A 144,179-nucleotide genomic window follows, 5' to 3' on the forward strand; every position below is an offset into this window, starting at 1 on the left:
TATGGTTCCACTCTTATTGTCTTTGTAATGATGATTGAGTTATATCCTTTCTGACTGATATATAGTTGCATCTATTGGATTTTATGCTTGTGTTTTTATCATTCTTTGCATGTGCAGGTGTCCATTCACGAGGATCGTGGGGATTGTGACCAGCCGGAGCAAAGGAACGGGAGCGATGACTCTTCTACAAGTACTAGCGTTGGAATCCAGGTAGGCCCTCATCATTGGTCTTTAATTTGCAATTAGGAACCTGCGTGTTAGTGTTGTTTGATTGTTTCTAGACCCGATTTGGGCTAGTAGGGATCGCCTCTGTCCGCAGAGGGGATTTACCTCCACAACAGGGACTTTTTCAGCTAGTTCTGAGCCTATGACCCTGAATTTTGTGCCACTTTTTCAGGGCCAAGACTCAAGGCACTTCCAAGAACTTCTTGAAACTTCTATAAATGAGAAGTAACATCGAAACAATGATACTAATGTAAATAATTGAACAAGGACTTGACTGGACCCCTACTAGCCATGACAAGTATTTCGTCAATAGGTCATAACAACATATTTGAGCATAGGGGTCTCATACTTATCTGAGAATCACTAAGAAGTATTGATGTCTTATCACATTAGTTGAATTATCATCTAATAGGTGATATATTCATTGTTCATTCATTTAAAAATCAAAACATGATGTGAGACATACATCATCACTATCATAAAACATACTCATAACCGACATATAAACAATAGAAATAATAAGGATACAACAACCATAAAATTGACATATAAACCAGTACATTTACACATGAAATACCACGGAAAATGAACTCTTATTAATGAATGCATAAGCCAACCAGGTATGGGACTTCTGCAAACCACTCGACCATATATTAGCTGAACCAAATCTTTCTTTTAGCCAAACATAGCCATGCCAGAAATCAACCAGGGCTTCCCGAGGCTAAACCACCTCACCCTCATCAATAGAACCAAGCTTTACCATAATCCTCACTGGATCACTATGGCCTAAAAAAGCATGGATGCCACCATATTTCTCCACCTACATCGTGAGGAATTTTCCTATCTCCTAGTCTCTAGGATTTACCGTAATCCCAACTGGAACACTAGTCCCTAATCAAGACTCCACCCTCTAGGCTTTAATGTATATCCTGTCATTAACTAGCCAAAGATTATTAGGCATGATCGAGGGCACCCACCTGTAGGTTCTACTGTATATCCCGCCATTCACCGATCAAGGATTCCTAGGCCCACGAAGGTAACAAAAAATTCGGATTTACCACAACCCATAGTCTGGTTTAGGGGTTACCAGGCCAAGGTTTTACCGCAATCCAAAGTCTGGTTTAGAGATCACTAGGCCATATGCTCTTTCTTTCAGAGACCACCTCACTCAGTTTCTAATCCATTCGGCAATCTAGCTCAACCAAAAACATGAGAACCCATCACACCATGGCTATCTAGAAATGGAAACACAAGGTTGAAGAACACTTTCACACCTGACCAAACCCATGCCAATGACAACAAGAGAACCAAGAACACACATGCATAACCATGCATGCCAAATCTGACAGGGAAATCACACATGCAAATCAATACCTGCAAATAATCTCGTTGTAGTTGCTTCATCCTGCTCTTCCTTGCTTGATCTTTGCTTCATATTACCTTTGTTGCCTTTCTTGATCCAATTTTGAAGTGCTCCAAGAAAATTGTATGTGTCCAAGAGTGTGAGCGAGCGAGAATAGAGAGAGAGAGATCCAAAACTAAACTGACAAAAATTTAAAACTGACCAAAGGTACCAACTCATCCTAATAAGCCTTTTTATTAATGAGGTCTCTATTTTCTTCATTTTCCATTATTTTCCTTCATTTTCCTTCTCACATACAACCTGTGACCTTTCACTTACTTTTTCTCTTAATTTCCATTATTTTCATAAATAAAATGCTAATTAATGCCTCATGCCTTTCCAAAGCCTTTGTCAATTTTCTTAGCCATAAAAAACCAAATGAACACCCACACTAGGATATCTTACCCAACTTTCATCTTGGAATAAGTGTTCCATGACCGTGGTTATTATTTTTCCTTTATTAACTTTATTACATGGAATTTTCATGAGGGTTGTTACATGGGGTTTGACTATACACAAGTCACAAGGGATGACTTTGCAATGAGCCACAATAGATATTGGAGATAGAGAGAGCCAGGGTTTGAGATTTACAACTATATCAAGAGTGAGATCCATTGATGGTTTACGAATTTCACCACCTTTTTCTTATTAGCATTATGCAAAAATGCAAAACAGTGCTTATGTTATACTAAGGAAAAAAGATGAGGAGTGATTGAAGTCTATATCATTTTGAGGTTTTTATCTTTTGGTTTCGCAGAGTGGTTGGATATGCTATTGATGGTTTTTATTTATTCCTGTCATGATTTAGTTTTTTGTTTTGGTCTTTTTTGTTAAAGTTGACATATTTAATGTTTAGAAATAATCACATGGGTGAATGCTTTGATGTGGTGTTGCTTCTATTTAACTAATTATATTGTGCCTACTTTTTTGTTTTGTGTTTTTTTCTTTTCATCGATGTTAAATTTGGTCATTATGGTCAACCATGTTTTATGAATTCAATCATGGTCGAACATGGTCCAACGTCACATTGTTACACATATTGTCTCAATATGAGAATCAACCATCATGGTCAACCATGGTGCAATGTTGCATTGTTAGAAATTTCTCTTGATTTGAAAATCAACCGTGGTCAAGCATGATCAACCATATAATCCGTTGGGTTTAATACTAAAAAGCCAAGAAATTATAAACCCTATGGAATCACATTGAACCCTAAGGATTAATATTAATTACAAACTCTGTGAATAATATTATAGCCTAGGAATATGAATCCTTATATTAATAAACCCAAGGGATTGATATTATAAACCCAAGGGGTTAATAATAAAACCCATAGGGATAATAAATGCAAGGGACTAATACTATTAACCCCAGGGTTTGTATTCCCTTGGCTTTTTATTAATCCATTGGGTCTATTAACCTAAGGGTTCATATTCCTAGGGTATAATACTAAATCCCAAAGGGATTATAAACCCAAGGGAATAATTTTAATCGAAGGGATTATAAACCCAACGAATTAATACTAAAAGCCCAAGCAATTATAAACCCAATGAATGACAAACCTAAGGGATTAATACTAAAAATGCAAGGGAATATAGACCCTAGGGTTTTTAGTATTAATCCCTTGGGTTTATTATCCATTGGATTAATATTATTCCATTGGGTTTATAATCCCTTGGGGTTTTAGTATTCAGTTGTTAGGTTTATTATTCTCTTGAGTTTATAATATCAATTCCTTAGGTTTATTAATCTAAGGGTTCATATTCACAAGGTATAATATTATTGAAAGGGTTGTGTTTTGACATATCTTTGAGAAAAAGATGAATAGTTCTATATAATTGTTGTTGTTTCTTGCAATTATTTGTATGCAGATTGATAATTTTTTTGTTGTACTTGTTGATCATTTGAATAGATTTGTTGATTGGTAAAGTTAGTAAATTGACCATTTGGAAGAAATTGCATGGGTCATAATTTTTTTGGTGGTGATGTTGTTGTTTGATTTGTTAAATTTAACCTATTCCTACTTTCTTTTCTCCTTGTTTTGAATGTTAATAGATTTATGTCTAATAATTATTTTTGGGCTTAAAAAAAAACAAAAAACAAAAAAACTCTAACAAATATGAAATATGTGTATGTGTATATTTGTTTATTTCTGCCTTTATGTACTAATTTTAATTGTAGTTTTTTCATTCAAATGCAGTTATAGAGAACAATGATGGCCTCTATTACGTTAAAGCGATAAAATCTATTGCAGAAGCCATAAGTTTTGTTACCTATATTTACAAAAATCTAGATAGAAAATATGGCTTCCATCCTCGTTTTATTGATGAGCATATTCATGTCTTGCATGTAATGAAATCAGATGTCGAAACCTTGTACCATTTGCACCAAAGAGAATCTGGAAGGAAAAAAAGAAGGGATTGGTTGGAAAGCATGAAGTATTGTGAGAATTATCCTGTTGATTTAAATTGATGTTGCTTTTGTGACCAATCTGGGTGTGTTTTGGAAGAGGCTCATATTAAATAACTGTGCTCTAGTTGAGTATGTAAAGTTTATTTTCCTTGTAGAATTTGTTGATGTTAAGAGACCCAAAATAGATCTCTAAATAATATATTTTAAAATATATATATATATATATATATATATATATATATATATAATTTATTTTTTTATTTTTTTATTTTTTTTCAATTTAAATTTCAACAAATTTGATAATTGTTGTTGTCATGTGTAAAATTATTTGTCAATTTTCTTTCAATTTTAATTGTTTGATAGTATTTAATATTCTTCCATTTTTTTCAATATTTTTTCCATGCGTGTGTGTTACAATCAGGTTTATTGTCTTTATGCTTTAATGCATTTTGATTTATAATATGTGAGGGTTTTTTATAGTTGTCTTGGGATTTGTATACGTGGCTTGATAATATCTATCCCTGGGGTTTAATATTTTTCCCTTTTGTTTATATTTCATTGGCATTATTGTGCTAATTGCTTCGCTTTATTTTCAGTTGGTTTTATCAATGTAATTGTTCATATTCATAGGTTCAAATATTGTTGTGTCTAAACAGTTGGGTTTGAAAACATGGTTGACCATAATTGATATTATAAACCCAGGGGAATAATAAACTGTAGGGTTCAATTATTCCATTATATAAATTGTATATTATTCCTTGTATTTATAAATCGTACATTTATATATGGTTTGTATAAGGGAATAATTGATCCCTGCGATTTATTATTCCCTTGGGTTTATAATATCAATTATGGTCAACCATGTCTTATGAATTCAATCATGGTCGAACATTAAGATTATATCACTATGAAAATCAACCATGGTCAATAACTATGGCCACATTGTGACAAATATTGCCTCTGGTCCAACGTCACATTGTGACAACCATGGTCCAACATTGCATTATGACAAAGATTGTCTCACTAGGAAAATCAACCATGGTCAACCATTGTCCCATGTCGCATTGTGACAAAGATTCTCTCAATATGAAAATCAAACATGCTCAACCATAGTCCAACTTCGCATTGTGAAAAAGCTTGTGTCAATATGAAAATCAACCATGGTCAACTCTGGTCAACCATGTTTATTTTAGGGTTTATAATATTTATCTTGGGGGTTATAATATTTATCCCTTGGATTTAATATTATTCCCTTGGGTTTTTAGTATTAATCCCTTGGGTTTATTATTTCTTTGGTTTTTTAATTTTTATCATAGGGTTTATATACCTTGGTTTTATAATATTAATTCCTTGGGTTTAATACTATTCCCTTGGGTTTAAAATAATATTATTCATTAATAACAGTAGTATTATTCATTAATAATAATAATCATAATTATTTAGTAACCCAAGGGATTGATATTATAAACCCAAGGGGTTAATAATAAAACCCCAAAGGATTATAAACCCAAGGGATAATAAATGCAAGGGAATAAGACTATTAACCCTAGGGTTTGTATTCCCTTGGGTTTATTTTATCAATCCATTGGGTCTATTAATCTAAGGGTTCATATTCTTAGGGTATAATACTAAATCCCGAAGGGATTATAAACCCAAGGAATTATTACCAAAAACCCAACCAATTATAAACCCACAGAATAATAAACCCAAGGGATTAATACTAAAAACCCTAGCATTTTTTTATTAAGCCTTTGGCTATATCAACCACATTAATGTACGTTAATATATGTTACTATACATCAATGTACTTTAATTAATATATATTAGTGTGCATAACAATAATGTACATACACTAAAGTACATTAATATACATTAAATTTCATTAATGCAAAGTAATGTACAATTAAATACATTAATATATGCACAATAATGTACATTTCATATATATGAATGGACAATATTGTATATGAAAGTTCATACAAAAGTAAATAAATATTAATGTGTGTTTATGTGTATTTATAAATGTAGTTGATGTACACTTATCGAGGTTGAGATATGTTGAATTTAAAATAAATTAAAATATTATTTTTTAATATATTTTAAGAAGAAATTAATTTTAAAAATCAACAATTCTTTTTTAGTTAAGTTGCTCCAAGTCATTTTGTAACACTTATTTTAAATGAATCGTTAATTTTGCATTTAATACGTTTATATAGGAATAGTCTAATTTATAGATTAAATCACTTTTTCCAAGATAATTTTTCTAGTTAATTTTAATCAAAATGCAGGAGATATTAAGTTGTTTAATATGCAAAATTAAAGTGCTCCAGAATCTCTCAGGGTACATTCAAAAATACATTTTTGCAAAATTAAAGTGCTCCAGAATCTTTCAGGGTACATTCAAAAATATATTTTAAACAACAAACCGTAGTTTAATTTATTTCATCTATAGATTAAACCAGGCTTATATATAATTAAAATTTAGTGTATGAATGTTTTTTTTTTTTTTTCAAAATTATGAAATCAATATAATCAAATAGAGCGAAGGGGAACGGCAGCTTCCTGTGTCCATCCTTCAACATATCTGTTTCCATCTTTGGTAGCCGGTAAGGAATGGGTGATTCCCGGAATTCCGCACACACTGTATCGACAGTAGGACTGACGCTGCCCGAACCACACCGCTATCACGCCCCCTGGTTTGCGCAGGAGACGTTTAACTTGAGAGTAATAGGTGTCGATGTCGAACCAGTGGACTACCGGGGCCACCGCCATCAGATCCACCGATCCCTCCTCCCCCACTATCGAAAACAGCTCTTCATCCGTCATGACGGGCAGAGTAAGAGCATACGTCACTTTCGGATGCTTCCGCGCCAAATCCAGCTGCTCATACGGCCCCGCCATTTCTCCTCTGTATTTTCGCGCAGTCGCTGCGAAAGAAGCGTCCGCTTCTGGGTCTCTCGCTCATGGCCAACCATGATTTATAGAAAGTGCGCACGATTTAAGCAAATTTTTTTTTGGCTTTTTCTAATTATTTAATGTTTTCTATCATTTTATAGGTTAAAATGATATTTTAAATATATGTAAATAAATCCAATTAAATTTTTTAATTCAGACGAATTTTCAAATAAATATCATTTATTAAAAAAAAAAAAAACCTTTTCACAACTTTTATGTTGGCCGATCAAACAAAATTTCAAACAAATTCCATTAAAAATATATATTTAAAAAAATATCCAGAACTTAAAATAAGTAAAGTATTGCAAAATGGAAATTCTTATTTCCAATCTCATAGAAAAGTAAATGTTGTCTGGAGGCAAATAACTTTTACTCTCTCTTTTTGCAGGCTGTTATCTCGACTCGCGTACCGTCATCCAAAAAACGAAAACTATTTACCTCACATGTCAAACAACATTTACTTTTCTATAGAATTGGAAATAAAAATTTCCCAGCAAAATAGCTCAATATACAAATAATGATCCTTATCCTAATACGTTGAAAAGTTTCAATAATGAGATGGGCAGTGGTAGCGACGTCCCATTATTTTAAATACTTGCTTGCATCTAAAGCAATCACGGTTATTGGTCGATAGAGACTCTGTCGTTGAATAAAACGAACTCCTGTTTGAATAGTCACACCTACTGCTCAAATAGCTACTTTGAGAAATATAAAATATCCCTTTTTATTTTTATTTTAAACAAAGCTGGGCGATCACACGAGATTAATTACCTTGTATTTTTTTAGCATTTTAATTTTTACTCTTTTAATTTTTAACTATTTTATGTAAATAAGCATACAAATTAAGGTTTTATTTTTATTTATTACCATTATTAATATTATTATTAGGTTAGTATTTATCAGTAGAATTTATAATATTTAATTTTGAAAAATAAGTAATATTTTTTATATTATTAAAAGAATTATTTTTTAAATACTTAATTAAATTATAGTTTGAAGATTTCACTGTAGTGTTTCTATAATATAATGGTATATGGATATACTTTTAGATATTTGTGTAGTGATTTTGTATTCTTAGTGGAAACGATCTAAAAATAAAATCTTTGAAAATAACCCATAAACAAATAAATAATATATTTACCATTAGTTACTTCTTCTCATAATTTAAGTAAGTTTTTCCTTAAAAAATTGGTTGGAATAAGATGTAAGTAAATCTAATTACAAGGAGTTGATTCCCACCATTATGTATGTTTTCCTCAATATTTATGAGGTTACTACCCTCCAAAATTCATACAAGTCCTTATGTCTAAGTGAACAATTAATTTATCAACTTATGTCTAAGTGAGCAATTAATTTATGAACTTCACATCTCAATTTATTAGTTCCTCCCAAAACAGGGCAATATGATTCAATTTGCTTATTGACCAATATTAATTTAGGATTGATAAATGTAGGTTATAATTTTTCATGTAATTATTCCCATAACACAATTTCTAACTTGAGTGGAAAAGATTGTTTTCATAATGTAATTGTTTCATCAAATTGATATATACAGTTTTCATTTTCTTTTATTATTAAAAGATAAGTTTAAGTCCACAAAAAATTTAGTACTATATGGAAAAACAAATTGCCATATACATCTTATATATGTTAAGTTTTCATGTTTTAAATTATTTGGGAAACACCCCAAAACTATTCATTAGGTTATTATGCTATGATTCATTATTTATTTAAATTTGTTAGAGATATTAATTTCTTTGAAGTTGTAGGATTGGGAGGTTTTCTTTAGAGTGTTTTTAATTGACTCTACCTTTTTATTTGGTTTCTCTTTAATGCTTGAGTGTCAGTTATAAGTTTTTCAATGGAATGTGAAATATAGGTACGCATAATATTTATACATTTGAATGCATTGAGTTAAGTGGATTAAGAGTATTTTTTTTTTTCATTTTTGTCTTTCTGTTTTTTATAATTATGTTATTTTTCAAATTTTTTGATTTTGATTAGTTAGTAGTTGTTGCAACTTATTGTGTTGATTAATCAAAATTTTATTTTATTATTTATGTTGTCAATCACAAAGTTGATGATATCTTTACATATTTTTGTGATTTTTAGTTATTTCTTATGACCCATTTTACCAAAGATAACAAACCATGGTTTCCATATGTTATGGAGTGGATAATTGTTTTTCCAAGATTTATTTTTCTTTATGTCATTGTTATATAAATTGTTGAAAAGGGATAGCTTGAGATTACCCACATCTAAAACCGTTATCCCAATTGGAGGTTAGTTATTGTTAGTAACAATGAGAAACAATTCTTGGGACCATAATTAAATATAGAACTCTCACACTTTAATTATTGGTAAGGAATTTTCATACTTTACATTGACATTGATAGTGATAAAACCTCATCCCAATCTAAGCCATGTTACCTTATTTTGTGTTATATCAAGCATTTAATGAAGTCTGATAAGCATGTCACACACATGAAAGTTATGTGTATTTTATCCTCAAGTTAATGACTCTGAGTAATTGAGTTTCAATTATGATGTGCTCTCATAACTGTGAAATATTTAGCTGCATTCCTTTTTTAACCAAAGAGTGTGGGGAAGTAAGTTTCGAGTTGAGTTCTTTTCATATCTACAAAATGTTGATGGTGAGTATAAGTTGATGATGGCCTCTCATAAAGTGTTAGTGTCGATGCAAATATGGAAAAAAAACATTTTACTTACATGGGAAGATATTTCTATAACATTACCACCCACCGCCTTAGATAAATTAGGTTAGATGGGAGGTGTTAGTTACTTCTAACCCAACCTCCATAGTCCTATGATGGAAATGGGGTTACAAAATTCCTCAATTTCAAATTTCTCAAAACTAAACACTAAAACCATCATTGCATTCGGCTCATCGAAAGCTTTCATATAATATATAATTTATCTCAATCAGACTTACAGATTAAAAGTTATGGTCATCTAAAATTTGACCCCTTTAAACCACGCCAAGGTACTTCCATGCGACACCCAAGTGGAAACCACACGTCACCTGGTAGGTCTCGCATGACAAGCCATGCCTTCTCATTCCCTACCACATCATTATTCCCTCAACTCTTCCTCGACCTACTACATATCACACAAGTCCTCCTAAGGTCTGAGATGCTAAATTTTACCGTCATTTCCCAAAAGAACTCCTATTAATCTTGAACTCTCTCAATCTCTCCCTTCCATTTCTCCCAATGCTCCTTACTTTCCTCTAAGGTCCGAGGTGACGTCATCCTAAGACGATGTCATCCTAATGCCACATTGATGCAAGATTGAGTGACCTCATGTTGACATCATATCATCCATGTGGCCTTTTCCGAGGGTGCCATGAATCACTCATCATTGGGTCATTTGACCCTCCAATATGGTTGTTGGTGCTTACCACGTGGCACAACTCCTATGCGCCACGTCACCTTGGGCTCTATGTCACTCTTCCACCTCATCCTTGACCTGGGTCCCACTAGCCGGCCCCACAATGTGTTTTGAAATTAAAATGCATTTTGTTAAATTATTTTGGACTTCGGCCCTGAACTAACTTACTCGGGTCTTCATGCCTGATGAGCCCCAATATTGTAACAATAATGTTGCGAATCCTAAGGCTATCGACTTAAATGATCAACCCGAGGTTCGTATAAACTTATGAGGGGTCGAAATTGTATGTGCACCTTCCTCTTCCTATTTTGACTCCCTTTGATGAAAGTGAAATATGTCAATAAAACAACTTCAAATGAGCAAATATCTAGGTAAGCCACCAATCCAAAGTTGCAAAATGTAAATAACGATGAGAAAATATATTTTACTTTTGTTGAAAAGTAAACCTATACTAATTGTAGAAATCAACATTTAAGAAGAAAACAATGTAAGAGATAAATGGCAACCTAACCAAGCCTTGGCTCAACCAAAGTGGTCTTAGAGCATTCATAGGCTATAAATATACTTCTACCATGAATTTGGAGCAAATTTGGGCAAGGAGGATTTGAAAACAAACTACTACAGGATTGTTGTTTCTCAAGTTAACATGCCAAATGCCTAAACAAATCAAATGAAAATGATATGGGGTGAATTTTGTTATTAATTACGATGTACTAGGACTCCAATCTAAGTGGAACCACTCAAAAATACCCTTTTTAACACGTGCCAAAAATTAGCAAAAAATTACTACTATAAAAAACATAAATTCTAGAACTAGTGAGCCAGATAACCTACCAAATGCCTAACCTGGTCAAGATGGTATGGGGTAAATTTTTTTATTAAGTAGAATTTTTTTAAGACTCAATCCAAGTGGAATCAACGCAAAAGAGAATTGCTAACATGTGCTAAAAAATAGCAGAAAATTACTAGTGTTTTGCTATAGGATTGCTAGGAATGACTATCTATCTACTCTATTAACCAAGACAAAGTTCCTACTAGGTCTATGAATCCATTTTATTTATTTTTATGGTCTTATGATCATTATAAAGTGCCTAGGGGTGGTCAAGAGTGTTTTGGAGCAAAACAGAATGCATTTGGAGGTTTTTTTTATAGTGCTATAGGATTGGGACAAAGTGTTACAAGATTGTCTTGTTTTGCTATAGGATCATATCCGAGAGCAATCTGTGGGCTTAGAAGGTGTTCTAAAAGAGAGAAATGGTAGTATAAGGAATGGGAATAGTGCATGAATCCCTTTCCAAGCTTAGTGCGCCTCGAGATCCCATCTTTCACAAGGAAAGATGCACGCAGTGACATCTAACAAATCTAGAAAGTGATCTATGTAAATTGTCAGTGTGAAGAGGTTTATGGGGAAGGAAGGAAAGTGTTGGTGATGGAATGAAAAGTGTAAATTACAATTCTTAGCCATGCAAACCCATACCTTGACTTGTATACAAGATAGATCTTTCTTTCGATGCTTGAAAATACTTCCAAAAAAATGATTTAATTACAGAAAATAGAGATGAAAAAGGAAACTAATTCAAGGTATAGCTATTACAATATGAAATTAAATATATTTTTGGCTTGCCAACATAATACCTACAACCACACTTCCCAAAAGCGAGGTGATTAACAGACTTGCACAAGCAAATTTCTCATAAACAAATTTTGGTAGAAAAGGAAAGGAAATATTGCTAGTCAAATACAAGAAAGAATATAAATGAATAAAAAACACAAAGGAGAGAGACTAGAGCCTTTTAGTTGGGCCCTAACCAAAGAGGACTCAACCCTCTAAAAATGGATCAGGCTGAAAATAAGATAGCTTTCATTCTCTGTCAAAATAATACATAACAAAATACTAGGCAAAGAAGCTTGCTACTCCTCTAAATTTATTATCCACGAATTCGAACTCTCTCTTAGGATCCTAGGCCCCTTTATTTATACAAAAAAAAATTGAGGAGAATCATACTTGAATAGGGGATTGTTTCCCTCCAATTCCCTAAAATTGTTGATTTGGTTCCCTGATTGATTTCGAATGCCAAGGAGGATAAATCCTCAATAAGCCAGCCAAGCTCAAGATCCGATTTTGGCGGGGGACATGTCCCTACATTTTCTCAACCAATGGAGCTCCAAAATATGTTCAATAAATTCATAATATTCCATTCATTTATTGGTAGGGAACAAGTCCCTAGATACTCTCATTCAGAATTTACTCAATATTCTCTTAATATTCTACAAAAAATAAATAATATTAGGCACATAATATGGAATTATCTCTAAAGCTTCCAAAGAACGTATTAAATCTAAGAAAAAATGATCAAGTGTAGAAGGAGAGATTTAATATAGCCTTTATGTGCCTCAGAAAGGTTAGATGGGCCTTAATTTGTGTCTAATTTGGAGGCCCACCAAGGCTTGAAGTGGAGAATCCCATGCCAAACACTGTCAAACCTCGAACACTGAACGATAGAGATGGCATCACATTGATGTTACCTTAACCACATGGCCCTCTCTGAGGATGCCACGTGTCATGCATATTTAGGCTATTTGGCTCTCCAGATAGGTTATAATTTCCTGTCACATGTCATGCCCTTTGCATGCCATGTCATCTCCCCTCCACATCATTGAGGCATGTAGGATTCATACTAGGTACCATCTAACCTAACCTTGACATGTTTAGTGATGAAATCACCTTATACAAAAATTTGGGTCTTGAGCCCCAAACAGGGAAACACTTTCCAAATCCTCGTTGGGCCCTGGACTCCACTAGGCCCCACCTGGAATTTGAGTCATCGACACTATAATCCCGTTAAATGTGTGCTACACTCTAGAAGGTTGAACCCTCAAACTCTTGAACTAGTGAAGTAGTTGAGGGTTGGACCCACCTATAGCCATTCATGCCACTCGATCATTTAGATCATTCTCTAAGACTACCAAGAAAACCAACCCAAACTCCTGAACTACCAAAGTATTTTAGGCTTGGGTACCATCTTGGTTTTGCATTGATTTTTTTAACCTTCATGAAAAAAAGTTGGCTAAGTTTTTTGTTGACTCACCAAACCAGAGATTTGACACCTCGGGATGCCAAATATGGGTTTCACCCTGACACTTACAGGCTTATGGGCTGAAGTCCATGCCCACCCAAATTTCTTTGTAGTCTACCTTAGCCATGAAAACTTAGAATGTTCATAAATCAAAGCCATAAGTAGGCCTAACTCCATCCAATCACATATAAGAAACAAACAATCCCTCTTGATAACATGTTCTTTTCAAACACAACAATAATCAACTAAACTTCATTCGTATACAGGACTAGGCATTTCGCCATCATTGGCACATACATTTTAATAATGATAATAAACATTCACATTATGTTCATATAAATATCCATATAAGTAGTCATGTAGTTATTAAGGGAATGAAAAGCACCCAAGGTCACAACAATAGATTACCCATACCTTCAAGATACAAAGTAACAAACACATGATCACTTAGGGAATCCGAAAAATACATAAACACCCTAGATCAACCAACTCATATTCATATTAACATTAGTTAACCAATGAGTATGAGGTCCTAAAATAAGCCTTGGTTGTTGTATATCACCAGGCACACTTGCATTAGCTCTTCTGCAATGATACTCATGGTTCAACCCCACGATATTAGTTAGTTCATAATAACAAAAATGAATTAGATAGTCAATAATCCATATTCATGTAGTAAATCATGTTTGAATGCATAGGAATACTCATTGATCATTCAAGCTACAAGTATTTACAAGTAACATACACTTATTTGATTTATATACAAATGTTAAGAACTAGAGGAGGGACTTTGACTCTCCTCCCAACCATAGGATAATATGCATTACAATGTTTTTTGCAAATAGCCACCCTCGAGCCAAATTCATACCCTGAGTGAGAAGTGCTCAAGGGATTTGTGTTTCAATTAGTCAACAATTGTCTATGAGTCTAAGGACCTGATAGTGAACCCACCTCCAACCCCAACAATACTTGTCTAAGCACTATGGCCCTTCTCCTCAATAATAATCTCAATGGTTCCTCTCTACTTTGAAGCCATGCATACCAATACACCTTCAACCATGCAAATACCTATGTTTTCTCTCCTTGTGCTCTAAAAAATCTTCTTCTATATATTTTTTATATGTGCACCATTGCCTGCTCACTCTCCTCGTATCCCTTGTGTGTCAGAATGCATGAGTGAATGAATTCAATCCCTCCTTCTCAGCCTATTCACTTAGTTTTCCCTTGCATTTCCTCAACCTGTTTATTTTGCTTGCACCCTTCACAAGAATAGGACTACCTTCGTCCTTTTGCGGAGGTGCCCATACAACCTTTAAATTTTTTTTATAGGGTTTATATTCAGTATTTGCAGGAGCCCATACTATCCTTTGATTCCTATACCATTTGCTACCTTTTCGTCGACAAGAAACTATTAACCTCTTAATTTCACCTCTGAATGCAATATTTTCCCAAGTAAACCCAAACAACTTTCTCAACTCAAGTTATGAATCCATATCCTCTCCTCATCCAGTCAAGGTGTTACATTTCCACATTAATTTACGTGAATATAATTCACAATACAATTACAAGAGGGATTAGAAAAATGGGTTGTCACAAACCCCACCCCCTTAGAGGAACCTTGTCCTTTGTGTTTTGTTCCTTAACACAATTTATCAGTGAGCTTTATATATACAACTCATTTATAATTTCTTTTACATTCATAATTTTTAACCTAGCAACTTGATGGGTATAACATCCCATTAAATCAACCATTTTACTCTTTCATTTCACAGTGCTCTTTTCATATCTCATCCATATTTGATGGCTTTCTTTCTAGAGTGTTGTATGTATCCAATATCCAACATCATTGTCCACCTTGCTCAATTCCTTTTCACCAAACAGTCTTGTCTCATTACTTCCTGGGACACATTGGATGTACCCCTAATCCGAATCAAAATGTTGATGACTCATTAAACCTAGATTATCTTCAAATTTTGAAATCCTCTTCTCTACTTCCTTAGTCCCTTTAGAGATTCAGTTCCTCTTTCTATACAGTCACACACCTTCCAAGTCCATGCATCCCCTTCACTAATTCCCAGCCCCTTGAGCAATCCATCCCTTGGCAAGGCTTCCTTGTTGTTGCCTTTCCATGCTATGCTAAGCAGCATAGTCTTCCTTGTGGGGAGCTACTGAAAACACGAGAAATGGTATCTATTAATTATGTGTGAGTGCATGGCTAAAAAACCACTCAAAGGGATGGATTTGAAGATAGATCTAAATAAAGAATATGTGAGGTCGAATAACCACACTGAGTACTGTTCCTTGGGGCTGAGAAAACACTTAGTGTTGGTAAATCCATTTTTGGCATTTTTTTGATAGTCACATTGGGTATTGTGCCTTGGGGCTGAGAAAACACTCGATGTTGGTAAATCCAGTTGTGGAATTTGTTTATTAGCCACACTGAGTATTGTTCCTTGTGGTTGATTAAAAATTCAGTGTTGGTAACCACTTTGAGTGGTTAATTTGGAGCTATGTTGAGTGTTATGGTTTAGGAGGCTAAGAGAACATTAAAATTAATTGAGCTTGAAGACAAAGTTTAATATTGCAAGGAGCTATGTTGAGTACTTTCGTTGGGGCTGAGAAACACTCAGATAATTCAACTTAAAGTTTTGGTTTGCAGCAACTTGAATTTATAATCTAATGATATTTTACTGTGATCTGCATTGAATTTGAAATTGTAGCGATAGCCTCATAGTTAAATATTTTGATAAAGGAGGTTGATTGCAAGTCAAACATTGAGAGATTAAAGATATCAAAGTGCACAACAATGTTTTGGAGTTGAATACTTTAGGAATAGGGCCATTGTGGTGACATTGGAACTCATTTGTATGCACTAATTTCCATGAAGTATGCCATGAATGATATGAAAGTGTTAAGGAAAGGAATTTATTTTTTTACAAAGACCTTTAATTTTGGGGCGAGGAATCCTTGCTAAGGGATGGATTTCCCAAGGGAATGGGAATCAAAGAAGAGGATGTGTGAACTTGGAAGGTGAGTGACTGCACGAAAAGAGGAACTGAATCACCACAATGACTTTTTAATCCAACAACAAAGAAATGTAGGGGTTCATGTGGAGCACAAAGAGTCTCAGTTTAGTATTGGACAGAGATATGTATAAATAGGAAGGAGGTTTGTTAGCTACCTTACTTCTGTAGGAATAAGAGATCACTTTCCTGGAACTTCTCATTGGTGCTCTTACTTGTGTTCTCAACCCCTCCCTAAGGCTACACCTGAGGTGTTAACAACCCACCAACTCTGGGGTGCCTCAACCTCTTAGTAATTTCTCAAAAATCATAATCTCCAATGGTTTTATCATCCCCAAGAACACAACCACGACCTAGGTTATTCTCAACCATTAAGTCCCATAGGTTTATTAGCTTGCATATCACTAGAGCATCCCTACTCCACTGAAATATCTTATGGCCCCAACACATGGATTCACTAATGCACTGAGTGTCTTCTCAACCCCATGACACATCACTCAATTGTGTACATGTCCAATCCTTTGAACAAGGATTATGGTTAGTAGTTAATATACATGTTGACAAAACTACCAACATTTACTTGTTAAACATAATATACACATGGGAAATTGAATGTCATAATCACATGATAATAAAATAATTATCATCAAGAGTTCTACTTGCTCAATAGATTCCCACACAATAGGGTATCTCATTGGATAACCTCATTATGTTACCCCAAACATGTTATTTATATATTCATCAAATTTTATAAGCATAACCAATCAACCTGATGAGGCTCATCATTGGGTAAATATATGGACCTTAATACATCTCCAAGCTTACTAAAATAAACTCTTCTCATAATTCCTTACATGTTTTAATTATATTTTTCTTAATGAGATGAGTAAAAGTAATATGTTATGTCTAGTGGTCTAATGTGCAATGATTGCAGGTTTTGGGAGAAAATTATGGCAAATTATGGCCAATTAAGGTGCAGGAACTCAAATGAGACAAGAAGGAAAGATTATAGGAGATGGATATTCCTCATTAAATCCTCACTCATTCGAGGATCCCTCAATCAAATCACACCAGCTCGGAGTTGCAGGCAACCAAGTCATAAGGACCATTGGCAGCCAAGCTGGTGATACTTAAGAACCAGTTTATCTTGAGATTGGGAGCCAAGCCTACCTAGATTTAAGGAAGTTGTTGGAAACTTCAGTTGTATAAATAAGGAAGCCTAGAGCCTCACTAGGATTCAGATTTTTTTTGCAAGATAGTTAAGTACTTTCGAGTTAAAGGATTGTGACAAAACACTGTTATGCATTTTTTTGATATGTTAATGAAAATGAGCATTCCCTTGATCCAACTCTGATTTGAATCAAAGAGCTGAAGCTATTGGGTTAGGGCCCAACCCTAGCAGCATAGGTTCCTCTTATTGTACTTTTATTCTTAGGTTATTTCATATATTACTTGTTGAATTGATTTTGGCATTGTTACATTACAAGTATTGGTGAATTTTATTAGTTTGCTTCCATTTGTGCATAGTTGTAACAAAGCTTTAGAGAGATAAAGGAATACCAAAAAGGCTGATAACAGGGGGATCTTGCCTCATTCCTCCCTTCAGGGACCATGGTTTGAGGGAAAACCCTCATTCAGCCCAAAAAGACAGAATTCTGATTTCTTATGGTATTTAGGTTTTTTTTGCTAATTAGGTCAGCATATTTCAGTTTTCAAAGATAGATTGCAGTTTTCATTTCTTATATCTTAAGATTTGTATTAGATTTGATGGTGTGTTCATAATGGGCTGCAAGCATTTCCATGCATGAACTAGGCAAATCAATGATGAAATTCAGTTTTCTTTTGTTGTTGGAAACCTTTCTTGTTTTGACATGATTTCTGGGTAAATGCCAATGATGTGTATATTGCAGGAGTTTCAATAGTGCAAGAAGACCTCAATCAACATCCTCAGCCTAACCTCACCCATCCATGATCTCCAAAATCCACTAAGTCCAAAATCCTGTTTGAATAGTCATGGCAACTCCTATTTCATATCATTCTAAATGTGGCCTGACATGGTCGTTCGATATCCGATATAACACGTAACCATGCCACTGTCATTGAAAAAGAAATGGAGATCAATATGTTTTGAGTATCGAACAGTGATGTCAAGTCGCATTTAAAATGCTATAAGATCTGAAGCCGAGTAATCACACCCACTGTTCACATAGCTACTTTGAAAAATATAAAATATCCCTTTTTATTTTTATTTTAAACAAAGCTGGGCCATCACACGAGATTAATTACCTTGTATTTTTTAACATTTTAATTTTTACTCTTTTAATCTTTAACTATTTTATCTAAATAAGCATACAAATTAAGGTTTTATTTTTATTTATTACTATTATTAATATTATTATTATTGGGTTAGTATTTATTATTAGAATTTATAATATTTAATTTTGAAAAATAAGTATTATTTTTTAATATTATTAAAAGAATTATTTTTCAAATATTTAATTAAATTATAATCTGAAGATTTCACTGTAGTGTTTCTACAATATAATGGTATATGGATATATTTTTAGATATCTGTGTAGTGATTTTTTATTCTTAGTGGAAACGATCTAAAAATAAAATTTTTGAAAATAACCCATAAACAAGTAAATAATATATTTACTATTAGTTACTTCTTCTCATAATTTAAGTAAGTTTTTCTTTAAAAAATTGGTTGGAATAAGATGTAAGTAAATCTAATTACAAGGAGTTGATTCACACCATTATGTATGTTTTCCTCAATATTTATGAGGTTACTACTTCCAAAATTCATACAAGTCCTTATGTCTAAGTGAGCAATTAATTTATCAACTTATGTCTAAGTGAGCAATTAATTTATGAACTTCACATCTCAATTTATTAGTTCCTCCCAAAACAAGACAATATGATTCAATTTGCTTATTGACCAATATTAATTTAGCTTTGATAAATGTAGGTTATAATTTTTTATGTAAATTTTCCCATAACATAATTTCTAACTTGAGTGGAAAAGATTGTTTTCATAATGTAATTGTTTCGTCAGATTGATACATACATTTTTCATTTTCTTTTATTATTAAAAGCTAAGTTTAAGTCCACCAAAATTTTAGTACTATATGGAAAAACAAATTGCCATATACATCTTATATATATCAAGTTTTCATGTTTTAAGTTATTTGGGAAACACCCTAAAACTATTCATTAGGTTATTATACTATAAGTCATCATTTATTTAAATTTATTAGAGATATTAATTGCTTTGAAGTTGTAGGATTGGGAGGTTTTCTTTAGAGTGTTTTTAATTGACTCTACCTTTTTATTTGGTTTCTCTTTAATGCTTGAAAGTTATAAGTTTTTCAATGGAATGAGAAATATAGATAGGCATAATATTTATACATTTGAATGCATTTAGTTAAGTGGATTAAGAGTAATTTTTTTTTCACTTTTGTCTTTTTGTTTTTTATAATTATGTTATTTTTCAAATTTTTTGATTTTGATTGGTTAGTAGTTGTTGCAACTTGTTGTGTCCATTAATCAAAATTTTATTTTATGATTCATGTTGTCAATCACAAAGTTGATGATATGTTCACATACTTTTGTGATCTTTAGTTATTTCTTATGACCCGTTTTACCAAAGATAACAAACCATACTTTCCCTATGTTATGAAGTGGATAATTGCTTTTCCAAGATTTATTTTTCTTTATGTCATTGTTATATAAATTGTTGAAAAGGGATAGCTTGAGATTACCCACATTTAAAACCGTTATCCTAATTGGAGGTTAGTTATTGTTAGTAACAATGAGAAACAATTCTTGGGACCATAATTAAATATAGAACTCTCACACTTTAATTATTGGTAAGGAATTTTCATACTTGACATTGACATTGATAGTGATCAAACCTCATCACGATCTAAGCCATCTTACCTTATTTTGTGTTTTATCAAGCATTTAATGAAGTTTGATAAGCATGTCACACACATGAAAGTTATGTGCATTTTATCCTCAAGTTAATGACTCAGAGTAATTGAGTTTCATCTATGATGTCCTCTCATAACTGTGAAATATTTAGCTGCATTCCTTTTTTAACCAAAGAGTGTGGGGAAGTAAGTTTCGAGTTGAGTTCTTTTCATATCTACAAAATGTTGATGGTGAGTGTAAGTTGATGATGGCCTCTCATAAAGTGTTAGTGTCGATGCAAATATGGAAAAAAAACATTTTACTTACATGAGAAAATATTTCTATAACATTACCACCCACCCCCTTAGATAAATTAGGCCAGATGGGAGGTGTTAGTTACTTCTAACCCAACCTCCATAGTCTTATGATGGAAATGGGGTTACAAAATTCCTCAATTTCAAATTTCTCAAAACTAAACACTAAAACCATAATTGCATTCGGCTCATCGAAAGCTTTCATATAATATATAATTTATCTCAATCAGGCTTACAGATTAAAATTTATGGTCATCTAAAACTCGACCCCTTTAAACCACGCCATGTTAGCAAGGTACTTCCATGCGGCACCCAAGTGGAAACCACACGTCACCTGGTAGGTCCCGCATGATAAGCCATGCCTTCTCATTCCCTGCCACATCATTATTCCCTCAACTCTTCCTCGACCCACTACATATCACACAAGTCCTCCTAAGGTCTGAGATGCTAAATTTTACCATCATTTCCCAAAAGAACTCTTATTAATCTTGAACTCTCCCAATCTCTCCCTTCCATTTCTCCCAATGCTCCTTACTTTCCTCTAAGGTTCGAGGTGACGTCATCCTGAGACGATGTCATCCTAATGCGACATTGATGTAAGCCTGAGATTACCTCATGTTGACATCATATCATCCATGCGGCCTTTTCCGAGGGTGCCATGAATCACTCATCATTGGGTCATTTAACCCTCCAATATGGTTGTTGGTGCTTACCACGTGGCATGCCTCCTATGCGCCACGTCACCTTGGGATCTATGTCACTCTTCCACCTCATCCTTGACCTGGGTCCCACTAGCCGACCCCGCAATGTGTTTTGCAATTAAAATGCATTTTGTTAAATTATTTTGGACTTCGGCCCTGAACTAACTTACTCGAGTCTTCATGCCTGATGAGCCCTAGTATTGTAACAAGAATGTTGCAAATCCTAAGGCTATTGACTTAAATTATCAACCCAAGGTTCGTACAAACTTAAGAGGGGATCGACATTGTATGTGCACCTTCCTCTTCCTATTTTAACTCCCTTTGATGAAAGTGAAATATGTCAATAAAATAACTTCAAATGAGCAAATATCTAGGAAAGCTGCCAATCCAAAGTTGCAAAATGTAAATAACAATGAGAAAATATATTTTACTTTTGTTGAAAAGTAAACCTATACTAATTGTAGAAATCAACATTTAAGAAGAAAACAATGTAAGAGATAAATGGCAACCTAACCAAGCCTCGGCTCAACCAAAGTGGTCTTAGAGCAATCATAGGCTATAGATATACTTCTACCATGAATTTGGAGCAAATTTGGGCAAGGAGGATTTGAAAAACAACTACTACAGGATTGTTGTTTCTCAAATTAACATGCCAAATGCCTAAACAAGTAAAATGAAAATGATATGGGGTGAATTTTGTTATTAATTACAATGTACTAGGACTCTAATCTAAGTGGATTCACTAAAAAATACCCTTTTTAACACGTGCCAAAAATTAGCAAAAAATTACTACTATAAAAAACATAAATTCTAGAACTAGTGAGCTAGTTAACGTACCAAATGCCTAACCTGGTCAAGTGAAAATGGTATGGGGTAAATTTTTTTATTAAGTAGAATTTTTTAAGACTCAATCCAAGTGGAATCAACGCAAAAGATAATTATTAACATGTGCTAAAAAATAGCAGAGAATTACTAGTGTTTTGCTACAGGATTGCTAGGAATGAGTATCTATCTACTATATTAACCAAGATAAATTTTCTATTAGGTCTATGAATCCATTTTATTTATTTTTATGGTCTTATGATCATTATAAAGTTCCTAGGGGTGGTCAGGAGTGTTGTGGAGCAAATCAGAATGCATTTGGAGGTATTTTTTATAGTGTTATAGGATCAGGACAAAGTGTTACAGGATTGTCTTGTTTTGCTATAGGATCATATCCGAGAGCAATCTGTGGGCTTAGAAGGTGTTCTAAAAGAGAGAAATGGCGGGATAAGGAATAGGAATGGTGCATGAATCCCTTTCCAAGCTTAGCGCGCCTCGGGAGCCCATCTTTCACAAGGAAAGATGCACACAGTGACATCTAACAAATCTAGAAAGTGACCTATGTAAATTGTCAGTGTGAAGAGGTTTATGGGGAAGGAAGGAAAGTGTTGGTGATGGAATGAAAAGTGTAAATTACAATTCTTAGCCATGAAAACCCATACCTTGACCCATATACAAGATATATTTTTCTTTTGATGCTTGAAAAGACTTCCAAACATATGATTTAATTGCAGAAAATAGAGATGAAAAAGGAAACTAATTCAAGGTATAACTATTACAATAGGAAATTAAATATATTTTTGGCTTGGCAACACAATACCGACAACCACACTTCCCACAAGAGAGGTGATTAACAAACTTGCACAAGCAACTTTCTCATAAACAAATTTTGGTAGAAAAGGAAAGGAAATATTGCTAGTGAGATACAAGAAAGAAGATGCATGAATAAAAAAAACAAAGGAGAGAGACTAGAGCCTTTCAGTTGGGCCCTAACCAAAGAGGACTCAACCCTCTGAAAATGGATCAGACTGAAAATAATATAGCTTTCATTCACTGTCAAAATAATACATAATAAAATACTAGGCAAAGAAGCCTGCTACTCCTCAAAATCTATTATCCACGAATTTGAACTCTCTATTAGGATACTAGACCCCTTTATTTATACAAAAAAACTTGAGGAGAATCATACTTGAATAGGGGGATTGTTTCCCTCCATTTCCCTAAAATTGTGGATTTTGTTCCTTGATTGATTTCGAATGCCAAGGAGGATAAATCCTCAATAAGCCAGCCAAGGTCAAGATCCGCTTTTGGTGGGCGACACGTCCCTAAATTTTCTAAACCAATGGAGCTACAAAATATGTTCAATAACTTCATAATATTCCATTCATTTATTGGTAGGGAACAAGTCCCTAGATTCTCTCATTCAGAATTTACTCAATATTCTACAAAAAATAAATAATATTAGGCACATAATATGGAATTATCTCTAAAGATTTCTAATAACATATTAAATCTAAGAAAAAATGATCAAGTGTCAAAGGAGAGATTTAATATAGCCTTTATGTGCCTCAGAAAGGTTATATGGGCCTTAATTTGTGTCTAATTTGGAGGCCCACCAAGGCCTGAAGTGGAGAATCCCATGCCAAACACTCTCAAACCTCGAACACTCAACGCTAGAGATGGCATCACATTGATGTTACCTTAACCACATGGCCCTCTCTAAGGATGCCACGTGTCATGCATATTTAGGCCATTTGGCTCTCCAGATAGGTTATAATTTCCTATCACATGTCATTCCCTTTGCATGCCATGTCATCTCCCCTCCACATCATTGAGGCATGTAGGATTCATACTAGGTCCCATCTGACCTGAACTTGACATCTTCAGTGACGAAATCACCTTATACAAAAATTTGGGTCTTGAGCCTTGAATAGGGAAACACTTTCCAAACCCTTGTTGGGCCCTGAACTCCACTAGGCCCCACCTGGAATTCCGGTCATTAGCACTACAATCATGTTAAATGTGTGCTACACTTTAGAAGGTTGAACCCTCAAACTCTTGAAGTAGCGAAGTAGTTGAGCGTTGCGCCCACCTCTAGCCATTCATGCCACTCGATCATTTAGATCATTCTCTAAGACTACCAAGAAAACCAACCCAAACTCCTGAACTACCAAAGTATTTCAGGCTTGGGTCCCATTTGGTTTCACGTTGATTTGTTCAACCTTCATGCAAAAAAATTGGCTAAATTTTTTGTTGACTCACCAAACCAGAGATTTCACACCTTAAGATGCCAAATATGGGTTTCACCCGGACTTTTACAGGCTTATGTGCTGAAGTGCATGCCCACCCAAATTTCTTTGTCGTCTACCTTAGCCATGAAAACTTAGAATGTTCTTAAATCAAAGCCATAAGTAGGCCTAACTCCATCCAATCACATATAAGAAACAAACAATCCCTCTTGATAACATGTTCTTTTCAAACACAACAATAATCAACTAAACTTCATTCGTATATAGGACTAGGGATTTCCCCATCATTGGCACATACATTTTAATAATGATAATAAACATTCACATTATGTTCATATAAATATCCATATAAGTAGTCATGTAGTTATTAAGGGAATGAAAAGCACCCAAGGTCACAACAAGAGATTACCCATACCTTCAAGATACAAAGCAACAAACACATGACCACTTAGGGAATCTGAAAAATCCATAAACACCCTAGATCAACCAACTCATATTCATATTAACGTTAGTTAACCAATGATTATGAGGTCCTAGAATAAGCCTTGGTTGTTGTATATCACCAGGCACACTTTCTTTAGCTCTTCTGCAACGATACTCATGGTTCAACCCCACCATATTAGTTAGTTCATAATAACAAAAATGAATTAGATAGTCAATCATCCATATTCATGTAGTAAATCATGTTTGAATGCATAGGAATACTCACTGATCATTCAAGCTACAAGTATTTACAAGTAACATACACTTATCTGATTTATATATAAATGTCAAGAACTAGAGAAGGGACTTTGAATCTCCTCCCAACCATAGGATAATATGCATTGCAATGTTTTTTGCAAATAGCCACCCTCGAGCCAGATTCAAAGCCTGAGTGAGAAGTGCTCACGGGATTTGTGTTTCAATTAGTCAACAATTGTCTATGAGTCTAAGGACCTGATAGTGAACCCACCTACAACCCCAACAATACTTTTCTAACCTCTATGGCCCTTCTCCTCAATAATATTCTCAATGGTTCCTCTCTATTTTCAAGACATGCATACCAATTCACCTTCAACCATGCAACTACCTCTGTTTTCTCTCCTTGTGCTCTAAAAAATCCTTCTTCTATATTTTTTTTATATGTGCACCATTGCCTGCTCACTCTCCTCGTATCCCTTGTGTGTCAGAATGTATGAGTGAATGAATTCAATCCCTCCTTCTCAGCATATTCACTTAGTTTTCCCCTGCACTTCCTCAACGTGTTTATTTTGCTTGCACCCTTCACAAGAATAGGACTACCTTCATCCTTGTGTGCAGGTGCCCATACAACCTTTAAAATGTTTATATAGGGTTTATATTCAGTATTTGCAGGAGCCCATACTCTCTTTCGATTCCTATACCATTTGCTACCTTTTCGTTTACAAGAAACTATTAGCCTCTTAATTTCACCTTTGAATGCAATATTTTCCCAAGTAAACCCAAACAACTTTCTGAACTCAAGCTATGAATCCATATCCTCTCCTCATCCAGTCAAGGTGTTATATTTCCACTTTAATTTACATGAATATAATTCACAATACAATTACAAGAGGGATTAGAAAAATGGGTTGTCACAAACCCCACCCCCTTAGAGGAACCTTGTCCTTTGTGTTTTGTTCCTTAACACAATTTATCAGTGAGATTTATATATACAACTCATTTACAATTTCTTTTACATTCATAATTTTTAACCTAGCAACTTGATGGGTATAACATCCCATTAAATCAACCATTTTACTCTTACAATTCACAGTGCTCTTTCCATACCTCATCCATCTTTGGTGACTTTATTTCTAGAGTGTTGTATGTCTCCAATATCCAACATCATTGTCCACCTTGCTCAATTCCTTTTCACCAAACAGTCTTGTCTCATTACTTCCTGGGACACACTGGATGTACCCCTAATCCTAATCAAAATGTTGATGACTCATTAAACCTAGATTATCTTCAAATTTTGGAATCCCCTTCTCTACTTCCTTAGTCCCTTTAGCGATTCAGTTACTCTTTCTGTATAGTCACACACCTTCCAAGTTCATGCATCCCCTTCTCTAATTCCCAGACCCTTGAGCGATCCATCCCTTGGCAAGGCTTCCTTGTTGTTTCCTTTACATGCTATGCTAAGCAGCATAGTCTTCCTCGTGGGGAGCTATTGAAAACACATGAGAAATGGGATATATTAATTATGTGTGAGTGCATGGTTGAAAAACCACTCAAAGGGATGGATTTGAAGATAGATCTAATTAAAGACTATGTGAGGTGGAATAGCCACACTGGGTACTATTCCTTGGGTCTGAGAAAACACTTAGTGTTGGTAAATCCATTTTTGGCATTTTGTTTGATAGTCACATTGGGTATTGTGCCTTGGGGTTGAGAAAACACTCGGTGTTGGTAAATCGAGTTGTGAAAATTTGTTTATTATCCACACTGAATATTGTTCCTCGTGGCTGTTTAAAAATCCTGTGTTGGTAACCACTTTGAGTGGTTAATTTGCAGCTATGTTGAGTGTTATGGTTTGGGAGGCTAAAAACATTCAAATTAATTGAGCTTGAAGACAAAGTTCAATATTGCAGGGATCTATGTTGAGTACTTTCATTGGGGCTGAGAAACACTCAAATAATTCAACTTAAATTTTTGGCTTGCAGCAACTTGAATTTATAATCTATTGATATTTTATTGTGATCTACATTGAATTTGAAATTGTAGGGATATACTCATAGTTAAATATTTTGATAAAGGAGGTTGATTGCAAGTCAAACATCAAGAGATTAAAGATATCAAAGTGCACAACAATGTTTTGGAGTTGAATACTTTAGGAATAGGGCCATTGTGGTGACATTAGAACTCAATTGTATGCATTAATTTCCATGAAGTATGCCATGAATGATATGAAAGTGTTAAGGAAAGGAATTTATTTTTTTACAAAGACCTTTAATTTTGGGGTGAGGAATCATTGCTAAGGGATGGATTTCCCGAGCGAATGGGAAACAAAGAAGAGGATGTGTGAACTTGGAAGGTGAGTGACTGCACGAAAAGAGGAACTGAATCACCACAATGACTTATTAATCCAACAACAAAGAAATGTAGGGGTTCATGTGGAGCACAAAGAGTCTCAGTTTAGTCTTGGAGAGAGACATGTATAAATAGGAAGGAGGTTTGTTAGCTACCTTACTTCTGTAGGAATAAGATATCAGTTTCCTGCAACTTCTCATTGGTGCTCCCACTTGTGTTCTCAACACCTCCCCAAGGCTACACCTGAGGTGTTAGCAACCCACCAACTCTGGGGTGCCTCAACCTCTTAGTAATTTCTCAACAATCATAATCTCCAATGGTTTTATCATCCCCAAGAACACAACCACGACCTAGGTGATTCTCAACCATTAAGCCCCAAAGGTTTATCAGCGTGGATATCACCAAAGCATCCCTACTCCACTTAAATATCTTATGGCCCCAACACTTGGACTCACTAATGCATTGAGTGTCTTCTCAACCCCACGACACATCACTCAATTGTGTACATATCCAATCCTTTGAACAAGGATTATGGTTAGTAGTTAATATACATGTTGACAAAACTACCAACATTTACTTGTTAAACATAATATACACATGGGAAATTGAATGTCATAATCACATGATAATAAAATAATTATCATCAAGAGTTCTACTTGCTCAATAGATTCCCACACAATAGGGTATCTCATTGGATAACCTCATTATGTTACCCCAAACATGTTATTTATATATTCATCAAATTTTATAAGCATAATCAATCAACCTGATGAGGCTCATCATTGGGTAAATATATGGACCTTAATACATCTCCAAGCTTACTAAAATAAACTCTTCTCATAATTCCTTACATGTTTTAATTATATTTTTCTTAATGAGATGAGTAAAAGTAATATGTTATGCCTAGTGGTCTAATGTGCAATGATTGCAGGTTTTGGGAGAAAATTATGGCAAATTATGGCCAATTAAGGTGCAGGAACTCAAATGAGACAAGAAGGAAAGATTATAGGAGATGGATATTCCTCATTAAATCCTCACTCATTCGAGGATCCCTCAAACAAATCACACCAGCTCGGAGTTGCAGGCAACCAAGTCATAAGGACCATTGGCAGCCAAGCTGGTGATACTTAAGAACCAGTTTATCTTGAGATTGGGAGCCAAGCCTACCTAGATTTAAGGAAGTTGTTGGAAACTTCAGTTGTATAAATAAGGAAGCCTAGAGCCTCACTAGGATTCAGATTTTTTTTGCAAGATAGTTAAGTACTTTCGAGTTAAAGGATTGTGACAAAACACTGTTATGCATTTTTTTGATATGTTAATGAAAATGAGCATTCCCTTGATCCAACTCTGATTTGAATCAAAGAGCTGAAGCTATTGGGTTAGGGCCCAACCCTAGCAGCATAGGTTCCTCTTATTGTACTTTTATTCTTAGGTTATTTCATATATTACTTGTTGAATTGATTTTGGCATTGTTACATTACAAGTATTGGTGAATTTTATTAGTTTGCTTCCATTTGTGCATAGTTGTAACAAAGCTTTAGAGAGATAAAGGAATACCAAAAAGGCTGATAACAGGGGGATCTTGCCTCATTCCTCCCTTCAGGGACCATGGTTTGAGGGAAAACCCTCATTCAGCCCAAAAAGACAGAATTCTGATTTCTTATGGTATTTAGGTTTTTTTTGCTAATTAGGTCAGCATATTTCAGTTTTCAAAGATAGATTGCAGTTTTCATTTCTTATATCTTAAGATTTGTATTAGATTTCATGGTGTGTTCATAATGGGCTGCAAGCATTTCCATGCATGAACTAGGCAAATGAATGATGAAATTCAGTTTTCTTATGTTGTTGGAAACCTTTCTTGTTTTGACATGATTTATGGGTAAATGCCAATGATGTGTATATTGCAGGAGTTTCAATAGTGCAAGAAGACCTCATATCAACATCCTCAGCCTAACCTCACCCATCCATGATCTCCAAAATCCACTAAGTCCAAAATCCGAGTTATCGTTTCATAAGGACAACTTGCCATACTTGTTGAGGAAACCTAACCATCATACAACATTGGTTTGAGTTTTGGGGAAGTCCTAACCACTTCCTTGCCTTATTCCTTCCATCACTCACCTTCCCTAAGCCCTATACCACTGTCCAAATCACTCCTTATGTTTTCGGCATGTTCCTGTAGGAATATAGGGGATCTTGTAGGTGAATTAGGACATCTTGTAGACATCCTGTAGGACCGGTAATTTTCTCAAAGTATTTTGACCCTGGGAGTCTTGTAGTAGATGTGCACATCAATGGCATCATTGTCCCACATACCTTGATTGATCTTGGGGCTACCATTAATGTAATGACTAAGGACACCATGCTCAAGTTGAATCTCCAGGTTTCATTAAGAAAGACCACGATAGTCTTCAAGCTTGCAGACCAATCCACAGTAGACCTCGAGGGGATTGTTGAGGATGTGATGGTCTCCATTGAATCTTGGGAGTACCCTACAGAATTCTTAGTTCTCCAGCCTAAGACCAAATTTAATGGTTATCCTCTCATACTTAGGAGGCCTTGGTTAGCCACTGCTGATGCGTACATCAGCTGCAGAGCTGGAAACATGACTATCAGAAATGGGAATTTATCCAAGAAGTCTGTCATGTACCCTCCTGCTCAACCATTTTTAGAATATTGTTTACCTCTATGTCTAGAAGAGGAGGAAGAAGATGAAGTCTACTCGTCCCAACTCTATACCCTATAAAATGCCATGGGAGGAGGACAACCTGATGAAGATGATTTGATTGAAAACATCCTCCAAAATCCAACTCCCAACACCTTGTCTCTAGAGGAAGTAGTGAAAGAAACCAAGAACAACCATCAGATTGATCAATGCTTAACTAACTCAAACCCATCAAGACAATAGAATTCAACCCTAAACGAACACTGAAAATCAACCCCTCTTTCTGTACACCAAGAAGAAGAGTTATGTAATATGCTAAGAGAGCATTTAGATGCCTTTGCTTGGAATTACAAAGAGATGAAGGAAGTGCACCCCTTAGTGTGTACTCACCACATTTATATCAAGAAGGTTGCAAACTAGTTCAACAACCCCAAAGGAGAATGAATCCAACTCTAAAGGATATAGTCAAAGAAGAATTGCAAAAGTTTCTAGATGCAGGATTCATCTACGCTATCTCGGACAGTGAGTGGGTGTCTCCTCTGGTGTTGGTTCCAAAGAAAAATGGAAAGTGGAGGATTTATGCTGATTATAGAGAGTTAAAGAAAGAAACAAAGAAGGACCATTTCCCTATACCTTTCATTGACCAAGTGTTAGATGGTCTGGCAGGGAATTTTTTTTTCTCTTTCTTAGATGGGTTCAGCAGGTACAATCAAATCTAGATTAGCCCAAAGGACCAAAATAAAACCACCTTCACCTATCCTTGGGTTACTTTCGCTTACAGGGTCCTTCCTTTTGGTGTATGCAATGCTCCTGCCACTTTCCAAAGGGCAGTCCTGAGTATCTTTGCCGAGCTAGTCCATGATGTAGTAGAAATATATATGGATGACTTTACACCCTATGGTTGTGATTTCCAGGAGGCTCTCTCGAACCTAGGTAAGGTGATGAACAAATGCATTGAAATGAACTTATCCCTTAGTCTCGAAAAATGTGAGTTCTTGATTACTGCAAGGTTTGTTCTAGGTCACTCAATATCTCAGGAAGGACTACAGGTAGAGCCAAATAAGATATCCATCATCAAAAGGGTCCCAACTCAAAAATAGAGGGATGTCAGAATTTTTTTAGGTTTATCCGGATACTATAGGATATTTATAAAAGATTTCAACAAGTCAGTTTCTCCGTTATTTGGGTTATTGGCCAAAGACTTTGAATTTTTATGGTTAGAAAGCTGTCAAGAAACCTTGGACACCCTAATGGACAAGTTGAATATTGAACCTATTCTCCGAGGCCCAAATTGGGCTCTTCCATTTCATATGCATGTTGATGCCTCTCACAAGGTTATAGGAGAAGCTCTAGGCCAGATACATGACAATCTACCTTATTCCATTTACTTCATCACTAAGAATCTGTCGAAAGCCGAGCTGAACTACACAATGACTGAAAAAGAGCTCCTAGATGTTGTGCATTCATTGAATAAATTTAGGCATTACATTACTAGTTACCAAAAATTTGTACATACTGCCCATACTACAATTAAATACTTGATGTAAATGCCCATATTATTAGATGGTTACTTTTATTGCAATAATTTGGTTGAACTATTATTGATAAGGCTGGCAAGGAGAATGTTGTTGCAGATTTTTTATCCAGATTGACTATACCTGCATGGGAGGAAGGAATGGCTGATGATCAGTTACCAGATGAACATTTATTCACCATTTAAGTTATGTCTCCATGGTTTGCTGACATAGCAAACTACTTGGTGTCTGTACAATTTCCACCACACTTGTCCTCCAAAGAAAAGAGCAGGATCATAAGAAAGAGCACCCCATTCACTTTGATTGGGGGAAATCTCTTCAAGTTGGGTTCGAATCAAATTATAAGAAGATGTGTCAGGGAGGAGGAAGTTTTTGACATCCTCCTGGCCTGTCATGATGGACCTTGTGGAGGTCACTTTGTAGCCAAAAGAACATAATTCAAGGTATTGAAAGCTGGTTATTAATGGCCCACTCTTCACCAAGATGTGAGGAGGTATACCAGTCAGTGCGATCGGTGCCAAAGGATGGGGAAACCTACCCCAAGGGATGAGATGCCTCTGCAACCTCAAGTGACTTTCGAGCCATTTGACAAGTGGGGCATGGATTTCATCGGGCCCATTGACCCTCCATCCAAACAAAAGAAGTACATCATTGTGTGCACTGACTACTTAACTAAATGTGTTGAAGCCAAAGCCATCAAAGTAGCAACAAAAGAAAAAGTGGTTGAATTCTTAAGGGAAAATGTGTTTTATAAGTTTGGGTACCCTAGAGAATTGGTCACTGATCAAGGTAGTCAATTTACATCTCACATGATTGAGAATTTGTTAAGCCAACACAAGATCAAGCACAGAACATCCACTCCTTACCACCCATAGGCTAATGGGCAAGTGGAGGTAACCAACAGAGCATTGGAAGGCATTCTAACCAAAGTGATTAGCAGCAGTAGAAAGGATTGGGCAGATAGATTAGTTGAGGCCACTTGGGCCTATAATACCACCTAGAAGACCACCACTGGGTTCACTCCTTATGAGCTGGTCTATGGGAAGAAATCCCTGATGTCCATTGAATTTGAATACAACACCTTAAGAATGGCAGCACAACTGGATCTAGATATCACCAGGGCACAACAAGAAAGATTACTCTTGCTGAATGGATTATATGAATTTAGGATGCAGGCCCTCCTACACACAGAGGTGACTCAAGTTTAGAGGAAAATATAGCATGACAAGAATATAAAAGATAAACAATTTCAAGAAGGTGATTGGGCTTTGTTGTATGATTCTCGGTACAAGGATTTTAAAGGTAAGTTAAGGACTAGATGGTTAGGAACTTATGTAATGGAAAAATTTCATGATAATGGTGATGTGCAGATAAGAACCATTGATGTAGAGGATATCCCTTTGCTTGTCAATGGGTATAAATTAAATATCTACAAGAAACCCTTGTCAAAGCAAGAATTCATCAGTAGCATCAGTAAGATAGTGATGGTGGTGGAGCAAGTCTTAGCTTCCACCCCATCAAATCCCTGAAGAAGAAAAAAGAAAAAAAAAAAGAGAAAACATGCAAAATATGGAAATTATGTTTTGTAGGTCAGTAAGAGGAGGATAAGCACAACATAAGAAGGATAGCAAAACCTCCAAGAGCCATATTTTAATCCAACCATCTCACATCTTCCACTTATAAATCCCCCATCTCATCTTACACAAACTTTATGTTTTCTATAGGATTCCCTATAATCCTACAGGAGTTTCCTGTAGGAATTACAACGACCTTGAAAATCATAAGAAGGGTAGTCTGAAAGCAAGGGGATGACACAAGCTTGTGTCTGGATGAAAAAAAATTACTCCACCACATCATAGCCATTCCTTTCATCACCATGTCACCCCTGCATCCATCAAAGAAATCACTTCAAAAAAAAATACAGATTACAAAATGAGGGAAAAATAGAAAACAAATAGAAGAGAGAGAGAAGAGGAGAAGTTGAACAATATGTAGAGGTAGCATATCTCACCTACCATTCCCTACCACCCTTCTCCACTCATTTCAACAGCCCTAATGCTTCAGATTTGAGAAAAAGTATGAAAGTTTAGGGGAGAGGCAGCTACAGGACATCTTGTAAGTATCCTATAGGCAACCCAATAGCAACCTATCCCATAAAGAAAACCACACAATTTGCAGCCATCTTCAGAACAAGGACTCCAAGGATGAAGAAGCTCCTACAGAGCTCAGTAGAAGCAAGAAGACAACTAGCATCACTCTCCAACACTTGCACATCAAAAGAAACAAGCATCAGAAGAGGAAAATACACAGAAAAATATGCAACCAAAACACAACAAAGAGGCATCACTCTCTAGCATGCATCATCAACAAAGCACCTTACCCACATGTATGTCATCTTACTCATGCTCTCTCATTAGTACGATATGATCAAAACTGTAGGATTATGTGAGAGTTGATTTTATAAGTAAAGGTGGCTAGTTAACTTGGCCACCTTCAGCCAATTGATGAGAAGAAAATAGTTAGACCACTCCACACGTGGAAAAATTCAAATCAAGAGAAAAAGGGAATAAAGCCAAAAATTGTTAAGTTACAGAGGAAAGGAGTGGGATATGATTACGAGGTAAGGTGGAATGATGGATTGATAGTGGGACCAACGGTCCAAAAGGAGGTGTTCATACTTAGACAACCAACACACCACCCCACATGATCATCCATATATGGAAATAAAACACTGATTCCCATACAAAGAGAGCAAAAGAAAATTTGAGAATTCATCAAATGAAGAGGTTGCTCTTGACCTTCTTGAAATAGCACCTATAGGATCTAGACAGCATCTACAATTCAGGAAACCCACAGGAAGCCTATAGGATACAGAGGAATCAACCTACAGGGTTGTCAATGGGCACTAAGGGAGGTAAAATCAAGGGTTATCCTCACCAGAACGTAGCGAAGTGAGGTAGGAGTTATACCTTCCATATTTGTTTTTCATAAAAAAAAGGTAAATCCTCAATTTGGGTAGGAAATTGCAATGCATCTCAGAGATAGAAGAATTGTATCACATGTCACTAAAAGTTAAAATTCCAAACTCCCTCACCTACCAGAATTCTTGAATTCTATCCTTACAAGCCTGTACAATTACCAAGAAGAGTTAACAGGGGGTTTAATAAGAGATAGCCCACAAACACAACAAGGATCCACCAGCATCCTCCTGTGGTGGAAGTTTTCACAAGTCATCAATGGAGGGGGTTGTTTGAAAGGATGAGAGGATACAATGATGATGTGGCAAGAGAATTTTCCTTCTCACTCATACCCCTAACTAGGACCAATTACACTGCTGTGGTGAAAGGTTTATCAGTTGTAATCACCCCTGATGTTATAAGAAAAATCACTACACTCCCTTTAGAGTTACCATTGACAAAAGAAGACAAGGGTAACAACACCCTTGCAAAGAAAATCTTCCTTTTAGAAGGAGAAGAGCCAATGGAGGACAAAATGGGGTTAGAAGGGAAATCATTCCATATCCTTGGAATGAAGTCAGTTACCATCTCATTAAATACAATTCATGTGAGGGAAGATACAATGTAGTGTATGGATACCACTTCAGACTCCTCCAAGAACTGAGATTTGGAGAGAACACACCTCCTCAAAATAGATTGAGTATACCCTATTTTCTTCTACAATCAATGATAGACATGAGCATCAAAGTGCAGGAGGGAAAACATCAACAACTAGCCCATCATGGGTTGATCAAACTCATCCTTGAATATGCTCTACAAAACTTAAGACTCCCTATTTCATGGACAACCTTTACAGACATGCAGATAGAAGGAGAAATTCAAGCTATTGAATATGACAAAAGCCCCACTACTAGTGAGAAAGGAGAAGAAATAGAAGAGGAAAATGAAGAAGAAATAGAGGAGGAGAATGAAGAAGAGACAAAGGAAGAAACAAAATAAGAAACAAATGGGAAGAGTGAAGAAATAGAAGAAGAAGAAGAGGAGGAAGGTGGAGACAAAGAAGAGGATGAGAAAGAAAATGGAAAAGAGGAAACAAGATAGAAGGATGAATAGAGGTCTACAACTCAAGACAGAGAGGAAGAAGGATCACCAAGGGTATCCCCAGAGCTTATAGAGAAAGAGGCAGCAACTTCTCTTACTGCCCTAAGTACACCTATCAAATCAAAGGGGAAGAGGCAAAAGCAAACCCCACTGTACTTTAGGATAAGAAAGAGCACTATGATTAGACAAGGAAGACCTCAAACGCCTACCAAAACTCCAATTGTCATTGAGGATTCACCAAAGCAACAAGAGAAGGCATCCCCTCTAAAGAAAAATGAAGGAGAAGGATCATCAAAACAAGCTTCTTCCAATTCTTCAGTTACCTATCTTAGGAGGCTTGTCACAAGGTCAGCCTCATCAAAGGGAAAAGGTATCCTATAGGAGATACAGACAGATCTACAGGAAGCGGAGGCCATCCTAAAGGAAACTCTGTCAAACCTACAGGAAACATAGAAAAGGGACCATGAAGGTGTCACTCACCAAGAAACAAAGGAAGAAGATCAAGAACTGAGAGAACCTAGTCCATAGCCAAACCTCAACTCCTACTACAGGTTCATTGAAGGAGGTAGGGTAATACCACAGAAGTTTTCCATTCCCCTATTCTTTGAACTTGAAAAGGAGAGGGAAAGGATACACAGGTGGATGAAAATTTCCAAATCAAAAGGGGTGGAGGATGTAGGCCACATGGAGAAGAAATTGCAAGAGATTAGCAGAGAACTAAGCAGCATAAGAGACAAAGAATCAATGCATTGACTTCTGCTTGTTTCTCATGTAACTATATGATTATGTCATTATCTACTTTGCAACTTCTTATTTCTTCCTTCAATCTTATCAACGTGTCTGTTAAATCAGAAGAGTTCCCAACACCACGTTTCTCATCTGATCCATAGGGAGAGTCTTGTGAACTGTAGTCTACTATCTTGCTAGTCATCTTTGATCTCTTTCCTGCAAAGCATACCATGTCAGCTAAACCAAAATATAACATACCTCAATATAGTTCGGGGATGATATTTCATATGCAAGATCAACTAGATTAGCACAATACATGTATAAACATAATCATAACATCATATAGATATCATCCTAACCATAGTTCAGTCATCAATGCATGATCATATCAACCACGCATCATGACCTCATGCATGACAACTACAACCATATCAGTGTATGCATAACAATATATAAGCACTGACATGCATAACCAACGCATAACCGACATACACTCATGATGGCCACATCCAACAACACACCATCCACTTTTACATGGCCACACAAATGCAACCATGACCAACACCATGCATACACAATAAGTACATAAACCACAAACATAAGGAACACATATACAACTGACACGAATGCATCACCAACAGATCGCCCATCTAGTCCAAGGGGTGAACCATGCTCTGATACCACCCTGTAACACCCTCCTCCCACATTTACCCAAGTTAACTGTCCAAAGGGGTAAACAAGTGATGAGAGGCTACTAGGATCTTATTCAATTCCCCATGTATAGTTAAGGAAGTGGAACCAAAAAAACACAACCAATTTGACCTTCTACACATGTTATAGAACCTTCAGGAGCCAACCAACCCTTCCATGAGACCAACCCCTGAGGCAACTTGACAATTTACTGACCTAGAGCCTCAGCCACCCCCATGACATGGGCATGCATGTTACTGGGGCCCTCCATTCACTCCCATAGCAAGGGCATGCCAACGAATGGGGACTTTTTCAGCTAGTTCTGAGCCTATGACCCTGAATTTTGTGCCACTTTTTCAGGGCCAAGACTCAAGCCACTTTCAAGAACTTCTTGAAACTTCTAGAAATGAGAAGTAACATCGAAACAATGATACTAATGTAAATAATTGAACAAGGACTTGACTGGACCCCTACTAGCCATGACAAGTATTTCGTCAATAGGTCATAACAACATATTTGAGCATAGGGGTCTCATACTTATCTGAGAATCACTAAGAAGTATTGATGTCTTATCACATTAGTTGAATTATCATCTAATAGGTGATATATTCATTGTTCATTCATTTAAAAATCAAAACATGATGTGAGACATACATCATCATTATCATAAAACATACTCATAACCGACATATAAACAATAGAAATAATAAGGATACAACAACCATAAAATTGACATATAAAACAGTACATTTACACATGAAATACCACGGAAAATGAACTCTTATTAATGAATGCATAAGCCAACCAGGTATGGGACTTCTGCGAACCACTCGACCATATATTAGCTTAACCAAATCTTTCTTTTAGCCAAACACACCCGTGCCAAAAATCAACCAGGGCTTCCCGAGGCTAAACCACCTCACCCTCATCAATAGAACCAAGCTTTACCATAATCCTCACTAGATCACTATGGCCTAAAAAAGCGTGGATGTCACCATATTTCTCCACCTACACTGTGAGGAATTTTCCTGTCTCCTAGTCTCTAGGATTTACCGCAATCCCAACTGGAACACTAGTCCCTAATCGAGACTCCACCCTTTAGGCTTTACTGTATATCCTGTCATTAACTGGCCAAATATTATTAGGCATGATCGAGGGCACCCACCTCTAGGTTTTACTGTATATCCCGCCATTCACCGGTCAAGGATTCCTAGGCCCTCAAAGGTAACAAAAAATTCAGATTTACCACAACCCACAGTCTGGTTCAGGGGTTACTAGGCCAAGGTTTTACCGCAATCCAAAGTCTGGTTTAAGGATCACTAGGCCATGTGCTCTTTCTTTCAGAGACCACCTCACTCAGTTTCTAATCCATCCGGCAATCTAGCTCAACCAAAAACATGAGAACCCATCACACCATGGCTATCTAGAAATGGAAACACAAGGTTGAAGAACATTTTCACACCTGGCCAAACCCATGCCAATGACAACAAGAGAACCAAGAACACACATGCATAACCATGCATGCCAAATCTGACAGGGAAATCACACATGCAAATCAATACCTGCAAATAATCTCGTTGTAGTTGCTTCATCCTACTCTTCCTTGCTTGATATTTGCTTCATATTACCTTTGTTGCCTTTCTTGATCCAATTTTGAAGTGCTCCAAAAAAATTGTATGTATCCAAGAGTGTGAGAGAGCGAGAATAGAGAGAGAGAGATCCAAAACTGAACTGGCAAAAAGATAAAACTGACCAAAGGTACCAACTCATCCTAATAAGCCTTTTTATTAATGAGGTCTCTATTTTCTTCATTTTCCATTATTTTCCTTCATTTTCCTCCTCACATGAAACCTATGACCTTTCACTTTCTTTTTCTCTTAATTTCCATTATTTTCATAAATAAAATGCCAATTAATGCCTCATGCCTTTCCAAAGCCTTTGTCAACTTTCTTAGCCATAATAAACCAAATGAACACCCACACTAGGATATCTTACCCAACATTCAGCTTGGAATAAGTGTTCCATGACCGTGGTTATTATTTTTCCTTTATTAACTTTATTACATAGAATTTTCACGAGGGTTGTTACATGGGGTTTGACTATACACAAGTCACAATGGATGACTTTGCAATGAGCCACAATAGATATTGGAGATAGAGAGAGCCAGGGTTTGAGATTTACAACTATATCAAGAGTGAGATCCATTGATGGTTTACGAATTTCACCACATTTTTCTTATTAGCATTATGCAAAAATGCAAAATAGTGCTTATGTTATACTAAGGAAAAAAGATGAGGAGTGATTGAAGTCTATATCATTTTGAGGTTTTTATCTTTTGGTTTCGCAGAGTGGTTGGATATGCTATTGATGGTTTTTATTTATTCCTGTCATGATTTAGTTATTTGTTTTGGTCTTTTTTTGTTAAAGTTGACATATTTAATGTTTAGAAATAATCACATGGGTGAATGCTTTGATGTGGTGTTGCTTCTATTTAACCAATTATATTGTGCCTACTTTTTTGTTTTGTGTTTTTTCTTTTCGTCGATGTTAAATTTGGTCAATTATGGTCAACCATGTTTTATGAATTCAATCATGGTCGAACATGGTCCAACGTCACATTGTTACACATATTGTCTCAATATGAGAATCAACCATCATGGTCAACCATGGTGCAATGTTGCATTGTTAGAAATTTCTCTTGATTTGAAAATAAACCGTGGTCAAGCATGATCAACCATATAATCCGTTGGGTTTAATACTAAAAAGCCAAGAAATTATAAACCCTATGGAATCATATTGAACCCTAAGGATTATTATTAATTACAAACTCTGTGAATAATATTATAGCCTAGGAATATGAATCCTTATATTAATAAACCCAAGGGATTGATATTATAAACCCAAGGGGTTAATAATAAAACCCATAGGGATAATAAATGCAAGGGACTAATACTATTAACCCCAGGGTTTGTATTCCCTTGGCTTTATTTTATTAATCCATTGGGTCTATTAATCTAAGGGTTCATATTCCTAGGGTATAATACTAAATCCCAAAGGGATTATAAACCCAAGGGAATAATTTTAATTGGAGGGATTATAAACCCAACGAATTAATACTAAAAGCCCAAGCAATTGTTAACCCATTGAATGACAAACCTAAGGGATTAATACTAAAAATGCAAGGGAATATAGACCCTATGGTTTTTAGTATTAATCCCTTGGGTTTATTATCCACTCGATTAATATTATTCCACTAGGTTTATAATCCCTTGGGGTTTTAGTATTCAGTCATTGGGTTTATTATTCTCTTGAGTTTATAATATCAATTCCTTAGGTTTATTAATCTAAGGGTTCATATTCACAAGGTATAATATTATTGAAAGGGTTGTGTTTTGACATATCTTTGAGAAAAAGATGAATAGTTCTATATAATTGTTGTTGTTTCTTGCAATTATTTGTATGCAGATTGATAATTTTTTTGTTGTACTTGTTGATCATCTGAATAGATTTGTTGATTGGTAAAGTTAGTAAATTGACCTTTTGGATTAAATTGCATGGGACTTGTTGATTGGTAAAGTTAGTAAATTGACCTTTTGGATTAAATTGCATGAATTAAGACCCATTCCTAATTTTCTTTTTTTTTGAATGTTAATAGATTTATGTCTAATAATTATTTTTGGGCTTAAAAAAAAACAAAAAACAAAAAAACTCTAACAAATATGTGTATGTGTATATTTGTTTATTTTTGCCTTTATGTACTAATTTTAATTGTAGTTTTTTCATTCAAATGCAGTTATAGAGAACAATGATGGCCTCTATTACGTTAAAGCGATAAAATCTATTGCAGAAGCCATAAGTTTTGTTACCTATATTCACAAAAATTAGATAGAAAACATGGCTTCCATCCTCATTTTATTGATGAGAATATTCATGTCTTGCATGTAATGAAATTAGATGTCGAAACCTTGTACCATTTGCACCAAAGAGAATCCGGAAGGAAAAAAAGAAGGGAATGGTTTGAAAGCATGAAGTATTGTGAGAATTATCCTGTTGATTTGAATTGGTGTTGCTTTTGTGACCAGTCTGGGTGTGTTTTGGAAGAGGCTCACATTAAATAACTGTGTTCTGGTTGAGTATGTAAAGTTGATTTTCCTTGTAGAATTTGTTGATGTTATGAGACCCAAAATAGATCTCTAAATAATATATATATATATATATATATATATATATATATATATATATATATATATATATATATATATATTATATATATATATATTGATTTAAATGTCAACAAATTTGATAATTGTTGTTGTCATGTGTAAAATTATTTGTCAATTTTCTTTCAATTTTAATTGTTTGATAGAATTTAATATTCTTCCATTTTTTTCAATATTTTTTCCATGCGTGTGTGTTACAATCAGGTTTATTGTCTTTATGCTTTAATGCATTTTGATTTATAATATGTGAGGGTTTTTTATAGTTGTCTTGGGATTTGTATAGCTTTATAATATCTATCCCTGGGGTTTAATATTTTTCCCTTTTGTTTATATTTCATTGGCATTATTGTGCTAATTGCTTCGCTTTATTTTCAGTTGGTTTTATCAATGTAATTGTTCATATTCATAGGTTCAAATATTGTTTACTAGCTTTATAATATTAGTGGTAGGGTGTCTAAATAGTTGGGTTTGAAAACATGGTTGACCATAATTGATATTATAAACCCAGGGGAATAATAAACTGTAGGGTTCAATTATTCCCTTATATAAACTGTATATTATTCCTTGTATTTATAGATCATACATTTATATATGGTTTTATAAGGGAATAATTGATCCCTGCGATTTATTATTCCCTTGGGTTTATAATATCAATTATGGTCAACCATGTCTTATGAATTCAATCATGGTCGAACATTAAGATTATCTCAATATGAAAATCAACCATGGTCAACCATGGTCAATAACTATGGCCACATTGTGACAAATATTGCCTCTGGTCCAACGTCACATTGTGACAACCATGGTCATACATGGTCAACCATGGTCCAACATCGCATTATGACAAAGATTGTCTCACTAGGAAAATCAACCATGGTCAACCATTGTCCCATGTCGCATTGTGACAAAGATTCTCTCAATATGAAAATCAAACATGCTGAACCATAGTCCAACTTTGCATTGTGAAAAAGCTTGTGTCAATATGAAAATCAACCATGGTCAACCATGTTTATTTTAGGGTTTATAATATTTATCTTGGGGGTTATAATATTTATCCCTTGGATTTAATATTATTCCCTTGGGTTTTTAGTATTAATCCCTTGGGTTTATTATTTCTTTGGTTTTTTAATTTTTATCATAGGGTTTATATACCTTGGTTTTATAATATTAATTCCTTGGGTTTAATATTATTCCCTTGGTTTAAAATAATATTATTAATTAATAGCAGTAGTATTATTCATTAATAATAATAATCATAATTATTTAGCAACCCAAGGGATTGATATTATAAACCCAAGGGGTTAATAATAAAACCCCAAAGGATTATAAACCCAAGGGATAATAAATGCAAGGGAATAAGACTATTAACCCTAGGGTTTGTATTCCCTTGGGTTTATTTTATCAATCCATTGGGTCTATTAATCTAAGGGTTCATATTCTTAGTGTATAATACTAAATCCCGAAGAGGTTATAAACCCAAGGAGTTATTACCAAAAACCCAACCAATTATAAACCCATAGAATAATAAACCCAAGGCATTAATACTAAAAACCCTAGCATTTTTTTATTAAACCTTTGGCTATATCAACCACATTAATGTACGTTAATATATGTTACTATACATCAATGTACTTTAATTAATATATATTAGTGTGCATAACAATAATGTACATACACTAAAGTACATTAATATACATTAAATTTCATTAATGCAAAGTAATGTACAACTAAATACATTAATATATGCACAATAATGTACATTTCATATATATAAATGGACAATATTGTATATGGAAGTTTATATAAAAGTAAATAAATATTAATGTGTATTTATAAATGTAATTGATATACATGATCGACATTTTTAACTAATCCTCCTCCACTGATATAGAGACTTTTTGACCTTATTACAATTTCAATACTAAATTCAAATCAATTGTAATTACAGTTTTAATGTTTGAAAGATAGGTTGAAAAAGTATTATAAATAATTGAAATAGTTTTTAGACCAACCCAGTACATGCATGAAGGAAGATGGATGTCGAATATGATATGAATAATTTAAGGACAATAAGACGCTTAATTAAGCAAGGCTTCGGCTTGTGTCTCGTCTTAGGTTTGGCTTTCAAGCTCTCGGAACACTCGTGATATAGAGATATAAATGAGGCATATTTTCACCAAAGACATTAGATTAGCCCATTAAGATTAAGTGCTTGCCATTTTCAACCATCCACGCAAACGGCAAGAAAGGTCTAGATGGGAGTTTACGATGAGATAGAGCTCATGCTGAGGGTTAATTTTGACTTAAAAGTTCCTTAATGGTCATTAATATTATTTATTTTACAAGAGTGGTGGGCTTTTAATTAATCCATAATGGCTAATTAATCGATTAATCGATTAATTAATCGATTTACAAGAGTGGTAGGGATTTTAATTAATCGATAATGGCTCATAGAAATAGGGTTAACTAAATTTACTCTTAGGGAGATTTTTTTGAGATTTTGTTAATGGTCAGTAATATTATTTATTTTACAAGAGTAATGGGTTTTAAATTAATCCATAATGGCCAATAAAAATAGGGATTTTAATTAATTGCTAATAGCTCATAGAAATAGGGTTAGCTAAATTTACTTGTGGAGATTTTTTAGTGGAATAAATATGAATTAAATTTTTAACAATAATGAGTAAAGTGATACTATGAAGTTAATAAGAATTTTAAATTAATGAGAAAATTTAATTATTTAATTTTTAAAATATATATTTTGAAATTGTTTGTTACACAATTAAATGAGTTTATTTTTTAATAATTAATATTATGAGATTTGTTGAATTTCAAATAAATTAAAATATTATTTTTTAATATATTTAAAAAAAAAATGAATTTTAAAAATCAACAATTTTTTTAATTAAGTTGTTTCAAGTCATTTTGTAACACTTATTTTAAATAAATTATTAATTTAATACATTTATATAGGAATAGTCTAATTTATAGATTAAATGACTTTTTTCAAAATAATTTTTCTACTTAAAATTAAAATCCCAAAGATATTAAATTGTATGCAAAATTAAAGTGCTCCAGTGAACTACCGCGGCCACAGCCACCAGATCCACCGATCCCTCCTCCCCCACTACCGAAAACAGCTCTTCATCCGTCATGACGGGCGGAGTAAGAGCATACGTCACCTTCGGATGCTTCCGCGCCAAATCCAGCTACTCATACGGCCCCGCCATTTCTTCTCTGTATTTTTGCGCAGTTGCTGCGAAAGAAGCGTCCGCTTCCGGGTCTCTCGCTCATGGCCAAGCATGATTTATAGAAAGTGCGCAGCAATTTTTTTTTTGGCTTTTTCTAATTCTTTAATGTTTTCTCTCATTTTATAGGTTAAAATGGTTTTTTAAATATATATAAATAAATCCAATTAAAATTTTTAATTCAGACGAATTTTCAAATAAATATCATTTATTAAAAAAAAACCCTTTTCACAACTTTTATATTGGCCGATCAAACAAAATTTCAAACAAATTCCATTAAAAATATATATTTAAAAAAATACCCAGAACTTAAAATAAGTAAGGTACAGCGAAATAGTTCAATATACAAATAATTATCCTTATCCTAGTACGTTGAAAAGTTTAAATAATGAGATGGGCAGTGGCAGTGGCAGTGGTAGCGACGTCCCATTAATTTAAATACTTGCTTGCATCTAAAGCAATCACGGTTATTGGTCGATAGAGACTCTGTCGTTGAATAAAACGAACTCCTGTTTGAATAGTCATGGCAACTCCTATTTCATAGCATTCTAAATGTGGCCTGACATGGTCGTATGATATCCGATATAACACGTAGCCATGCCACTGTCACTGTCATTGAAAAAGAAACGGAGATCAATATGTTTTGAGTATCGAACAGTGATGTCAAGTCGCATTTAAAATACTATAAGATCTGAAGCCAAATAAAATATCCCTTTTTATTTTTATTTTAAACAAAGCTGGGCCATCACACGAGATTAATTACCTTGTATTTTTAACATTTTAATTTTTACTCTTTTAATCTTTAACTATTTTATGTAAATAAGCATACAAATTAAGGTTTTATTTTTATTTATTACTATTATTAATATTATTATTATTGGGTTAGTATTTATTATTAGAATTTATAATATTTAATTTGGAAAAATAAGTATTATTTTTTAATATTATTAAAAGAATTATTTTTCAAATATTTAATTAAATTATAATCTGAAGATTTCACTGTAGTGTTTCTACAATATAATGGTATATGGATATACTTTTAGATATTTGTGTAGTGATTTTTTATTCTTAGTGGAAGTGATCTAAAAATAAAATCTTTGAAAATAACCCATAAACAAGTAAATAATATATTTACCATTAGTTACTTCTTCTCATAATTTAAGTAAGTTTTTCCTTAAAAAATTGGTTGGAATAAGATGTAAGTAAATCTAATTACAAGGAGTTGATTCCCACCATTATGTATGTTTTCCTCAATATTTATCAGGTTACTACCCTCCAAAATTCATACAAGTCCTTATGTCTAAGTGAGCAATTAATTTATGAACTTCACGTCTCAATTTATTAGTTCCTCCCAAAACAAGACAATATGATTCAATTTGCTTATTGACCAATATTAATTTACCATTGATAAATGTAGGTTATAATTTTTTATGTAATTTTTCCCATAACATAATTTCTAACTTAAGTGGAAAAGATTGTTTTCATAATGTAATTGTTTCGTCAAATTGATATATACATTTTTCATTTTCTTTTATTATTAAAAAATAAGTTTAAGTCCACACAAAATTTAATACTATATGGAAAAACAAATTGCCATATACATCTTATATATATCAAGTTTTCATGTTTTAAATTATTTGGGAAACACCCCAAAACTATTCATTAGGTTATTAGGCTATAATTCATCATTTATTTAAATTTGTTAGAGATAATAATTGCTCACTTAGAGGTTTTCTTTAGAGTGTTTTAATTGACTCTACCTTTTTGTTTGGTTTCTCTTTAATGCTTGAGTGACAGTTATAAGTTTTTCAATGGAATGTGAAATATAGATAGGAATAATATTTATACATTTGAATGCATTTAGTTAAGTGGATTAAGAATATTTTTTTTTTTTTTTCATTTTTGTCTTTTTGTTTTTTATAATTATGTTATTTTTCAAATTTTTTGATTTTGATTGGTTAGTAGTTGTTGCAACTTAGTGTGTCGATTAATCAAAATTTTATTTTATCATTCATGTTGTCAATGACAAAGTTGATGATATCTTCACTTTTGTGATCTTTAGTTATTTCTTATGACCCATTTTACCAAAGATAACAAACCATAGTTTCCCTATGTTATGGAGTGGATAATTGCTTTTCCAAGATTTATTTTTCTTTATGTCATTGTTATATAAATTTTTGAAAAGGGATAGCTTGAGATTACCCACATTTAAAACCATTATCCCAATTGGAGGTTAGTTATTGTTAGTAACAATGAGAAACAATTCTTGGGACCATAACTAAATATAGAACTCTCACACTTTAATTATTGGTAAGGAATTTTCATACTTGACATTGACATTGATAGTGATCAAACCTCATCACGATCTAAGCCATCTTACCTTATTTTGTGTTATATCAAGCATTTAATGAAGTCTGATAAGCATGTCACACACATGAAAGTTATGTGCATTTTATCCTCAAGTTAATGACTCAGAGTAATTGAGTTTCATCTATGATGTCCTCTCATAACTGTGAAATATTTAGCTGCATTCCTTTTTTAACCAAAGAGTGTGGGGAAGTAAGTTTCGAGTTGAGTTCTTTTCATATCTACAAAATGTTGATGGTGAGTGTAAGTTGATGATGGCCTCTCATAAAGTGTTAGTGTCGATACAAATATGGAAAAAAAACATTTTACTTACATGGGAAGATATTTCTATAACATTACCACCCACCCCCTTAGATAAATTAGGCCAGATGGGAGGTGTTAGTTACTTTTAACCCAACCTCCATAGTCTTATGATGGAAATGGGGTTACAAAATTCCTCAATTTCAAATTTCTCAAAACTAAACACTAAAACCATCATTGCATTCGGCTCATCGAAAGCTTTCATATAATATATAATTTATCTCAATCAGACTTACAGATTAAAAGTTATGGTCATCTAAAACTCGACCCCTTTAAACCACGCATGTTAGCAAGGTACTTCCATGCGGCACCAAAGTGGAAACCACACGTCACCTCATAGGTCCCGCATGATAAGCCATGCCTTCTCATTCCCTGCCACATCATTATTCCCTCAACTCTTCCTCGACCCACTACATATCACACAAGTCCTCCTAAGGTCTGAGATGCTAAATTTTACCATCATTTCCGAAAAGAACTCCTATTAATCTTGAACTCTCTCAACCTCTCCCTTCCATTTCTCCCAATGCTCCTTACTTTCCTCTAAGGTCCGAGGTGACATCATCCTGAGACGATGTCATCCTAATGCGACATTGATGCAAGCCTGAGATTACCTCATGTTGACATCATATCATCCATGTGGCCTTTTCTGAGGGTGCCATGAATTACTCATCATTGGGTCATTTAACCCTCCAATATGGTTGTTTGTGCTTACCACGTGGCATGCTTCCTATGCGCCACGTCACATTGGGATCTATGTCACTCTTCCACCTCATCCTTGACCTGGGTCCCACTAGCCGACCCCACAATGTGTTTTGCAATTAAAATTCATATTGTTAAATTATTTTGGACTTCGGCCCTGAAATAACTTACTTGAGTCTTCATGCGTGATGAGCCCTAGTATTGTAACAAGAATGTTGCAAATTCTAAGGCTATTGACTTAAATTATCAACCCAAGGTTTGTACAAACTTAAGAGGGGTCGACATTGTATGTGCACCTTCCTCTTCCTATTTTGACTCCCTTTGATGAAAGTGAAATATGTCAATAAAACAACTTCAAATGAGCAAATATTTAGGTAAGCCACCAATCCAAAGTTGCAAAATGTAAATAACAATGAGAAAATATATTTTACTTTTGTTGAAAAGTAAACCTATACTAATTGTAGAAATCAAAATTTAAGAAGAAAACAATGTAAGAGATAAATGGAAACCTAACCAAGCCTCGGCTCAACCAAAGTGGTCTTAGAGCAATCATAGGCTATAGATATACTTCTACCATGAATTTGGAGCAAATTTGGGCAAGGAGGATTTGAAAACAAACTACTACAGGATTGTTGTTTCTCAAGTTAACATGCCAAATGCCTAAACAAGTAAAATGAAAATGATATGGGGTGAATTTTGTTATTAATTACAATGTACTAGGACTCTAATCTAAGTGGATTAACTCAAAAATACCCTTTTTAACACATGCCAAGAATTAGCAAAAAATTACTACTATAAAAAACATAAATTCTAGAACTAGTGAGCTAGTTAACCTACCAAATGCCTAACCTGGTCAAGTGAAAATGGTATGGGGTAAATTTTTTTATTAAGTAGAATTTTTTTAAGACTCAATCCAAGTGGAATCAACACAAAAGAGAATTATTAACATGTGCTAAAAAATAGCAGAGAATTACTAGTGTTTTGCTACATGATTGCTAGAAATGACTATCTATCTACTATATTAACCAAGATAAATTTTCTACTAGGTCTATGAATCCATTTTATTTATTTTTATGGTCTTATGATCATTATAAAGTTCCTAGGGGTGGTCAGGAGTGCTGTGGAGCAAATCAGAATGCATTTGGAGGTTTTTTTTATAGTGCTATAGGATCAGGACAAAGTGTTGCAGGATTGTCTTGTTTTGCTATAGGATCATATCCGAGAGCAATCTGTGGGCTTAGAAGGTGTTCTAAAAGAGAGAAATGGAGGGATAAGGAATAGGAATGGTGCATAAATCCCTTTCCAAGCTTAGTGCGCCTCGGGAGCCCATCTTTCACAAGGAAAGATTCACACAGTGACATCTAACAAATCTGGAAAGTAATCTATGTAAATTGTCAGCGTGAAGAGGTTTATGGGGAAGGAAGGAAAGTGTTGGTGATGGAATGAAAAGTGTAAATTACAATTCTTAGCCATGAAAACCCATACCTTGACCCATATACAAGATATATTTTTCTTTTGATGCTTGAAAAGACTTCCAAACATATGATTTAATTGCAGAAAATAGAGATGAAAAAGGAAACTAATTCAAGGTATAACTATTACAATAGGAAATTAAATATATTTTTGGCTTTCCAACACAATACCTACAACCATACTTCCCACAAGAGAGGTTATTAACAAACTTGCACAAGCAACTTTCTCATAAACAAATTTTGGTAGAAAAGGAAAGGAAATATTGCTAGTCAGATACAAGAAAGAAGATGCATGAATAAAAAACACAAAGGAGAGAGACTAGAGCCTTTCAGTTGGGCCCTAACCAAAGAGGACTCAACCCTCTGAAAACGGATCAGACTGAAAATAATATAGCTTCCATTCACTGTCAAAATAATACATAACAAAATACTAGGCAAAGAAGCTTGCTACTCCTCAAATCTATTATCCACGAATTTGAACTCTCTATTAGGATACTAGGCCCCTTTATTTATACAAAAAAACTTGAGGAGAATCATACTTGAATAGGGGGATTGTTTCCCTCCAATTCCCTAAAATTGTGGATTTGGTTCCCTGATTGATTTCGAATGCTAAGGAGGATAAATCCTCAATAAGCCAACCAAGGTCAAGATCCGCTTTTGGGGGGCGACACGTCCCTACATTTTCTCAACCGATGGAGCTACAAAATATGTTCAATAACTTCATAATATTCCATTCATTTATTGGTAGGGAACAAGTCCCTAGAATCTCTCATTCAGAATTTACTCAATATTCTACAAAAAATAAATAATATTAGGCACATAATATGGAATTATCTCTAAAGCTTTCTAAGAACATATTAAATCTAAGAAAAAATGATCAAGTGTCAAAGGATAGATTTAATATAGCCTTTATGTGCCTCAGAAAGGTTATATGGTCCTTAATTTGTGTCTAATTTGGAGGCCCACCAAGGCCTGAAGTGGAGAATCCCATGCCAAACACTCTCAAACCTCGAACACTAAATGCTAGAGATGGCATCACATTGATATTACCTTAACCACATGGCCCTCTCTAAGGATGCCACGTGTCATGCATATTTAGGCCATTTGGCTCTCCAGATAGGTTATAATTTCCTATCACATGTCATGCCCTTTGCATGCCATGTCATCTCCCCTCTACATCATTGAGGCATGTAGGATTCATACTAGGTCCCATCTGACCTGAAGTTGACATGTTCAGTGACGAAATCACCTTATACAAAAATTTGGGTCTTGAGCCTTGAACAGGGAAACACTTTCCAAACCCTCGTTGGGCCCTGAACTCCACTAGGCCCCACCTGGAATTCGGGTCATTAGCACTACAATCCTGTTAAATGTGTGCTACACTCTAGAAGGTTAAACCCTCAAACTCTTGAAGTAGCGAAGTAGTTGAGGGTTGCGCCCACCTCTAGCCATTCATGCCACTCGATCATTTAGATCATTCTCTAAGACTACCAAGAAAACCAACCCAAACTCTTGAACTACCAAAGTATTTCAAGCTTGGGTCCCATCTTGGTTTCGCGTTGATTTTTTCAACCTTCATGCAAAAAAATTGGCTAAGTTTTTTGTTGACTCACCAAACCAGAGATTTCACACCTTAAGATGCCAAATATGGTTTCACCTCGACTTTTACAGGCTTATGTGCTGAAGTGCATGCCCACCCAAATTTCTTTGTCGTCTACCTTAGCCATGAAAAATTAGAATGTTCATAAATCAAAGCCATAAGTAGGCCTAACTCCATCCAATCACATATAAGAAACAAACAATCCCTCTTGATAACATGTTCTTTTCAAACACAACAATAATCAACTAAACTTCATTCGTATATAGGACTAGGGATTTCCCCATCATTGGCACATACATTTTAATAATGATAATAAAAATTCACATTATGTTCATATAGATATCCATATAAGTAGTCATGTAGTTATTAAGGGAATGAAAAGCACCCAAGGTCACAACAATAGATTACCCATACCTTCAAGATACAAAGTAACAAACACATGACAACTTAGGGAATCCGAAAAATCCATAAACACCCTAGATCAACCAACTCATATTCATATTAACGTTAGTTAACCAATGAGTATGAGGTCCTAGAATAAGCCTTGGTTGTTGTATATCACCAGGCACACTTGCTTTAGCTCTTCTGCAACGATACTCATGGTTCAACCCTGCCATATTAGTTAGTTCATAATAACAAAAATGAATTAGATAGTCAATCATCCATATTCATGTAGTAAATCATGTTTGAATGCATAGGAATACTCATTGATCATTCAAGCTACAAGTATTTACAAGTAACATACACTTATCTGATTTATATATAAATGTCAAGAACTAGAGAAGGGACTTTGAATCTCCTCCCAACCATAGGATAATATGCATTGCAATGTTTTTTTCAAATAGCCACCCTCGAGCCAGATTCAGAGCCTGATTGAGAAGTGCTCAAGGGATTTGTGTTTCAATTAGTCAACAATTGTCTATGAGTCTAAGGACCTGATAGTGAACCCACCTACAACCCCAGAAATACTTTTCTAACATCTATGGCCCTTCTCCTCAATAATAATCTCAATGGTTCCTCTCTATTTTGAAGCCATGCATACCAATTCACCTTCAACCATGCAACTACCTATGTCTTCTCTCCTTGTGCTCTAAAAATTCCTTCTTCTATATTTTTTTTATATGTGCACCATTGCCTGCTCACTCTCCTCGTATCCCTTGTGTGTCAGAATGTATGAGTGAATGAATTCAATCCCTCCTTCTCAGCCTATTCACTTAGCTTTCCCCTGCACTTCCTCAACGTGTTTATTTTTCTTGCACCCTTCACAAGAATAGGACTACCTTCGTCCTTGTGCGCAGGTGCCCATACAACCTCTAAAATGTTTGTATAGGGTTTATAATCAGTATTTGCAGGAGCCCATACTCTCCTTCGATTCCTATACCATTTTCTACCTTTTCGTCTACAAGAAACTATTAGCCTCTTAATTTCACCTCTGAATGCAATATTTTCCCAAGTAAACCCAAACAACTTTCTGAACTCAAGCTATGAATCCATATCCTCTCCTCATCCAGTCAAGGTGTTACATTTCCACATTAATTTACATGAATATAATTCACAATACAATTACAAGAGGGATTAGAAAAATGGGTTGTCACAAACCCCAACCCCTTAGAGGAACCTTGTCCTTTGTGTTTTGTTCCTTAACACAATTTATCAGTGAGATTTATATATACAACTCATTTACAATTTCTTTTACATTCATAATTTTTAACCTAGCAACTTGATGGGTATAACATCCCATTAAATCAACCATTTTACTCTTACAATTCACAGTGCTCTTTCCATACCTCATCCATCTTTGATGACTTTCTTTCTAGAGTGTTGTATGTCTCCAATATCCAACATCATTGTCCACCTTGCTCAATTCCTTTTCACCAAACAGTCTTGTCTCATTACTTCCTGGGACACACTGGATGTACCCCTAATCCTAATCAAAATGTTGATGACTCATTAAACCTAGATTATCTTCAAATTTTGGAATCCCCTTCTCTACTTCCTTAGTCCCTTTAGCGATTCAGTTCCTCTTTCTGTACAGTCACACACCTTCCAAGTTCATGCATCCCCTTCTCTAATTCCCAGCCCCTTGAGCAATCCATCCCTTGGCAAGGCTTCCTTGTTGTTGCCTTTACATGCTATGCTAAGCAACATAGTCTTCCTCGTGGGGAGCTACTGAAAACACATGAGAAATGGGATCTATTAATTATGTGTGAGTGCATGATTGAAAAACCACTCAAAGGGATGGATTTGAAGATGGATCTAATTAAAGACTATGTGAGGTGGAATAGGCACACTGAGTACTGTTCCTTGGGTCTGAGAAAACACTTAGTGTTGGTAAATCCATTTTTGGCATTTTGTTTGATAGTCACATTCGGTATTGTGCCTTGGGGTTGAGAAAACACTCGGTGTTGGTAAATCCAGTTGTGAAAATTTGTTTATTATCCACACTGAGTATTGTTCCTCGTGGTTGTTTAAAAATTCAGTGTTGGTAACCACTTTGAGTGGTTAATTTGCAGCTATGTTGAGTGTTATGGTTTGGGAGGCTAAAAACATTCAAATTAATTGAGCTTTAAGACAAAGTTCAATATTGCAGGGATCTATGTTGAGTACTTTCATTGGGGTTGAGAAACACTCAGATAATTCAACTTAAAGTTTTGGCTTGCAGCAACTTGAATTTTTAATCTAATGATATTTTACTGTGATCTGCATTGAATTTGAAATTGTAGGGATATACTCATAGTTAAATATTTTGATAAAGGAGGTTGATTGCAAATCAAACATCGAGAGATTAAAGATATCAAAGTACACAACAATGTTTTGGAGTTGAATACTTTAGGAATAGGGCCATTGTGGTGACATTGGAACTCAATTGTATGCATTAATTTCCATGAAGTATGCCATGAATGATATGAAAGTGTTAAGGAAAGGAATTTATTTTTTTACAAAGACCTTTAATTTTGGGGTGAGGAATCCTTGCTAAGGGATGGATTTCCTGAGCGAATGGGAAACAAAGAAGAGGATGTGTGAACTTGGAAGGTGAGTGACTGCACGAAAAGAGGAACTGAATCACCACAATGACTTATTAATCCAACAACAAAGAAATGTAGGGGTTCATGTGGAGCACAAAGAGTCTCAGTTTAGTCTTGGAGAGAGATATGTATAAATAGGAAGGAGGTTTGTTAGCTACCTTACTTCTGTAGGAATAAGAGATCACTTTCCTGCAACTTCTCATTGGTGCTCCCACTTGTGTTCTCAACACCTCCCCAAGGCTACACCTGAGGTGTTAACAGCCCACCAACTCTGGGGTGCCTCAACCTCTTAGTAATTTCTCAACAATCATAATCTCCAATGGTTTTATCATCCCCAAGAACACAACCATGACCTAGGTGATTCTCAACCATTAAGCCCCATAGGTTTATTAGCGTGGATATCACCAGAGCATCCCTACTCCACTGAAATATCTTTTGGCCCCAACACTTGGATTCACTAATGCACTGAGTGTCTTCTCAACCCCACGACACATCACTCAATTGTGTACATGTCCAATCCTTTGACCAAGGATTATGGTTAGTAGTTAATATACATGTTGACACAACTACCAACGTTTACTTGTTAAACATAATATACACATGGGAAATTGAATGTCATAATCACATGATAACAAAATAATTATCATCAAGAGTTCTACTTGCTCAATAGATTCCCACACAATAGGGGATCTCATTGGATAACCTCATTATGTTACCCCAAACATGTTATTTATATATTCATCAAATTTTATAAGCATAACCAATCAACCTGATGAGGCTCATCATTGGTTAAATATATGGACCTTAATACATCTCCAAGCTTACTAAATAAACTCCTCTCATAATTCCTTACATGTTTTAATTATATTTTTCTTAATGAGATGAGTAAAAGTAATATGTTATGTCTGGTGGTCTAATGTGCAATGATTGCAGGTTTTGGGAGAAAATTATGGCTAATTAAGGTGCAGGAACTCAAATGAGACAAGAAGGAGAGATTATAGGAGATGGATATTCCTCATTAAATCCTCACTCATTCGAAGGTCCCTCAATCAAATCACACCAGCTCAGAGTTGCAGGCAACCGAGTCATAAGGACCATTGGCAGCCAAGCCAGTGATACTTAAGAACCAGTTTATCTTGAGATTGGGAGCCAAGCCTCCCTAGATTTAAGGAAGTTGTTGGAAACTTCAGTTGTATAAATAAGGAAGCCTAGAGCCTCACTAGGATTCAGATTTTTTATGCAAGATAACTAAGCACTTTCGAGTTAAAGGATTGTGACAAAACACTGTTATGCATTTTTTTGATATGTGAATGAAAATGAGCATTCCCTTGATCCAACTCTGAGTTGAATCAAAGAGTTGAAGCTATTGGGTTAGGGCCAAACCCTAGCAGCATAGGTTCCTCTTATTGTACTTGTTTTCTTAGGTTATTTCATATATTACTTGTTGAATTGATTTTGGCATTGTTACATTACAAGTATTGGTGAATTTTATTAGTTTGCTTCCATTTGTGCATAGTTGTAACAAAGCTTTAGAGAGATAAAGAAATACCAAAAAGGCTGATAATAGGGGGATCTTGCCTCATTCCTCCCTTCAGGGACCATGGTTTGAGGGAAAACCCTCATTTAGCCCAAAAAGACAGAATTCTGATTTCTTATGGTATTTAGGTTTTTTTTTTCTAATTAGGTCAGCATCTTTCAGTTTTCAAAGATAGATTGCAGTTTTCATTTCTTATATCTTAAGATTTGTATTAGATTTGATGGTGTGTTCATAATGGGCTGCAAGCATTTCCATGCATGAACTAGGCAAATAAATGATGAAATTAAGTTTTCTTTTGTTGTTGGAAACCTTTCTTGTTTTGACATGATTTATGGTTAAATGCCAATGATGTGTATATTGCAGGAGTTTGAATAGTGCAAGAAGGCCTCAATCAACAACCTCAGCCTAACCTCACCCATCCATGATCGCCAAAATCCACTAAGTCCAAAATCCGAGTTATCATTTCATAAGGACAACTTGCCATGCTTGTTGAGGAAACCCAACCGTCATACACCATTGGTTTGAGTTCTGGGGAAGTCCTAACCACTTCCTTGCCTTATTCCTTCCATCGCTCACCTTCCCTAAGCCCTATACCACTCTCCAAATCACTCCTTATGTTTTCAGCCTGTTCCTGTAGGAATATAGGGGATCTTGTAGGTGAATTAGGACATCTCGTAGACATCCTGTAGGACGACCTGTAGGACCAGTAATTTTCTCAAAGTATTTTGACCCTGGGAGTCTTGTAGTAGATGTGCACATCAATGGCATCATTGTCCCACATACCTTGATTGATCTTGGGGCTGCCATTAATGTAATGACTAAGGACACCATGCTCAAGCTGAATCTCCAGGGTTCATTAAGAAAGACCACGATAGTCTTCAAGGTTGCAGACCAATCGACAGTAGACCCCGAGGGGATTGTTGAGGATGTGATGGTCTCCATTGACTCCTGGGAGTACCTTGTAGAATTCTTAGTTCTCCAGCCTAAGACCAAATTTAATGGTTATCCTCTCATACTTAGGAGGCCTTGGTTAGCCACTGCTGATGCCTACATCAGTTGCAAAGCTGGAAACATGACTATCAGAAATGGGAATTTATCCAAGAAGTTTGTCATGTACCCTCCTGCTCAACCATTTTTAGAATATTGTTTACCTCTATGTCTAGAAGAGGAGGAAGAAGATGAAGTCTACTCCTCCCAACTCTATACCCTAGAAAATGCCATGGGAGGAGGACAACCTAATGAAGATGATTTGATTGAACACATCCTCCAAAATCCAACTCCCAACACCTTGTCTCTAGAGGAAGTAGTGAAAGAAACCAAGAAAAACCATCAGATTGATCAATGCTTAGATGACTCAAACCCTACTCGTGTCAAGACAATAGAATTCAACCCTAAAAGAACACTGAAAATCAACCCCTCTTTCTGTACACCAAGAAGAAGAGTTATGTAATATGCTAAGAGAGCATTTCGATGCCTTTTCTTGGAATTAAAAAGAGATGAAGGGAGTGCACCCCTCAGTGTGTACTCACCACATTTATATCAAGAAGGTTGCAAACTAGTCCAACAACCCCAAAGGAGAATGAATCCAACTCTAAAGGATATAGTCAAAGAAGAATTGCAAAAGTTTCTAGATGCAGGATTCATGTACCCTATCTTGGATAGTGAGTGGGTGTCTCCTCTGGTGTTGGTTCCAAAGAAAAATGGAAAGTGGAGGATTTATGTTGATTACAGAGAGTTAAACAAAGAAACAAAGAAGGACCATTTCCCTCTACCTTTCATTGACCAAGTGTTAGATGGTCTGGCAGGGAAATTTTTTTTCTCTTTGTTAGATGGGTTCAGCGGGTACAATCAAATCCAGATTAGCCCAGAGGACCAAAATAAAACCACCTTCACCTATCCTTGGGTTACTTTCGCTTATAGGGTCCTTCCTTTTGGAGTATGCAATGCTCCTGCCACTTTCCAAAGGGCAGTCCTGAGTATCTTTGCCTAGCTAGTCCATGATGCAGTAGAAATCTATATGGATGACTTTACATCCTATGGTTGTGATTTCCAGGAGGCTCTCTCGAACCTAGGTAAGGTGCTGAACAAATGCATTGAAATGAACTTATCCCTTAGTCCCGAAAAATGTGAGTTCTTGATTACTGCAAGGACTATTCTAGGTCACTCAATATCTCAGGAAGGACTACAGGTAGAGCCAAATAAGATAGCCATCATCAAAAGGGTCCCAACTCAAAAATAGAGGGATGTCAGAAGTTTTTTAGGTTTATCCGGATACTATAGGATATTTATAAAAGATTTCAACAAGTCAGTTTCTCTGTTATTTGGGTTATTGGCCAAAGACTTTGAATTTTTATGGTTAGAAAGCTGTCAAGAAACCTTGGACACCCTAATGGACAAGTTGAATATTGCACCTATTCTCCGAGGCCCAAATTGGGCTCTTCCATTTCATATGCATGTTGATGCCTCTCACAAAGCTATAGGAGAAGCTCTAGGCTAGATAGATGACAATCTACCTTATTCCATTTACTTCATCACTAAGAATATGTCGAAAGCCGAGCTGAACTACACAATGACTGAAAAAGAGCTCCTAGCTGTTGTGCATTCATTGAATAAATGTAGGCATTACATTACTAGTTACCAAAAATTTGTACATATTGTCCATGCTACAATTAAATACTTGATGTAAATGCCCATATTATTAGATGGTTACTTTTATTGCAATAATTTGGTTGAACTATTATTGATAACGCTGGTAAGGAGAAGGTTGTTGCAGTTTTTTTTTATCCAGATTGACTTTACCTGCATGGGAGGAAGGAATGGCTGATGATCAGTTACCAGATGAACATTTATTCACCATTTAAGTTATGTCTCCATGGTTTGCTGACATAGAAAACTACTTGGTGTCTGTACAATTTCCACCAATTTTGTCCTCCAAAGAAAAGAGCAGGATCATAAGAAAGAGCGCCCCATTCACTTTGATTGGGGGAAATCTATTCAAGCTGGGTTCGGATCAAATTATAAGAAGATGTGTCAGGGAGGAGGAAGTTTTTGACATCCTCCTGGTCTGTCATGATGGACCTTGTGGAGGTCACTTTGTAGCCAAAAGAACAGAATTTAAGGTATTGAAAGCTGGTGATTACTGACCCAATCTTCACCAAGATGTGAGGAGGTATACCAGTCAGTGCGATAGGTGCCAAAGGATGGGGAAACCTACCCCAAGGGATGAGATGCCTCTGCAACCTCAAGTGACTTTCGAGCCATTTAACAAGTGGGGCATGGATTTCGTCAGGCCCATTGACCCTCCATCCAAACAAAAGAAGTACATCATTGTGTGCACTAACTACTTAACTAAATGCGTTGAAGCCAAAGCCATCAAAGTAGCAACAAAAGAAAAAGTGGTTGAATTCTTAAGGGAAAATGTGTTTTATAAGTTTGAGTACCCTAGAGAATTGGTCACTGATCAAGGTTGTCAATTTACATCTCACATTATTGAGAATTTGTTAAGCCAACACAAGATCAAGCACAGAACATCCACTCCTTACCACCCGTAGGCTAATGGGTAAGTGGAGGTAACCAACAGAGCATTGGAAGGCATTCTAACCAAAGTGATTAGCAACAGCAAAAAGGATTGGGCAGATAGATTAGTTGAGGCCACTTGGGCCTATAATACCACCTAGAAGACCACCACTGGGTGCACTCCTTATGAGCTGGTCTATGGGAAGAAATCCCTGATGTCCATTGAATTTGAATGCAACATCTTAAGAATGGCAGCACAACTGGATCTAGATATCACCAGGGCACAACAAGAAAGCTTACTCTCGCTGAATGGATTATATGAATTTAGGATGCAGGCCCTCCTGCACACAGAGGTGACTCAAGTTTAGAGGAAAATATAGCATGACAAGAATATAAAAGATAAACAATTTCAAGAAGGTGATTGGGCTTTGTTGTATGATTCTCGGTACAAGGATTTTAAAGTAAGTTAAGGACTAGATGGTTAGGAACTTATGTAATGGAAAAATGTCATGATAATCGTGATGTGCAGATAAGAACCATTGATGTAGAGGATATCCCTTTGCTTGTCAATGGGTATAGATTAAAGATCTACAAGAAACCCTTGTCAAAGAAATAATTCATCAGTAGCATCAGCAAGATAGTGATGGTGGTGGAGCAAGTCTTAGCTTCCACCCCACCAAGTCCCTGAAGAAGAAAAAAGAAAAAAAAATAGAAAACATATAAAAGATGGAAATTTGTTTTGTAGGTTAGTAAGAGGAGGATAAGCACAACATAAGAAGGATAGCAGAACCTCCAAGAGCCATATTTTTATCCAAACATCTCACATCTTCCACTATCCACCTATTCTTCCACTTATAAATCCCCCATCTCATCTTACACAAAATTTGTGTTTTCTACAGGATTCCCTATAATCCTACAGGAGTTTCCTGTAGGAATTACAACGACCTTGAAAATCACAAGAAGGGTAGTCTGAAAGCAAGGGGATGACACAAGCCTATGTATGGATGAAAAAAAATTACTCCACCATATCATAGCCATTCCTTTCATCACCATGTCACCCCTTCATCCATCAAAGAAATCAATTCAAAAAAAAAATACAGATTACAAAATGAGGGAAAAATAGAAAACAAATAGAAGAGAGAGAGAAGAGGAGAAGAAAAACAATACCTAGAGGTAGCATATCTCACCTACCATTCCCTACCACCCTTCTCCACTCATTTCAACATCCCTTATGCTTCAGAGTTGAGAAAAAGTATGAAAGTTTATGGGAGAGGCAGCTACAGGACATCTTGTAGGTATCCTATAGGAAATCCTATAGCAACCTATCCCACAAAGAAAACCACACAGTTTGCAGCCATCTTCAGAACAAGGACTCCAAGGATGAAGAAGCTCCTCCAGAGCTCAGTAGAAGCAAGAAGATAACTAGCATCACTCTCCAGCACCTGCACATCAAAAGAAACAAGCATCAAAAGAGGAAAATACACAGAAAAATATGCAACAAAAACACAACAAAGAGGCATCACTCTCCAGCATGCATCATCAACGAAGCACCTTACCCACATGTATGTCATCTTACTCATGCTCTCTCATTAGTACGATATGATCAAAATTGTAGGATTATGTGAGAGTTGATTTTATAAGTAAAGGTGGCTAGTTAACTTGGCCACCTTCGGCCAATTGATGAGAAGAAAATAGTTAGACCACTCCACACGTGGAAAAATTCAAATCAAGAGAAAAAGGGAATAAAGCCAAAAATTGTTAAGTTACAGAGGAAAGGAGTGGGAGATGATTACAAGGTAAGGTGGAATGATGGATTGATAGTGGGACCAACGGTCCAAAAGGTGTTCATACTTAGACAACCAACACACCACCCCACATGATCATCCATATATGGAAATAAAACACTGATTCCCATACAAAGGAGCAAAAGAAAATTTGAGAATTCATCAAATGAAGAGGTTGCTCTTGACCTTCTTGAAATAGCACCTATAGGATCCAGACAGCATCTACAATTCAGGAAACCTACAGGAAGCCTATAGGATATAGAGGAATCAACCTCCAGGGTTGTCAATGGGCACTAAGGGAGGTAAAATCAAGGGTTATCGTCACTAGAACGTAGCAAAGTGAGGTAGGAGTTATACCTTCCATATTTGTTTTTCATAAAAAAAAAGGTAAATCCTCAATTTGGGTAGGAAATTACAATGCATCTCAGAGATAGAAGAATTGTATCACATGTCACTAAAAGTTAACATTCCAAACTCCCTCACCTACCAGAATTCTTGAATTCTATCCTTACAAGCCTATACAATTACCAAGAAGAGTTCACAGGGGGTTTTACTAAGAGATAAACCACAAACACAACAAGGATCCACCAACATCCTCCTGTGGTGGAAGTTTTCACAAGTCATCAATGGAGGGGGTTGTTTGAAAGGATGAGAGGATACAATGATGATGTGGCAAGAGAATTTTCCTTCTCACTCATACCCCTAACTAGGACCAATGCCACTGTTGTGGTTTAAGGTTTATCAGTTGTAATCACCCCTGATGTTATAAGCAAAATCACTACACTCCCTTTAGAGTTACCATGGAAAAAAGAAGACAAGGGTAACAACACCCTTGCAAAGAAAATCTTCCTTTTAGAAGGAGAAGAGCCAATGGAGGACAAAATGGGGTTAGAAGGGAAAGCATTCCATATCCTTGGAATGAAGTCAGTTACCATCTCATTAAATACATTTCATGTGAGGGAAGATACAATGTAGTGTATGTTAACGGGAAAAGTGTCTATTCAGAATGACCCTATCCCACTAAGGTGTGACAGTGACCTTAGAAACAAACAGAGAAAACTACTTTTGTATTCTTCTTTATGAACTATAAACAAAGAGGAATAGGATGAACCAACCGGTGTCTTGCGTTAGTCCTTTGATCCAATCTCTCTCTCCTTTGACAGCTTCCAGCTACCTGCTTCCTTACTTCCCCAGCTTCACCAAGTTCCTGTAAGATCAGAGAAGAAGAAAACTACACAAAGACATGGATTTATATTCATAAATAGCTTAGGATCAGATTTAAGCTAAACATACAAATGTAACAAACATCAATGATACACAAGCATGTAGGAGAAACTCAAATAGTTTTATTGATATAACAAGAAGATCCAGGAGGAGTTACAACCGACGGTTCCCAATCCAGTATCAACCTCCTAGCAAAGAAACCCCTCTTCACCTCCAACAAAGCATAAATCACCCAATACTCTGATATCCATCTCAAAACCAACAACAATTCTCTGCAATGTACAATATTCCAGCCTCTGGATCTCTTGGATGAGGGATCCATATATAGATGTATGCAAGGAGGATGAGTCAGCTCATGAATTGATTAGTGGCTTCTCTCTGTCAGTTCTTGCTTCCACTTGGAGACTGAGAGCCTCTTACTCATCCCTAGTTGAATTCAGTGAGGCAAGTGTCATTGGAGAAGATTCTGGAAGCTTCCATTGTCTGTCCACCTCGTGGAATGACTCTGCCACTTGTCATTTCCCGCTCAACGCACCCTGGTAGTGCATTTAGGTGCGTTGCAACGCACCTAGCTAGTGTATTTGGGTGCTTTGCAACGCAGCTAGCTAGTGGAGCAGCTGAAATGATCCTGATTTGACTAGTTCTGAGCAGTTTCTGGTGGAGAACTTCTGGGAGAAGCTGTAATTTGTTGACCTTGTTCCTTTAGGAGTTAGAACAACACTTTTAGGGACTTAGGAGCCCTTGGTTTATGGACATTTCATGCTTAGAGCTGTAAGGCACAAAAATGTCTATAATAGTTGCCCCCTAAAGTATGAGGCCGTTTATCGGGTGAAATGCTTTATTAGGAGGATCCGAATTTCTTTCAATGCTGGGAGGAGACCTGTAATAAGATACAATACAATACATTATCTTCATACTGTTTTCATGATCTAGCTGAGGCGGGCATTCCCATGCTCAACTTTATAAATTCATTTTCATGTACATAGGACAGACACTCGTCTGATGGTAGACTGATGATTCTGATAGAGCCATCATCCTTTTGGTAGGATGATTATCTGTGCTGCAATGCTGTACATTTCAATGTATTTATTTTCCCGAATATATATCGCAGCCCGGATGGATGAAACTAGATCTGGGGTCTTCAATCTCGTCTGATCTTCACTTGAAGTACAAGTCGATCCATGTGAGAAATGTTTTGAAGTCGAACATGGAAGGACATCGCTTGATTACCAGTCAATGATGTAAACTGTTAACAAGCGCGAGAGGAATCACCGATAATGATAATGACCCTCAAGGTACTGCAGTACAATTCACGTGGTGTGAATAAAGGACTTGGCATCGAACACCACGCAAAATCTTTCGGTCGAAGGTCATTGATGTATACCTATCGCCGGAAGTGAGAAACTTGCCATTGAGGCATGCAAGCTTCAAAGTACTGAATGGGGTGTTCCTAGATCAACTTCTTGGATAATGAGTTGATGTCAACAAGAAGCGATCCGTCAAAGGAGGGCCTTAATGAATCCCACATCAATGACACGGAACGGAGCAAATGATTTTGATGGAGGTGAAAACGATCTGATGATATATGGTTCAGGATGGCGGTCATGAAAGAATGAAGTATAATGTATGGTAGTGGATGGGACACAGGTGGCCTTTCTGGATGACTTCTCTTGAACATGTCGGCGACACTTATGTGATGGATTGGTAGCATTAACCCCAAATGTGGATGGTATGGCGAGACCATGGCGATGTGACCGGTGAATGGAACAACCCAACCCGACTCAGGCACGGAGTGGAAGTGTCATGTTCAAGAGTGACTTGCTACCAATAAAGTTTCTTTGAGTTTTCTTCCCAATTTTTCCCCAGTCATTGCTGACCAGTACCTCTTTATTTTTGTCAAGCTTGAGAAGGATAACATATGCTTGTTCTATAATTTTCCCTTCGGGCAAACCCATCGCTATGTTTTAATGAGCCTAGCGATAGTGAAACTCGTTCTCGTCTAAAGAAAAGTTTGTCGCCATTAATCTTTTTAACGAGTCTAACGACTAAGATAACTCGGTCTTTTTCATTTTTAGAGAGTCTGAAAAGGTACGTAAAGGTAACTCCAAAATTCCTTTTTCGTCATCTAATCCCTTAAGTCCGAAAAAGTATAAAACAATACAGAAGGGATGAATTTTCGATTAGCTTTAACGAGCCAAACAAACAAGCGCTCGATCTTTTTTTGCAATGATCCCTCAGGTCCAAAAAGATTAAAATCTAGAGGAGGGATAGCACTTCCTGTCGCTTTAACGAGCTGGAAGGTCAAAACTCGGCAATATTTTCATATTTTACGAGTCAGTTGAAAAGAGCTTAAAGAAGACTCGTCTTTTGAGGAACGAGTGATAAAATGGGTAGCAGCTGATTCCAGGTAAGGTTTGGAATTTTTCAATCACGGCAGTGTCACAAGGATGGCTAGTGAAATCACTCTTCGCAGCTGTTCCTCAAAATGGGTAAACAATCAAATGGAGGTGAATGATCGGCCAATGGAAAAGTGGAGGTGACGGTGCAAACACAACCAAGGCTTTAATGGCTGAAATGCTTCATTCACGGTGGTTGTTTACCGGGGAATAGTTCATTTTTTAACGAGCTTAAACGCGGGTGGAAACATTTGCTCATGTATTATGTTTATTTTTTAACGAGCTTGAACTATGTGCTAAAACTGCTCGATTAGATGGTCTTGTTTTGATTTTTACCATAGATAGCTTTGTCCTTCCAAAGATCGTACTGTATTTTCAACTGCTTCATCAAACTAGTTAGAAATGAACAATATTTGCTTGAAAACGAGATTAAAATGCTAATATTTTACTTTGGACTACGTAAAAGTAAATAAAAAGTGTTTTTTACCTCTCATTTTACCATTTCGTTTGAACTTGGTTTGTTGGAGCTTTGGAGGTGCTTTCCCCCTCGATTTTCATCAGTTGATTTCAGGAGATTCTGTGGACGATTCTCGGCGCCGTCTGGACCAGGTAGGAGCTAAACCTGAGCTCTTTCATTTCATGGTTTCCTTTTTGCATTCTGTGCTTTATTCCCTGCTTTTCTGAGCCCCTGGGGTTTGAGGGATTCGTTCTGCCATCAACGCACCCTCAGTACATCGAAACCTGCATTGAATGCTGGCCTGTATGAAGGCAGTTTGACATTCAACGCACCTGGAACACTGCTGCAGGTGCGTTGGGCGCAGAAAGGGAATTTGTTGCACAATTTTTGATGGAATTTTTGCCTGTTTCTCATCAAAATCAGGATCTAACTCCTCTCTTGTTTGTTTTTTCAGAGATCTTGGAGCAAGATGACCCTTACATGGCGAGAACGAGAACATGAAGAAGAGGACATGATTGCCCTACATGATCCAGTTACAGTGAACGCGCTGCGGAATTGTGGCTTGCTGAAGTTCTTCCGCATCTCTAGCATGAGACAGCAGATTAACTTACTGCAGTATTTGCTTGACGCCTGGGATCCTATCAACCAGGTTTTCCAGATTAGGGGCAAATCTATCCCCTTGACTGCAGTAGACATCTATTTCTTGACTGGCTTGTCGAGGCGGGGTGCCCCCATCTCTTTGTCAAGTTTGGCCCGAGGAGGCGATTCTGTGAGAGATTATGTCCGCCGGTATTGCAGAGAAGGATCTCAGCCGAGTAAAGACGGCAAGATCATTATCCATGATGTCACTGACAGGTCTCTTAGGACTATCCTATTTACTTTTGGTAGGATGGCCGGTAGTGCGTCTCTTCATGTGGCCAACAGATCCTATATGCAGCATGCCTTGGAATGCCTTCAACCGAAGGTGTTCAACTGGTGCGACGCAGTACTTCTTGTGATGAAGGAACAATTGACCAAGACAAAGAACGGGAGGTTGAAGAACTTTGGGTATGGTTCTATTTTGACCGCCTTTGCCTTGGAGAAGATACCACTGATGCAGCCGCAGTACATTGCACTTGACTTACCTTCTCCTACCGAACCACGTATGCAGAGATGGGTTGACCATATGTCTAGGCATGCTGGCCAATCTCAGATTTCATTTTCTGATACCTTCTTCAGGTGGTTTGATCGTCAGGAGATGGTTTATGCCGAGTATCCATATGCTGGCATGGACTTCCGGGGTGATCTAGATTTAGTACTGCTGGATGGCGAGCAGTGGGGTGCTATTGGTAAAATCTCTGACCATATTGCTGTTTACTATTTTTGTTTATAATGTCCTTGTGCTTTGTTCTATCAAGACTCTAATCAAACTCATGTGTACATGCAGATGTTGGTCTTGTTTGTCCAGTAGTTCACCTGAGAGTACTAGCTGTTGCCCCAGCAGGAGAGGCCGTCGGAAGAGCTATTCTTCGCGACCTCGATGTGGCCGAGACTCTCACAGCTTTCCAGGAGCAGGTTGAGGGCCTCACTCTTGGTATACCAGATGTGAGGACTGATGAGCTACCTTTGCGGTTACAGCGGCATACTACTGGTGTGCCCAGACGATGGACTCGTCTCCTACACATGATCGCACAGGCTGTGACTTGCTATCACGAGCATCATTAGACTAGGGTGCCCCCTAGCATTTTGAGTTTTTGGGTCGCATGACCGATTTTGTCTTGGTTACAGAACATTATATGTAAATCATAAACAGCTATATATATTTTTGATTTTCGGAGTTTTATTCTGGTTGAGTTATATGATCCACATGTAAAACATTGATGATGTGTTTCTTTTTATAAATGTTGCAAATGTCTATCTAACACATAGTTTGCTAATGAGTCGGTTAATGTGTTTAAGTTTTTGGAAATATGTTGGTATTGAATAAGATCAAATTGTCTTTCCAAAATCTTGACCCTTAGGAACATGCGATAAATAGCTGGGTTTCGGATGGAATATATACCATTGAGTTGTAGTATTACGAGCTGTGAGTCTAGCCTAACAATTAGTCGGCGTATACCATGAGTGATGGCATCAGAGAGAAGTTCTATCAACGCGCTATATTCAGCGATATTGTTCGTTGATCGACCAATACATACACCTCTGAAACTTACTAACTCGCTGCTTGGATCAAAAATGGCCCAGGCTGCGGAGGACAGGTTCCGCGAACTACGACTCGCTCCGTCGACATATCCAACACATGGCTCCAATGGGTTTGACATCTGCAATAAATGTAAAAAGGTGGATTACTCGACCAAAACAAACACTCTAGCGAAAACAAAAATATAACAAAAGCATACTAGTTACTACTACGCGTAGTAACGCTTGAGGTACAACCCATTACGAGGTTGCGCCAATGGAATTCCGTCATAATCCATCAACTCGTAGGCTCCCTTTGCTAACACCCGCTTAAAAATATAGGGGCCCATCCATAAAGACTTAAATTTACCTGCTCCCAATTTATCGGATTCTTGGTCGTAAAGCAAGACCAAGTCACTTTCTGAGAAGACACGGGGTTTGACATTTTTGTCGAACTGCGCCTTGACTTGTTTCTTATGGGCTTCGTTAGCCAAAGCGGCGTCACGACGGGTTTCATCCAATTGGATTAATTCCAAGAAACGAGCCTCTTCTTTTGAAGTTCCGGGGAGGAGATCAATTGCGAGTTTGAGAGACAAGATTTCACACTGGACTGGTAAGACTGCTTCCAGGCCATATATGTTGTTGGAAAAAGTATCTACTCAGAACACCCCTATCCCACTCTAAGGTGTGACAGTGCCTTAGCAACAAACAAGGAAAACTACTTTCATATTCTTCTTTATGAAATGTAAACGAAGAGGAAGGATGAACTAACCTGTGTCTTGCGCTAGTTTGTTGATCCAATCACTCTCCTCTTTGACAGCTTCCAGCTACCTACTCCCTTACTTGCCTAGCTTCACCAAGTTCCTGCAAGATCATAGAAGAGGAAAACTACACAAAGACGTAGATTTACATTCATAAATAGCTTAGGATCAGATTGAAGCTAAACATGCAAATATAACAAAACATCATTGGTACACAAGCATGTAGGAGAAACTCAAATAGTTTTATTGATATAATAAGAAGATTCAGGAGGAGATACAACCAAGTGAGTCCCGATCCAGCATCTACCTCCCAGCAAAAGGAATCCCTTCTTCACCTCCAACAAAGCATAAATCACCCAATGCACTAATCTCAATCTCAAAACCAACAGCAATTCTCTGCAAAGTACAAAATTCCAGCCTATGGATCTCTGGGATGAGGGATCCATATATAGATGTAAGCAGAGAGGATTAGTCAGCTTATGTTTTGACTTGTGGCTTCTCTCTGTCATTTCTTGCTTCCACTTGGAGGTTGAGAGCCTCTTACTCATCCTTGGTCGAACTCAGTGAGGCAAGTGTCATTGAGGAAGATTCTGGAAGCTTCCATTGTCTGTCCACCTCGCGGAATGACACTGCCATTTGGCATTTCCCACTCAGCGCACCCTGGTAGTGCATTTAGGTGCGTTGCAATGCACCTAGCTAGTGTACTTGGGTGCTATGCAACGCAGGTAGCTAGTGGAGCAGCTGAAATGATCCTGATTTGACTGATTCTGAGCAGTTTCTGGTGGAGAACTTCTGGGAGAAGCTGTAATTGGTTGACCTTGTTCCTCTAGGGGTAGGAACAACACTTTTAGGGACTTAGGATCCCTTGGTTTATGGACATTTCATGCTTAGAGCTGTAAGGCACAAAAATGTCTATAACAGTTGCCCCCTAAAGTATGAGGCCGTTTATCGGGTGAAATGCTTTATTAGGAGGATCCGAAGTTCTTTCAATGCTGGGAGGAGACCTGTAATAAGATACAATACAATACATTATTTTTCATAATGTTTTCATGATCTAGCTGAGGCGGGCATTCCCATGCTCAGCTTTATAAATTCACTTTTATGTACACAGGACAGACAATCGTCTGATGGTAGATTGATGATTTTGATGAAGTCATCATCCTTTTGGTAGGATGATTATCTGTGTTGCAATGTTGTACATGTCAATGTCTTTATTTTTCCTGAATATATATCGCAGCCCGGATGGATGAAACTAGATCCAGGGTCTTCAATCTCGTCCGATCTTCACTCGAAGTACAAGTCGATCCATGTGAAAAATGTTTTGAAGTCGAACATGGAAAAACATCGCTTGATTACCAGTCAATGATGTAAACTGTTAACAAGCGCGAGAGGAATCACCGATAAGGATGATGACCCTCAAGGTACTGCAATACAATTCACGTGGTGTGAATAAAGGACTTGGCGTCGAACACAACGCAAAATCTTTCGGTCGAAGGTCATTGATGTATACCTGTCGCCGGAAGTGAGAAACTTGCCATTGAGGCATGCAAGCTTCAAAGTACTGAATGGGGTGTTCCTAGATCAACTTCTTGGATAATGAGCTGATGTCGACAAGAAGTGATCCGTCAAAGGAGGGCCTTGATGAATCCCACATCAATGACACGGAACGGAGCAAATGATTTTGATGGAGGTGAAAACAATCTGATGATATATGGTTCAGGGTGGCGGTCATGAAAGAATGAAGTACAATGTATGGTAGTGGATGGGACACGGGTGACTTCTCTGGATGACTTCTCTTGAACATGTCGGCGACACTTATGTGATGGATCGGTAGAATTTACCCCAAATGTGGATGGTATGGCGAGACCATGGTGATGTGACCGGTGAATGAAACAACCCAACCCGACTCAGGCACGGAGTGGAAGTGTCATGTTCAAGAGCGACTTGCTACCAATAAAGATTCTTTGAGTTTCTTCCCAATTTTTCCCCAGTCATTGCTAACCAGTACCTCTTTATTTTTGTCAAGCTTGAGGAGGATAACATATGCTTGCTCTATAATTTGCCCTTCGGGCAAACCCATCGCTATGTTTTAACGCGCCTAGCGATAGTGAAACTCGTTCTCGTCTAAAGACAAGTTTGTCACTATTAATGTTTTTAACGAGTTTAACGACAAAGATAACTCGGTCCTTTTCATTTTTAGAGAGTCTGAAAAGGTACGTAAAGGTAACTCCGAAATTCCTTTTTCGTCATCTAATCCCTTAAGTCCGAAAAAGTATAAAACAATACAGAAGGGATGAATTTTCGATAGTTTTAACGAGCCGAACAACACAAGCGCTCGATCTTTTTGTGCAATAATCCCTCAGGTCCAAAAAGATTAAAATCTAGAGGAGGGATAGCACTTCTGGTCGCTTTAATGAGTTGGAAGGCCAAAACTCGGCAATCTTTTCATATTTTACGAGTCAGATGAAAAGAGCTTAAAGAAGACTCGTATTTTGAGGAACGAGTGATAAAATGGGTAGCAGCTGATTCCATCTAAGGGTTGGAATTTTCCAAGCATGGCAGTGTCACAAGGATGGCTAGTGAAATCACTCTTCGCAGCTGTTCCTCAAAATGGGTAAACAATCAAATGGAGGTGAATGATCGGCCAATGGAAAAGTGGAGGTGACGGTGCAAACACGACCAAGGCTTTAATGGCTGATAATGTTACATTCACGGTGGTTATTTACCGGAGGATAGTTCATTTTTTAACGAGCTTAAATGCGGATTGAAACACTTGCTCGGTCTTATGTTTATTTTTTAACGAGCATGAACTATGTGCTAAAACTGCTCGATAACATGGTCTGGTTTTGATTTTTGACCATAAATAGCTTCGTCCTTTCAAAGATTACTCGACCAAAACAAACACTTTAGCGAAAACAAAATACAACAAAAGCATGTTGGTTGCTATTTAAGCATAGTAACGCTTGAGGTACAACCCATTACGAGGTTGCGCCAGTGGAATTCTGTCATAATCCATTAACTTATAGGCTCCTTTTGCCAACACCCGTTTAACAATATAGGGGCCCATCCACAAAGACTTAAATTTACCTGCTCCCAATTTATCGGATTCTTGGTCGTAAAGCAAGACCAAGTCACCTTCTGAGAAGACACGGGGTTTGACATTTTTGTCGAACTGCGCCTTGACTCGTTTCTTATGGGCTTCGTTAGCCAAAGCGGCATCACGACGGGTTTCATCCAATTGGATTAATTCCAAGAAACGGGCCTCTTCTTCTGAAGTTCCGGGGAGGAGATCGATTGCGAGTTTAAGAGACGAGATTTCGCACTGGACTGGTAAGACTGCTTCCAGGCCATATACCAGTTGGAAGGGTGTGAACTCGGTTGCATTCCTTACCAATGTTCGGTAAGCCCACAAGGCTGAGTACAGGATTAGGTGCCACCTTCTTTTGTGAACTCCGATCATCCTTTGCAACATGCGCTTTAGGACCTTGTTGATCGCTTCAACTTGTCCGTTGGCTTGCGGATAATACGGAGTAGAGCTGTCGTGAGACAATCCTAGTTTGGCAGATAATTCGAGCATCATGTGATTGCGAAAATGCGATCCATGATCTGTGACTATAGCCTGTGGTACGCTGAATCTGGCGACTACATGATTGAAAAAGAAAAGGGCAGCCGTTTCACCAGTATTATCTAATGTAGGCATCGCCTCGGCCCATTTGGTAAAATAGTCAACGGCGACTATGATATACCCATGCCCCCCGGTCGAGGTGGGGTTACATGTCATGAAATCGATACCCCATTTGGCGAACGGCCCAACGGCAACTATTGGCTGTAGAGGTGCGGGTGGTCTTCTGGTTTTGCTATCAAAAATTTGACAAGCATGGCAACTTCTGACTGTGGTTATGCAATCTTTGAACATTGTTGGCCAGAAGTATCCTGCTCGTAAGATATTTTGTGCTGTAGCATATCCAGATTGATGCCCCCCACAAACTCCTGAATGACACTCATTCAGGGCTTTCGCGGCCTCCTCATGGGTGAGGCACCTTCTCAGAACTGTATCGATACCACGACGGTAAAGTGTATCACCGACGATCATGTAGTCTTTTGCTTGGTATCGTATACGTTTCTGTTCAGAGTGAGAGGTGTTAGGCCTAAACTTTTGGGTTTGGAGATAAATTATTATATCTCCATACCACTCATTGCTTGTAGATATCAGAAACAAATTCTCATCCACGATTGATTCTTCAGATGTTTCATCGTTGGACGACGATGGGAGATCGCATAATAATTCTGTAAAAACTAGAGCTTTCTTTGATTTGGATTTTACGAATTCCAGATCAAAATCTTGAAGGATTGCTATCCATTTTGAATATTTGCCCCCCAGCAACTGTCGCGACAATATATAAGTCATGGGGTTGCAATCAGACAGAATGGTAGTTTTCCGAAAGAGGACATAGTGTCGAAATCTTTGTATCGCTTGAACAGCTGCAAGCGCTAGTTTTTCAACATAAGAATATTTTCTTTCTGTATCATTTAAGTTTTTACTTAAATAATACATAGGGTGTTCAATTCCATCGACTTCTTGAACTAATACCATTGCGATGGTCGTATCTGCTGCAGCCAGATACAGGTTAAAATCTCTTTGATAATCGGGGGCGTACAATAATGATGCTTTCATTAGGGAATCTTTTAAAGCATCAAAGGAAGCTTGCGCAACCTGATCTAGATGAAGGGTACCTCCTTTTTCAAAAGACGTGTATAAACTTTAGCAAGTTCGGCGTTATTTGGAATGAACCTCCTCAGAAAGTTTGCTTTCCCTTGGAGTTTCTGAATCTGAAGCAAATTTGAAGGTGGAGGCAAATTTATGATTGCCTGTACCTTGCACGGGTCGAGACGAATCCCATCCTTGGAGACTACAAAGCCAAGTAAACGACCAGAACTGACACAAAATACACATTTGTGTGGATTGAGTCGTATCTTGTAGTGTCGGCAACGTAGAAATATCGCTCTTAAATGTTGCGGATGATCAGTCCGCTTTCGCGAATGAGCCGGAAGGTCGTCGAGGTATGGTTGAACGATGTTTTTGATGTCATGGAAGGCATAATTCATTGCCCTTTGAAACGTCGCCCCTGCGTTCTTTAAACCAAAGGGTAATTTTTGATATGCGAATATGCCCCACGGACAAATGAAGGCATTCTTTGACTGGTCCTGTGGGCGGATATTTATTTGATTATACCCGGAAAATCCATCCATGAATGAAAAGATTTCGCATCCGGCGCATTCATCAATTATCTGGTCGATGAAGGGTGTAGGGTAGTTGTCTTTTGGACAAGCTTGATTTACATCCCTATAATTGACACACACTCTAATTGTCCCTTGTTTTTTCATAACAGGGACAATATTCGATACCCAATCGGCTAGAGGAATCGGGTAGATGAAACCGGCATGGAGAAGTTTTTCAACTTCTGCCTTAATGGCAGCGGCTTTCTTGGGGTGCACCTGCCTAAGCCGTTGTCGTACCGGTTTGACATCTGGATACATCTTAATTTTGTGTTCAACGATACTCGAGTCGATGCCTGGCATTTCACTGTATGACCAAGCAAAGACATCTCTGAATTCGCGAAAAAGAGCGTTATATATTTCCAGTTCTGAAGGAGAACAACATTTGCCGACATAAATATTCTCTACAACATCCGTTTTAGTCGAGATATTTATGGCTATAGTCTCTTCAATGTTGGATAAGTTTCGCTCGGAATCCACCGTATTTACAGTATTTGATAAGAATTCAAAAACTGAAGGATGATAAAGGTCATCTTGAGTATCTTCTTCATAATCCGGAAGAAGGGAACGATGGTGGCAATCACTCCATGGTGCCCCTTCAATTAACATTGATTGTACAATTCCTTCGTCGGTTCCATGCACTCGCGACCAAGGATCTGAAGGGGTACCATATTCTCTAGACCTATCTACCCAAACGCTTGATGAGCGTTGATTTGGGTTTTCCTCCCATGCTAGAAACATTGATTGCTATAATATTTCTATTGGGCTTGGGGGCAAAACCATTGCATGATCCATGTTGATATCGTTTTCTGAGATCTTTGTGGAAGATATCATATTGCAGGTTCCTATCGACGCTACTTCCGCCAGATTGATTGGAGGTGGAAGAGCGAAAGTTCCCATTAGTATAGGATCTTTCAGTAGGCCTACTCCGATATTCTGAAGTGAGTGGGGGCTTCCATGGATCATGGGAATGCTTCCTGTAACTTGAGAACCATTGGGGAGGAAGTTTTGCTGATCGACGATTGTAATCCCTATTTGAAAGGGAAATGCAATCTTTCTAAAATAGGTCGACACAACAGCTGCCATGGCATATATCCATGGTCTTCCTAGTAGGATGTTGTAATCAAGATTCCCATCGATGACTTCAACATCTATTTCTACTGTTTTTCCCCCTAGTTCGACTTTCAAGTTATTTAGGATACCATATGGGGTATATGTCCTTACGTCGAATGCTTTTAACGTCATCGAAGATTGCGACAAGGTTGGAGATCCTAAAGTTTTCCAGCAACTCATCGACATAATACATGTAGATGCCCCTTCATCAATAATTGTTCGATGAACAGTTTTGTCGAGGGCTTTCACTTGAATAAGGAGAGCTAGTTGGGCTGGTAATTGAGGATCGTATCCTTTGTGATCGAAGGATACAATATTGGAATCCTTAGGATCAACCCCACCAATGGCTGATAACAAAGCCTACCTTTGGGATGGGCAATTTTGTATTACTTCAAGAGTCGACATAGCGGATGGCGATTGGGCCAAATCTTCCACTATGTTATAATGCTGCGCCGCTCTAGCGCAGGGATTAAATGTCGACTTGTGTACTACTCCCTTCGGCGGTTTTATTGTTAATTCAGGAATGATGGGTGGTACAACTTCTGTCGAAGTTGTTGTCGAACTACTTGGTTGATATTTATCCTTGTCGCTCGACAGCGGCGGATTCCCGTAATCTTTATTCCTTGTCGAAATCAAAGCATCATTCTGCTGTTTCGAAATCGACAACATTAGCACTTGAGACGGGGAAGCATTTCCACTATCAACCAGATTTGTTCCTGGATTTGGAAACGAATCAGTTAACACAGATGAGGTTTTCGAACTCTTAAAGAATCTTTTAAGCTCAGCTTTGTATGGACAATCTGCGGTCCAATGATCCTCATCACATATATAGCATGGATTTTTTGGTTTCCTATTTCCAGGAGGGTTTGAAGAAGGTTTTTCAGGAGATGACTCATCCTGTTTCTTCTTCTTCCCTTTGCCTTGTTTCTTCTTGCTTCCTGGTTGTTTGGTTTCTTTGCCCTTATCTATCGATACGACATTTACTTCCGAAGCAAGAAGTTCGTCTTTTGCATTTTGATCTGAAATCTTACGGGCCTTCTTAGATGTAGCCTTTGTCAATTTCGTGTCTGTTTTGCCAATCACGCCATCGCCGGTGTGAGAGTCATGGTTCGATTTAGGAGGAGGAGGAATTGAGAATTCCAGTCTAGGGGCGTCAGGTATTTTGTCGTAGAGCGTGCCGGACTGAGTATAGATTAAGTCTATATATTGCGCACAAGCTATGACTTGCTCTTCCGTTACGACTCCCCCCTTTGCCACATCTTCCGTGATGGAAGGTAATAACGACTTGATAAACCATTCAGCTAATAGCTGATCGGGAACGTACGTTTTTACCATCCTGCGACGACGTCGCCACTCATGTATATGATCAGATATGTGAGTGGCCGTTGTCTGTTTGAAGTTGGTAAGGAGTTCTGTTCCCGTTTCATACCTTATCGGTAATTGAAAATGGGTTAAAAAGGTTGTGGCTAAGGTACTGAAGTTGTCGAACGAAGCTCTAGGCAATTCAATATACCATTTTGCCGCTGGACCCGTTAACGTCCTCTGAAAGAGGCGAAGCCTTATCGAATCATCATTTAGGGTGTTTGATGAACACCATAGATGAAATGTCATCACGTGATTCAATGGATCTTCACCCGAATTTCCATTAAATTTAGGAATATCTGATGGAAGTTTATGCGGAATCGCTGGCCACCAAGGGGCGTAAGCAATTGGATCGTTTGTTAACCGGTGTAAATCAGGTAACTCTAAAGTTGCCATGAATGGTAACTGTTGATTCAGGTTAGGTGAAGCATACCCAGGATACGATGGAATCGCCTGAGCAGTTGGCCTTTGCATACCAGCATAATGCAGTTGATGCTGGTATGACTGATAAGGTTGGTGGACATGACCATTGTAAAATGGTTGATTTTGACCGTTTTGAATGTACGGCTGTCCACTGTTCGCAAAGATCTGCTGCTCAGAACCTTGGTATACTTGTTGGAATTGTGGTTGTTGGTATTGCACCAGCCACGGTTGTGAAGCCATGTGTTGTTGCGCTATACTAACCGTTGGACCAAGGTGTGGGGTAATTGTACCCGTCTGGACCTGTGTCGCCCCACTAGTTGGCAATTGTGGTTGAGTCACAGGGTTAAGGGGCTGTTGCATTACAACCTGAGAAATCTGAGGTTGGCATACAACAGACAGCGTTTGAACTTGTGACACCGTCACAATAGCTGGTGTAGTCAGGATGTTCGACATAGGTACACATTGTTGCATTGAATACACAACTCTTGGTTGTTGAGGTAGCATAGGTACCCAACCACTTGAGCTGATTCCAGTGTAACTTGAATATTGTTGTGAACTCTCGTATGGATATCCTCCCGGAGGGGGTAATGAAAGGGCATACTGCCCCCCATACGGTGGTAATCCGGAACTCAAGGGTACTGTCTGCCCTTAGGGACCGGATTGCCCAAATTGACCTCCAAATGGATCAATTTGTTGAGACTCAACATAAGAGTTATCGGATATTATTCCGTTTGAACAAACAGGAACAGACCAGACTGTCGAAATAGCCCCTGAGTGGGCTCCTTCTAGCGGTTGAGAGCTAGTTGGGACAGATGGTATGCCGACGAACATTGTCGGAGTGACGGCAGGGAGTTCTGTTGTCGTCGTGTCAGTTGACACAGTCCTAGATGTTGACGGTTGTTTAGACATTTGGAGTCTATCCAAAATATTACCTAGCGATTCTACAGGAACTTCCGCTGGTGGTAGACTAACTTCTGATGAAGAAGGATATAGAGTGACCCCGAATCCAAAGTGCGTTGGAGTACTTGTTTGAGGATCTTCTACAATTTCTTCAATCGCAATCAAACCAGGTGGAAGGGGAAGACCGTCAGGTCCATAAAATATTTCTGGTGCCGAAGAAGGGGTGGAATCGACAGCGACAGATGTTTGAAGAGCAAGACTCTCCGAACCGGTTGTAGATGTAACTGGTTCAGTAACACAAGTATTTACTCTCAGACTAGGATCAGTATCACTGTCCCTCTGTGGCTGTTGAACTTCTTCTGTAGAGGCAGGGATCCCAGAAATGTTTGGAGTAACCGGAATCTCTGATGTCGTTGGAACACTTGTTCTAACTTTAATAGGAGATTTGGAACCGGTTAAACGAGTTCGCTTTGTCCGTACTAGTTTCGATTCCAGAGACAAAGACGGTTGACTCGTAAGTCTCCGCGAATGACGGGGTTTCAATTGACTTTCTTCCACGATTGCGGATTACTCGATCAACTAAAATAAAAAAGGGGAAGTATGTTTCCGAATTAAATGAATTTTAGACGCTTTAGACACAACTTGTTTTTTCAGTTTTTAAGAGTCGAGAAAAAACAAAAGATGACTCTAGTCTCCTTCGATTTTTAATGAGCCTGAAGTGACAAGTGCTCAGATGGACCTTTTCCGTTAAGGAGTCTGAAAAGGAACGAAAGGGATTGCTCTAGAGATCTAGGTAGAGGGTGTGCCGAACCAATCACAAAACTGCAGAATACGTTTTACGGTACGGCAGTCAATCTTCCCGAATGCTATGTTCGGTGCATTGCGATTAGTAGGGCGGCCGACACGGCTTCCTATGGATAAAAGGTTTTAAGCCTATAGGGGTCTCCCAATATATACTCAACGGTACGTGGGAGCACAATCCGTACTGGCACTTATCGTCTCACAGTGGAGGAATCACCCAACCATCAGTGAGGACAACAGTTACCAGGCTTTACGACGCCGGAACACGTCTCTAGCCTAGACCTCTATGTTGTGTGTTAAGTTCCAAAGCGTTGTTAGATTCATTCAATTTATTTTAAGTTGATCTTTCTTAGAAGTTTGCCTTTTTGGATCACCACGAGATGTAGATGTAATTCCTAAATGCAATCTAAAGATGATAAGAAAGCATTTATCTCTTTTCAACAATGAAAATCCTAGCTACAAGGGGAAAAGAAAGACACAATCTTTTCTCAAAGAGCAAAGAGCACACTGTAGATGCACTTTTCCTAAATCAAACCATACAAACTATCAATATGAAAATGCACATATGCATGTATTTTTTTTCACTTTCTTAATATTGATGCCTAAAAAGAAAGTTGATGTACAAATTTGAATTCGCTTTCAAGTGAAAAACACAAACAAGCTTCTTTTTCGAAATCAAAAAGGTAGAGAAGATTACGACACTTTATGATTTTGAAATAAACACTCGTTTCGACATTAGAAAGAGACAAATTCAAACCAAAGGTAAAAGTAAAAAAGTATAATCAACTGTCAACAGCAAGCAAACTTTCTCCTAAGATCAAAATCGACACTTACGACAGATCTAAATCCAAGGACAACAGTATGACTATTCTACTTTCCAATGGAAAACTGTAAATGATGTAACAAACACACAAAGAACATCTACAGTCTTTTTGTACAAAGGAGGCGAAATTAAGGCAGAGAAAAGGGGTTTTCAGATAGGTACACACACTGATAAAAGGCTGCAAAAATCAGAGATAAAACTGAACAAAATGAAGCAAAGAACCTCAGCAGCACAGGGCAAGGGCTGATCAGCGCACCTGTTGCATAGAGAAACTGAATTGCAGCGCAGGTAGCCCTCTCAGGACCTGCGTTGAAATGCAGAACCTCTTCACAGAGCCTGCGCTGGGGCAGAAACAAGACTTCTATCCGGGTTCTGGGTCACGGTTTGCAGTTTAATCTATAGATTTTGGCCGAGTAAAAGCAATCAGTAAGGTACAATTAGAGGGATGATTTAAAGGAGGACTAAGAGCTATCACAAAGGGTAATTAGAGCATTTGTGGATCAGCTGTTCAAATCATAAACAAACCCAGTGAGTGGATTGAAGTAGCAGCTACTTTTCATTTGATAATGGCAAATGCAGTTCGATTGCTACTTCTGTGTTTATGAAACAAACAACAAGAGAAACACAAATAAACTAACTAGACACGATCCCCAGTGGAGTCGCCATTTTGTTGTTGGGAAAAGTATCTACTCAGAACGCCCCTATCCCACTCTAAGGTGTGACAGTGCCTTAGCAACAAACAAGGAAAACTACTTTCGTATTCTTCTTTATGAAATGTAAACGAAGAGGAAGGATGAACTAACCTGTGTCTTGCGCTAGTTTGTTGATCCAATCGCTCTCCTCTTTGACAGCTTCCAGCTACCTGCTCCCTTACTTGCCCAGCTTCACCAAGTTCCTGCAAGATCACAGAAGAGGAAAACTACACAAAGACATAGATTTACATTCATAAATAGCTTAGGATCAGATTTAAGCTAAACATGCAAATATAACAAAACATCATTGATACACAAGCATGTAGGAGAAACTCAAATAGTTTTATTGATATAACAAGAAGATTCAGGAGGAGATACAACCAAGTGAGTCCCGATCCAGCATCTACCTCCCAGCAAAAGGAATCCCTTCTTCACCTCCAACAAAGCATAAATCACCCAATGCACTAATCTCAATCTCAAAACCAACAGAAATTCTCTGCAAAGTACAAAATTCCAGCCTCTGGAACTCTGGGATGAGGGATCCATATATAGATGTAAGCAGAGAGGATGAGTCAGCTTATGTTTTGACTTGTGGCTTCTCTCTGTCAGTTCTTGCTTCCACTTGGAGGCTGAGAGCCTCTTACTCATCCTTGGTCGAACTCAGTGAGGCAAGTGTCATTGAGGAAGATTCTGGAAGCTTCCATTGTCTGTCCACCTCGCGGAATGACACTTCCATTTGGCATTTCCCGCTCAGCGCACCCTGGTAGTGCATTTAGGTGCGTTGCAATGCACCTATCTAGTGTACTTGGGTGCTATGCAACGCAGGTAGCTAGTGGAGCAGCTGAAATGATCCTGATTTGACTGATTCTGAGCAGTTTCTGGTGGAGAACTTCTGGGAGAAGTTGTAATTGGTTGACCTTGTTCCTCTAGGGGTAGGAACAACACTTTTAGGGACTTAGGATCCCTTGGTTTATGGACATTTCATGCTTAGAGCTGTAAGGCACAAAAATGTCTATAACAATATACCAGTTGGAAGGGCGTGAACCCGGTTGCATTCCTTACCGATGTTCGGTAAGCCCACAAAGTTGAGTACAGGATTAGGTGCCATCTTCTTTTGTGAACTCCGATCATCCTTTACAGCATGCGCTTCAGGACCTTGTTGATCGCTTCAACTTGTCCGTTGGCCTGCGGATAATATGGAGTAGAGTTGTCGTGAGACAGCCCTAGTTTGGCAGCTAATTCAACCATCATGTGATTGTGAAAATGCGATCCATGATCTGTGACTATAGCCTGTGGTACGCCGAATCTGGCGACTACATGATTGAAAAAGAAAAGGGCAGCTGTTTCACCAGTATTATCTAATGTAGGCATCGCCTCGGCCCATTTGGTAAAATAGTCAACTGCGACTATGATATACCCATGCCCCTCGGTCGAGGTGGGGTTACATATCATGAAATCGATGCCCCATTTGGCGAATGGCCCAACAGCAACTATTGGCTGTAGAGGTGGGGGTGGTCTTCTGGTTTTGCTGTCAAAAGTTTGACAAGCATGGCAACTTCTGACTGCGGTTATGCAATCTTTGAACATTGTTGGCCAGAAGTATCCTGCTCGTAAGATTTTTTGTGCTGTAGCATATCTAGATTGATGCCCCCCACACGCACCTGAATGACACTCATTCAGGACTTTTTCGGCCTCCTCATGGGTGAGGCACCTTCTCAGAACCGTATCAATACCACGACGGTAAAGCGTATCACCGACGATCATGTAGTCTTTTGCTTGGTATCGAATACGTTTTTTTCAGAGTGGGAGGTGTTTGGTCTGAATTTTTGGGTTTGGAGATAAATGATTATATCCCCATACCACTCATTGCTTGCAGATATCAGAAACAAACTTTCATCCACGATTGATTCTTCAGATGTTTCATCGTTGGACGACGATGGGAGATCGCATAATAATTCTGCGAAAACTAGAGCTTTCTTTGACTTGGATTTCACAAATTCCAGGTCAAACTCTTGAAGGATTGCTATCCATTTTGAATATTTTCCCCTCAGCAACTGTCCGATAATAACGCCTGCCTTTGGGATGGGCAATTTTGTAGTACTTCAAGAGTTGACATAGCGGATGGCGATTGGGCCAAAATCTTCCACTATGTTATAACGGCTGCAAGCGCGGGGATTAAATAAGACTTGTGTACTTTCCCTTCGGTGGTTTTATCATCAATTTAGGGATGGTGGGTGGTACAATTCTGTCGAAGTTGTTGTCGAACTACTTGGTTGGTCTTTATCCTTGTTGTTCGACAGATGCGGATTCCCGTAATCTTTGTTCCTTGTCGAAATCAAAGCATCATTCTGCTGTTTTGAAATCGACAACTTGCACTTGAGACGGGGAAGCATTTCCACTTTCAACCAGATTCGTTCCTGGGTTTGGAAACGGATCAGTTAACACTACTGAGGTTTTTGAACTTTTAAAGAAACTCTTAAGCTCAGCTTTGTATGGACATTCTTTTGTCCAATGATCCTCATCGCATATATGACACCCTGTAGGGGGTTTCCTTTGCCCAGAAGGGTTTGCAGAAGGTTTTTCAGGAGATGACTCATCCTGTTTCTTCTTCTTCCCTTTGCCTTTCTTCTTGCTTCCTGGTTGTTTGGTTTCTTTGCCCTTATCTGTCGATACGACATTTACTTCCGAAGCAAGAAGTTCGTCTTTTGCATTTTGACCTGAAATCTTACGGGCCTTCTTGGATGTAGCCTTTGTCGATTTCGTGTCTGTCGCGCCAATCACGCCATCGCCGACATGAGAGTCATTGTTCGATTTAGGAGGAGGAGGAATTGAGAATTCCGGTCTAGGGGCGTCAGGTATTTTGTCGTAGAGCGTGCCGGACTGAGTGTAAATCAAGTCCAGATATTGTGCACGAGCGATCACTTGCTCTTTCGTTATGACTCCCCCCTTTGCCACATCTTCTGTGATGGAAGGCAGTAATGACTTGATAAACCGTTCAGCTAATAGCTGATCGGGAACGCACGTTTTTACCATCCTACGACGACGTCGCCACTCATGTATATGATCAGATATGTGAGTGGCCATCATCTGTTTGAAGTTGGTAAGCAGTTCTGTTCCCGTTTCATACCTTATTGGTAATTGAAAATGGGTTAAAAAGGTTGTGGCTAAGGTACTGAATTTGTCGAACGAAGCTCTCGGCAATTCAATGTACCATTTTGCCGCTGGACCCGTTAACGTCCTCTGAAAGAGGCGAAGTCTTATCGAATCATCATTTAGGGTGTTTGATGAACACCATAGATGAAAGGTCATCACATGATTCGATGGATCTTCACCCGGATTTCCATTAAATTTAGGAATATCTGATGGAAGTTTATGCGGAATCGCTGGCCACCAAGGGGCGTAAGCAATTGGATCGTTTGTTAACCGGTTTAAATCAGGTAACTCTAAAGTTGCCACGAATGGTAACTGTTGATTCAGGTTAGGTGAAGCATACCCAGGATACGATGGAATCGCCTGAGCAGTTGGTCTTTGCATACCAGCATAATGCATTTGATGTTGGTATGTTTGGTAAGGTTGGTGGACTTGACCATTATAAAATGGTTGATTTTGACCGTTTTGAATGTACGGTTGTCCACTGTTCGCAAAGATCTGCTGCTCAGCACCTTGGTATACTTGTTGGAATTGTGGTTGTTGGTATTGCACCAGCCACGGTTTTGAAGCCATGTGCTGTTGCCCGATACTAACCGTTTGACCAAGGTGAGGGGTAATTGTACCCGTCTGGACCTGTGTCGACCCACTAGTCGGTGATTGTGGTTGAGTTGCAGGGTCAAGGGGCTGTTGCATTACAACCTGAGAAACTTGAGGTTGGCATACAATAGGCAGCGCTTGAACTTGCGACACCGTCACAATAGCTGGCGTAGTCGGTATGTTCGATATAGGTACGCATTGTTGCATTGAATACACAACTCTTGGTTGTTGAGGTAGTATAGGTACCCAACCACTTGAAGTAATTCCAGTATAACCTGAATGCTGTTGTGAACTCCCGTATGGATATCCTTCTAGAGGGGATAATGACAGGGCATACTGCCCCCTATACGGTGGTAATCCAAAACTCAAGGGAATTGTTTGCCCTTGGGGACCGGACTGCCCAAATTGACCTCCAAATGGATCAATTTGTTGAGACTCAACATAAGAGTTTCCGGATATAATTCCGGATGAACAAACAGGAACGGACCAGACTGTCGAAATAGCCCCTGGGTGGGCTCCTTCTAGCGGTTGTGAGCTAGTCGGGACAGATGGTATGCCGGCGAACATTGTCGGAGTGACAGCAGGGAGTTCTGCCGTCGCTGTGTCAGAAGACACAGTCCTAGATGTTGACGATTGTTCAGACATTTGTAGTCTATCCAAAAGATTACCTAGCGATTCTACAGGAACTTCCGCTGGTGGTAGACTAACTTCTGATGTCGAAGGATATAGAGTGATCCCGACTCCAAAGTGCGTTGGAGTACTTGTTTGAGGATCTTCTACAATTTATTCTATCGCAATCAGACCAGGTGGAAGGGGAAGACCGTCAGGTCCGTAAAATATTTCTGGTGCTGAAGAGGCAGCGACAGATGTTTGAAGAGTAAGACTCTCTGAACTGGTTATAGATGGAACTGGTTCAGTAACACAAGTGTTTATTCCCAAACTAGGATCAGTACCACTGTCCTTCTTTTGGTTGTTGAACTTCTTCTGTTGAGGCAGGGATTCCAGAAATGTTTGGAGTAACTGGAGTCTCAGATGTCGTTGGAACACTTGTTCTGACTCTGATAGGAGACTTGGAACCGGTTAAACGAGTTCGCTTTTTCCGTATTGGTTTCGCTTCCGGAGACAAAGACGGTTGACTCGTAAGCCTCCGTGAACGACGGGGTTTCAATTGAATTTCTTCCATGATTGCGGATTACTCGATCAACTAAAATAAAGGGAAGGTATGTTTCCAAATTAAATGAATTTTTGACGCTTTTGACACAACTTGTTTTTTCAGTTTTTAAGAGTCGAGAAAAAACAAAAGATGACTCTAGTCTCCTTAGATTTTTAATGAGCCTGAAGTGACAAGTGCTCATATGGACCTTTTCCGTTAAGCAGTCTGAAAAGAAACGAAAGGGACTGCTCTGGAGGTCTAGGTAGAGGGAGTACCAAACCAATCGCAAAACTGCAGAATACTTTTTACGGTACGGCAATCAATCTTCCCGAATGCTTTGTTCGGTGCATTGCGATCAGTAGGGCGGCCGACGCGGCTTCCTATGGATAAAGGTTTTATGCCTATAGGGGTCTCCCAATATATACTCGATAGTACGTGGGAGCACAAGTCCGTACTGGCACTTATCGTCTCAAAGTGGAGGAATCACCCAACCATCAGTGAGGACAACAGTTACCAGGCTTTACGACGCCGGAATACGTCTCTAGCCTAGACCTCTAAATGTTGCGCGTTAAGTTACAAAGCGTTGTTAAGTTCATTAAATTTATTTTAGGTTGATCTTTCTTATGAAGTTTTCCTTTTGGGATCACCACGAGATGTATATGTAATTCCTAAAATGCAATCTAAAGATGATAAACAAGGTTTTATCTCTTCTCAGCAATGAAAATCCTAGCTACTAAGGGAAAAGAAAGACACAATCTTTTCGCAAAGAGCAAAGAGCACACTGTAAATGCACTTTTCCTAAATCAAGCCAAACAGACTGCCAATATGCAAATGCACATGCATGTGTTTTGTTTTTCACTTTCTTAATATTGATGCCTAAAAAGAAAGTTGTTGTACAAATCTGAATTTGCTTTCAAGTGACAAACACAAAGAAGCTTCTTTTCGAAATCAAAAGGTAGAGATGATTACGACACTTTAAGATTTTGAAATAAACACTCGTTTCGACACTAGAAAGTGACAAATTCAAGCCAAAGGCAAAAGTAAAAGCATAATCGACTATCAACTGCAAATAAACTTTCTCCTATGATCAAAATCGACACTTGCGACAGATCTAAATCAAAGGACGACAGTACGACTATTCTACTTTTGCAATGGAAAACTGTAAATGACGTAACAAACAGACAAAAAACATCTACAGTTTCTTTTATACAACTGAGGCAGAATTACAACAAAGAAAAGGGGTTTTTAAATAGACACATACACTGATCACAAGCTGCAAAAATCAGAGACAAAACTGAAAAAATGAAGCAAAGAACCTTAGCTGCACAGGGCTAGGCTGATCAGCGCACCTGTTACACAGAGAAATTGGATTGCAACGCAGGTTGCCTTCTCGGGAACTGCGCTGAAATGCAGGAACTCTTCATAGTAGCTGCGCTGGGGCAGAAACGAGAATTCTATCCGGGTTCTGGGTCACGGTTTGCAGTTTAATCTATGGTTTTTGGCCGAGTAAAAGCAATCAGTAATGCACAATCAGAGGGTAGATTTAAAGAAGGTTTAAGAGCTATCACAAAGGGCAATCAGATCATTTGTGAATCAGCTGTTCAAATCGTAAACAGATCCAATGAATGGATTGAAGCAGCAGATGTCTACTTTGCATTTGTTAATGGCAAATGCAGTTCGATTCGCTACTTCTAAGTTTATGAAACAAACAAAAAGAGAAACACAAACAAACCAACTAGACAATTATCCCCAGTGGAGTCGCCATTTTGTTAACGGGAAAAGTGTCTATTCAGAACGACCCTATCCCACTAAGGTATGACAGTGACCTTAGAAACAAACAGAGAAAACTACTTTTGTATTCTTCTTTATGAACTATAAACAAAGAGGAATAGGATGAACCAACCGGTGTCTTGCGTTAGTCCTTTGATCCAATCTCTCTCTCCTTTGATAGCTTCCAGCTACCTACTTCCTTACTTGCCCAGCTTCATTAAGTTCCTGTAAGATCAGAGAAGAAGAAAACTACACAAAGACATGGATTTATATTCATAAATAGCTTAGGATCAGATTTAAGCTAAACATACAAATGTAACAAACATCAATGATACACAAGCATGTAGGAGAAACTCAAATAGTTTTATTGATATAACAAGGAGATCCAGGAGGAGTTACAACTGATGGTTCCCGATCCAGCATCAACCTCCTAGCAAAGAAACCCCTCTTCACCTCCAACAAAGCATAAATCACCCAATACTCTGATATCTATCTCAAAACCAACAACAATTCTCTGTAATGTACAATATTCCAGCCTCTGGATCTCTTGGATGAGGGATCCATATATAGATGTATGCAAGGAGGATGAGTCAGCTCATAAATTGATTAGTGGCTTCTCTCTGTCAGTTCTTGCTTCCACTTGGAGACTGAGAGCCTCTTACTCATCCCTGGTCGAATTCAGTGAGGCAAGTGTCATTGGAGAAGATTCTGGAAGCTTCCATTGTCTGTCCACCTCGTGGAATGACTCTGCCACTTGTCATTTCCCGCTCAACGCACCCTGGTAGTGCATTTAGGTGCGTTGCAACACACCTAGCTAGTGTATTTGGGTGCTTTGCAATGCAGCTAGCTAGTGGAGCAGCTGAAATGATCCTGATTTGACTAGTTCTGAGCAGTTTCTGGTGGAGAACTTCTGGGAGAAGCTGTAATTTGTTGACCTTGTTCCTTTAGGAGTTAGAACAACACTTTTAGGGACTTAGGAGCCCTTGTTTTATGGACATTTCATGCTTAGAGCTGTAAGGCACAAAAATGCCTATAACAGTGTATGGATACCACTTCAGACTCCTCCAAGAATTGAGATTTGGAGAGAACACACCTCCTCAAAATAGATTGAATATACCCTATTTTCTTCTACAATCAATGATATACATGAGCATCAAAGTGCAGGAGGGAAAACATCAACAACTACCCCATCATGGGTTGATCAAACTCATCCTTGAAGATGCTCTACAAAACATAAGACTCCCTATTTCATGGACAACCTTTACAGACATGCAGATAGACGGAGAAATTCAAGCTGTTGAATATGAAAAAAGCCCCACTACTAGTGAGAAAGGAGAAGAAATAGAAGAGGAAAATGAAGAAGAAATAGAGGACGAGAATGAAGAAGAGACAAAGGAAGAAACAAAATAAGAAACAAATGGGAAGAGTGAAGAAATAGAAGAAGAAGAAGAAGAGGAAGGTGGAGACAAAGAAGAGGATTTGAAATAAAATGGAAAAGAGGAGACAAGATAGAAGGATGAATAGAGGTCTACAACTCAAGACAGAGAGGAAGAAGGATCACCAAGGGTATCCCCAGAGCCTATAGAGAAAGAGGCAGCAACTTCTCTTACTGCCCTAAGTACACCTATCAAATCAAAGGGGAAGAGGCAAAAGCAAACCCCATTGTACTTTAGGAAAAGAAAGAGCACTATGATTAGACAAGGAAGACCTCAAACCCCTACCAAAACTCCAATTGTCATTGAGGATTCACCAAAGCAATAAGAGAAGGCATCCCCTCTAAAGAAAAATGAAGGAGAATGATCATCAAAACAAGCTTCTTCCAAGTCTTGAGTTACCTATCTTAGGAGGCTTGTCACAAGGTCAGCCTCATCAAAGGGAAAAGGTATCCTATAGGAGATACAGACAAATCTACAGGAAGTAGAGGCCATCCTACAGGAAACTATGTCAAACCTACAGGAAACATAGAAAAGGGACCTTGAAGGTGTCACTCAATAAGAAACAAAGGAAGAAGATCAAGAACTGAGAGAACCTAGTCCATAGCCAAACCTCAACTCCTACTACAGGTTCATTGAAGGAGGTAGGGTAATACCACAGAAGTTTTCCATTCCCCTATTCTTTGAACTTGAAAAGGAGAGGGAAAGGATACACAGGTGGATGCAAATTTCCAAACCAAAAGGGGTGGAGGATGTAGGCCACATGGAGGAGAAATTGCAAGAGATTGGCAGAGAACTAAGCAGCATAAGAGACAAAGAATCAATGATGAAATCTTAGCTAGAGGCTGAAAACACATGGCTAAGGACACAACTATAAGAAAGGGAAAGCCAATTGGAAACTATGGCCAATTTTTCCATGGAGGCAATCCAGTGTAGGATGCTAGCGAAGTCTTATGCCTTGTATGTTAAGGAACAATGGTTACAATTCCAAATAAAGACACTAGCACAAAGAGGAACTTTGCCCTTCCAATACTATAGACAATTCATTGATCTGTTTGATCAAATAACTTTGGAAGATAGAACAAAAATATATGAGTTTTACCTACACAATTTGACCTTGACAGATTTAAATGTATGGGACCCAAATCCTAAGCTAGGGGACTTGCAATTGATGGAATTAGCATCATGGATGAATCATGAGGAGGCAAGAGCTACAAAGATGAAAAAGGTAATGGAAAAAGAAGAGACAGAAACCCTTATGATTAGAGTAGAGAAATCTAACCCAATGGTTGTCATAAACACCCACAACCTCATTGCAAATGATCCCAAGCTTGCACCAAGGTACCTTGCTGTACAAGAACAGGTAGTCACACACTTCTAAGACATGTTTAGATTGCTAGAAGATGACAACTAGCAAGCCTACCAAAGGAGATGGAACATCTTGCCTTACAGCCTAAAAATCAGAGAATATCATTCTCCTCACAGATTGAGAGAGGCATTAAATAGAACTCCTATGTATAAGTAGGCTCTACAAGACTCAAAGTCAATTGGATTGGCTTGAGGCTCAGTACACCATTGATTTTGGGAATTTTGGAAGGAATAAAAGAAGAAGAAGAAAGAAAGCAGTGGGAAGAGATAGAGAGGAAGGAAGGATTTTATTCACAAGAAGAAGAGACTACAACAAAAGCATGGGATGTCAGGGAAGCCACCAGAGAAATGAAGGATATGGACATAGATTAAGTTTCTCAGAGGATGAGCAACTTTTTCAGTAGGGGGTGATGATGAGGCTCATCATTGGGTAAATATATGGACCTTAATACACCTCCAAGCTTACTAAAATCAACTCTTCTCATAATTCCTTACATGTTTTAATTATATTTTTCTTAATGAGATGAGTAAAAGTAAGATGTTATGTGTAGTGGTCTAATGTGAATTGATTGCAGTTTTTGGGAGAAAATTATGAAAAATTATGGCTAATTAAGGTGCAGGAAATCGAATGAGACAAGAAGGAGAGAGTATAGGAGATGGATATTCTTCATTAAATCCTCACTCATTCGAAGATCCTTCAATCAAATCACACTAGCACAGAGTTGCAAGTAGCCGAGTCATAAGGATCATTGGCAGTCAAGCCAGTGATAGTTAAGAACCATTTTATCTTGAGATTGGGAGCCAAGCCTCCCTAGATTTAAGGAAGTTGTTGGAAACTTTAGTTGTATAAATAAGGAGGCCTAGAGCCTCATTAGGATTCAGATTTTTTATGCAAGATAACTAAGCACTTTCAAGTTGAAGGATTGTGACAAAACACTATTATGTATTATTTTGATATGTTAATGAAAATGAGCATTCCCTTGATCCAAAATTGAGTTGAATAAGAGAGCTGAAGTTCTTGGGTTAGGGCCCAACCCTAGTAGCATAGGTTCCTCTTATTGTACTTGTATTCTTAGGTTATTTCATAGATTACTTGTTGAATTTATTTTGGCATTGTTACATTACAAGTATTGGTGAATTTGATTAGTTTTCTTCCATTTGTGCATAGCTTTAAAAATAGCTTTAGAGAGATAAATAAATACCAAAAAGGCTGATAGCAGGTGGATCTTGCCTCATTCCTCCCTTCAGGGACCATGGTTTGAGGAAAAACTGTCATTCAGCCCAAAAAGACAGAATTCTAGTTTCTTATGGTATTTAGGTTTTTTTTGCAAATTAGGTCAACATCTTTCAATTTTCAAAGATAGATTGTAGTTGTCATTTATTATATCTTAAGCTTTATATTAGATTTCATGGTGTTTTCACAATAGGTTGCAAGCATTTCCATGCATGAACTAGGCAAATAAATGATGAAATTCTGTTTTCTTATGTCGTTGGAAACATTTCTTGTTTTGACATGATTTATGGGTAGATTCCAATGATGTGTATATTGTAGGAGTTTCAATAGTGCAGGACGACCTCATATCACCACCCTTAGCCTAACCTCACCTATCCATGATCACCAAAATCGATTAAGTCCAAAATCCGAGTTATCGATTCATAAGGACAACTTGCCATGCTTGTTGAACAAATCCAGCCATCATACACCTTTGGTTTGAGTTCTGGGAAAGTCATAACCACTTGCTTGCCTTACTCCTCCCATCACTCACCTTCCCTAAGCCCTATACCATTTTCCAAATCACTCCTTATGTTTTCAGCCTGTACTTGTAGGAATACAGGGGATCCTGTAGGTGAATTAGGACATCTTGTAGGATGACCTATAGTGGCTTGTTTTGAGGCCGATTTGCGAGAAATGCATCACGAAAGATAGGTGTGATATAGGAAATTGACCTCCTCATCATCTAAGAGGATAAAGACATGATGAATGAAGGACTGACCAAGTTCACAGGCCCAGTTGTCAAGCTAACGTTGTCTAGCACTATCAACCTGCTTTATAAAGCTTCTCAACAAGCCTAAGGGTACGTTAGTGCCTAGGGTAACTCTACTTGTTACCTCGGGAACAACATTAGTGACCCTATGTCAGTTTCTATGGGTCAAAGGAGTGAATTGTCTGAGAAAATATCCTTAGATTCTCTCTTATGTCAGCTCATAAAATAAGGGAAACATCAGAACTCAACCTGTTTGGGGGAATTACTAATTCCTAATGGAGTATGCAAACGAGAAAGAGCACCAAGGCATGTAAACATCACTGATTTTTCCTAATGGAACTCATGAAGGAATTGGAAACCCTAACCTCACATGTTATATATGCAAGGCTAGGGCCATTGTGAAAGAGGTCGAACCATTTGAAAGGATTGCCTATTTGACTGCAAAGTCTCAGACTAAGGCATCATACGAGGTTAAGAAGGGAGAGAGAGAGAGGAATTGGAGGGGTAAGGGAAGGCTGATGCAACTGATGGTTGTAATCACTCTTTCTACATCTATATAGAACTATAGTTGTGTTGTCCACTCCATGATGTTGGTAGTATAGCTTGTTTATATGTTTTTTCAATATCTCTTAATATGTGTCACTTAGTTATATGAAACTAGATATCTTTTATATGTTCATGCATTTGTTTATCAAGGTTTTATGTTGTGATATTATGCTTGTCTTTACTATGTGCAGGTTTTGATCTGGAGCAGGCTCAAGGGTCTTCCACCTAGCTGCATTGCGCTCTCCAGCAATACCACACTAAAACTCGAGGTAATAATTCCTTCTCGCTTTGATCTTAGTTTGTTAAAAATATATATGCATGTATCTTTGTGACAACTACAGCTAATTTTACTGTTTTCCGAGGATCCTGGGAAGATCCTTGAGGGATTTCTACATCATCAAACACCCATGCATTAATCCCTATAGCAGAATTGGCGACTCCGCTGGGGTCTACACTTAGTTCCCGGTTTTTCCAGAAAGTTCCTAGATTTCTCTTTATTCCAGGCCTTCCTATACTTCTTCATTCCCTTTTCGACCAGTTAGGACCATACAACACCCTTCTCTCAGTGCTCAGCCCTAGATCTGATCCCCAAAACCCATTTTTTGGAGTATTTTTCCTCACGAATGTAGGTTACTAGTGAAAACAGTGCTTTATAAAGCATTGTGCCCTCACAAATAGAGTGTTAGTGTTGAAACTAACTCTCTGTAGCCTCTAGTACAGAGCGTTAGTCAGCCATTTCTTGATAAATAACTTACCCTGTGACCTCATGGGTTGGGAAATCTGCTTGTAGACTGATCAGGGATCTGCAGCTGCACTTGTTTGACTGATCTGTGTCATGAACAATTTTTTTGATAAAGAAAATAGCTTTACTTCTTAAAGGTTTTGTTTTCATTAAAGAAAAAATACAAATTTTTTTACTATCTTCAGCTAAGCTGGTTAGATTTACATTATTTGGTTTCAATAGTTGTTAGTGAGCATTGAAGTTCTGTCGGTTATGCTAGTGTTTTACTAAATAGGATGCATGGTATAAATATTGATGTATGAATGACTCTCCCTTTGTAGAAGCAGCTTATTCATAGAAAGTGAAAATTTACAAGAATTATTTTTGCATGATTTGAGTCAGAGACCCATATAGTTTCATACATCAACACCCCTACCAAAGACTCTAATGAATTACATTTAAAATCTACCTAATAAAATCAATTAACAACTACTTTTAGAGTAAACACACTTTAGTTTAGGCTAGGATCTTGGGATAGGCAGTGTGAGTTAACTACCCAAGATCATACACCGAAACTAGTGTCATTAAAGAGAGAAATCCTTTTGCACTCATACTATCCGGGACCACTCCAGTAAAATCAAAGCTAAATACGAGACAACATAACACTGTAAGTGAAAGTAGACCGCCTTTTCTTACATCTCCTTTGGGTATTATATGTATTGGGGATCCCTTCGGGGATATCGGAGCTGAGTTGGGGACTTGCCCACAAAATGTACTGTCTGCGATTATGTCCCCCCCAGTAGTGTCTATGACTTGAGGTATCCTTAGTGGTCATACTTTTAGGGACAGACACAAGGTGACTGAGGCAGGCTGCCCTAGTACCTAACACAGACGAACCTACTCTGTCTTCGATTTTTGGGAGGGTGCTCGTCTTCTTGAGAGTACTTGGCCCCTTAATCTGAGGTTTGGGCGAAGCTCAAGAGTAATCATAACTATACATTTGGCTAGCTCTCTCTATTATTCATTGTGATACTGGGTTTCATCTCCAGTGATCAGTGCTTATTAGACATGGTCATTTCCCTCTGCTTGTTGATTGATTTCCTTAGTATATTTTTTTATTTTTTAAGTGCCAGACTGTTATCATTGGGACTTTAATAAACATCATTGTTAAATTTACTGATAAAAATTATCGGCCACCGTGGCTACATCTGACCCTCATCGTCAATATAGATGGTTGTTAGGACTTCCCCCACTCACTGTGGAGGATCTGTCGAGCTCTAGTGAACCGGATTCCCCGTCTTTAGGAAATCAGTCTCCAAGATCTAACACAGAATCAGTTTGGACATCCCATGATTCAAGCTTACCAGAGGATTTCTTTACTGAAGGATTTCTTCCTCCATACAATCCTCCGATCATGAATTTGTTGGGCCCACTCTTGGTTCCCGTTGCATTTGTACCTCCTTTGTCTTCAGTTGGAACATTTCCACCCATCCCATCGATGACTAACGGGTCATGGGATTTTGTGGACACTTTTGGTCCACCACCACCTCCCCAGTCGACAGTTAGTACCACACCTCTGATGGCGAACCATTCTATCCCATCCGTCCCAGGTTCAAACCCGATCATGACACCCACCATGAGTGGAACCTAGTACATTCCGGGTTCCACCCCTTTTGTGTCAGCCCCTGGACCTTTGAAAATTTCTACATATAACGCTACTTATAATGCTCAATATAGCACAGCTAGCACGGGTCCCTTCAACCAACAATATGTTTGGCATCCATTGTATAGTTCTAACCCCTAGAATCAAGTATCTAGAGCCACTGTTCCTAATATGCATATATCAGTCGGGAGTGTAACAGTTCCTCCTTCGTTTTCAGGTATGCATGGTCATTCATTGATTGACATGAACCCTCCTTATGTCAGTCAAGTACCTATGGTCAGTTATGTGGTGAGTGGGAACCCTCAACAAGGTCCCAATCAATCCATAGGGTAACCCTACTCACAACCTCAAATGAGTCAAGGTGGCACTCGTTATCCTGGGGGGACCTCTATCCCCCAGCCTAACAATCCCTATGGAAACCATAGTACATTACCATAACCTAAGGCACTCACTATACGACACAACCTGTGTATAATATTGGAAACAACACGATGGGAGGACCCCAAGGATCCTCAAGTCATATGTCATCGCCTTGGTCCGATTCGGGGGCATTAAACACTTTGTCTTTCTTGGCAATGCTTGATGCCCCCAACTTGTAAAAACTTACAAATGACCCCATCTATCACAACTTACTTTGGCCGCCAATCCTACATAAAATACCGACAGACATCCCGAAGTTCGAAGGGAAACAAGGGGAGGATCTGGGTACACACATCACCACCTATCATCTATGGTGTGTTTCTAACTCCATGGTGGATGATAGTATCTGGCTACATCTCTTTCCCCGCACCCTTACTGGCAATGCAACCAAGTGGTACATCGAGTTACCACGCACGTTAGTTAATACCTTTAGCTCTTTAGTGATGGAATTCTTAAATCACTTCCAGCTACCCATCTACTATGAAATTGGGACGAAAATCCTCACTTCATTATGTCAGGATTCCGCCACACACATCTCTGATCATATACATGAATGGAGACGTAGGCAGAGGTTAGTCAAAGCTCCCCTCCCGGACTATCTATTAGCGGATTGGTTCTGCAAGTCTCTACTCCCCCAAATCCCTAAAGATATTGCCTTAGGTGGTGCAGTCACAGAAGACCAATCCACTCGTCGTGCCCAACACTTAGATCTAATATATTCGCAGTATAACACTTTATACAATGTCATTCCCAATGACCCTCGCAACTCCAATGCTCCCGCTACTCAGCAACCCAGAGCACACGCCGATGGGATTATCGGGGCAATATCCAGGGCTGCTGTAAAACAACTCAGCAGTCACATTGCCTAGATGTCAGTTGACCCCTCTACCAAATCGACTGCTCTTCCTACCACCACGATAAACTCTGTGTAGTCTACACAAAAACTCGGTGGTAAGAACAAGAAGAATAAGAAAAAGACCGCTCCTTCTAAAGAGCAGTCAACAAAGTAGCACAACCCAAAGCAGAAGGTTGTTGTGCCCTCTGACGATGGAAAGGATAAACCCACTAGATTCCCTTGCAAAATCTGTGCCAAAGACCACATGACCTATCATTGTCTACGTCCTTAGGATTACATAGATTTCATTGCTAAAAAGGACACTGGAACAACCTCTGCTATCTTGAATAATCATTTCCTTGCTCAGCATCATCAACACCTTATTGCAAACCAAGCCCAACCCCTGCAAGGGGGCAATGGCAGTTCGTAACATCCTTCAGCTCATGAAGGACCATCTACCATTTACACCATTGAAACGGTAGATCTACAAACTAGAGCCAAATCTTATGGACCTATAGTTGCTCATTCAGAGGAACCCTCCTCAAGTCAAAACCCACCGCTGCCTAACGATCTTTATATCGAAAGGACGGTTGCTAATATTTTGATTCGCCCACCTAAAGGGGAACTTCGTCACACAACATACAATACATCTACACGTGCCGCCCAAAACTACAGTATTGTACAAATATTTGGCGCAAGTGCCATCGGCTATGTCAGCGCTCGAAGTATTACAAAACTGTCTAGCACAAAGGAAAGCTCTGCTTTCAACTATTGGTGGTATCGACCCTCAGGATTCCATGCTTGCAATTTTCAACATGGAAAAATGTAAACTTCCCCTTTCACACCAGCTTGCATTTCAGGTACAAATATTTTCGAAAGGAAACTCAATTTGCATAATGTCGGCTTCATGTTGGCTTGCTTTGGATTCTCTAGCCCTATCCTCACTGTCGAATTCCCTTAAAGATTTTGACGACCACACTTTCATCCCAAAAGGTTACCTAGCTAGCAACCCCATCACCTTGAATGGGAAAATGGTAATAGTGGACATTGAAGTCGTAGATAGAAGGATTGACTATAATCTATTATTGGGTCGCAGTTGGACTTACGCCATGACTGCCATTGTGTCTACTATCTTTCGCATCATCCTATTTCCATTAGATGGAAAGATAGTCACAGTGGGCCAGCTATCCTTTTTCACCCCTGATTATTCCCTGTTACCTAGCGAATCTGTACCCTTATTGGGTGGTGTACCTGACTCTTACATCGGTATCGATACTATTCTATTGAAGGGCTCTTCCCTGATGGGTTTTTTCCCTCTTCTAGCACCAACAATTCCACAGATGGTCAATATGGTTTAATCCATTCCTCACGAACCAACTGATCCTTGGATCCTACTGGCCCCTTTAGACATTGACACTTACAGAGAACAAATGTCGTTGTCACTAGCTGAATTGGCCTACCAAGCCATTCAATCTGCATCCCAGTCTCTGGTCACTTTGGTCATGGCCAACGATACCACCGCTCCTATAAATGATTCTTGTTTCAATTCCCTCAATCAAGTCTTACCTACGGACGAAGCTATTAGAGAGATCATGAGTTTGGAAGAGCGACCTTGGGAGGACTCGCACATTGTGTTTCGATATCTGATTCGGACATGATGCCTCTTCAAATCCTATCATCCGATGCACTTGAAATCATTTCCTCACCTTATACGACTATCCAAACTTTGGACTCGGAAGGAAACATGGGAAATATTTCAAAGACATTTCTCATCGATATTTATGTCAAAATAGACATCGTAGAAAGCATCCAGGTTGGATTAGATTGCAATCCTGAGGAAATTGCAACCTTCACTTGCTTTTCTAAGGAATTCTGTGATGTATTCTCTTAGTCTTACAAGGAAATTCGTGACATATATGCTTCTATCGTTGAGCATGAGATCAAGATATATGACAATGCTAAACATGTCCGCCAAAGGCTTCGACTAGTCCACCCCTGCAAAACGGCAACCATCAAGACTAAGGTGGAAAAGTTACTATGTGTTGGTTTCATCTATCCCATTCCCTTAATGGAATGGGTTTCCAATCTAGTTAATGTTGATAAGAAACAAGGAACCATCCGCGTATGTGTCGACTATTGATACTTGAACGCTGAGTGTCCAAAGGATAATTATCCGACACCGTTCATCGACCAACTCATCGATGACTACGCTGGTTGTGAATTCATGGACAGTTTCTCAGGTTACAACCAAATTACTATAAAACCAAAATACCAGCACAAAACCGCCTTCGTTTGCCCATGGGGAATCTTTGCTTATCGAAATCTCCCATTCAGTTTAAAGAATGTTGGAGCAACATTTCAAAGGGCCATGGACTACACATTTCATGATATCAGACATATCATTCAAGCTTACTTGGATGACCTTCCAGCCCATTCCAAGAAGCGAGCGCAACACCTAGATCATTTAAAATTTATCTTTCTTAGGTGTCAGTTTTATAACATACGTCTGAATCCGCATAAATGAATTTTATTTATCAAGTCTGGATGCTTACTTGGATTCATTGTCTCCAAGTAGGGATTAGGGTTGATCCCGATAAGGTAAAGGAAATTACTCCATTTCCCAAACAACTATCCATTCTGTAGCTCCAACGCTTTTAAGGGAAAGCAAACTTCTTACGATGGTTCATCATAAACTATGTTGAGTTGACGAAAGACTTTATGTGCCTACTTAAGAAGGGAGTGCCGTATCTGTGGGATGATCAAGCTCAACGATCATTTGATGCCTTGAAAAAGGAGCTTATATCAGGCCCACTCCTTAGTGCTCCCAACTATAGGTGTGACTTTCTTCTATACCTGGCAGCCTTGCCATCCTCTCTAGGAATGGTCTTGGTTCAAACTCACGATGACTGGAGTGAGAATGTGATATATTATCTGTCAAAAGTCCTGGCTAGGCCTAAACTCAAATATTCACATGTGGAGAAGTTGTCCTGGTAGTTGTCTCTGTTGTCAACTACTTCCGACATTACATACTGCTGCAAAAGACTACTATCATCACCTTGGAGAATCCCATGAGACACATTTTGTCTCGTCATGTCACTGGAGGGAAATATTCCAAAAGGATCATGATCCTCCAACAATTTGATTTGGTTTTCACTGCTACCAAGGTGAAAAATTTCTTAGTCTTCGCTAAACTTTTGTCGAATCTTCCCATTGTCGATCCTAATGAGATAGCCCACGATCCTCTTCTGGATGAAGCTGTCTATCTTATCGACACTATTGACCCTTGGTATGGTGACATTCTTTTCTACCTACAAGTGCAACGTTTCTACCCTGAGCTATCGTCAGGCGACCATCGTTGCATCTGCCACCAAGCACAACACTATTTAGTGCTTAACAATACATTATATTGCCATGGTGTTGATACAGTTCTTTGACGTTGCCTCACTCATGAGGGGGTGGAACATGTTTTAAATGACTGCCATGCTAGGGCATGTGGCGGTCATCTTTCTGGCATATCTACTGCTCAGAAAATTTTGTGCACAGGCCACTACTAGCCAACCTTGTTCAATGATTGTATCAAGGCTATTCAGCAGTGCCCTCCTTGTCAAGTGTTTACAAAGAAAATGCGCGCTCCTCTGACCCTACTACACCTGGTTATCTCTGTTGGCCCCTTTGCCAAATGGGGGATAGACTTCGTAACTGGCAACCCTGTTTCCTCTGCTGGACACAACTATATTATCGTAGTTGTGGACTATTTCATGAAATGGGCGGAAGCCCTTGCCACCTTCCGGGCCAATGGGGAAACCACAATGATATTACTATTTAATCAGGTCATCTGTCGCTTTGGTGTACCCTGCACAATCGTTACAGACCATGGGTCTCATTTTCATAATCACATGATGTCTGACTTAACATCGTTTCTCAGTTTTTGCTAGGATAAATCATCCTCCTACTACCCCCCAGCTAATGGTCAATTAGAGGCCACTAATGGTGTCTTAAAAACCATGATCCCTAGGTTAGTAGGGAATCATAAGACCCACTAGCATCGAATGTTATATTTGTGCTATGGGCATACCGAACTTCAGTTAAAACTGCTACAGGCTTCACACCGTTTCAACTAGTTTATGGCGTGGAAGCAGTTTTACCAATCGAGTGTCAGATTCCTTCCTTACAAATCGTCGTTGAATTCTTGCTTGGCACTACTGCTGAAGAAGAGCACCTGTTATACCTAAGTACACCGGATGAAACTTGTCGATATGTCGAATTGGCACTCGAAGTCCACAAGCACTGGGTCAAAGCCTAGTACGACAAAAAGGTCAAGCCTTGTTCTTACCAAGAGGGAGATCTTGTTTTACTCTATGATAAAAAACATGACCTCTTGGGGGTAGGAACACTTCAACCCTTATGGCTCGGTCCATATGTCATCAAGAAATCCCTCTCAAAAGGGGCATATGAACTTCAGGACTGGGAAGGAGTCTTGGTCGCTGAGCCCCGAAATGGGCTCTATCTAAAAACGTATTATGCCTAGTACTGCACTAGGCATGTGCTTTGTAATTTTATGTATTTCTAAGTTTTGCTTCTTTCTGATGTGACTGGATTTTTTGGTATTTATTGAAGTATTTGTCTCATACACATTTCTCGTAATGCAGATGCCTTAATTATCCTTAACATACGTAGGATACGCGGATGGTGCTAGTCGTCACACACAACACATTGCATTAGCTGCTTAGGTCATTTACACACCTGAGTCAGAACTATTTTGTTTCGGGGGAGTCTTTCTTGGTACTGCCACCAACAATATTGCTGAGTACGTGTCCGTAATTTCACTTCTCACTGAAGCATCATCAAGGGACATTTCCAATTTGGTGGTCAGGTTAGACTCTCAATTTGTTGTTATGCAATTGAAAAATCATTATCACGTTCGTAATTCAATCTTGTTATGTCATTATTTAAGGGTACAACTCTTGGAATGTCAATTTGAGGTTATCACATATGAACACATTCCTAGAGAATATAATAAAGATGTTGATTCATTGGCAAACTATGTGTTATATTGGCATCCGTCTCATTCACTATAGATACATGTATGAAAGTAAATATTTACACAGTTAAAATTCTACAAAAACACTTAAAAAATGTTGACATCATAAAATACCAAAATATCTGTAGATCTATATATATATATATATATATATATATATATATATATCGAATCTAGTCTTTTACATCAAAATATTCCCAAAACTTGGGTGTTTTAAGTACAAAATGGCTACTAAGCCTAGCTATAAACACCCACTAGCTATACTAAAGCGCCTGCTAATAGAGCCTACTGCTCATGAAATGATAACAATAATCTAGCTATCCACCGAAGAGGAACCAGAAACCGCTCAGGCACACTGACTGTGTGTCATTGCATATGAGCGAGGATCTCCCCCATAAGAAGGGGGGGAACACCCATGCTCAAGCCCTCCAGGTTCCTCTGAACCTTGTGAAGATTGTTAGCATCACCCCCCATCAGTTAGTTGGCCTCCTCGCCTCACTTGGTGAGGTTCACCTGTAGGTCATACCAGTGCCACATTTGTGTCAAGCAAAAAGCTTCATGTCAGTACTTGTTCACCCATAAAATCAACAAAAACATAACATAAATATTCAAAAGCTTAAAAATACTTTAAGTACTCTCAAAATCATTCTTACCTTGAGGCCCCAGTTTGTTCTAGGTGACAGAATCAAGTAAGGGTCGCCGGTGAAGTCTGTGCCCTCATAGGCATAGTCTTCAATCATCACAATCTGGCCACTAAGCCATTCGATGAAATCTTCTTCGAAAAAATGTTGGATAGGTCCTCCTCATATGTGAGGATCAAGTGATGCCCATCGCCCCTGTCTAGGCTCCCTCGGATTAAGGGGACATAATCTCATCTGCGGGCGCATAACATGTACCCTCTCAAGTATGAATGAGACAATGAGAGTACCATACATAAAACTCTGTTGGGTTTGAGTCTTGCATGCGGTCAATTCTACCTTCAACTAACGAAGCACTGCCTCGCACCAGTTGAATATTTGCGGCTGGACACAGTCAACTGCAAGCAACAGTTGGGCCTTCGTTGCAACATGGGGACTCTTCAACCCCACTAGATGCACAATCATCCATAAAATGGCCCTGATAGATCTGGACCTAATCCTCTCTATAGGGACTCTATTGCTGACGAGTCTACTCTTAAGGATAAAGTAAGCTTGAACCAACTCTAGGGTGGATCGAGGATTAGGCCTACCCCCGGTCAAGTTTTCCCATGCTCCTCTGCATGACAAACCGGTCAAGAAATATATATCATCTTAGTCAATGGAAAACTCATGATCCCCAATCCTGAACACTTGCTCGTGTTCATCCCAGCGCTGAATAATCCAGCTCAAAAGGTCCTCTTGACCTTTCATCAAGTCCAACTTAGCATACTTCATCAACCCACAGTGGCGCAATGCAAGTATGCAAGTAGGATCATTTCGCATCAACAATTCTTGTCGGTCATGGGCCCGTTCTCTCCATAGACTAGTCATAATGGCTCAAAACCTGCACAAATCAACCCAAAAATCAGTGCAAATGGGGAAAATTTTCTTATTAAATCACTGCCTGGGGTTTTTGGGTGCGCCCTCATGTACTAACCTCCCCCCTAGTGACATACAGGGAGGATTAACGCCCTCCACCAGGTCGTAAAGGGCATTTAACGCTCCCTACAGGCCTGGTAGGGGATGTTAGGCACAATTAATGAACTAGGGCTCCCCAGTTCTCCAAAAAATCACCCCAAAAGTTGATAAAAAAGGTTTAGTAATGCAAGATCAAGGTTTTGGCATCTACCTGAGACTGACGACACGTCGAATGGTTGCCTGGATCTCCCACAATCGTCCATGGAACATCTGCTCCTATTTAGCTCCAAAACACTCTCACAACTCTCAAATGATGCAAATGATGAAAATGGAGGCTCAAGAAATCCCTTATAGTCACTTTGGAGACATGACTTATCTTAATTGAAGTCACTAAAGTAGAAGTAGTCCATTTCTAATGATAATTATCATGTTCCATGACCCCATATTGGCAGAAATTGCTCATGTTTTGATGAAAGAATTTTCAGGATTGAACGACAGAAATGACCATGTGTGATTCTCTATGAGCGCTTTATTTTATGGGATGTTTTCTCGCTCTAAAACTGAAAAATACCTGAGTTTTTCATCGTCGGGCTCGTTAAACACTTACGACGATGATCCGAGCAACTCTTTTTCCCTCTTTTTCTAGCTCACTAAACTGAAAAAGATCGATTGAGCATTATTTTTTGGGACTTTTTTCTCACTCATAAAATTAAAAAAACCCCAAGTTCCTTCTTCAGGCTCATTAAAAACTTATGAAGAATCTCCAAGCATTCTTTTTAGGAACTTTTCTCGCTCGTTAAATCGAAAAAACCCCGAGTTTTCGTCATTGGGCTTGTTAAACATTTATGACGACGATATGAGCGCTTTCTTTTTTGGGACTATTTCTTGCTCTTAAATCGAAAAATCCCCGAGTTTTTCCCTTCTTTAGGCTTGTTAAATCTACGAAGAAGGAATGAGTAGTTCTTTTACCTCTTTTTCCTTGCTCACTAAATTGAAAAAGATACCTTGATTTTTCTTCATTTGACTCGTTAAAATTCGATGAAGGTATTGAGTTTGTCATTGCGTGACTCATTAAAATTTCATGACGAATATCAAGTTTACTCTGTCTCCTCGTACTTGTAACAAAATGAGGCAAACATCTATTGAGCATAGGTTTCTCTTTATCCGGACTCAGTAGATTAACTTATGGAAGAGGAATCGTTTCGGGTATACTATTAAACTTTTGTTGCACTTGATTAACAACTATGACAAAGGGACCACCTTGGAGTCATTCTTTGCGATCTTTTCAGATTCTCGAAATATGAAAAGACCACCGAGTTGTCTCATCTAGACTCATTAAATCATAGATTAGGAATAGAGTCACTCTTTTTACGATCCTTTTCAGACTCTTAAAACATGAAAATATTGATGAGTTTTCCTGTCTGGACTCATTAAACTAATCAGAAAGGGCATAAAGTCACTCTTTTTACGGTCCTTTTCAGACTCTTAAAACATGAAAAGATCGATGAGTTTACCCGTCTGGACTCACTAAACTAATAAGATGGGGAAAGCGAACAATAAAATTGTGTTATGTTCCGTATTTTGAAAGAAATTTTTGGTAGCAGTCGTTCCCTCGAACATGGCACTCCCTCAGATAAACCTTCCTTGTGATAGCCTCTCAATATGAATCTTACCATCCTATCAGTTTAGCTTATATACCCCGATGTTCTTGCATCTCTGTATCCTAACACTCTTTGGTGTTCATGAGTCTAGTGCTGCATGGTTAAAACTGTTTTTGTGCCTTCTATTGTTCAATGGAAAACCTTTATCTTCTGTTTCCTCCATTAAACCATCAAGCATATCCTACCATCATGCCGTATGTCGCTTTGACCCAATGCTCAAAATATTCCTCAAAAAAGAATCATTCTTGTCCCGTTTCGTGTCGATTGATGTAGGACACCTTATTTCCTACCTTTTGACAGGTCTCTTCCTATCGACTTCAACACTCTATCTAGGAAGAAGACCCAGAAACACTCCAGTGCTTTAGTACTTGTAGACATCAGTGGCAGGTCACCTTGGGTTTGATCAGGGGTTTTCATTATTGGATCTTGGTTAAACGATTCTACGAGTGTTAAACGACAAAAACATTTTTTTCACTCGCTAGATTGTATTGTGCATCTTGGAGACCATCACCATTATCGGTGGCCATCATTGCATCTGTTAACAGTCTCCATTATTGACTGGTAATCAAATGATTTCATGCATGTTCGACATCAACGCCTATATTAACATGTATCGATCTATGTTGTTTGGTGAAGCGGAAATCAAGACCTTTGGTAGAGGCTTGCATCACTCAGCCTTGTTTCCTCTCCCAAGTTGCGTTTATTGTTTTTGGAGACAACTCATCAGAATGATCCTATTATGGCAGTGGTTCCACATTGTGCTTATCGGCAGCCAGCATCGTCATATCTCTTTTATGAGAAATTCACTCTGACATAGCTACTGAGAATGGGAATGCCCGACTCAGGACATGATTTTAGTTGTTATATATATATATATATATATATATATATATATATATATATATATATATATATATATATATATGTGTGTGTGTGTGTGTTGTATCAAGTTTCTCGTACCGCCCGAAGCTTCTATCCTCTCTCTCTTTTTCCAAAGAAAAGGACAATTAAATATAAATTATTTTGGTCATCGTCGCAGCCTTTGATATCACACTTTAGGGGGCATCTGTTATACAGGAAAATGACCTCCTCATCAACTCAGAGGATAAAGACACGATGGCTGAAAGACTGATCAAACTCACAGGCCTAGTTGTCAATCTAAGACTGTCTAGACACTATCAACCTGCTTTATAAAGCTTCTTAGCAAGCATAAGGGTGCATTAGTGCCTAGGGTAACTCTAATTGTCACCTCGAGAACAACATTAGTGACCCTACATCAGCTTGTATAGGTCAAAGGAGTGAATTGACTGAGAAAATATCCCTAGATTCTCTCCTATGTCAGCTCATAAAAGCAGGGAAACATCAGAACTCGACTTGTTTGGGTAAATTACTAATTCCTAATGGAGTATGCAAACGAGAAAGAGCACTAAGGCATGGAAACATCACTTATTTTGCCTAATGGAACTCATGAAGGACTTGGCAACCCTAACCTCACATGCTATATATGCAAGGCTAGGGCCACTGTGAAAGAGATCGAACCATTTGAAAGGATTGCCTATTTGACTGTCGAGTCGAGTCTCATACTAAGGCATCAAAAGAGCTTAAGAGGGGAGAGAGAGAGAGGAGCTAGAGGGGTAAGGGAAGGTTGATGCAACTGATGGTTGTAATCACTCTTTCTACATCAATAGAGAATTACAGTTGTGTTTTCCACTTTGTGATGTTGGTAGTATAACTTGTTTATATGTTTATTCAATATCTTTTAGCATGAGTGGCTTAGTTATATTCAACTAGATATCTTTTATATGTTCATGTATTTGTTTATTAAGGTTTTATGCTGTGATATTACGCTTTTATTTACTATGTGTAGGTTTTGATCTAGAGTTGGCTCAGGGGTCTTTTGCCTAGCTGCATTGCGCTCTCTAGCAACACCACACTAAGACTCGAGGTAATAATTCCTTCTTGCTTTGATATTCGTTTGTTAAACATAGATATGCATGTATCTTTGTGACATTTGTAGCTAATTTGAAGGTTTGTCGAGGATCTCGGGAAGATCTGTTAGGTCCCTATAATACTAGTGATTACCCCATTACTATTGTAGTTGTACCCCTTATTAATATTGTTGTGCCCCTATTGTCCCCATATTGTTATTACTGTGCCCCATAGAATCCCTCTATTGTTATTTTTGTGGCTTTATATTATTATTGTTAGGTCGGCTGGGTTATATTGTGACTCCTTAGACTCCTATATATATAGAAAGGAGGTTTTGTCATTTGAATCATCAAGGAATCATTCATTTGTGTAATGTAAAGGAGGTTTCCCCCTCAAAGACGCTGAATTCTAAGGCGTTGATCTATCTTTTCTATCTTTTTGTGAGTTGGTTTCATAACATTTGGTATCAGAGCTTTTGGATTCTAGGGTTTCGCTGGTGCAAATAGATCATCATGGAATTTTCACTATAACTTTTTATTTTGCAACATTTCAAAGTGAAAAAAAAAACCCATTTGAGACAAAATTTCACTGAACCTCGGGTCTGAATTTTAGAGCTTTTTCCGCTATATTTGCGGAGATATGATCTGAGGAAGTTGGTCTTTTTGCAAAATCCTGAATTACATTCTAAACAGGTTACTTGGGGAAAATCGTCATAACTTTCTCTCTGAGCATCGAATTGAAATTTCGTAAGAAGTTATAGAAATAGGACGGATTGTAGTTTCTTGTATATATTTTTCAGAGCTTGTTGAAGCCCCGAAAATTGGGTCGACAACAAGGGGGATACCCACCCGGTCCAGACCTTGGTTGGCAGCTCCTTATCCGTTTGGTATAGCGGGTCCGACTGGGGATAATGGGACCAGTTTCCCAATTTAAGGGTGTGTGTGTGTGTAGAGTTGGATGATGCTGATCTAAGAGTACTTAAAGCTAATTTAATTCAAACTTCTAAACTAACTCTATGCTATTGTAATCTAATGAGAAACAACACATCTAATCTATGCTAACCCGGGGTGTATTTCTTCTATTATGCGATCTAAAGAGGTTTCGAACAATAACTGGTAATAAGGATCATTCAGCTATCATAAGAATAGAAATCAATTAAGATAAACCACTTTGCATAAGAAGTTAGGCAAAACAGTTGTGAACAACATATCGCATAATGAGTTATTCATACATCAAACATAAATGAATGACTCCACCGTACAAAAGTGCCAAATGGTAACTCACACATTCATGCAGTAACATATAAACAACTAAAGACTGTATATCACTTTAAGAATATAAACAGAAACGGTCAAGAGATAAAAGTACCATTTATGACTGGTTCCACTCATAAGCTTCAAGCAACAATGATTTATCTCTCTTTGCTCTAACATCTACTAAGAGTACAGAAGTGCAACATCAGTAGCAGATATCAAATGCAAACATTAATAAACCTTGATCCATCCATTCATCAAAACCCCCTCCGAGGGTGCAAAAGTGCATGTTCTGAGGACAAGTTTTTTGACAAATTTTTGGACCCTTCTCCTAATGCCTGAGAAGGGTTTAAATACTGCTAACTAATTAACTTAATTACATAAATTTAGGATATGGTTTTAAATGACCGCCCTTCTGCTAAAGCAAAATTATTTCTAAAAATTGAATCTAATTCCTAACCATTTATGTATTTGCTCCTTAGTGCTGCAAGCATGCAACATTCGCCTGGGAAGAGTCGGTTGGTCGCCTTCTGCTTTCGTTTGAGCTATGAAAATAGAAATAACAAACGCTAGCACCACTTTCTGGTAAACTAGAAGATATCTTCGAGAATCATCCTCTGGCTGGGTATATTCACTGCGTGTATACTTCGTAATAACCCAAATTTCTCTCAAACTGATTCTGCTTTTTCTATTTCAGTTTCCGGCCTTGCGAATGATTGAATAAGTTAGGGACTTTGCTCTCTGAACAATTTTCTGCATCGAAAACTGCCTCCGTTCTTTGTTCCGGGCTTTTCTGGTGCGTTTTCCTTCTTTAGCGCCTTTTTTCTTTTTTCTTTACCGGGCATAAGCTTCAGGATCTTTTGTAAACATGCTACCTTTGTGCGCCTTTGACTCTGAGTTTTGGATGGCCTATTGACATCAGCATCTGTTGAGTGATACTCTAGAATCTGTGGTCCTGTTGCATGCGACATCCGTTTGTGAAGGCATTTCTTCTCTGTTCTCCGAGCATTGACGCTTTCCCCTTTTCCTTAGATGTTTCCTGCACATTGCTTTATGTTATTTCCTGTCTTACAGTTTGCGCAAAGGAAAAGAGTAATGATAATAAAGATTGACATGAAAGCTTTAAGCTCTTATGAATGCATAATCATGACACCCATAATGAACTGACTCTTCGAAAAACACAAAACTGTCCTTCTTGAATACTTTGGCGTACAATCATTAATTTCTTTTAAGGCGCGTGCCCAATTTTGGTCTACGGACAGCTTTCCTTGAATACTGCACCGAGGAAATTTTGCGATGGGTGATTTCTGCGACTCGCATCGCAGCATTGTGGATCGCGTTGTCAAGATGTGTCATAGCAGAAATTCATGATCGCATTTATCGCAAATCGCATTCATCGCAGATCGCAGCATCGCAGATCGCAGATCGCGCTTAGTCATTCAATCATTGTGTGCTGCTTACGCGATGTTGCGATATGTGACGTCGCATATCGGCCGTCGGAGATTCCTTAAGTTTTTTCATTTAAGAGCGCTTCATAATGTATGCGATGCGATGAATTTCGCGTCGCTTCTTCGCAGCTTATTATGCTCATAGGAAAACGTTTCATTCCCTTCCCGCGATGCAATACAGTTTTAGGGAGTTAAATACAAAAAAATTTCATAAAATGTTTTTTGGATTTTTATTAAGGGTCCCCCTTTGTTTGGTGTTATTGCTAATACCGAACAAAGAGGGGGGTTGCTGGTGGCCACAACAGAGCCATAGGTGAAAACAAGGACACGTGGCACATCATACAAGTTTGCTCTACTGAACTAGTCTATAATAAGGTCATTGTGGGAGATTTAGCATAACTCTTCCTTGGAGAATCCAATTTGGATCATACTGGTGGAATTGGAAAGATGACAAAGAGGGCTACTACAAATCACAATTTCAAAACTGGATGATCCGAAATTATAGAGATACATCAAAGGCAATATCGAGCTCCTACAAAGTGAAAAAAGGTGTGTAGATTTTTTTTTTAATTCTTGCTTAAGCTTGGTTTGAAAAATTATTTTGAAGGAATTCAAAGGGCATAGTAGAGCATTATTATCGGTAACTGATGACTCGAGGAAAGAAAATGCAAACACCTAGTAAGCAACCTGAAAGCTCTAGCATGGCTCATGAAGAAGAGGAAGAAATGTTACATGATATATCAAAATTACAAGACCAAGTGCAACAAATGTCACTCTCACAAAAGCTAACTGAAGCTAAGATAAATGGAATGAAAGCTAAGATGAATGGCATGAAAGCTAAAATGGACAATTTGAAGATAGATTTGAACACAAATTTGAAGACAGATTTGACAAATTTTCTACAAGAAATACTTACTAATGGTAAAATGGTAGTAAAGGAAACTCATGATGCAAACAAAAGAAATGTTAATCATGATTTCATAGACTCTAATGTTGGATGGAAGACCCAACATATTCCAAAAATTGATATGAGGAAGTTTGATGGCAAGGATCCCCAACATGGATATTACAAATGGAGCAATTTTTCAATCTCAATAATGTGCAAAACACACAAAAGGTATGTATTGCAACTTTATATTTGGAACCAAATCAGTTTGTATGGTATCAATGGCTTTGCTCTCATAAACAAATTATCACTTGGGCAATTTTTACGGAATAATTGACAGCTCATTATGAGCATACAAATAGCAATACTTTTTTTAGCCAATTGATAAGTCTCAAACAAAAGGGTTCAATAATGGAGCACATTGAGGAGTTCCAAAAATTGAACATAAGGGTAAAAAATATTCCAGAGGAGCATAGGATTGATGTGTTCATAGTGACGTTAAAGGATAATATCCAACATGATGTTTTCCTTTGGGAACCTGATTCATTAGAGAAGGCATTCAGGTTAGCGAGAAAAATGGAAAGCAAAATTATGGCAACCAGGAAGCATACGACTTACAACTATAAAGATGGAAGTGTTGTTGCCCCTAGTCTTCCACAACCTATAAGGTTGACACCACAACAATTGGAAGAAAAAAGAGAAAAAGGGATTTGTTACAGTTGTGATAGAAAATACACTAAAGGTCATAAGTGTGCTGAGAAGAAATTATTCTACATAGATTGTGAAGAGGAAGAAGAAAAGGAGCAAGAAAGGTCAAAAGAAGAGGATATACTCCAGGAACAAAGTCTAGATAAAGAAGAAATGAATCTGACCATATCTTGTAATGCATTGGCTAGAATTACCACTCCTCAAACCATCAAGATAGAAGGACAAATCAAGAAGAAAAAGGTAATAGTGTTGATTGATTCAGGAAGTATCCACAATTTTATTCATTGTAAGGTAGCAAAAGAATTGAATTGCTTCCTATATCCAGCACCAGAGTGTCAAGTGATGGCTGAAAATGGAGGAACAATAAATTGCTCTGGAAAGTGCCATAATATCAAGCTATCCATTGGAGAATATGTATTGACTAGCCTAGTTATTTCCATTCCAATGGGAGGTGTTGATGTTGTACTAGGAGTCCAATGGCTGCAATCCTTGGGTACAATAACTTTTAATTTTCAAGAAATTTTCTTGAAATTTTCTATGGAAGGAAAGGAAGTTGAATTAAGGGGTATTGCAGGGAAACCGGGAAAGATAATCAACTCTAACGATATGGCAAAGCTTCTAAAAAAGGAACAAAGAGGTGTAATTGCACAATTATGTTTGCTAGATTTTTCCACATTGAAATCATCTATTTCTCCAGATCTCCAAAAAGTATTGGACAATCATTCCAAGGTATTTGAGACTCCCAAAGGTCTCCCACCTATTCGTGACCATGATCATGCTATTCATCTGATTCCAGGAAGTGTTCCTCCAAACATCAGGCCATACAGATATCCCTATGCCCAAAAGAGTGAAATTGAATGTATGGTTGCAGAAATGCTAAAGGCTGGTGTAATTCAACCTAGTCAAAGTTCTTTCTCTACTCCAGTAGTATTGGTGCACAAGAAGGATGGATCATGGCGCATGTGTCCGGATTATAGGGAGCTCAACAAGCTCACTATTAAAGATAAGTTTCCCATTCCTGTCATTGATGAATTACTGGATGAATTGCATGGATCAATTTACTTCACCAAGTTGGATCTTCATTCAGGATATCATCAAATCAGAATGAAGACTGAAGACATTATGAAAAAAACATTTAGAACTCATGAGGGTCATTATGAATTTTTGGTCATGCCTTTTGGCCTTACCAATGCACCTTCTACATTTCAAGGTTTGATGAATTCCATTTTCAAACCCTTTCTTAGAAAATTTTTGTTAGTATTTTTTGATGATATACTAATCTACAACAAGTCTTGGAAGGGGCATGTTGAACATGTTGACTGGGTGCTACAACTATTGGAGGAGAAACAATTATATGCAAAAAGATCCAAATGTTTCTTTGGAGTACAAGAGGTGGAATATCTGGGTCATATTATATCTCATGAAGGAGTTAAGGTAGACCCTAGCAAAATTAAATCCATTAAGGAATGGAAAATTCTCACATCCATAAAGCATCTGCGAGGATTTCTCAGGTTGATAGGGTATTATCGCAAGTTTGTTAAGAATTATGGGAGAATAGCAGCACCTCTAATAACATTATTGAAGAAAGATGCATTTTCATGGACTCCAGAAGCAACAAAGGCCTTCGAACATCTTAAAGAGGCAATGTGCCAAGCACCGGTCTTAGCTACACCAGAGTTCACAAAAACCTTTATTGTGGAATGTGATGCTTCAGGAAATGGAATTGGTGTTGTTTTAATGCAAGATGAAAGACCCATTGCTTTTGAAAGTCGTCCAATCAAGGGAAAGTTTTTACACAGCTATTTATGAGAAGGAAATGTTGGCAATACTACATGTACTTAATAAATGGCGACCCTACATAATGGGAAGACACTTCAAGGTAAAAACAGATCATGATAGCCTTAAATAATTTTTAGAACAAAGATTATCCTCTGAAGAGCAACAAAAGTGGGCCACAAAGATGTTGGGTTATGACTTTGAAATCATCTACAAAAAGGGAAGCAAAATGTCGTGGTAGATGCACTCTCAAGAAAGGATGAGGATGTGGAAGCATTGTTGTGCACCATTTCTGTTATCCAACAAGATTGGATAAACGAAGCAAGGGAGGAATGGAAGAATGAGGAAGAAGTGTGGGCACTTATTCGAAAGTTACAACAAGATTCCAGTACATCTGATACATTTAGCTAGCAAAATGATTCGTTATGGTACAAAGATCGGTTATACCTCTGTAAGAATTTCCAACTCAAGAAAAAGATTCTTATGGAATTGCACACTTCTCCCTTAGGAGGGCACTCAGGATTTTTAAAAACTTACCACAGGGTTACGATGGAATTTTTTTGGGATGGCTTAAATCGGATATTCAAAAGTTTGTGGCGGAATGTTTGGTTTGCCAACAAAATAAAGTTGAAACAATTAAGACCCTGGGTCTATTACAACCTTTATCCATTCCAAGCCAATGTTGGGAGGAGGTTTCAATGGATTTTATTATAGGTTTACCCAAGTCTGAGGGAAAGAGTGTCATCATGGTGGTAGTTGACAGACTTACCAAGTATGCACACTTTTATGCATTATCACATCCATTTAAAGCTAGTACAGTTTCTACTGCATTTATGGAAACAATTCAAAAGCTACATGGAAACCCAAAGATTATTGTAAGTGACAGAGATCCCATTTTCACTGGAAATTTTTTGACAGAATTATTTTCTTGTCTCAGTACTCATTTAGCTCATAGCTCATGTTGGGTCCCTATAATACTAGTGATTACCCCATTACTATTGTAGTTATACCCCTTATTAATATTGTTGTGCCCTTATTGCCCCCATATTGTTATTATTGTGCCCCATAGAATCCCTCTATTGTTATTTTTGTGGCTTTATATTATTATTGTTAGGTCGGCTGGATTATATTGTGACTCCTTAGACTCCTATATATAGAAAGGAGGTTTTGTCATTTGTATCATCGAAGAATTGTTCATTTATTTAATGTAAAGGAGGTTGCCCCCTCGAAGAGGCTGAATTATATGGCATTGATCTATCTTTTCTATCTTTTCTTGAGCTGGTTTCATAACATTTGGCATCAGAGCTTTGGATTCTAGGGTTTCGCTGCTCCAAACAGGTCATCGTGGCATTTTCGCTATAACTTTTTTTCTGTGACGTTTCAGAAGTCGCAAAAAAACCCATTTGAGAAGAAATCGCGCTGAACCTTGGGTCCGAATTTCAGAGCTTTTAGCACGATATTTGCGGAGATATGATCTGAGGAAGTTGGTCTTTTTGTAGACTCCTGAATTATATTCAAAACAGGTGACCTAGGGAAAATCGTCATAACTTTCTCTCTGGGGATCGGATTGAAGTTTCATAAGAAGGTACAGAAAGAGGACGGACTGTAGTTTCTTGTGGGTGTTTTTCAGATCCAAAGATCGAAACAGGGACTCATGGCATGTCGTACAAGTTCTCTCTACTGAACTAGTCTATAATCAAGTCACCGTGGGAGATTTTGCATAACGCTTCCTTGGAGAATCCAATTTGGGTCAGACGTGTGGCATTGGAAAGAGGACACAGAGGGCTATTACAGGTCACAAATTCAAAACTAGATAATCAGAAAGTATAGAGATACATCAAAGGCAACATCGATCTCCTACAAAGTGAAAAAAGGTGTGTAGATTTTCTTTAATTTTTGCTTAAGCTTGGTTTGAAAATTTATTTTGAAGGAATTCAAAGGGCATATTAGAGAATTGTTATCGGTAACTGATGCCCCGAGGAAAGAAAATGCAAACACCTAGTAAGGAACCTGAAAGCTCTAGCATGACTCATGAAGAAGAAGAAGAAATGCTATATGATATATCAAAATTACAAGAACAAGTGCAACGAGTGTCACTTGCACAAAAGGCAACAGAATCTAAAATGGATGGTTTAAGGAAAGATGTAGAAGCTAAGATGGATGGTTTAAAGAAAGGTGTAGAAGCTAAGATGGATGGCATGGAAGCTAAGGTGAATGGCATGGACGCTAAAATTGATGGCATGGATGATAAGATGGAAGAATTGAAGATAAATATGAATAAGTTGCTACAAGAAATGGTCACTAAGGGTGAAAGGGTACTAAAGGAAACTCATGATGAGAACAAAAGAAATGTTAATCATGATTCCATAGACTCTAATGTTGGATCAAAGACTCACCATGTTCTAAAAATCGATATGAGGAAGTTTGATGGCAAGGATCCCGCCACATGGATATTACAGATGGAGCAATTCTCCGATCTCAATAATGTGCAAAACACACAAAAGGTACGTATGGCAACTTTATATTTGGAACCAAATCAGTTTGTATGGTATCAATGGCCTTGCTCTCGTAAACAATTTATCACTTGGGCAATTTTTACGGAATAATTGATAGCACATTATGAGGATACAAAAAGCAACACTTTTTTTAGCCAATTGATAAGTCTAAAACAAAAGGGTTCAATAATGGAGCACATTGAGGAGTTCCAAAAATTGAACATAAGGGTAAAAGATATTCCAGAGGAGCATAGGATTGATGTGTTCATAGGGTCTTTAAAGGATAATATCCAACATGATGTTCGCCTTTGGGAACCTGATTCACTAGAGAAGGCATTCAGGTTAGCAAGAAAGATGGAAAGCAAAATTATGGCAACTAGGAAGCATACCACTCACAACTATAAAGATGGAAGTGTTGTTGCTGCTAGTCTTCCGCAACCTATAAGGTTGACACCACAACAATTGGAAGAAAAAAGAGCAAAAGGGCTTTGTTACAGTTGTGATAGCTAATACACTAAAGGTCATAAGTGTGCTGAGAAGAAATTATTCTACATAGATTGTGAAGAGGAAGAAGAAAAGGAGCAAGAAAGGTCAAAAGAAGAGGATATACTCCAGGAACAAAGCCTAGATAAAGAAGAAATGAATCCGACCATATCTTGTAATGCATTGGCAGGAATTACCACTCCTCAAGCCATCAAGATAGAAGGACAAATCAAGAAGAAAAAGGTAATAGTGTTGATTGATTCAGGAAGTACCCACAATTTTATTCATTGTAAGGTAGCAAGAGAATTGAATTGCTTCTTAATCCAGCACCAGAGTGTCAAGTGATGGTTGCAAATGGAGGAACAATAAATTGCTCGGGAAAGTGCCATAATATCAAGATTTCCATGGGAGAATATGTATTGACTAGCCCAATGCTTTCCATTCCAATGGGAGGTGCTGATGTTGTACTAGGAGTCCAATGGCTACAATCCTTGGGTACAATAGCTTTTAATTTTCAAGAACTTTTCATGAAATTTTTTGTGGAAGGAAAGGAAGTTGAATTAAGGGGTATTGCAGGGAAACCAGGAAAGATAATCAGCTCTAACGGTATGACAAAGCTTCTAAAAAAGGAACAAAGAGGTGTAATTGCACAATTATGTTCGCTAGATGTGTCCACAGTAGAATCTTCTATTTCTCCAGATCTCCAAAAAGTCTTGGACAATCATTCCAAGGTATTTGAGACTCCCAAATGTCTCCCACCTATTCGTGATCATGATCATGCTATTCATCTGATTCCAGGAAGTGTTCCTCCAAACATCAGGCCGTACAGATATCCCTATGCCCAAAAGAGTGAAATTGAATGTATGGTTGTAGAAATGCTAGAGGCTGGTATAATTCAACCAAGTCAAAGTTCTTTCTCTGCTCCAGTCGTATTGGTGCACAAGAAGGATGGATCATGGCGCATGTGTCCAGATTATAGGGAGCTCAACAAGCTCACTATTAAAGATAAGTTTCCCATTCCTGTCATTGATGAATTACTGGATGAATTGCATGGATCAATTTACTTCACCAAGTTGGATCTTCATTCGGGATATCATCAAATTAGAATGAAGATTGAAGACATTCCGAAAACAACATTTAGAACTCATGAGGGTCATTATGAATTTTTGGTCATGCCTTTTGGCCTTACCAATGCACCTTCAACATTTCAAGGTTTGATGAATTCAATTTTCAAACCATTCCTTAGAAAATTTGTGTTAGTATTTTTTGATGATATACTAATCTACAACAAGTCTTGGAAGGATCAAGTTGAACATGTTGACAGGGTGTTACAACTATTAGAGGAGAAACAGTTATATGCAAAAAGATCCAAATGTTTCTTTGGAGTACAAGAGGTGGAATATCTGGGTCATATTGTATCTCATGAAGGAGTTAAGGTACACCCTAGAAAAATTAAAGCCATTAAGGAATGGAAAATTCCCACATCCATAAAGCATCTGCGAGGATTTCTCGGGTTGACAGGGTATTATCGCAAGTTTGTTAAGAATTATGGGAGAATAGCAGCACCTCTAACAACATTATTGAAGAAAGATGCATTTTCATGGACCCCAGAAGCAACAAAGGCATTCGAACATCTTAAAGAGGCAATGTACCAAGCACCGGTCTTAGCTACACCGGACTTCACAAAAACATTTATTGTGGAATGTGATGCTTCAGGAAATGGAATTGGTGTTGTTTTAATGCAAGATGAAAGACCCATTGCTTTTGAAAGTCTTCCAATCAAGGGAAAGTTTTTACACAAAGCTATTTATGAGAAGGAAATGTTGGCAATACTCCATGCACTTAAGAAATGGCGACCCTACCTAATGGGAAGACACTTCAAGGTAAAAAAGGATCATGATAGCCTTAAATACTTTTTAGAACAAAGATTATCCTCTGAAGAGCAACAAAAGTGGGTCACAAAGATGTTGGGTTATGACTTTGAAATCATCTACAAAAAAGGGAAGCAAAATGTGGTGGCAGATGCACTCTCAAGAAAGGATGAGGATGTGGAAGCATTGTTGTGCGCCATTTCTATTATCCAACCAGATTGGATAAACGAAGCAAGGGAGGAATGGAAGAATGACAAAGAAGTGTGGGCGCTTATTCGAAAGTTACAACAAGATTCCAACAAGGAAAATTTTAAGAACCCCCCCTAAATTTATAAATATAATAAATGGGCGAATCTCCATGGTATATAGGAAAAATGGAAGGCGATTTTATCAATAATATAATATGTATATATAATTTTTTGGCGAATCTCTCACCAGGCATGGCGAATATTTGACTCAATTATAAAATCTTGTAAGATCTTGGCGAGTCTTTCACTAAATAATAAAACTTTGTAAAGTCCTAGTGAATCTTAGCATAGGCTACATGCTGGTTTAATTCCCCCATTTAAATAGGCTACATTCCAAGTGAATACCATGGGTCAATACCATGTGCCATTTTGGTGAATACCATGGGTCAATACCATGTGCCATTTTTATTTTTATTAATTCTAATATTAGGGTTAATAATGGTTTCTTGCATGGTATTAATAACAATCTAGTCCATGGTATTTGTCCCATAGTATTTTGGCCATAGGTTTCACCTAAATATAACCCATTTTTTGAGTGTTCGTAAATATAAGGTGACTTATGGAGTAAATATAAAAGATGTTTTATTTGTTTACCATACCTCTCATTTATTTATATTTTTATTAATTTACCATACCTCTTTTACAAATATGGTATTTGGCCCATAGGATTCACTTAAATAAAACCTCTTTCTTGAGCCTTCATAAATAGAACTAGGGTTATGGACTAAACATAAAAAGAGGTTTTATTTATTTACGATACGTCTAGTTTATTTATATTTTTATTTATTTACCATACCTTTTGAGTAAGTATAAAAAAGAAGTTTTATTTATTTACCATACCTCAACTTTACTTATATTTTTTTTTGTTTACACCCTTACATGTATATAAGGTGACTTATGGAGTAAATATAAAAATTGTTTTATTTATTTACCATACCTCTCATTTATTTATATTTTTATTAATTTACCATACCTCTTTTATAAATATGGTATTTGGCCCATAGGATTCACTTAAATAAAACCTATTCTTGAAAATGGGCGAATGGATTCACTTAAATAAAACCTATTCTTGAAAATGGGTGAATGGAAGGTTGTAAGTCCTAATTTCAAGGGCTAAATTTACCTTTTTTGCCCTCTCCCTTAAAATAAGGTGGGCTATTTGAGGTGATTTGTAAAAATGTACTATGATACAAAATATTCGCCCACTAAAAATTTAAAACCCCTTAATTTCGCCAAAGGGCGAACATTCGCCCCTAAAATTATCCTTGGATTCCAATATGTCTGATACATTTAGCTGGCAAAATGATTCGTTATGGTACAAAGATCGCTTATACCTCTGTAAGAATTCCCAACTAAAACAAAATATTCTTATGGAATTGCACACTTCTCCCTTAGGAGGGCACTCAGGATTTTTAAAAACTTACCACAGGGTTAAGAAGGAATTTTTTTGGGATGGCCTTAAATCAGATATTCAAAAGTTTGTGGCGGAATGTTTGGTTTGCCAACAAAATAAAGTTGAAACAATTAAGACACCAGGTCTATTACAACCTTTATCCATTCCAAGCCAACGTTGAGAGGAGGTTTCAATGGATTTTATCACAGGTTTACCAAAGTCTGAGGGAAAGAATGCCATCATGGTGGTAGTTGACAGACTTACCAAGTATGCACACTTTTGTGCATTATCACATCCATTTAAAGCCAGTACAGTTTCTACTGCATTTATGGAAACAATTCAAAAGCTACATGGAAACCCAAAGATTATTGTAAGTGACAGAGATCCCATTTTCACTGGAAATTTTTGGACAAAATTATTTTCTTGTCTTGGTACTCAGTTAGTTCATAGCTCATCTTATCATCCTCAATCTGATGGGAAAACTGAGATAGTAAACAAATGTTTGGAGTGATATCTTTGTTGCTTTGTATCTAATAAACAGACACAATGGGTCAAATGGTTGCCTTTGGCTGAATGGTGGTATAACACTTCCTTCCATTCAGCAACAAAAATGACCCCATTTATGGCACTTTATGGGTATCAAACACCATACATCACATCATATTTAAGAGAAAATTCTAAGGTTCAGGCAGTGGAACATCACATCGAACATCAACAACAAGTCCTCCAACTCTTAAAGGATAACCTCGTGTTGGCACAGAATAGAATGAAACAACAGGCAGATCAACATCGCAGTGAAAGAAGTTTTGATGTAGGTGATTGGGTATTCCTACGGCTACAACCATATAAGCAAATGTCCCTCAAGCAAGCTAAGAAGGATAATAAATTATCACCAAAGTATTATGGTCCGTACAAGGTGTTGCAAAAGATTGGTACTATGGCATACAAATTGGAGCTTCCTGCAGCTTCTCGATTGCACCCAGTTTTCCATGTTTCATGTTTAAAGAAGGTTATAGGCGACAAGCTCCCAGTTCAAACAATTTTGTCAGAACTTGACGAGGAAGGAAAAATTATATTGGAACCGGAAGCAGTCACAGAAACAAGAACTCGACAGCTACGAAATCGATCAATTTCAGAGTATCTTATCAAGTGGAAGAACTTATCCGCTGAAGATTCCACATGGGAGGACGAGAATTTTATGTAGAAGTATCCAGAACTACTCAAGCGTTGAGGACAACACTTTTTTGAAGGAGAGGGGCATGTTGGGTCCCTATAATACTAGTGATTACCCCATTACTATTGTAGTTATACCCCTTATTAATATTGTTGTGCCCCTATTGCCCCCATATTGTTATTATTGTGCCCCATAGAATCCATCTATTATTATTTTTGTGGCTTTATATTATTATTGTTAGGTCGGCTAGATTATATTGTGACTCCTTAGACTCCTATACATAGAAAGGAGGTTTTGTCATTTGTATCATCGAAGAATTGTTCATTTATGTAATGTAAAGGAGGTTTCCCCCTCGAAGAGGCTGAATTATAAGGCGTTGATCTATCTTTTCTATCTTTTCTTGAGCTGGTTTCATAACAGCTCATCTTATCATCCTCAATCTGATGGGCAAAATGAGATAGTAAACAAATGTTTGGAAGGATATCTTCGTTTCTTTGTATCTGATAAACAGACATAATGGGTCAAATGGTTTCCTCTGGCTGAATGGTGGTATAACACTTCCTTCCATATAGCAACAAAAATGACCGCATTTATGGCACTTTATGGATATTAGCCACCATCCATCACATCATATTTAAAAGAAAATTCTAAGTTTCAAGCAGTGGAATATCACATTGAGCATCAACAACAAGTCCTCCAACTCTTAAAGGATAACCTCGTGTTGGCGCAGAATAGAATGAAACAAAAAGCAGATCAACATCACAGCGAAAGAAGTTTTGATGTAGGTGATTGGGTATTCCTACGGCTACAACCATATAAACAAATGTCCCTCAAGCAAGCTAAGAAGGATAATAAATTATCACCAAAGTATTATGGTCCATAAAAGGTGTTGCAAAAGATTGGTACTATGGCATACAAATTGGAGCTTCCTACAGCTTCTCGAGTGCACCCAGTTTTCCATGTTTCATGTTTAAAGAAGGTTATAGGAGACAAGCTCCCAGTTCAAACAATATTGCCATAACTTGAAGAGGAAGGAAAAATTATATTGGAACCGGAAGCAGTCATAGAAAAAGAACTTGACAGCTATGAAATCGATCAATTTCAGAGTATCTTATCAAGTGGAAGAACTTATCCGTTGAAGATTCCACATGGGAGGATGAGAATTTTATACAGAAGCATCCAGAACTACTCAAGCGTTGAGGACAACACTTTTTTGAAGAAGAGGGGCATGTTAGGTCCCTATAATACTAGTGATTACCCCATTACTAATGTAGTTGTATCCCTTATTAATATTGTTGTGCCCCTATTGTCCCCATATTGTTATTATTGTGCCCCATAGAATCCCTCTATTGTTATTTTTGTGCCTTTATATTATTATTGTTAGGTCGGTTGGGTTATATTGTGACTCCTTAGACTCCTATATATAGAAAGGAGGTTTTGTCATTTGAATCATCAAGGAATCATTCATTTGTGTAATGTAAAGGAGGTTTCCCCCTCGAAGAGGCTAAATTCTAAGGCGTTGATCTATCTTTTCTATCTTTTTGTGAGCTGGTTTCATAACAAGATCCTTGAAGGTTTTCTACATCACCAAACACACATGCATTAATCCCTATAGCAATAGGAGAAGACCCCTGCTTGCCTCCCAAGCCATCTGATCCATCACAGCCATATCTCTCCACACCTAACCCACCTACCATACAATCAAGAAGAATTAGCATCCATGTTTTCACAAAAAGATAAAAAGAAAAAGGTTGTTATGCTTATTCATATGCACAACAGTTAAGTGTTTTGATTAGATCAGATTGCATTCTTAGGTTAGTTAGGGTTTCACATGTGTTAGCTTAGAATTCTTCTGAAGAAAGGTATCTTAACAAATAGCTAGATGAGTGGTGTTTTTTAGGCATCTATTTCAGTCTTTCTTTGCTGCAGTAGGTATCATTTCAAATCTATCAATTAGGGTAAAATTTTCCTTTCTCAATTGGTAATAAATCAATAGAAGGCCAATTTGAGAAACCCTAGTGGTCTATTGCCTAGCTTAGCAGTGACAAAAGAGTGGTCCCATTGCATCTATTTGTGTATATATCACTGTCACCTCCAAGTTTATACGAACCCTAGGTTGATAAAGTAAAGTTGGTAGCCCTAGGAGTTGCAGCATTCTTGTTGCAATATTAGTGCTCATCACAACCTTCCACATGAATGATCCTTGAAAACCACATTTTGTATACAATGGAATTGAATGCATTCATTTAATCATCAACACATTCATGAACATAAAAGATATTCATATATATTTAATACAATCAAAGTTAAGATACCCTCCTGCATCCATGCAAGGCATACATTTATTTCAAACAATAGTTTTCCAAACTTTCCCCAAAGGAGTTCTTTACCCGAATTCCTTTCATTTTATTTCACCTTTTACCTTAATATTATTACCAGCACCATGAGGTGATATTATTGTTGTTGCAATATTCAAAAATTAATGAAACTCAATATCTCATACCCATGTTGTCCACACAACAATAATATCAAGGAAAATTTCTTTCCTCATGCCACCTTCATGGTTATTATATCGTTGTCCATTTATTACGTGGACCCAACCAACCCACTTGGCTATCACATCATCTCTTCCTTTCCATCACCCTTTTTATGTTTCCATCAGGCTTCATCTAGGTCTTATATTTCCCATTTGGTTCTACTTAGTTCTTCCCTAGAGATCCATTAATTTTGTTTCCATCCCCAACAATTATCATGATTGAGAACATAAAAAAGAAAAAATAAGAAGAAATGATGAACAATAAAAGTTCATAACAACAACAAAAAACCAGAATCAAGGTAGCATGAACATGCTTATAGAAAACAATGAAGGAAACGAGATGAAATATGAAGCCAACAAAAAAACACAAAACATGCAATGCTTTTACAACCTTAAAGTTTTAGGGCCCCTCTAAATACTCCAAGAAGGGGACCTTTCAATTTTTATCAAAGAGATTAATGGAATGCCCCCTCCTCTCCCCCAACATTATGCATTGTTGGTTCATGTGCATGAGGCTCACATGAACTCTTCTCTTACTATACCGAGTCCTCTCATCTGTTTCCACACTCACTTAGTTGTTACTTTCATTAATATAAATATACTAGCTACTACATTTCCATGCTATGCCAAGCATGATGTCCTGGAGTTGTTCACACATATAAAGTTTCATGTCAGTCACATGTTCCAAAAACTAAGAATACATGTGTCAACATGTTTACAATCATGCCATAAAAAGATATAGAAATCAGTCTTTTTACCAAGACCAACATCACCCATTAAAATCAACATTTTTTACCAACTCTAGCTACCATGACATCCACAGTCTTAAAATTTAGTTAGAAAGCAATCTAACACATCAACATCTATCATCTTTTAATTTCATAGTTAAAATATCATCATGGATATGCATATAATACACAATTTTCAATAAAAAAATATCCATCAATCACAGTGCTACAATCAACACACACTTACACAAGCAAGCAATCATCAGAAACAATAAATAGTTCATAATTAGTGCATAGCCATTAATCATAGTGATATGACCATCAACCACTTGCATAAGCAAGAAATCATAAAAAACACATCACTCTATAATAGAGTCACCAAATTTCATGCCCCAAAGGTCCAACATAGATCCTTTTCCTTTTCATTGATTTGTACTTGAGCCCATATAGTCCAAGTGTTGAACCTGATCTTATATCCTTACATTGTGACAAACTCTTAATATGTTATTGTAACACCCTCCTCCCAGGTCAACCCAAGTAACCGGCTAACCAGGGTAAACATGTGACGAGAGGCTACTATGATTAGATTCAACCTTCCATGTGACCTTAAGGAAGTGGAATCGACTGAAACACAACATACAGACCTTCCACATTAGCTACAGGACTCCTAGGAACCATACCCACCACTCAGGTAGCTAGCCCCTAGGTCCCACTGAATTTTTTAACCACTTCACCTTTGGATGCTCTCATACTATAGGCATGCCAGCATCTAGGAGGCTCTGAATTCTCTCATGATAAGGCATGCCAGCATCCAGGGACAATTTTTCTCAGTGTTGTGCCAACGTCTAGGGACTATTTTTCTTAGTGCTATGCCAACGTCCCTGGGATTTGAGCCATTTTTTCAAGCCCAAAGTGCAGGTCACTGCCCAGAATTGAATGACAACTTCAGAACAGTAAGATAATAGTGAAACAATGATGAGAAATTAAATACATGAACAAGCCTTTAAACGAACCCCTAGTAGCCATGACAGGCATTTTGTCAAACATATTACAAATATGTAATCTACAGGTGTAAACAACATATTTAAGCATTGGGATCCCCTACTTATCTGAGAATTTATAAGAACAATTGTTCCCTCATATCATTTCCTGTATTATAATCTATTAGGCCATAGATACATTGTCCATTCATTTATAAGTAAAAACATGATGAGATTCATACATAACCATTGTCATAAAACACATACATAACCAACATAATAAAAACATAAATACCAATGAAATCATAGTCATATGATCCACATATAAACCAATATAGTGTTGGCATTATGGCACAGGTTTGGAGCTATGGCACAGGTGTTGTCCTTGATGGCAACTCGCTTTGGTAACAGATCTTATTTCAGGCTTTCAGAATGAAGGAAAAGACATATACGTAGGTTCATCTAGACAAAGATGCATATACACACGGGTTAGACGTTTCAAAGGCGCGTATGTGTATACATGCACTTTCATGCAAGGAAAAGTGCATATATGTTGGAGAACTTACCTTTGGTCCGTGGTAGTTAGTCCTTGGTATTTGAACCTATGGTTTTGGACCATGGTAGCTCGTCAGAAGTGTTGATCCAAAGTATTGGGTCCGTGGTATTGGTTTATTATGGTTTTGGACCGTGGTATTGTGGAAGGCATAAACCTATAAAAGAGGAAGGAGATCATGTGGCAAAGGATCATCTGAATTGTCATTGAATATCTGATAAAGTGCTAGATCTGAAATATTGGTAATTGGGTTATGGTGCAGATCTGGATCTGAATGAAGGAGGAAACTTAGCGCAAAGAGAAGGATAAGTTCTGTTAATGGATCATAATCTTTAAGCTCGAATGGTAGTATCATTGTATGATTTTGATCTGTTATATGTGGCGCTTGCTTGATCTATAAAAGTAATAATCTGGGTTAATTAGTGTTTAAATATCTGAAAGAGCGAATTATCCTTTATAGATTTGTACGTAGGTTCAGTGAAGCGAAGGCGCGCATATACGCTGGTTCAGTTAAGGAAAACAGCGTATACGCAGGTTGTTCCATACGCAGAAGCGTATGCACGCAGGTTTCAGGCTATTAAAGTAGCATATATATTTTGAGTTGTGATCTAGCTGCTTCTGTTTATTATTGCAGTGTTCTGGGTTCAGATTTGGTGTGTGGTTACTATTACTATGATCTGGGTACAGTCGTCAGAGAAGTGTTTATTTTGATTCAGTTTTGGTTGGTGAAAGGTGATTGGTTGATGCAGAAATTCTTGATGTTTGATTGATATTATTTGTGGATCCAGTCTGAAAATTTATGAAACATGGTCCCTGAAAGAAAGAGAAGGTTGTAGCCTTCTGTAGGCCAGCACCTACGTACTAGTATCTTGGCTAGTGCAAGAGCTAAGGGGGTTGTAGCTCCCTTCCAGGAGAAGCTGGAAAACGAGAGAGGGTTGTAGCTCTCTGCAGGTTGCAGCCTGCGTACTGGTAAAGGACTGCACCAGTACAATTGTAAAAAGAAGTTTCTAATTAAAGAGAAGATAGAGACGAATTGCAGCAGGTGGTTTTCACCCACATTGGGTTTCCACCTTATATCTTGTGTTCTTGTGTGCGATTGTCTTTCTGCTCTGCTTTACTGTTTCTGGTTACTGGTTATTTGATTCTCAAACACAGATTAACAATCAACATCAGAAAGATAAAGTAAATTAAAAGTTTGCATTGTATATGCGGGTTTCCTTCTGCATAGTTGCGTATATACGCGGGTTTAATTAACTGAAGTAGCGTATATCATTTGATTTTGAAAAAGGAATATTTGACTTGATAATACTGATTCACCCCCCCGCCCCCCTCTTAGTATTATTTCCAACAATTGGTATCAGAGCAGGTCCTTCAGAAGAAGCTTGATCGCTTGAAGGAAGATCTTTCATCATGAGCAACTACGAGAGGGAAGCATCAATCAGGCCACCGATTTTTGATGGGACAAACTTTGTATATTGGAAGGTAAGAGTTACTGCCTATCTTCAATCTCTTGGTACATAAATCTAGGATATCATAGAAACAGGGTATACTTTTCCATCAGAAACTCCTACAGATCCGACTGAGAAGAAGAAATATGAAACAAATGCAAAGGCAGTCAATACTCTATTAGGATGCCTATCTCAATCAGAATTTGTCAAGGTTATGCAGTTTAAATCTGCGAAAGAAATATGGGACATGATTGTACTGAGCTATGAAGGAGATGATCAGGTAAAACGACCAAAACTTCAAACCCTTAGAATTCAGTATGAAAATCTCAGAATGTACAATGATGAAAGTGTGGCTAACTATTTTCTTCGTGTAGATGAGATTGTTAATTGTATGAAAAACTTGGGTGAAGAAATAAAAGAGGCTATTATGGTTGAAAAAGTTCTAAGATCTTTGTCCCGTAGGTTTGAATCTAAAGTTTTTGCAATAGAAGAAAAAGAGAATCTACAAAACCTTAAAATGTCACAGCTGCATGGAATTCTAACTGCTTATGAAATGAGAAAAGGAGGTCCATTAGACAGGAGAGAAGCCACCTTCAAGGCTTCAGGCAAAGGAGAGTACTATGAGTCAAGACACCTGTCAGAAGAAGAAGAAGAATCAAATTTTGTCAGAAATCTTCAACGGGGTGCTGGACGATTCCGAGGTAAGTTACCTTTCAAATGCTTTTCTTGTGGGAGAGTCGGTCACTATGCTGCCAAATGTCCTCATAAGGATAAAACTGATAAAGGGAAGGAACCTGTTAGATGGAACAAGAAACAAAATGTAACTAAGAAAAGTTACTACACTCATGAATATAGTGATGGTCTTTCAAATAGTGATGAAGATGAACGAGGTATTAACTATAAAATTTTAATGGCCTTTGAAGATGATGATTACATGGATGCTATAGATGTGGATGGATTTTATGAAGATATTTCTAGACTCAAAACATGTTTAGAAGAAAAGAATGTGATCATTGATACTCTGCAATTCCAACTTGATGAAAAAGAAAAATTTCTTGAGAAGTTAGAATGTGAAATTGTTGGCCTTAGAAAAGAAATTGAGAAAACAAAGGCTCTTAATCTTAAATTTGTTAAAGGATCTAAAACTCTGGATGAGATTATCAATATACATCGTTCTCCACTAATCAAGACTGGTCTAGGGTATAATGGAGAAGCATCTCAAGCATCCACCTCAAAGAGTTATCTCGATGCAACAAGGAGGAATGAGCAAAAGCCCAATGGAGATCACCAGGTAAATCAGGGATGAATTACATCAAGAATAAACAAAGACTACCAGGTAAATCAGGGGCAATCCACCTTAAGGATGAACAAAAGCTACAACCAGCCACAGGTAAAATCTTCTCAATTTGTCTCAAGAATGGATGACAATAGAAACTACAATCATTTGGCAGGTAGATTTGATAATCACAGAAGTTTCTTCAATGGTCAATGTTTCTCTTGGCATAACTTTGGTCACAAAGCAGCTCAATGTGTTGCCTATAAGACAATCATGACTAGAGAAGCTCAAAAACAAAGAAGTATGTCTGGAATCACGAAGAAGACCTATAACAACTTTTCCGCCCTTGAAAGTGAAATTGAATGTTCTATTTGTAATAACTTCGGTCATGAAGACTCTGAATGCAGGAGCAGGTTTCGGAAGACAACTCAGAAGGAACAAATCTCAAATGCCAGAACATGGAGAATGAAGGAACCGCAACCAGAAAGATGTGGGATACCTTTATATGCAGAAGGATAGGAAAACCAATGGTACATCAACAACGGATGTTCGAAGCATATGACAGGTGATAAAGAAAAACTTGAATCATATATTGCTTTAGAAAAGGGAAAGAAAGTTTCTTTTGGAAATGATACCCCAGTAGCCATAAAAGGAAAAGGCACTGCTCAGTTGAAAGAAAAGGTCAAAGCTGGAAATGTTTTGTATGTTGATGGCTTGAAGCATAATCTACTAAGTTTCAGTCAGATGTTTGATCAAGGAACTGAGGTAATATTTCGATCAAATGGATGTAGTGTTCGTGATCTTGATACAGGGAAAACAGTGGTCAAAAGCATAAGAACTCCAAATAATTTATACATATTTGAAGAAGGACAACAACAATGCTATTTGAGCAAGGATGATGAACACTGGTTATGGCACTGGAGGTTGGGGCATCTAATCTTTTCACAAATAAGGAAAGCATGCAAATACCAGGTAGTTCGTGGTCTTCCAGATATCAAAATTCTAGACAACACAATATGCAAATCATGTCAGTTTGGTAAGAAAACCAGAACTAACTTCCCTGAGAAGGAAGGATCAACTAGTAGGCCTCTTGAGCTAGTCCATACAGATGTATGTGGTCCATTTAGGACAAGGTCACCTCGAGGAGAAGAATACTTTATATTATTCATTGACGACTTCTCCAGGATGGTTTGGTTAGGACTTATGAAGCACAAAGATGAAGCATTCGAAAAATTCAAATCCTTCAAAGCCTTGGCTGAAAACGAATCAGATCACAAAATTAAGTGCCTCAGATCCGACAGAGGTGGGGAGTTTACCTCAAATGAATTTTTCGATTTCTGTGAAGAACATGGAATAAGAAGGGAATTCTCTACAGCTAGGACTCCTCAGCAAAATGGAGTGGTGGAAAGGATGAACAGAACGGTCCAACAAATGGCTCATGCTATGCTTGATGAGTCTGGAACTCCCGCAACCGTCTGGGGTGAAGCTGCATTTTCTGCGGTTGTTATTCTCAACAAAAAAAATGTCCGAGTGAACAGCACTCAAACTCCTCATGAGCTCTGGTATGGTGAGACTCCTTCGGTAAAGCATTTCAAAATTTTTGGAAGAAAATGATATATTAAGAATAATGAGGAATAGCTTGGCAAACTTGAACTTAGAGCAGATGAAGGCATTCTCCTTGGTTATTCTCCCCACAGCAAAGCATATAAGTGTTACAATAAAAGACTTGGAAGAATTGTTGACAACATTGATGTAGTGGTTGATGAAAAAGGATACATTCCTAGGCAAGTAAATTATGAAAATATCGAAGAGGATGAAGACTACTCTCCAAATCAGACTAACGATGAAGAAGAACCTCAAGAGGCACCAGAGGAATAGATAAGGGTAGAAGAGAAGACTCCATCCAGGTACGTTCAGAAGAATCATCCAGAATCTCAGATTTTGGGGCAGAAAGAGGCAGGTGTACAAACAAGAAGAACAATTGTAGAAGCCTCAAGCTATTTTGCATTGCTCTCCTCCACTGAACCACAAAATGTAAGAGAGGCATGCAAATATGAATGCTGGGTCAAGGCAATGGATGAAGAACTTGAGCATATCGAAAAGAACAACACTTGGGAGTTGGTTCCTACACCAAAAGATAAGAATGTCATAGGGACAAAATGGATCTTCAAAAATAAGTTGAATGAAAATGGGGAAGTAATAAGAAACAAGGCCAGACTTGTTTGTAAAGGGTATGCTCAACAAGAAGGAATAGACTTTGAAGAAACTTTTGCTCCCGTTGCTAGACTTGAGGCCATCCGAATGTTCCTTGCTCTCTCAAGCTTTCTGTTGGGACTCAGAAATGTCATATTTTCATCCACCTTTTTCTTCACTATTCCTTACATTTCATCATCCCATTAACCTTTTATCATATCATTTTCATACATACATTTGGGTTTCACCTTCTTATTTTCCATTTTATTCATTTTTGTATTATAAGTGAATTTATTATTAATTATTAGAAAATGTACATATTTTTATTTATATCTCAAGAATATGTGAGTTTTGTGATGTGTAGGAAATATGTGAAGAATTAATATCTCCTCCACCATATCAAGGAGATAATTATGCAAGCCTTTTTCTAAGGAGAAAATCATGGAGGCATATCTTATCCAATTCCTAAGGAGAAAATCATGGAGGCATATCTTATCCAATTCCTAAGGAGAAAATCATGGAGACATATCTTATCCAATTCCTAAGGAGATAATTAGGAGAAAAGCATGGAGGATTTGGTTGGCATATCTTATCCAAGATATGTGAGAGATTTGTGGGATCATGTTTGAGAGATTTGTGGGATCATATCTTGTAATAACGGGAAACTAGTTGAGAGTGCTTGAGAGAATATTGGATATGTAATTATGGAAAGGTTATCTTCCTCATGTATATAAGGGAGTGCTCTCTCTTCATTGGGATGGTGAATAATGAATAATAGAGAATGGAGATTAACTTTGATTCATATTCTTTTATTGTTATGCTTTCATGATTTGTAATTTATTTCCTGTAATATAATTTGACATAGTTTTTATTGTTGTGAGCTCACATATGTTGTTTGTCATTCACTTCTTCACATGTTATATTGCTTTTCCTTTATGCAATTTCCTGCTTTCATAGCTAATGTTTCAATGCCTTCTTAGAGTAATTTGATTTCAGTAATTTAGATTAGATTATATTAGTTCCACTTCAGTCCTGCATATATATTGCATGTGTCTCGTAAGTCTACGAACCTCGGATTGACAAATTAAATAGTTGGGTAAGTACTACAACAGAATTAAACGAACATAGTTTTACCCAACATTTTGGCACTGTTACCGGGGAGGCACGATGGATTGAAGTTTAGTTTGATTTTTCATGCAAGTGTGTTTAGACATGTTCCTAACTCCGAGGTGTTAAGGCGGTAAGACGTGGGGAACAACCTACGCATCGCATTCGATATATCGTAATGAGCTCGACCTCTTATCGATCAGGGCATGTAGGGTGTGTTTACATTTATGCAAGTGTGAATTTCAATTTCTGCAGGTGTGTTTGATTTTCGCAACTGTGAAGAATGTTTGATGAATTCATGGTTCATGGTTATAATTGAAACATTTGATTACTCAATTAATGAGCAGTCCTTGTAAGAGGGTTTAATTGAGTATTGAATTCAAGATTATTTCTGTGGTCCTTTTGTTTTTAATTCAATTTTTAGTGTGCTGTTTTTTTTGTTTTTTTCAACATGATTTAACAATGAGTTAGGGCTTGGAACTACTCACTCAGATCCTAGCAGAAGTCGGGATCTCTTCTTCCTTGGAAGAGAAGATCTTGACAAGAATTAAAGGTTCAACTACTCCCCAAGAAATAAATGAATATTCAACATCTGAAGAATCCTGCGTATCTGATGGCGAACAACCATTCGAACAGGAGATCAAGGAAGAAGAGCAACAAATTGGAGAAGAAGAACAGGAGTTACAACATGACCTGAGTGAGAGAAACTGTACCTATCAAAGCTTTATCGAACAATGGTTCCAGGTAAGCACTAGATTAGATTCATCTTTTTATTTTTTAGTTGATTTGCAGTTACAGCAACTAGACTCATCCACTCTTGAATATTTTCATTTTTCATTTGAAAAATTGCTACTAAATCTATTGTTGTTACTGCTGCGTGAATGGCTTCATTGGAAGTTTAACTACACATAACTAATTTGTAAATTCTAATTAGTATAGAGTAGGTAGGCTTTCAGATTTAGCTTTTGCTTTCATTTTCAGTTTTGCTTTTACCTAGAATAAGTATGCTCTCCTCCTGCATCTTTGTATGATCTAGAGGATCAGAAAATAGGGATGATTTAGACTAATTTCAAGAATTAAATTCATGTTTTGCAATATGCTTCATCACAAACATCTTTCAATATGCAAATCATTATGCCATTAAAAAAAAAAAAAACATTAAGAGAAAGTTTAGTTTCTTTCTAAACTTTAGATATTCATTAAATTAAATTTAAAAAAAAAAAATGTTTTTGTAATGAATCCCCACTCAAATCCGCCATTAATGGAGTCCTTTCTCCTCTTTAACACCCCTTCCCACCTTTTGACTCACTTTTATTTGTCTTCACACCGACATCTCTTCCCCGCAATTCGATCTACCAACAGCTGACTCGCTTTTCTTTATCTGCACAAACACATATTCCTAAATCTTCACCTCTGGAACTTCAAACCTATAAATAAGGGAAAGCTGCAAATGAAGCAGAGCAAACACAATTTAATAGTGCTTATTGGGTTGTGAACCTACAACATAAATCAACTGTATCCGCTCTGGATAACCAAATTAAAGGCACGGTGGCTCCGACGCCTTGCTAATCCAGCTGTTGTTCATTGGCAACCAGGGAGTGCCACGATTGTTTACACCATACCCCCTAAGCTGCCCTTCTAGCACCAGGCTTGGTTTCTCTTCACATTGTTCGTAATGGGTATTTCTTTTCTTGGGATCGCCGCCCTGCTTCTCCTGTTGGATCTATCATTGGATCAGTATTCGGCTTCGCCTGTAGCAGCAGCAAGTCAACAGGCCGAGATTACCTATGAGACTGTTCTGAAGCTTATGCATGACCGCACGAAGTTTTGCTTACACTCACATGAAGTTTCATATCGGTCTGGAAGTGGGTAACTTCCATAAGCGACTCACCCAAACCTCCTCCCGGAAGCATAACATTTACATTGCCGATCATTACTTGAGATAATGCGTCATACATCCGATGCTACATTCCTTCCTTTGCAGGATTCTCCAATAAAACCACTATTCACTCCAAGGTGTAGCCAAATGATCCACTCTCCACTGCCAGACACTAACAGAAATTTCGCACCTGTCCCGTCATTCGATGGCAAAGCCGAGTCCAAAAGAGCGTAGAGAGTGCTGACAATTCCTTCTCCAGCAGTCTTCAATACATTGCAGCTGCTGGGAGTGGCTCCATCACTCAAGCCCTGTTTATTGACATATTCCTTCAATCGGTTCACAATCGTCTCTGTTGGATTCTCTGCCACTCCATGAAATTTTGTGAATCCTGTCACATGGATTTTAGTTCCGAGCGGCCACTCTGATCCCATTTTCTCACTTCTGGATGTCCGAAGCAAAATTCACCGGCCCCCAATCCCAATTTCCGCTGCCCATGTTGTCATGGCAGTCAGAAATGTGAATGCTGCCAATTCTGTCAAAAACGCTATCATTAAGGAAATTGGCACTGCTCAAATGGATGTTCTAGAGCTAGTCGAAATTCAAATCTTTGAATCTTCCTTTGAACATTTTAATAAATAATGCAGGAATTATGGCATGTCCCTTTCAGCTTTCTCAGGATGGCATAGAACTACAGTTTGCTACAAACCACATTGGGCATTTTCTTCTGACAAATCTTTTGCTAGAAGATTTGAAGAAGACAGCTCAGAAAACAGGCATTGAAGGTAGAATTATTAATGTGTCATTAGAAGCACATAGGGTGACTTATTCAAGTGGTATCCGGTTTGATCAAGTAAATGAAACCACGGGGTACAATGCGTTCCTGGCATATGGGCAGTCAAAACTTGCCATGCTAATGAGCTTACAAGGAGGCTTTAAGAAAGCAGTGATAACGTGACTACAAATTCAATTCATCCTGCATCTATTCCCACTAATATTCTGCGTTATAGACAAACTATTCTTGGATTTTTAAGTCAAATTATAAAATTTGCTCTAAAGAACATTCCACAGGGTGCATCAACTCAGTGCTATGTGGCACTGCATCCTCAGCTTAAGGGAGTCAGTGGGAAGTATTTTTACGATAACAATGAGGAGGCAGAATAACGCTCCAATGTATGCACCAACATTCGCACCACTATCGGGTGCTATGTCCCTGCGCAAGTTTTAGGACACCTGGCGAAAAACAACAGCCCTCCCCTTACTCATGAAAGCCTTCCGCAACAGAGCATCGGGCCATTTTAAACAACCACTGCCTTCTCTCAGACGGGCATTTTCTCTTTATGATTAGATCAGTGTTTTAAACTGGTGTACCAGAAGACCGGATTCGCATCGAGAGGTGCACTGTCACAGGATTTATTACCAATGGATTTGAGTACGAAGGCTCATTGATTTGTGTAAGCAATTTGATTCTTTCATGGCATCCTAAACAATTTGGTGAGGTAACTCCTGACAGTTTGTCAATCTTCCAGCTTATACGGCCTGTTCCAGAGATACTGGTGCTTGGATGTGGAAAGCGAACTGAGCTAATAGATCCAAGCATTAGAAATTTCCTTCGATCCAATGGCATCAAATTGGAAGCTGTTGATTCGTGGCATGCAGCATCGACTTTCAATTTTCTTAACGAAGAGGGTAGAATGGTTGCCGCTGCATTTTTGCCATCAGATGTTTCTCACTAAAATATGTTGTCTCTTTTCTTATAGGCAATTTAAAAGTGCTTCTCGAACGAATTGGTGATCTCTATATTGTGTTGGAGTGCTAAGCCTTTTTGGCGTTTACTAGTGACTGCCACTTCTAACATTATCGATATGCTGGTTACAGATGAGCTATGCAAAGCATCTTTCAAAAGTAGTGCATTCTTATAATTATCTTGGAGGAAGGTCTCTTTTGATTTAATTTTTTTTGTTGTTGTTTCCAGCCAAAATGTTGTTATAACATGCATTCAAAATTTGGAAGATAGAAGGTTCTGTCGTCTGTGATGTTATTGGATATGCACATTTTCTGATATTATATACTATGGATCCAGTTGCAATCTGTGCATGCTACGGTTGTAAATTTTCTATAGTATTTTTCCCCATAAACTTGACATATTTCCAATAAAAAAAAAAAAAATTGCCCTCATTCATTTACATCAAACTTCATAACACCAACTACTTCCCCAAAAAGATACAAAAGCCTTTTCAAATGTTTTAAATCAGTTTTCCTGCAAACCAATAAAAACATTTTGAAAAAGTATTGCACAATCAATGAATACATTGCATGGGGACATGCAATATTTCTAGTTGGGGGAAAATAAAAGTATGTTGGATTTTTTTGTGAAATTATGGGCAAAATTTAGGATGCATATACTAATAAGATAAATGAGATTGGTGTTGTGTAGGTCAACGAGAAGCTTATGCAGCTCAACATTACGATATGACACTCTTTTCATCCACAATTAGTGTAACTTCGAAAAATAATTTACAAATGGACATTTCATAAATGCTTGAAAATGAGCTAATTTGTTTTTGAGTCACTTCATACAGGAATGATCGATGGAGATGGCACACAAAGATGACAATTTTTATGCAGGAATGGTGCTAAGTTTTTAAGAGTATGCAAAGTGATTTTTCGAAATCACAATGAAACATGCATCATTGGACGCTTGAAGGAACTAATTCTTCCCTGCACATATCATGACATTTTCCACTACACACCTTTTGTGTCATGATTACTCCCCTTTTTCCTTCCAAACGCCTAGACCATCCTTGTGTTGCAGCCCATCTTCCATTTCCTTATCTTTCACGATTTCATGCACGCCTATTTTTCTGAATCGCATACATCCCTTTATCCTTTTCAGTTTAGTTTTGCCTTCTGAATAAAACTCATTCCCTTTCCATGATCACATTACCTTGATTTCCTAGCCATGTTGATCCACACTGCTTGTTCGTGAGTTCTTTCCATTTATAGTCTTACCAAATATTTTTGTACAAACTCGCGTTGACTGATGTGGGATTCCTTAAGGCCCACTTTTCAACAAGTCTTGCCCCATCGACATCAGCACCTTATTTGGGAAATAGACTAGAATTCCTTTTGAGTACCTAGAGGCTTGCATGCCTTAATGGCAAGTTCTCTTGCTGGCGATCATGGGAATACATCAATGTCCCTTGATCTTCAGATCTTTCAAGTGGCTCGACCTCGACACATCCATTCGCACTTCACAAGATGTACTCTGGTACCTTGGCACTCATTGACATCAATGGTGAGTTGCCTCGCATTGGTTAACGGCATACATCAATGGCCGGTAATCCAATGATTTCTATTCATGCTCAACATCGACACATTCATTTGCATGTTTAGAATTGTACCATCGGGTTTGTAGCAGGTGAAGACTATACACTTTTTCATGACTCCCTTAGCAGTTACAGCAGCATGCATTCTGATCTATGAGAGTACCACAGTACCACTTTCAACATTTATCTTTTCCATGATTCAGCATCAGCAGTTCAGATTCCTTCATTTCCCAGGATCCGGTTACATCAGTCACATTTTCCTGATCCAGCAGCAGCAGCAGCTACATTCCTATTGCATAGTTCATCATTCTTGGGTAAGTAGAGGTATGTTGTTTTCTAATCTTTAATCATGCAATTCCTTATATGCTAACTTGAATATTTTGGAAAATTCCCTCACCATGCTACATTTCCTTTCATGCGCCATGTTAAGTTGCATGCGGACATGCAACCCATTCAGTTGAGGGGGGGGAGAACTATATTCACTACCATGATTCCATTTCTTCTCCACTATCACTCCATTTACCATTCACCAACATTTATTTTCCAATGATACTTTGTTGCACTTTGCTTCATACGCAATATTGGCATGCTTCATTAATATTACAAAAGGGCTTTCTTATGCACATTATGATTTCCAGTGAGTGTTTACATTATTGAAGAAAAGAGAATAGAAAATGAAATGAATGTTGTTAACACAAGAACCAACATTCTTTGTATTCATGGTTGTCACACAAGAACCAACCATAAGAAAATGTAAATTGTTACTCATGTCTCTCACATATCCTGGAAACATTTAAGACATCATCATGTAAAGCCAAAGTTCAATATGCCAAATGTTCTTAAAAGATACCCATGCATGGTTGCATGAGGACATGCAACAAGTTCAGTTGGGGAGGATGTTGGGACTCAGAAATGTCATATTTTCATCCACCTTTTTCTTCACTATTCCTTACATTTCATCATCCCATTAACCTTTTATCATATCATTTTCATACATACATTTGGGTTTCACCTTCTTATTTTCCATTTTATTCATTTTTGTATTATAAGTGAATTTATTATTAATTATTAGAAAATGTACATATTTTTATTTATATCTCAAGAATATGTGAGTTTTGTGATGTGTAGGAAATATGTGAAGAATTAATATCTCCTCCACCATATCAAGGAGATAATTATGCAAGCCTTTTTCTAAGGAGAAAATCATGGAGGCATATCTTATCCAATTCCTAAGGAGAAAATCATGGAGGCATATCTTATCCAATTCCTAAGGAGAAAATCATGGAGACATATCTTATCCAATTCCTAAGGAGATAATTAGGAGAAAAGCATGGAGGATTTGGTTGGCATATCTTATCCAAGATATGTGAGAGATTTGTGGGATCATGTTTGAGAGATTTGTGGGATCATGTTTGAGAGATTTGTGGGATCATGTTTGAGAGATTTGTGGGATCATATCTTGTAATAACGGGAAACTAGTTGAGAGTGCTTGAGAGAATATTGGATATGTAATTATGGAAAGGTTATCTTCCTCATGTATATAAGAGAGTGCTCTCTCTTCATTGGGATGGTGAATAATGAATAATAGAGAATGGAGATTAACTTTGATTCATATTCTTTTATTGTTATGCTTTCATGATTTTGTAATTTAGTTCCTGTAATATAATTTGACATAGTTTTATTGTGGTGAGCTCACATATGTTGTTTGTCATTCACTTCTTCAGATCTTATATTGCTTTTCCTTTATGCAATTTCCTACTTTCATAGTTAATGTTTCAATGCCTTCTTAGAGTAATTTGATTTCCGTAATTTAGATTAGATTAGATTAGTTCCACTTCAGTCCTGCATATATATTGCATGTGTCTCGTAAGTCTACCAACCTCAGATTGACAAATTAAATAGTTGGGTAAGTACTACAACAGAATTAAATGAACATAGTTTTACCCAACACTTTCAAAAGTTCAAAGTATTTCAAATGGACGTGAAATCAGCCTTCCTGAATGGAGACTTAGAAGAAGAAGTGTACATTGAGCAACCAGATGGTTTCATTCTTGCGAATGATCCAAATCTTGTATGAAAACTAAAAAAGGCTCTCCATGGTCTTAAACAGGCTCCAAGAGCTTGGTACTACCGTTTGGACAAATATCTTCATCAACAAGGTTTTTCAAAAGGATCAGCAGATAGCAATCTCTATATAAAAATTGAAAATGACAAATTGCTAATACTTGTTGTGTATGTAGATGATATTATCTTTGGCAGCAATGAAGAAGCTATGAGTCAAAGCTTTGCCTTGGTGATGCAGAAAGAATTCGAAATGTCTTTGCTTGGAGAACTGACATATTTCCTTGGATTGGAAATCCAATAAAATGAAGGCAGGATCTTCTTGTCTCAAACCAAGTATCTCAAGCAGATTTTGAAGAAATATGGCATGGAAAATGCAAAAACAGTATGTACCCCCATGGTCACAAGATGCAGCCTCATTGCAAATGATGAATCAGCAGCAATGCATCAACCAACCTATAAATCTATGATTGGAAGTCTACTTTATTTGACAGGTACTCGACCAGACATCATGCATGCAGTGGGAATAGTTGGGAGATTTCAGGCAAATACAAAGGAAACCCATCTTCAGGCAGTGAAGAGAATCTTCAAGTATCTTCAAGGAACTCAAAACTATGGCTTATGGTATCCTAGAGATACAGATCTCACACTTCATGCTTATACAGATACAGATTGGGCTGGAAGCGTGGATGACAGGAAGAGCACAAGTGGTGGTGCATTCTTTATGGGTTCCATATTAGTATCTTGGTTCAGCAAGAAACAAAGTTCGATTGCTTTATCTATAGCTGAAGCGGAATATGTGGCTGCTGCATCTTGCTGCACTCAACTTCTTTGGATGATGCAAACCTTGTAGGACTTTCAAATCACTTGTACACCACCTATTTCCATCTTATGTGATAATACAAGTGCAATCAGCATTTCAAAGAACCCAGTCATGCATTCAAAGACCAAGCACATACTGATCAAGTATCACTTTCTCCGGGAACAAGTGTTGGAACAAAAGGTCAAATTGGAGTATGTTCCTTCTAAGGAACAAGTTGCTGATATTCTCACCAAACCACTGCCCAGGGAGACATTTGAATACCTCAGACAGAAGCTGGGAGTAGTTGATGCATCATCTTGCTGTTAAAACCTGTCTATTTCAGAGAAAAATGGGTGTACGCAAGTTGCCTGAGGAGGATCCGCATACATACGCTGGTTTGTGCAGAGACAGTCGTGTATATGGAGGTTTGATGGATATCAGTAGGGATAGGCTTTGGTTGAAGATATTCTGATATGGGTCTGACAGAGACCATCCGGCATAGGTTTAGGGGGATTATATAATCTTCTAATAATGCATTGTTGGCATTATCCTAGAAGCTTTTGGTTCTAGTTCACAGATGTTGTTGGTTTTAGGTGGAACAACGGCAGAGGGAGAACAAAAAGAAATCTTGGTTGGTGATGGTGATTGACAGATGCTGCTGCTATCAGTTATTGGTGACTTTCATAAGTCTTGTTCTAGATATTTCGTCTCTATGTCATGTATCTTTTTTGTGGTATCTCTTTTATGGTGTCAAGGTCATGTAACAACCTATTTTGGTTTCCCCACTATGCCTGGGATGAACATGTAATGAACTTGGTTGTCATATGTAAATTTCTGATGTATCCCCACTTGGTTGGGTGGATGATCCCCTCTTGGTTGGGTGATGGATGTATGTATTGAGTCTTTTAGTGATAGGAAGGTCTTTTATGATGTATAAGTCATGGTTCTTCTTGAAGAACATCTTTTTCAGATCTTGCCTACAGTCAGGGGGAGCATGGTCAGCATAGCAGGGCAGAAATTTCAGCATGTACTCAGGGGGAGCACAACCCTTTGCCCTTGATGACAAAGGGGGAGAATGACTTTGAGGATTTTGGGTTGCCATCAAGTCCAAAGGGGGAGATTGTTGGCATTATGGCACAGGTTTGGAGCTATGGCACAGGTGTTGTCCTTGATGGCAACTCTCTTTGGTAACAGATCTCAGTTCAGGCTTTCAGAATGAAGGAAAAGACATATACGCAGGTTCATCTAGACGAAGACGCGTATACACGCGGGTTAGACGTTTCAAAGGCGCGTATGCGTATACACGCACTTTCATGCAAGGAAAAGTGCGTATATGTTGGAGAACTTACCTTTGGTCCGTGGTAGTTAGTCCTTGGTATTTGAACCTATGGTTTTGGACCATGGTACCTCGTCAGAAGTGTTGATCCCAAGTATTGGGTCCATGGTATTGGTTATTATGGTTTTGGACCGTGGTATTATGGAAGGCCTAAACCTATAAAAGAGAAAGGAGATCATGTGGCAAAGGATCATCTGAATTATCATTGAATATCTGATAAAGTGCTAGATCTGAAATACTGGTAATTGGGTTATGGTGCAGATCTGGATTTAAATGAAGGAGGAACCTTAGCGCAAAGAGAAGGATCTGTTGATGGATCATAATCTTTAAGCTCGAATGGTAGTATCGTTCTATGATTTTGATCTGTTATATGTGGTGCTTGCTTGATCTATAAAACTAATAATCTGGGTTAATTAGTGTTTAAATATCTGAAAGAGCGAATTATCCTTTATAGATTTGTACGTAGGTTCAGTGAAGCGAAGGCACGTATATGCACTGGTTCAGTGAAGGAGAATAGCGTATACACAGGTTTTTCCATACGCAGAAGTGTATGCATGCAGGTTTCAGGCTATTAAAGTAGCGTATATATTTTGAGTTGTGATCTAGCTGCTTCTGTTTATTACTGCAGTGTTCTGGGTTCAGATTTGGTGTGTGGTTACTATTACTATGATCTGGGTACAGTCGTCAGAGAAGTCTTTATTTTGATTCAGTTTTGATTGGTGAAAGGTGATTGGTTGATGCAGAAACTCTTGATGTTTGATTGATGTTATTTGTGGATCCAGTCTGAAAACTTATGAAACGTGGTCCCTGAAAGAAAGAGAAGGTTGTAGCCTTCTGTAGGCTAGCACCTACGTACTAGTATCTTGGCTAGTGCAAGAGCTAAGGGGGTTGTAGCTCCCTTCCAGGAGAAGTTGGAAAACGAGAGAGGGTTGTAGCTCTCTGCAGGTTGCAGCCTGCGTACTGGTAAAGGATTGCACCAGTACAATTGTAAAAAGAAGTTTCTAATTAAAGAGAAGATAGAGACGAATTGCAGCAGGTGGTTTTCACCCACATTGGGTTTCCACCTTATATCTTGTGTTCTTGTGTGCAGTTGTCTTTCTGCTCTACTTTACTGTTTCTAGTTACTAGTTATTTGATTCTCAAACACAGATTAACAATCAACATCAGAAAGATAAAGTAAATTAAAAGTTTGCATTATATACGCGGGTTTCCTTCTGCATAGTTGCATGTATATGCGGGTTTAATTAACTGAAGTAGCGTATATCATTTGATTTTGAAAAAGGAATATTTGACTTGATAATACTGATTCACCCCCCCCCCTCTCAATATTATTTCCAACATATAGTACTCATAGAAATACAAGGAGAAATAACCTCAGGTTGATGATGCAAAATCCAAACCCGGGATGGGACTACCACATTCCACCCAACCATAGAATTGATGATCCAAATCTCTCTTTAGCCATACACCCATGTGCCGTATTCCAAGCATGAATGTGGGCCCCAAACCAAAAGAACCAACCAGGGCATCCCGAGGCTAAAACACCTCACCCTCACCAATAGAAACCAAGATTTACCATAATCCATCCCGGATCACTAGGCAAACACAATGAACATGTAATGACAAGCTTAACCATGATCTCCACCCGATCACTAGGCCAAACAAGCATGGATTCCATCGGATTTTTCCACCTACACTTTGAGGAATTTTCCTGTCTCATAGTCTCTCAGGCTTTACCGTAATCCACACTGGATCAATAAGCCCTAAACCGAGACCCACTCTCCAAGATTTACTGGATATCCAAACCTGAGATTACTAGGCCCAATGGAGAGAAAACCACCTCTTGGCTTCATTGTATATCCTTCCATTCACTGGCAAAGATTTTTAGGCCCATCGAGGCAACACAAAATTCGACTTTATCACAACTCACAGTCTGGTTTAGGGGTTACTAGGCCATGTGTTCTATCATTTGGATATCCACCTCACTTAGCTTCGAATCCATCCGGCAATCCAGCTCAACCAAAACATGAGAACACCATCACACCATGGCTATTTAGAAATGGCAAGTCTAGGTTGAAAACACTATCACACCTGGCAAAACCCATGCCATAATAGCAAAAGAACCACATGTAATACCATGCATGTCAAATCTAGCAAGGAAAGTAGACATGCAAATCGATACTTGTAAAGAATATTGTTGTAGCTTCTTGATCCTGCTCTTCCTTGCTTGATTTGTACTTCCTCCTGCCTTCTTTTCCTTTCTTGATCCAATGCCAAAATGTTCCAAGAAAACTCTACGTGTCCAAGAGTGAGAGAGAGCGAGAGATAATAATGAGAGAGCTCCAAAACTGAACTCACAAAAAGTTACAAACTGATCCTTAGAAGCCTTTTTATCAATTAGGCCTCTATTTTCTTCATTTTCCATTATTTTCCTTCATTTTCCTCCTCACATGCAATTTGTGACCTTTCACCTTCCTTTTCTCCTAATTTCCATTATTTTCATAAATAAATGTGCCAAAAATTCCATTTTGTATTTCCAAAGCCTTTGCCAATTTCCTTAGCCATAATAAACTGATGAACATCCACACTACGATGCTTTTACCAACATTCAGCTTGGAATAAGTGTCCCAATAACCGTGGTTATTATGTTGCATTTATTAACTTTTATTAGATGGAATTTTCACCAGGGTTGTTACAGAACCCTACCCCTTCGGGGACACCATTCTTGGTGTTCAACCACACCTATACCTCAAAAAAACCGTTGAAAAGAAAACATACTACCCATGGAGCTTTATAACATAGCTCGATGTAGTATTTACAATGATCACCTTGCTAAAAAGCAAACCAACATGACAACATAACAATCATAACATCATAATGACATGACACCCATACTGCTTATTGGAGCTTTATAACATAGTTCATGGATGTATTTACATTTATATACATATGTACATATACCAAAACACCATACTCAAATTGCTTTGCCTTAACCGATAAACAATGAAGGATACATAGCCCGCATCTAATCCACCATCTCCCATGTACCTTAATCAGGCCCAAAGTCCTTCCACTGCACTTTAACCTATTTGATTTCTCATTTCTAGAGCATGAGCACATTTTTCTACAATATATATTGAGGCTCCGACTGGAATTCTCCTTCTGGTTCCACTTGCAATACAGACTAGGAAATCACATGATCAACATCTTTAACTTACTTCTTAAGAAATGAAACATGGAAAAAATCATGGAATTTCACTATCGGAGGTAGTGTAAGTCGATAGGCTACTGAACCAATCCTCTCAATAATATAGAAGGGTCCATAAAACCATGGTGCCAACTTGGCACATGATCCAACTTGCAAGGAGCTCTTCTTTGGTTTGATGTGCAAGTACACCTGTTCCCCAACCTGGAACTCCTTGAAAAACTTGTTCTGATCTACATAGCTCTTCTGCCTATCCTATGGTAACTTTATATTCTTCTTTATACCCTTCATTTCTTGTTCCATGTCCGCCAACATGTTCGTTCCAATCAACGACCTGTTAATTGGATCACTCCAATTGATGGGAGTATTGAAACTCTGCCCATACAATGGCTCAAACAGACTCATCTTCAAAGATTCTTGATACCCATTGTTGTAATTGAACTCTACCAGTGGAAGATACTCTTCCCACTTTCATTGTTGATGCATCACATACATCCTCAACATGTCCTCCAACATCTTGTTGACCCTCTCTATCTGTCCATATGTCTACGAATGATAAGATGTACTAAAGGCTAACTTTGTGCCCAAACTTGAAAACAACTCCTTCCAAAACTTGAAAGTGAACTTTGCATCCCTGTCTGACACAATCTTCTTCGGAACACCATGCAATCTAACCACATATTTGATGAATACATGTGCTACATCGCTAGGTGAGAATGTAGACTTCATTGGAATGAAGTGCACAACCTTTGTCAACTTGTCCACAACAGCCATGATGGAATCATGTTGTATCATTGTCCTCGACAACCCCATGATAAAGTCCATGGAAATGACCTCCCATTTCCATTCTGGAATCACAATAAGGTGTAGAGTACACCTGGATGCTTACACTTTACCTTCACACGTTGACAATTGAAACACCTAGCCACAAACTCTGCTACATCCTTCTTCAGATTCGACCAATAATAAAATTTCTTCGCTACAGTCAATGTCTTCTGGTAGCCTAGGTGACCTGAATAAGGTTTCACATGAAACTCCCTCAAGATCACCTTCTTGAGCTCATTGATGTCTAGCACATATATCCTACCTCTAAATCTGACCAATTTGTCCACTGTAAGACAATAGTCCATATTCTGTGCACCTACACCTATACCTGTAATTGTACTACTACCTATACTTGTACTACTACATGTACCTGCACTTGTGCTCCATTGTAACTTGTGCACAATATCCATATACCTGAGATCCTGCTGACCTACCTGCAAGATCCTATCTTGTAAGTCTATCCCATAGGAGCTCATAGTTGCTAAGTGATTTACTTGTACCTGTCTACTATGAGCATCTGCCACCCTATTCTCCTTTCCTTTTATGTACCTGATCTTGAAGTCAAATTCATTGATCATGGCCAACCATTTAGCTTGCCTAGCATTCAGATTTGGTTAGTCAAATAAATATCTCAACCCAATATGATTACTCATTAGTACAAGCCTCCTTCCAAGAATATAATTCCTCCAAACCTTCATTGCATGTATGATTGTTGCTAACTCAAGATCATGTGTTGGGTAGTTCTCCTCGTTCTTGTTTAGTTTTCGTGAATCATAGAATACCACCTGTCCATCTTGCATTAGGAATCAACCAAGTCCCCTCTTGCAAGCATCTATGCATACTACAAACTCTTTGTCTGAATCTGCAATATGTAACACTAGTGCATGTGTCAACAACTAGTTAAGCTGCTCAAAACTAACCTCACACTTCTCTGTCCAGTCAAACTTCTTACCT

The 144,179-nt window shown here is 37.8% G+C and overlaps 2 pseudogenes; both read left to right on the plus strand.

The window, feature by feature from the left end:
* The first annotated feature begins 131,466 nt into the window (after positions 1 to 131,466).
* On the plus strand, positions 131,467 to 132,831 carry LOC149249427 (short-chain dehydrogenase TIC 32, chloroplastic pseudogene; annotated as a pseudogene).
* Positions 132,832 to 132,838: 7 nt separating this feature from the next.
* Positions 132,839 to 133,717, plus strand: LOC149249428 (uncharacterized; annotated as a pseudogene).
* Positions 133,718 to 144,179: the final 10,462 nt, after the last annotated feature.

This window comes from Pinus tabuliformis, chromosome 7 (assembly GCF_031772625.1).
Source record: "Pinus tabuliformis cultivar Carrire ecotype Pingquan chromosome 7, CPIR1, whole genome shotgun sequence".
Taxonomy (NCBI): Eukaryota; Viridiplantae; Streptophyta; class Pinopsida; order Pinales; family Pinaceae; genus Pinus; species Pinus tabuliformis.